The sequence below is a fragment of the Schistocerca piceifrons genome, chromosome 8, assembly GCF_021461385.2.
Source record: "Schistocerca piceifrons isolate TAMUIC-IGC-003096 chromosome 8, iqSchPice1.1, whole genome shotgun sequence".
Classification (NCBI taxonomy): domain Eukaryota; kingdom Metazoa; phylum Arthropoda; class Insecta; order Orthoptera; family Acrididae; genus Schistocerca; species Schistocerca piceifrons.
Window position 1 is genome coordinate 64,914,098 of NC_060145.1, and position 144,179 is coordinate 65,058,276.

The window sequence follows — 144,179 nt, forward strand, 5'->3', positions numbered from 1 at the left end:
TATAACAAGTGTCGTGGTATTACATCGTTGTCAGTGCCTAGTAAGGTCCTCACCAGAATTATTTTAAACAGAATTAAAGAATCCCTTGAAAAGCGACTGCGTAAAGAACAGGCCGGTTTTAGGGTACAACACAGTTGTGTTGATCTTATTAACACTCTTAGGATCATTTTAGAGTAAATCAAAGAATTCCAAGCAACTATGTACCTGGCATTCACTGATTTTCAAAAGACCTTCGATTCCGTGAAACATAAAATGCTCTGGCAGGTGTTGCAGAAGTATGACATACCACAGAAGATCTTAAACATCATAAAAGATCTATATGATGGCTACAAATGCTGCGTACTCCACAAGGGAAATATGACAGAGCCCATAACAGTAACAACTGGAGTCCGACAGAGTTGCAGTTTGTCACCAACACTTTTTCTTCTTGTTCTAGACTCTGTTATGAGAAGAGTCACAGCAGGCAGGAGACAAGGAATCCAGTGGGGGATCCATGAACGTCTGGAGGATTTAGATTTTGCAGACGACACAGTTTTATTAGCTCAAATGCTTGTAATGGTACTTTGACTACCGCGCCTCCGCCAATACAAAGATATAATTTACGATCACGCATGCAGAAGAGCGCTGCGCCAGCGACCGATTTTTATAAATAATTTTGTTCGTCTTTTTACTTTTGCGTAGGTTTTTTGTCTTTAACAACTAACTAATTGATCACACACTCTCTCTCTTGTCTTCATACGAAAGACGTGTATTTTTCGGTGATGTGTTGAATGTGCTTTTGGGTGGAAATTAAAATTATATTACAAAGCGAGGTTGTTTCAATAGTGATTCGAGGTGGTTATCGCCAAATTTGTAAATTGATCATGACAGTGACAACTTGAAGAAGTTTTCAACAGACGGAGAAAAGTGAAAGACGGGTTGTCCTAACAAGAGAAATTAGGACAGCCATGAAGACTATATTGTAATTAATACTGCGTATCTAACAAGATTATAAGGTAAATTTCAATTAGTTTCTGATGCTATTTGCGTACAGTCGCTTTTTGTAGTGTTGCCGACCTGGTCTGCCATGCACGGTCAAATTACAGCATGATCTCAATCAATAATATGAAGTCCGCCTTATCCGTAACTGAAACCACCAAAATTCCAAAGCCAATCAGATTTTATATTTTATATTTTTCACGGCAGAACCCCGAGGATAAGGAAATACTACAGGCTGACTGATATGCAAGCTAATTTAAACTTGCTGAAAGAAGAAGCAGAGACTGCTGGCCTCAAGATAAATACAGGCAAAACAAAGAAAATGAGAATAAATTCAGGCAACATGGAGGTGCCACTGTTAATGGGTGAGCAGCGGGTGGAGACTGTCAACTCATTCCTGTATCTGGGTAGTATAGTGGCGGAAGGTGGTGGAGCTGGAGATGACGTGAAAAACCGAATTAAAAAGGCAAATGCTGCATTCATACAATTGTATCTAATATGGAAAAATAGAAATATCACATACAAAACAAAAATCCGTATTTTTAATACAAATTTGAAGGCTGTCCTTCTGTACGCCAGTGAAAGCTGGAAAATGGATAAAAAGATAACAACCCAGTTACAAAGCTTCATAAATAGATGTCTTTGACGCATGATGAATATCTAGTGGCCAGAAAAAATATGTAATGAGGAGCTCTGCCGAATAACAAACCAGATAGCTATAGAAGACCTGATACGAGAGAGAAAGTGGGGCTGGTTGGGGCACACCTTGAGAAAACCAGATGGAGCCATCGAGAAAAAAGCATTGGAATGGAATCCCCAGGGAACAAGGAAGACCAAGGGGCACATGGAAGAGGACAGTGGAAGGGGAAGCAAAAATAGTTGACAAGACCTGGGCAGAATTGAGGCAAATGGCCAAAGACAGAGACGAATGGTGAGTTCTCCTGGATGCCCTATGCCCCCATAGGGGCCAAAGGAATTGAGTCAAGTCAGGTAAGTCAAGTCAAAAATAAATACGCCAGCATTCTTATGGCAATGCACTTATGTTAAATGACAACAAACTATTGTTAAATATTGTTTAAACAATTGTTTATATCTCCTTGATAGAAAGATCCTGTTGTTCTCTTTTCAGTGGTGGTGAGAGTTAACACACGTGCTTGAACACTTCTAAATTACCATGGTTTCTTCTATCAATTGTAATCAACATTTAAATAATGCGGTTGGCAAAATAGTAGCAAATTCCTTAAATAAATACATAGGGATGACAAGATTAGAGGTATTTACACTGCATTTAGTTGCTGTGTTATTGTGAGGAATACTATGTTCTGACAGACATTTGCACAATGAGAGAGGTACAAACAATTCAAAAATAAATTAGATACAGGTTACCAGGTTTCAGAGATGACAGCTATAGTGCAATGCTATCATTTGAGATATGATCAGTTGAAATCACACGAACTGTTTGAAAGTTGTTAATTCTAAGGTTCATTGTGACGATATTCAGTGCTATAAATTATTGTAGTTTTAAAGATATTGAAAATATTGTTTCACTGGATGCGCCTCATTTATCTGAGACCACCGACGTATTCAGATTTGTTCTATTACTTGATTGTGGTTTATTACAGATTTTCTAACAGCTGTTGTCCTAAGCGACGTCCATATTCCCCAATACGGGATTTACCCATTTCCAGCCATGCGCTTCTCATCCCTGCACCTGGGCTCACCTGGAGCAGCCACATAACATCCTTCTCCTGCACTCACATACTCAGTCGAGTAAGAAAATTCACCTCTCCTCAACATCAGCCCTAGTCTGCTGAATAACTCACCAACACACTCATAATGTTACAAGTGGATAATAGTACGAAACCTAACAAACTAACAGTTAAAGCACAAAGAAAGATATGTTTGCTTGTACAGGGTTCTTTTGCAGAATTCTAGCCAGACAGCAGAGAGATTTACCTACTTTAAATCACAGTTCACCAAGTGGCAACTGCAGTTCAAAATTCTGAACACCAATTACAATCTTGAACATGGATGATATTCAGCAACAGTATTTAAGTTTTAATGATGGATAAAAACAGCCAAATGGTTGCACAAATTTTATTGCACTTACCTGGTTTTGATACCAACTAACGGTGTCTTCAGCTGAATAAGTGAACTTTTTCTGATGAAGGTAGTACTCTTCGATGGTTTTGAAATCAGATCAGCGCTATAGAATTTGGGCAACTGGTTACCTGTTTTTATCCTCACCACACTAATTACATAGCACATTTATAAAAATGCTTCAAGAAATTATTTAAGCAAGCTAATTTCACACAATTTACGCTAACTTAACTTTATTTAGGAACATAATATTATTGTCAAAAGTTCTGTCATTCCTCACAGTAATTCATATATTTATAAAGGTGTCAAGTAAATATGTCCTAGTTTTCCAAGTTGGATTCAAGCAGTGTGCCTTATTAATTTTTTTTATATAACTACTGAAACCTTTAAAATAAAATAACTCCAGTTTACTGCCTATTAGATCAAATGAAAAACATTCTATAATCAAGAAAGTTGGTATTGTTATGGTAAAGATTTTTAGTGAGGTCAAAATCTGTAGAGAAAGAATTTGTACCAAGTTTCTCCTGGAGCAGTTCAGTATAAAGTATTTGTTGCAACAAAGATAGAGTGTGAACTACAAATGATGCCAGAAGATGATAATGTTGAAAGGGAATCTGAGAATATTAAACATTACAAACAATCAGGAAACTCCATGGATATATGATGACCTTAGGAAGTTGATTTTGGAAAAGAATTTATACAAAAAATGTTATCAACTAAATCACCTCAAGATTTAAAAATTAACAGACAATAAAATGGGACAAAAGAAACAGAATTAAATCAGAAAAGAACAAGATATAGAACAGAAATCCATTCAGACAGAGTTTAATAGAATGAAAGTGTGACGGACAATTACTGGTATGAAAAAAACACTAGTAAACAAAGCATACGAATTGAAAAAGCATTACACAGATCTAACTGAAGACAGACCCCAGTACACAAAAGAGAAAGAAGCTAAGACGGAAGAAACTGACATCTTGAGGTGTCGGGTGTTCTGCCGGATATCAGCGTCATCCATGCAAAACATTTCAACATGACATGTTGGCTTCATCAGGTCCTACTTGAGACTGTCAATCTCAAGTAACATCTGCTGAAGATAATGAATCATGTTAAAATATTTTGCGTGGGTGAAGCTGATATCCAGCAGAACACCCAAAACCTCAAGATGTCAAGATATTGCATGGAAAGTCTGAAGAATTACACTGAAGAAACTGTTATAAATATGACCATTGTGATAAGTCATTAGCTAAAACAAAAAGTGGCTAATCACCTGGTCCTGGAAATACTCCTGTAGAATTACTGGAAGCTGGAGGACACCGTTTGAAGAAAACAATACTGTCCCCTAAGAACAACTTGTCAACAGGTTGAAATTCCTTCAGAAAGGGAAAGATCATAAATGGTCTCCATTTTTCAAGAAGGGCAATGGAAGAGAGAGTAATTGCTAGAGGCATTAATGTGAACTAAATGATGAGCTGCTTATTTGTCAAAATTACATACAAGAAAATAAGGCAGAATTTTGGTCACTATACTGTGGAATACCAAAGTGGGTTCGGATAGAACAGATCCTGTAATGATAACCTCATTATTTTACAACAGCTAATGGAGAAATTTATACAATACAGGCCTTGCACAATACCTTTGTAGATTTCACAGAAGCTAACTAGAGCAAAACTGCGGGAAGCTTTGAAAGATGCAGATATGGATAAACTTTTACAGATTATTATTGAAATGTACACAGATAATAAGGTACAGATTAATAGATCGTCAAAATTATCCAAACCTATTAATATCACAAAAGGGCAGAAAAAAGGTTGCACCATGTCACCCAACTTGTTCAATTTATACACAGAAGTGGGTCTCCAAAGATGGGACAACAGCTGTGAAAGAATGGGAATCATTGTTAATGACATATATGTTTTCATTAAAATTTGATTATTATTATTTTATTGTGTGGCAATTACTTATCACTTTAGAAATACAAATATGTACATAATTTACAAATTTACAGACATATTTTTTACATATTTTATCACATCTGCTGTCGTGTCCAAGAGGTCCAGGTCACGAATATTGAAGGGCACTCTTCAACAATGTGTCTGACAATCTGTCTTGGGTGGCCAGCAGTTTTTCCCCATCTGAATAACTGGTCACTACATCTCCAGTGGTTTGTTATTAACTTGAAGGAAGGTATGGAGCTCTCGTAAAGTATTATACCATTCTTTCATCCAAGCTCCATGGAGATTGAGGTTATGGTCCACCAAGTTGGCAGCTGTTCTGAATGGGGAATGTCTTGAACAGAGTCTGTCAGTTCAGATATCAGGTATATCCTCATGAACTGACAGCTGCTGTTTGTTCCATATCTTATTCCACAGGAGGATATTCTTTCTTCTTAGGTCAATGATGGAAAGTGGTTCAGGTCAAATAGAATACTTCAGTGGACTTGGTGGGGCAGTGACAAACTGCATTTTTTAATTTAATTGCCTATATACCAGCATCGTATGCTTGCTGTTTATCCAGACAGGGCTGTCAATTCTACCACTCGGTAGATAAGGCTGGGTCAGATGATAAGAGTCAAAACTGGAGGATCCAATGTATTACAGCTGTATTTTTGATCAGCATTATTTTTTGACCTCAATTTAGCTGCAGCCTGATAGATGCTGTTTAAATGACAGCACCCTGTTAGCTATAACTCTAAGGTACCACAGATATTTGCTACAGACCACGCAATTACACTCGAATAATATGGCCAGTTCACAATTGGCTAGGGCATTTCTCACATGAAAACAAGTGTGTACAGTTTGCTAAAGTTTGGTTGAAGTTCCCATTTACAAAAATATTTTCCCATTACATTTAGCTTAAAATATTTTCAGTGAACTCTATTTGATTGTGCTTTGTTGCTTTCACCCAGTTATCAGCAAAACCAAACTTCCTGGACTGAAAGGCTGGTATGTCTGCAACATACACGCTAAGTAGTAACAGTAGTGTCACTGCTGTGCCTTGAAGCAGACTACTGCTGAGGATCAGTTGGTCAGTAGTGGCATTACCAAATATTACCAGAAATGGTGTCAGTGAACATGTTGAGAAATTGTGCTATTCTTATGCAGTGTATTGCACAGAGCAGCTGTCTCCCCACGGTATCGTAAGCTGCAGACAGACAAATAATTACAGCAGAGGTATTTGACTGTTTCTGGAAGCCAGCTTTTATGTAAGTTAAGGTACTTGATCCACACAAATTATGTTTGGTTGGAATCAGGCCTGTTAAACAGGAATCTTTCCAAGTATTTTGATGCATATAGATAGACAGCAGCCTCTCAAGTAATTTGTACATCATACTTGACAACGTTATTTAATTGGATAGATAAAAAATCTAAGCTCTGAAAGCTTGCCAATTAAACTGTATTTTGTGTGTGTGTTCTGCCGCCACTTGGTGAGTAGATTTTTTATGTATCCAATTAAATAATTTAGTCAATATTGACTGTTTTTGTTGGTACATCATATGCGGACGGACAATAGGATGAAAACTTTGAGGCTTTTTATTGGGTTTACCTGTTTTTAAGGTACCAATGGTCTTCATCTGCTTTGTAAATTGTGGAATGGATTGTCTTTGCAGAATGTCAGAAAAAAATTGGCCTACCCATATTTTGGTGTATTTGCCACACTGCAGAAGAAATTCTAGATGTGTACCATCAAAACCTGGAGCCTCACCTGATTTAATGTCTTGTAAAGCCATTGAAATGTAAAGCCATTGAAATATCTTCAGGGGTGAACAGGGGAGAATATGTGCTATGATGTGAACATTCTTCCATGCATCCTCCTCAGTTTTCACTTAAATGTATGGCGTGAGTTCGGGAAATTATCAGGCCATTCTAACAGAAGATGAATACAAAATTGAGTTATATATACTAGGTATATATAAAGATTATTACAAATGGTCCTACAGATGAGTCTAACACAAGCCGAGTATCTAGTAGTGAATAGTAACCCTAGATTTGAAGTTCACATCAAAGGCAGAGCAGTTCCAAGACGGGTCGAAAAATTTAGATATGTAAGGGCGTATACTGACAAAAATGGATTGGGTAACACAGAAGTAAAATACAGAATACAACAAAGCAGGAAAGTAGAGAGCAAATGAATTCTTTTTGGTAGGACACAAACCTTTCTAACAACAAGAGAAGAGTGGATTGGATTTTAAGCCCCATCAACAAAATAATGAACCACTGTAGTGTACACAAGGAGGATGCCCAGAATAGACACTTGGCAGAAGGTAAAAGGATTACAGCAATATGTTATTAATTGATTTTTGTGTTAATTAATCCTATAATAATAAAATCTGTAGAGCAGATATTACGAACTACTACCTGACAAACCCAGCATTGTCCAGGTATTCATTTTGCCAATTTATATAGGAAATGAAAACAAAAAATGAACTGTTTGTAGTGAAGTATAAAAAAAAGTTCATTTCCATGTATTTGTGAAAACACCTTTGAAATTATGAAGTGGTCATACAAATAAATATGCATAATGTACAAATGTGTAAGTACAGATTCAAATTAAGAAACAAGATCGCAAACAGTTTCTGTACCCAGGGTACAGCTCTTCCGCACATCCACAACCTGATTTTGTAAATTGTAAATTTCTCTTGGGCATCAGTTCTTTATAGCTCTATAGACTGCTATCGTTTTCATCTAAAGCTGTTTGCACTTCGCAGATGAAAGCTGTCAAAAGTGCTGCCAGATGTCAGGGATTTTCATAAGTTGGCTTGGCTGCAGGAGAGTGTTAATACAGAGTGTATACGCGGACAAGGAAAAAAATTCCCGGATTTCCCGGTAAAAATACACTTTCTCCCGGGTGAAAACATGCTTATTCCCTGTTAACTGACAGTATATTTTCTCTCAGAACAGTATAACTTATCAGTCCTTTGAATGATTATGGTTTTATACACAGGCGTAGAATTTCCCGGCACTTTAGAAAACTAAACACGAGGAAAAAACACATTTCGGAATGATCTTTGATGTGCAGTAACAAGTATTACGAAAGTATAAATTCGAATTCCACCAAACACCGCATGCTACTTTCCAAGTATTGAAATCAAGATTGCGATGCGCTTTTGTCACGAGATCTCGCCAGCCGATGACTGCGGGTATTCAGAGCTTAGGACACGTAATGTAGTCAGCCAATAGCAACATCACTGTTAAGTAGCGCGAACGCACAAACAGAAAAAGTTAATGGTTTAAATTAATATACAGAGTGTTGCTACACGAAACGGAAAGCTTTCACATATAATATTGGTCTATAAAATTAATAAGCTGCAAGAGAAGCTAAGCTTTCACATATAATGTTGGTCTTTTGGCGTGTATTACAATTTACGATATATCACACAAATGTACCAGTAAAATTTTTGATAACGACATAAATGTCTGATCTTCTGGGCTCGAAATTCATCTAAATGGCTCGTTATCAAAGAGTTGATTTTTAAATGAGAGTCAAACGCTCTGTGATTTAGGAAATTCATTGTATGAGGTGCATTCAAGTTCTAAGGCCTCCGATTTTTTTTCTAATTAACTACTCACCCGAAATCGATGAAACTGGCGTTACTTCTCGACGTAATCGCCCTGCAGATGTACACATTTTTCACTACGCTGACGCCATGATTCCATGGCAGCGGCGAAGGCTTCTTTAGGAGTCTGTTTAGAGCACTGGAAAATCGCTGAGGCAATAGCAGCACGGCTGGCGAATGTGCAGCCACGGAGAGTGTCTTTCATAGTTGGAAAAAGCCAAAAGTCACTAGGAGCCAGGCCAGGTGAGTAGGGAGCATGAGGAATCACTTCAAAGTTGTTATCACGAAGAAACTGTTGCGTAACGTTAGCTCGATGTGCGAGTGCATTGTCTTGGTGAAACAGCACACGCGCAGCCCTTCCCGGACGTTTTTGTTGCAGTGCAGGAAGGAATTTGTTCTTCAAAACATTTTCGTAGGATGCACCTGTTACCGTAGTGCCCTTTGGAACGCAATGGGTAAGGATTACGCCCTCGCTGTCCCAGAACATGGACATCATCATTTTTTCAGCACTGGCGGTTACCCGAAATTTTTTTGGTGGTGGTGAATCTGTGTGCCTCCATTGAGCTGACTGGCACTTTGTTTCTGGATTGAAAAATGGCATCCACGTCTCATCCGTTGTCACAACCGACAAAAAGAAAGTCCCATTCATGCTGTCGTTGGGCGTCAACATTGATTGGCAACATGCCACACGGGCAGCCATGTGGTCGTCCGTCAGCGTTCGTGGCACCCACCTGGATGACACTTTTCGCATTTTCAGGTCGTCATGCAGGATTGTGTGCACAGAACTCACATAAATGCCAACTCTGGAGGTGATTTGTTCAACAGTCATTCGGCGATTCCCCAAAACAATTCTATCCACTTTCTCGATCATGTCGTCAGACCGGCTTGTGCGAGCCCGAGGTTGTTTCGGTTTGTTGTCACACGATGTTCTGCCTTCATTAAACTGTCGCACCCACGAACGCACTTTTGACACATCCATAACTCCATCACCACACGTCTCCTTCAACTGTCGATGAATTTCAATTCGTTTCACACCACGCAAATTCAGAAAACGAATGATTGCACGCTGTTCAAGTAAGGAAAACGTCGCGATTTTAAGTATTTAAAACAGTTCTCATTCTCGCCGCTGGCGGTAAAATTCCATCTGCCGTACGGTGCTGCCATCTCTGGGACGTATTGACAATGAACGCGGCCTCATTTTAAAACAATGCGCATATTTCTATCTCTTTCCAGTCCGGAGAAAAAAAATCGGAGGCCTTAGAACTTGAATGCACCTCGTACATTCTCGCACATAGTTCAACTTGCGTAAAATGAAATGTGCTTTGATGGTAACGCTTTTCAAACCATTATTCGGAATATTTTTCCGCGACCTGTTAGAAATAGGTTCGTTTCTGCAGTTGACAGAGAGTGCCAGATGGCAGGTGTCACAGCGCTTGCGCAGCTATGGTGCCGTAAGGAGCCCCATATGTTCGTACGTGTAAAACATTAAAAGATCTTACATTACGTCATAAAAGAAACGACATCAGAGGATACTCCAAGAGCATCGGAATTTCGTGACCCATACTAAAATGTGCACATTTAAAGTGCACATTCGTATGTCCAGATTCCCAATGAAGTAGGCCACGACCTGATATTAAGCTTATCAATGTGGTTTTCGGGATGTAAATTTCCTTGGAGTACCAATACTGTGTTATCTCATGATTGGTTGTTTATTATAGCATAGCGCCATACGTGCTAGAAGTTGAAAACGCGCGCTTGAAATGCAGCAAACAGTGTGTGGAATTAAACATTTCGTTTCAAATATATTGTCTGCGTCAGCGGGAAAGATTAATGAAAGAAAATTGCCTCTGCAAACCGACAAAAATAACTTCATTGTTGTGCAAGGCAATTACTGCTTGACTGTCAGGAAGGTGGAAATAAAATCAAATCTGCAACTAACAACACATTTTTGCCTTCCATAATTATGTGAATGTATTTTAATTCACTTGATAGCTCCCGGCCACAGAATTCTGTTTTGTTTTCATTTGACGTGAGAGCAGTAAACGAAGAAGAAACAGCAAAATCACTAAATGCAAACACGGGTCACGTGGAGACTACCCACTTACCTACTATTACTCAGACTGCTCTGCGCACCAGCCCCGGATCTACGATATTTTCGAACCGGGGCAATCAATACCCTGCCACTCCCCGAGCGTTTGAGACAGGACGTCAAAAATAGAAAAAAAAGCGAATTTTCAAAAATATGTTCATTTTGTAGCGCTCAGCTTTCTGAAGAGTCTGAAAACGTGTGTTCGAGGAAATGTAAAACGTTATTTGGTCTAAGTGTGCCAAAGTGCAGTGCCTCGCCTCCTCACACAGCATGTCACTGTACTTCGCTCTGTGGAATTGAAACATGTATATTTTGTATTTTGTAATGGATGCCATCAAACCATATTCAGGACAATGGAAATTAAAATGACCTTTGTTGCCTCTCCTGCTTAGTCAGCCGGTTTGAAATCCTGTCCCTCTTTAAAACAAAAAAAAAGAACTCTTCAGAAAATATGAACACTCTATTCCCTATCAGCTAACAACTTGCTGCTTTGTGTGGCATAAAATTAAATATAGGACACATAGACATGAAAAATCGAAATGTTGCTAATACTGAAAAAGCTGTTAATACAAATAGGGCCCAAGACAGGTGTCGTTTCCCGATCTAATTACGTCTATTTTGTCACGGCAACAATTGTAACATACACTAAATAAACGAGACTGTTTTGGCAAAAACGGTCTTTTTTGTAACGACAGAATATAATTCACAAAGTACCAATATCAAATGCCTATTAGGCCTACTACAAGCAAAAAGCTTTACGTTAGGGGATAGTTTCACACTTCATTCATACGCTCCAGTTTCTCAAACATGATCGAAAAGTAGTAGTACGGAATTTTTATACAAACTTGGAATCGTCATATTGTTCCATAATTTGTGTAATGTCCCCGTTTCTTCTCCTTCCTCGTTCTAACAAACAGGCTTGTTATCACTAATTCTGTAACTATTCCTGCCAATGTCAAAGCTTATTCACAGGTTAACTTCACTAACTCTGCTAGAATCACCGGTTTAGTTATTCCGCGATTATTCTCTGGTTAGGCGTTGTTGACATGTTCGTACAACGCGTTTTCCGCACTTCTTCCGGATTAGAACTTAAAGCGGCTGCTAGCTGGGCACTGTGCAACTGGCCCTTACTAGTATAGCGATCTGGCCAACAATTTTCCGTCAAAATTTCATTTTCTTCGATACACCGAGAAGGGAATATGTAATCTTTATTACCTGTTATTCGTTTATATCCACTTCTGTAGTCTGAATCTATGGATTTCGCTAATGATTATAACAACGCTCATCATTCGCAAACCCAATCAACCAATCAGACAGCGGTTGGCATTCAGCCATTCGGCTCTCCTCCGGTCACATTTTGTCTGTAGGAAAGTTTGTTTCTACATGCGCCGAGGATTGACCGACACACATCATGTACACTATGCACGCATTCATAAATCAACTTATGATTCATTCAGAAATCAACTTATAATGTGTTCAAAACGCGACAGGGATGCGTTTCAAAGTCATATGAATACTCGATAGACTTAAGTGCGCTGGATGCTAGTCGCTTTGTGAAACAACGTTTTTTCCCCCCCTCAAGAATATGAATTTGCCCACACCCCTCCCCCTCCTAGATCTGGACCTGCTGCGCATGCATGAATCTAGTTGGGCGCTCCAGTAAAATTTTTCCCAATAGCATCTAGCTGCGACTGCTTACACAGCCAACAGCCACATTTCTGTAGCCAGAAGCGGGAGAAGGTACTACTCAACTGCGCATGCGCTTGATCCCGCTCGTAAACTGCTAAAACGAATCTAATGTAAACAGTTGTGACGTCACGCTCATCGGAGGAAATTTGTTGTTACGAAGCATCGCATAGTCTTCCTAAAGCCTTTGACTCATTTTGCTGTTGGTAGACGCTTGTATGAGCACCGTGTTTTGTTGCTGTATATGGCGCATTTAATTTGCAATTTATGTTTTATTTTCGTTTTTTCTCTCGTTCATGTCTTATTGCTTATATCTGTAGTAGCGGGATACAGTAATATCCTTTGTTAGAGTATCAGTTCTTACCAGTCAAAATTACAAAAATTTAACTGAAAACAAAAACAATGAAAAATTCCCGGTTTTCTCCCAGATGAAAAAATTCCCGGGTTTTTCCCGGATCGTATGTTGTTGTTGTTGTTGTTGTTGTCTTCAGTCCTGAGACTGGTTTGATGCAGCTCTCCATGCTACTCTATCCTGTGCAAGCTTTTTCATCTCCCAGTACCTACTGCAACCTACATCCTTCTGAATCTGCTTAGTGTATTCATCTCTTGGTCTCCCTCTACGATCCGGATCGTATACACCCTGTAATATATTAAAACTTCACGCACTATGCGACATTTTTTTTACGTCTCACAATCAGCGTTTATGATGTATCTAACTGTGTCATACAGTGATATAATTGTGTAGATACATTCAGTGGCACATGTGCATACTGTCAGCAAAATATGTTGCGAACAGAGTTAGCAGCAAAGTAATAAATTTAAATGTCATGTCTATATTTTTGATTTGCAGCTCCTTGTATTGGTCGTGTTTGCAATTAAAATTTTTTGATGGGAGGTCCGCCAGTTATGCAAAACAGTTTTTCTCCGTACCCAAACATGTTTCGGCACCACTGTGCCATCATGAGTGGGTTTTTGTTTTTTATTTATTCTGCAATGTTAACATTTTTGTTACATGATTATAAAATTAAGTGTGTTTTTAATTCAAACAACAGATCGTTTCTTTTTGTAAATACATTTACATTTGGTGTGCATGAATTTTCTGAATCACTTGTGTGTTAATTTCTACAGGTAGCTTGTCATCTGCAACCAAATTATGATGTAGAGAAAGTTTTTTGCTGGGAGTTAACGTATCTTTCAGAATGTAATTCAGCTTTTTGCGATGTTTTCGCACCTATTTTCGTATTTACTCACGTTTTCGTGTGGTAAGCACTTCCATTCTCCGCATCATGCTGAGATGATGTGATGCATACGTAACTATAACAAGTATTTTCCACAAATAACTTAGTAAAACACTTTTCAGTACACCAGAACACAGTGCGATTGTGGTTTGTTGTGTGCCGCAGCCCAGTCAGTGTTCATTTGTTCACCAGAGAGTTCGGAGCCAAATTTGAATTTTGTGTGTGTGTGTGTGTGTGTGGGCTTTCACAAAATCCACATCTATCCCACGCAAAGTATGCTGTTCAGAACACCACTGGTTCCCTGACAACATACTTGACCTGAATAAGTCAACTGCTCACCAACGTTAATGTTCCAATCCTTCCAGATGTGACCCAAAAGATGACTAATGTCGCCCCTTGAAGAAATAATAAAATACGCCTTTTACTCATAATACTGTTAAATTAACTTCAAACATATGAGTTGTCCATTCCCTTGCATACTTACTTTATCTGTCCACAAGAAGGAGCCCTGCCTCTGAAAGCTTGTAAAAGTTAAATCCTTTTTTGTGGGTGTTCCCCTGCCATCGCTTGATGAGTAGATTTTTTTATCTATCCATTTACATTATATTATCAATAATTGAATATTTTCGCTGTCGTATTAATTGATGCAGCTTCAGGCACATTTAAAAATATAACTTTATAACCAGGTGATTGTCCTGGTTCATAAGACAATGTTAAGTTGTATAGTGTGCCAAAAATTATCATCTTCCATCTATCATATTTTTCACCACCAGTCCCATTGTCAAAATCTAGTACACCTTCTGAACTGAAAATGCTCTTTGTGTGAAATGGTATTACAACTGAATATGACGAAGCTGCACAGAGTTATTACTCCTTGGCAGTTCAAAGCTGAAGATTTTCCCACAATGTTGGAGCTTTTCAGAATTTGGAAAACGGCTGAAAAACAGCCTAAATGTAATTTAATGGAGGAATTTTTTTTTAGACAGAGTGGAATAAAAATTTGGCAAACTGAAACCTTATGCCAGATCATTAACTAACTTGATGTCTGCCTTCTTTGGAGGAAAAAACTGAAAGACTGCAGCCAACTATTGACCAATGAAAAACATTTAGATGTTTAACTGCATATGAAAGTTTTAACCCAAAATACAGAGAATCAAATACTGGCCTATTGTAAATATTTCTTACATTTTAGAACACTATGGCTGGCAATTATTTACTACGCATAATTTTGCTTTCAAAGTGTAAAGGTACACAACACAGTTCACATCAATTTTGTAGGAAAAACATTTGGAAAAATCTCTGGACAGCAGCCACACATGAAGTACTTGAATAATGAGAAAACCAACAGCTGTACAGTTGTCCAACAATGTTTATTGAATGAACGAAGTTGGATTACAATGCAGCTGTTGTTTTCATCACTATTAAAGTAAATTTGGGAAAGGATCATCAGCATTACAAGAAACATGATTAAAGAAAATTTTTGTAAATACCAATTCTGATAACCTTTATTGAATTTATTTGAAAATATACACAAAATAAAAAATTTTACAGTCTTACAAGTGTTCAAAGTTACTTAGCACTGCTGAGATTCAAGTGCACGCACACGCGCATGCGCGCGCGCGCGCACGCACGCGCACACACACACACACACACACACACACACACACACACTCACTATTTACATGAACAGCTTCCTTGTATGTTATCACATTAGATTTTTGCAACTGCTGTAATGAACATGTGGTAAAGGATTAAATTTTACACGTTCTTTGGAAGCAACTAGTCTTAACTACTGGGAAAGTTACCTCCACCTAAATAAAATGAACTGTAGGCTGTTCATGGTATGACATTGTAAAAACACTTCAAGCCTTTAGCTTGTCAGTATACTCATTACACATAACATAAACAAAGAACTGAAATACTTCCAACTAAACAGACAGAAAACTAACATTAACAACAACACATTAAATGTATCAGCAAACAACTAAATGTTGTTTCTCATATTTGAAAACATGATGACTGTTACTCAATTCATTTTTTATTTCTTGTCCAGATGTAGTCAGGAATGTAATAGACAAGAACCTGCCAAAGAACGCAGAAACATACTAAAAATTTGGAGACCTACGAACCTCTGAATTATGCACCATATTAAGCATCTTCTGAACCATCAGTTTTCCCGGAGTTTTATTTTAGTAAATGTTGAGGAGAGGACAGATGTAACCAAGTGTTTTACAAATGGTATGTCATCCAAGAATAAGAAAGAAAGAGCTCACAATAAATTTTGTTATGACAATTATAGCTCATATACAAGGTATCAACAAGGAATACATTAAATTTGGCTCCACCAACCAGGTACTGACAACAGAATGATAAATCATGTAAAACTGAATTCACACTGAATAATTTACGTTTTCTCATTATTTTTGTTTAAAATCTTTCGGTTCAAAGCTTTTCATACTCACTAAAAACAACAACTCCAAACTTTAGATTAGGGGAAATGGATTCAAGATCAGTAAGAAAATGAATTGAAACAAAAGAACTTAACTGTAAATAATGAGGAAATGTAAAATATGGCAACAATTTAATATTACCCTTTCAATGCTCTACTCTCACTCTCTTCTTAATTACTCACAGCTTCCAGTTTCTCCACTAAAATGCGAAGAAACAGCACTTCACTGCACCAGTCAAAACTGGTGCACACTACCATCATTCCCCTATGTGACATTTTCCAATACATTTGATGTAGGGGAATTACTGAAAAAACTGGCTCAACGTCAATATTTTACGAACAGAGAAATGTTTAGTTTTCTATCTGTCAACAGGTTTACTGTTGCCTGTCTTAGGATAGCCCTTTCTGCTCGTTGCCATTAACACGATAGTGTTAATGACACAGTTTCTTTCACAGAAAATGCATGTCAGCAAATAAGAGACAGCAAGGATGAAAATAATTCAATTCTAAACACGATTCTCCAGAATTAAGTAAAATTTATAATGTTGAATGACATTTTAAAACATAAAAGCCAAATGAAATGCAAATACTTTACAGATATTTACATTTTTGCTAACTCTATTTAAATTGCAGTCAAGTGTTCTTACAATGTTAAGTTCTTACAATGTCAACTACAATTCTTGTCTGAAATTCTACAAATCAGTTACTAACAACATTTCAGAAATATAGCATTTATCACCCCAGTAAAGTCAGGCCTTAAAACTCAGCACAAATGCTACATAAAACATCAAGCTCAAATTAAGGAAAGAACATTTTAAATGCAAGAACACACTTTTGTAAAAGAGAACACACTTTTGTAAAAGATGGCTTACACATCATAGTCAACTTAGAAGTGCCCTGAGGTGACAAAGGAGACAGCCAGTTCAGCCTTGTAGTTCCTGTAACTATAAGGCACTAAAACCAATGCAGGCCATACACAACTGCTTTACTCCACATTAGAAGCCTGTTACACTATGACTGCGATTAATCTTCTTACCAATGAGGCGAGAGGATCGAGAAATTATATTCACTTGGGGACGACAATTGGCATCTACACTAATGCCACCTGCACCAGCGACTTTCATGAGGATTGTAGGAGTAACTGACTTCAGACACTGTGCAGCCGCCTCCAGGCGGCGTGACAGGAACTCGTTCTTCAGTCGTTCTGCATTCAGCTCTCGCTGAAGCTGGGCCTTACTCTTATTTTCAGAAGAAAGCGCACGGTGCTGCAGGATCTCCACTGCACTCGGGCGGTGACTGGCATCACGTTGTATCATGTCCTGAAAATTTGAAATTTGTAGTGACAGCAGCATTTAACACTATAAAGCTAGCTGAGTCGATTGTAAAATATTACTTCACTTTTTGTTCCATTTTCCATGCAACAAATAGATCCCTCTCAAACTGAGGTATGAATGAACTGTCTCTTCCATTCCGAACTTCCCAATATATCCCCTCTTTCCTACCCGAGGAAGGGACAAAGTTCCAAAAAGCTAGGAATATTGTTTTCTGCCTTTATGTGCGCAAATTGGCAGTACTCAGTATTTTACCATGTACGGGTAAGCGCTGGTAAGCTACCATCTTGTTTTTATTTTATACAACTTTACAACCCCAAGGAAAAATATTCTTTTACATTTTTAAAAAGCATACAATATGTTTCTACAACCTATCAGACATAGCAGAGTGGCCCATTGGCATTTTCCCATAATCATGAGATTTAACCTTATCTTTATTAAAGTTCTCTCTCTCTCTCTCTCTCTCTCTCTCTCTCTCTCTCTCTCTCTCTCTCTCTCTCTCACTTGCTCCCCCCCCCCCCCAACAAATTTTTTTGTCTCATTCACATTACTACTACTACATTGTTTCTTCTTCATTTGGCCCCTTAAAGAGCATCTAGAGCCATTATTAGCTTTTCTCTTCCTACAACTTACTCTCCATATCACAACAGGTCTGTAAGTTTTACAAACCATACACTTAGTTTCAACTTTGTTCTGTTAGTTGTTTGAACATGAACTTGTTATGTGATGTTTAAAGCTTTCCCAGCGTACTGATTGTTCCATAAAAACACGGGAGAACTGTCGGATATCAGTAACTTCCTGCAGGAAGTTGCTAGTGTGTCACCAGTGAGTTCCTCAAGGTCTTTTTGGATGTTCATGTTCACTTTCAATTATTTCACATGCTGAGACCCTGGGTATTTAAAGATAAATTACAAAGAGGAATTTTCACTTTTATACTTACAGCTATGAAGATGATTATGTTAAGTTCTAACCCTGATATGTAATTTGTGATCAAGGCAAATAAAACTTTTATTTCACAATCAGATTATATGTTCCATGAACTGACAGTCAAGTTTTATAAAATCTAACAGCCAATCAACGTGTTTAAAACATGGTATAACATGGCCTATAAAGCTGTGTGGTGGAATTAACTGAACAAAGACATTGGTAAGGAATGGCACACTCAAAGAACTTGTGCAGCATTATTACGGTAAGACCATCTGATATTGATGAAACTGGTTTTCCCTTCAGAGTCCTCTTGAATAAGAAATTAGCTTTTAAAGGTGAAAATTGCCATGGAAGGAAACACAGAATAACTTTTGGTGTTAATGTTGATATGACTGAAGAGATTGGAAAATCACTAAAAGAAGTCCTTTTAAAAATATGAAAACATGACACTAATTACAGTGAAAAAAATTCACAATGTTTGGTTTGAGAACTATTTTTAAAGAAGTGCATACCCCTAATGCAAAACTAGGAACCTGTAACAGGAAAAGTCTCATCTTTGTATATTTTTGCCAGCACTTTCCAAGAATGTGAATGTGTTGTTTGGCAGCAAGAACTGTAACTGCACAAATAACTTTCAGTCATTGAAGATCTGAGCATTATCAATGCTTTCATGACATTATAGGAAATCTATTGTGCATAAGGCAGTAAGTTTGAAGGAGAATGAAAGGACCCAACCTCCTTTGAGATATCAGTTCTTAATGTACTGTCAAAGGCATGAATGAAGGTTGAGGAGACCATCTTCAGCTGCTCCCAAAAAGCAAGATTATTTCAAACAGTGAAATTATGTGGATCTGGCTTACCAGATCTGAGCAATAATAATCAGAGAGTGGAACTCTCCTAATTTCAGTGTGGGTAGTTGCAGTTGAAACATTCAATGCAAGACTTCCTATACAATAATGACGTCACCACTGAACGCACGCCAACGGACTGTAAGTGATCAAAGTGAGTGCCTCCCACTGCAAATGTATATGCCAAGGAAAACAATAATGAAATATATGTATGCTGCAGATGTGGACATCTAACCTTTTGAATATATTTATGACCTAGAGAAATATAGTGAAATATTTCACCAAAAGAAATTTAAACAATACACAATCCTGGATTTTTTGGTAAACTGTAGGAACTACCAATGTTTTCATTAATTGTCAAGACTTACGTAAGCCAATGAGTTTCAAATTAGACGATAGTAGAATTAATAAAATAACTGTTTGTGCTTAAAGAGCATTTTCCCACCATTTAAATTTTCTCACGATTTACAGTGTTCTTTACAAGGCCTTGAATAGTGTGAAATAGAAGTTTCACTGTAGTGCGAAAATATGTCTGCAGCAGTTTGATCTAATGTCACATGTACTAATATTCCCTAGAGATACGTAGACAACAAAACTGAGCATAGAGTGCAGATGTTTCTTTTACTGTCTGAGTGGCACACTAACACTGTCACACGCACACCAGGGCACCACAGGACTCTCAAGTGAGTATACCAGAGCAAGTTTTTTTACACCTTTCATGAGTGGAGATTTAAACAAAAAATAAATGAATAAAAATGAAATGGAGGTGGGCAGGGAGAGAAAGGGGTGTAGCAGAGTAGGGCCACTGTGGAACCCTTTTGCAAAAGTAAAATAACATCTTGGTCCATGAACAATGACACCCCTCTACCACCTACTCCAGTCCTGTCTCCCACCCCTATCAAAGGCAGGGCTACCTGTGAAAGCAGCCATGTGAACTAAGCTGCAACCATTGTTCTGCTTTCTTCTACATGGGCATGACAACTAACAAGCTGTCAGCCCACAGTAATGGACACAGTGACACTGTGGGCAAGAAACAGATGGACCAGTTGCTGATCATTCTGATCAACACGATGTGCTTGGTTCCAGTCTCCCACATACCTATCCCCTTCCCTTCTCGCATGTCAGTTATGCATATACACCATCTGTCCCACCAGCGTGCCGACAAGTCCTTCCTCTGTCTCTACTTATCCCCTCTCCTTTCCCCCTCACCTCACACAGCCTCCCAATACTGCACCTTGCAGTCCTAAGCTGTCACCACCACATCCCTGCACACTCAGACTCACAGCACTATCACTCCACCCCACCCCACCTACTAACCCCCAACCCATCTCATTCTGCCTCTCTACCCCCATCACCCATCCCAGCAGATACCTGTTGAAATTGGACACAGTCACAGTCAGGCCTCAGTGTCCAGAGACAGCGGCCATGTGTGTACCAGTTGGGCTTGTGTGACTATCTGTGTTTTCTACTTTGCCCGAAAGCTTCATGAATTATTTCCAGAAGAACAGAAAAACTGGTAGAGGCCGCCCTCAGGGAAGATGAGTTTGGACGGTAAAATGAAACAACATGTGATGGAATACTGACCCTACAATTTATCTCTGAAGATAGATCAAGCAGGGGAAACCTACTTTTATAACATTTGTATGTTTAGATGAATGATTTTGACAATACAATCTTTGAAATTCTGTTAAAATACAGGAAGTAAAATGTTGTCTACAACTTGTATAGAAACCAGACTGCAGCTATAAGAATATGAAAGGAAAACAATAGTAGAGAAGGGGATGAGACTAGCTTATAGCCTATCCAGAGATCATTCGATAGGTATGCTGACCAAGCAGTAAAGGGCTTCAAAAAGGAATTTGGAAAGGGAATTAGAGCTCTGATTAAACAAAAATAAAAATGAACTTTGCCATCTCTGGCAGCATTAAAAAGTCATGGACAAACCTCAAAGGACTTTCAACAGCAGCAAAAACAGAATGGAAAATGTCGAAGATGTAAGACAAATATAAACCAAATAAAATAGGTTATCAGAGTACAGTGTAAATCAGATGAAGCTGAGGGAATTGGATAAGGAAATGGAACAACAAATACAGTACATGAGTTTTTATGATTAGGCAGAAAATTCATTGAGGAAACAAAATGCAGATTGGCAACAGCAATGACAGCATTGCTGAAAGAGAGAAAATTGTTAATATCAACTGTAAATTTAAATGTTATTAAGTATTTCCTTAATAAGATATTAAAACAGTTCAGACAAGAGGAGAAATGAAGCTTTTAAAATAGAATACTACAAAAGAATGTTTTAGGTTAGACAGATTTTCGTGTAAGTAATAATGACGTAGCGACTCACATTGGGGGAAAGAAAGTAATTCATAGAATAGCTTGATTAAGAGGAGGTAGATGTTTTCACGACATATAATGAGGCACCAAGGAATATTCAGTTTCATAATAAATCTGACTACCTTACGTGACATATACAGTACCTTGCAATATCACAAAAGAAAGTAGACCATGTTGGTTGAGCTTAGTTTACTGCAGGGCTGGCCAAACGCTGCATAGTGTGCACACGTGCGGAAGTGCTGCACATGTGAGCACGTGTGCGACAGCAACATCTGTTATTAGACATGTGTCCTAAATGAATGGCAGCGGCTCCACTTCCCTGTTTATGTAGTACAGGCAAGAGCGCAACATACCCAGTCTCTTTTACCCCTGGTGACTGTAACCCTAACAGAGAAGTACTGGGAAATGGCAGGTACTGTGAAAAAGCAAAGGACGGGAGATCAATGTTCTCAGTCGTTTAAAAATGACTGGGAACTGCAATTCTTTTTTGTAGCCATTGGCGAAAACTCGCAGTGTTTGCTGTGCCACCAAATAATAGGCAGCCAGTGTAAGTTTTCAATTGAAAGACACTACAATACATATCACAAAGACGAGTGTAGTGTACTCAACAGTGGGGAACGACAAGCAAAATTAAATGTCCTTAAGAAAATGGATGAGACACATTAACTCGATTTTACTGTATGTCAAAGTAACTGATACTTCTTGAACTCTTAGTTTCTTGTGTTACATTTATGTCTCGTTCACTGTACGCTGTACAATGTACTGTTTTCAATTTTCCAGAATGACAACCACAGTAAATCTTCACTGCAAGCAAGTTTTAAAATCGCATTAAGAATTGCACAATCTGGGAAACCCTTTTCCGAAGGGGAGTTTGTGAAAGGGTGTCCAATCGATGCTGCAGAACTTTTGTGTCCCACAAACATTAGCAGGTTTCAAGAAATCAGTCTATCCAAACAAACAGTGACAAGACGTATCAGTGCTATGGCCAGCGATGTGCACAGGCAGCTAATAAATAAGGCTAAAGACTTTGTTGCTTTCTCTGTTGCGCTTGATGAAGCAACAGATCTTACAGATACAGCCCAGGTTGTGATATACATACGAGGTGTCGATAATGCACTTTGTGTAACAGAGGACGTTTTGGACTTAGTACCTTTGAAAGGGACTACTACAGGTGCGGACTTACTCCAAGCTGTAGAGCAAGCACTTGATGGTGTTGGTATGGACTGGAATCTGTTAAGTCTCAGAGACCACAGATGGAGCACCATCAATGCAAGGCCATCAGAGAGAACTCATAGCACGGATGCGCAAAAAGCTAGGGCACGCAGACGAGACGTTGTATGGAATTCACTGCATTCTGCATCGAGAGGCGCTTTGTGCAAAATCAGTAATGTTAGCAAACGTCATGCAAATTGTTGTGTGTACGGTATACTATCTGAAGACACGTAGGCTTACGCATCGCCAGTTTGGCAGTTTTGGAGCGGAGTACGGCAACATACCTTATTTTACCAAAGTACACTGGCTAAAATGCTGAAAATATTTTTTGATTATGTCTGGTCATAGTAACATTCTTACATGAGAAGGGAAAAGTGAACCTATGTTGGAAGATCCTTGTTGGATATCAGACCTTTCATTTCTCGTGGACATTACGTCTCATATGAACAGCCAGAACGTCATTTTGCAAGGTGAAAATAATTTAATTTCAGACATGTTGGAAAAAGTAAATGTCTTTGAAAGGAAACTTGCGCTTTGGGAGAGCCAGCTATTGACAGAAAACACTGCACATTTCCTGACTCTTTGACTGGTCCATGGAAGTGCTAGATTTCAAGAATACGTGTCAATAATTGTAAAAATTAATGAACAATTTCGAGCACAATGTGCAGATGTTACAAGTTTGCCTCTTGTCATTCGCCTCTTTGCTCGACCATTTTCGTCGTCAGTTGAAGATGCTTCGAATGATCTACAGATGGAACTGATCGACCTACAGTGCAATACAAGACTAAAGGACAAGTTCTTTGCAGTGCGAGGTACAAAAGAATTCTACAAAAATTTTTCACAACAAGAATTTCCATGCCTGCACCGAGGAGCCGCGAGAGTTATGTCCGTGTTCAGGTCGACGTATGTTTGTGAAAGATTTTTCTCAGTAATGAAAATTAATAAATCAAGGTTTCGATCAAGCATAAGTGATGAAAATCTTCGCAACTGCTTGCGTTTGTTAATGAGCTGTGCTTTTGTGCCCAATATTAACTATATCATTGCTCATGACCATTGATAAACGTGTTTGGATTTATTCCTTTCATAATTAAAAATTATTGTTTACTAACTGTGCATTATTGCCTTATTCTGCCCCATGTCACATTATTCGCAGGAAAACTGGTCATTAAACCAATTGTTCCAATTTTTTTTTTTAATGTGTGAAGGGCTACGCTCAGTTGAAGTCGATAAAACATAACATTCACCTAATTGTCGGTTATTATGCAGATTTCAGACGGAACTGATGAAAGATGTAGCAATAATGGTATTGAAATAACAGGTGATCACCGAGAGGTCTGCGGTTCTCATTCTGTTCAGAGGTCAGTGAGACAGAAATTATCTGAGTGTAACTGAGGGCACCGAGAATTAGTTATAGGAAACCTTGCATTAGTTTAATGTTACTTGAAATCATGAATAAGGTTCGTTAGGAGTCGCTAAGTGCTCTCTTTCTTAAATACTAGATCAAAAATATAACGCGTATTTATGTGACGTCAGTCAAGCTGCCTTAATAAAAACCCACGGTTGTTAACTATATTACTTGTCTTACTGGGTTAAACTGTTAACATAAAAAGTGGACGTCTCAATGAGTAGACTGTGACAGTATTTTAAATAGAATGAAATTTTCACTCTACAGCGGAGTGTGTGCTGATATGAAACTTCCTGGCAGATTAAAACGGTGTGCCGGACCGAGACGCGAACTTGGGACCTTTGCCTTTCGCGGGCAAGTGCTCTACCGACTGAGCTACCCAAGCACGACTCACGCCCCGTCCTCACAGTTTTAATTCCGCCAGTACCTCATCTCCTACCTTCCAAACTTCACAGAAGCTCTCCTGCAAACCTGTTTGAGCCTCGGTCCAGCACACCGTTTTAATCTGCCAGGAAGTTTCAGTATTTTAAATGTTTAATACGCGAAATACCTTCCCATGGTTGGCTTGCAAGCTGTGGAAAGAGCACCAGAATGCGTCGGAACAGAGTATCCCAGCAAGTGGATAAAGCGACATCTGTGTGTAGAAACATGCACTACATGACACTGACTGCTGCGGCATGCACGGTGTGACCCGGAAGTTGCACATGTGCAGGAGCACCGCATGCGTGCAGAATTTCTGGCCGGCCCTGGTTCACTGCATATTCCATATATCATACTCGCAATAACTCTATAAAGGGGCGTTTACATTGAGCCCAGAACATATTTTTGTTTGGAACATTGTGTGCAACTTGTTCCCTCAACATGTTTGCCACATTGTTCGTTGCTCGCATTCCCGTTTACACTAGCGACCAACATTTCTATGTATTCGCATAGTCTGCTGCGGTGAACTGATAGGTTACTTGGTGTATTCACATCAAGAGATACGCTATACCAAGTGAAGAGGAAGAATTAATGACATTTGGTGCTGCATTAATATTACTTAACGAAATAAACGGACGAAGAAAACGTTGAAGTAGTCGTCGGCGGCCCAGAGCATACTATAGAAGACGTGGCGGGAATGACATGTTTGTGAGCTGAATTTGGAAGACTGTTCTGGCTTTCGTAAATTTACTAGGATGTCGCCATCAGATTTTAAAATGTTGTTGAATATTATAAGACCAGTTGTTTCAAAGAAAGTCACAAATTTCAGAAAAGCAATCACTGTGAACCAAATACTTACTGTTACTCTGTTTTCTGGCATCAGGAGACTCCTATCAAAGCCTGCCAAATTTCAAATAGTTCCATATCATCCAGGAAACTTAGATATTTAAATCCAAACCACTTTGTTTCGTAAAGTGTGTCAGTACAAATACTTTTCTCTATTTTTCTTTTCTCTCGCCGGTACTGAGACGAGAGATTTAACTTTTTTGTCCTCAGCACTGCTGCTAGTGCCAAGCACCACAGCAACTTTTTGTAATGAATCATGTTTGATTTTTTAGTATTTTTGTAACCTGCACAACGTACATTCCACAGGCACTCCCCTGCCTCACAGAGCGACATCAGCTGGAAAATTTTGTCTCGTGACCACTCCATTTCAAATAAAAATGAAGGGACATAAAATAAACGCACCACTACACTCCAGCAAAACAAACACCAAACCACTCACTCAGAGCAAACGAACACTAGCGCTGCGTAGCGGAATTTAGTGGTAGCAGGCCACGAACAATGTTTCTTTGATCTCTACTGACGCAGCCGTCGAACATTGATTTTGTGTTGCGAACATGTTGCCAACATCGGTAGTCCAACGTTGCAAACAATGTTGCGAACTCAGTGTAAAGGCGCCTTAATGGAGAATGTGTTTGTAGGCGTACATACAAGATATCTTTTCTTTGTGAAAGCAAGGCCATTGGCTGGTCATTTAGATAAAAAGGTAAAGTTTTTATTAATTTAAACTACAACAGACCTGAAAAACAAAAACCGACCACATATACACAGTATCTATTTAGAAATTTATTTATGGAGTAGGAGTTGTCAAGCAGCAATGACTTTCAGATTGTTTTCAAAACTTTCATTACCAGCCAGCATAAATTCTGTAACAACTGTAAGAAGAATTAGTGTAAGGAGATTTTATGAGTAAATCACATCTGCAATATTTACCCATTTTACCAATGCTGCACTGTTTGAAAGCAAGATGAGTCAAGACAACATGAAGTGGGTGAATTCACATGGACATTCTCCTGAATGATTACATTGGAGGCAGTCAGTTCTATACGCAAGATACCTTTATTGCACCATGTATATACCTGGCATTAATGGCCAGTTTTGCCCTGTTGCCATTTTCAAATGTCAGCAACTATAATACCAAACACCGCAGAAAAGTAAGACACATAGTAAACATTGTAATGCTTTGCATATAACAATTACTGTTGTACTACTACTACTACTACTACTACTATTGCGTCAGTGATGTATGTGGCACACTGAAAACCTGTTTCATAGTAGGTGTTGTGTGCATTATTGCATGCCTGTCATTATTCTTAGTGAAAGGTCCTTCTACTGTTACGCTTTCACACTCTGCAAAATCTCTTGCCTAAGCAAAGCCTTTGACGCTGCATGTTCCCCTGGTTTAGTAACATCTGTATTAATGAATGAGGAAGCAAAAGGACATGTTGAACTGTTAAATGTATTTGATAATGCCCTGTAAGCCAGCTGTTAAGAATATGTTACTTAGATGACATGTAGCGAAATGTGTTCTTAGAAGCTGTGTGTGATGTGCAAGACCATTTATGTAATGTGTGTGTGTGTGTGTGTGTGTGTGTGTGTGTGTGTGTGTGTGTTGAGGGGTGGGGGCGGGGGGGGGGTTTGAAGTCCACATACATGGCCTTTCACATCACAAATTGCTTCCAAGCACATATTTTGCTACAAATCATTGAAGTAAAACATTCTTAACAACTGGCTTCTTGGATGTCATCACATACATTTAGTGGTGGTTCCTAATACATAAATACAGATGTTACAAAACTGCAGGAAAATGTAGCACCCAAAAACTTTGCTTAGGTGTGATTTTTGTGAAGTGTTAAAGTAACTACACAGACTGAATAACTACAGACACACAACATTGAAGACACATGACTGCAGCTCCCTCCACCATTATACTTTGACACTTTGCAAAATGTCATATCTACGCATATTCTTTGGGAAATGCATGTTCCTGCAGTTTTGTAACATCTGTGTTCATGTTTATGATGCAGATAGGACACATTGTACCATTAAATGTATTTGACCAAGGCCAGGATGCTTGCTGCTAAAGACACTTATTTGACGTACTGCAAAATGCATGCTTGAAAGCTGTTAGTGATGCGCAAAATCATAGCTTTTAAATACGACATGCATCACTGACAAATGTAAGTAATATAGCAAGAATTCTAATATGCAAAGCATAATTATGTTCACCACATATCTTGCCTTTCTACTGAGTTTGTTGTTATAATTGCAGACTTTGAAAATGGCAGCAGGCCAAAACCGTCCAGTAATGCCACACATATTATGGTGCAATGAAGACATCTCACACCACACAACTGACAATCTATGATGGTTTTCAAAAACAGTTTCATCATTCAGGATTTATGTTGAGGCTATGGAGCCACTCAAGAAGCAACTAATCACATTGACATTGTGAATATGAAGGCCACGTAACAGATCCACAAGGATGATCAACAGGCAGGGACGATTATGATGCAATGATGTGACAAAGGAGACATGATGGGTGCCAGCTGTATGGCTTCAAAGCTTTTACCAGTCACTCTGGTTATTCATCATTAAGCCTTTTCCATTATTTGGCAAGTACCCAACAATTAACATAGATTAACCTCAGTGTTGAAAACTTTGGATCAAGGCAGTCAGGCAGATGCAATATTTCTTGATTTTCAAGAAGCATTTGACTCAGTACCACATGTACGCTTATTGTCAAAAATACGATCGTATTACGTATCAAGTGAAATTTGTGACAGGATTGAGGACTTTTTGGTAGAAAGGATGCAGCAATTATCTTGCACGGAGACTCATTGTCAGATATAGCAGTAACTTCAGGTGTGCCCAAGGGAAATGCATTGGGACCCTCACCGTTCATGTTGTATACTGATGACCTTGCATACAATATTTGTACTAACCACATATTTTTTGCAGATGATGCAGTTATCTATACTAAAGTATTGTCTGAAAGAAGCTGCACAGATATTCAGTCAGATCTTGGTAAAATTTGAAAGGTGCAAAGATTGGCAAAGTGCTTTAAATGTCCAGAAATTTAAAACTGTGCACTTAACAAAATAAAAGAACATAGTATCCTGTGACTATATCAACGAGTCACAGTTGAAATCTAACAACTCAACTCATACAAATATGTAGGGGCAACACTTTGTAGGGATATGAAATGGAATGATCACATAGGTTCAGTTGTGGGTATAGCAGGTGATGGACTTCAGTTTATTTGTAGAATACTGGGAAGTGCAATCAGCCTACAAATGAGACAGCTTAAAAATCACTTGTGATACCCATGTTGCTCAAGTATTAATCGGATATTGAACATATACAGATATGGGCAGCACGAATGGTCACAGGTTTGTCTGACCCATGGGAGTATGTTATCAAGTGGTTTAGGAAACTGAGCTGGCAGACTGAGGTAGGCGTAAACTAACCCGAGAAAGACTATTAACCAATTTTCAAGAACCTGCCTTAAATGACGACTTGAGGAATATACAATAATCTCTGACATATTGCTCACATGTATGAAATTTACCTTGATAAGTTCATTGAAGTCACGACTCACATTAGGCAAATACTTAATTTTGCCATCTCTAATGTCATGCCATTCCTGACCATTCTTCGGGAGAGGACCAGCACCTCCAGCTTCGTAGACAGTTAAACCTGGAATTAATTTTGAAGAATTATCTAACTGAAGTCAAGAACACAGAGTTGAAGTTTAGTAAGAGACACACAATAGTATGTTAAACATTAATCTTGAGTACATGATTTAACCCCCCCCCCCCCCTTCCCTACACACACACTTTTTTTTGTCAATGTGGCAGATTTGATTCTTAACAGATTGTTATGAATTTCACAATTTTTTTCAGAGGATGATTCCTTTCCAACAACAGTTTCACTTACCTAACGTTACAACCTATCTTTCAGAAATTCCTTGCTTCTAACCTGGCCTCATCTTCCTTTCTTATAACCCTCCTTGTTGAGGTCAACACCTCTCCTCTCTTAAGCTAGTGTCAGTGCTGTTTTCTGTAGTGTGTTACTGTGCTCCATGCATCGATCCGCTACAGGTGTGCTCCATTCATCGATCCACTGCAGGTGGTGGCTGCCTTTCCCTTATTTTATGTACTGCCCCCTCTAGGACTTTTCATTATTATATTATTACCTACAAATATGTTTTAGTAAAGAAAAACCTCACGAGATCCGCATTTAAACAACTGTCCAATACCAAAGTACTTATTCAGCATAAGTATTGTACTGCATAAACCAAGAGAAGCTGCGGCTAAAGAAATACTGCTCAGGTGAGCTGTTAAACTACTAGTGCGTGTCTTTCAAGCCCTCTCAATGTTCAGTTTTGAATTATTGAGGAAATGTGCTTTGAAGGGAGTAGACTTTAATTTAGAGTGTGGTAAATTACATAGCTGTCAGCATATGTAAATTTTTTTTTTCTAAAAATATGGACAACACATGATCATACAATAACTTCTCATCAGTAGCGTTGCTCATTTGGCTGCAATACAATACAGACAAAGGCTAGCTTTAATCCAAGCTGCATGTCAAAATCTACAAAATTATTACTACTGCAGTCACTTTTTACTAATCTTTATTAGCATTATACTTTTTGGCAGCATTACGCTAAAGTTTGATGAGGATTATTTGCCGACTTTCATGTTGTACAAAAAGATTTTCATTCATTTTAGTGTACACCATGGGTGAGTGATATGTTTAAATCATCAATTTCTGTATTTACTTATCTTTTTGATGGGAATTAATTTCTCTGGTACATAGAGCACAAGAATGAAAACATCACCAGCACGTAGTACTTTCACATTCAGTCATTTACATTCCAAAGACTTAAATGGTAAGAAACTTATTTCAGTTTCTAAGATCAATGAGAATGAAACCCTTTCTATATAACCATATTTATGTCATGGTACATATTTAAATATTAAGATTATATGGTACTTCGTAGTGTCAAGACAATTTTAAGTTAACTCTTTCAATTAATAAATTAAGCATTTCAATTTGGACGTATTTTTGAACAACTTTATAGTTTATCAATTAGTTGCCAGTTACCATGTACCATGCCTTGAGGAAAATTTACAGTCTTTCGTATAAGTTCATTTGGTAACCCTTCTCCATTTATTATATGGCAAGAATTTATGATATTCTAGAATGGGTAGACAGTGCCCCTAATATAGGTGGCTACTGTTAATTTAGTATAACTGTTGTGTGAAACAAATTTGTGTGTTCCTTTTATCTTTTTCAGACATCTCTCCCAGTTTGACCAACAAAGAGGCTTTGCATGTACACTGTTTTGTAACACATACTGAGACACAAAATGAACTCTGATAGACACAATGAAGCACTTACTAAAAATGATGCAGCACATGCAAAGCTCTCTATATAGGTCAAACCGAAAGAGACTTCCAAAATTGATATAACAAATACAAACAAATGTTGTACAAACAGTTATGCTTAATCATCAATAGCAACACACATTAAGGACACTGGCCACCCATCCTGGGGCATTGTGAATGGTGCTCACATTTTATATAAAATGAACAAGGTGAAATGGACTTCTAGTTCTTCATACAAGTTTTCAATCATGGCACAATACAGGGTAACAGGCTGCTAAATGGTAAGCTAGAAAGTAACAATGTAAATTTCTCCAAATTAGAATGCTTATTTTATTAACAAAGAGTTAACTGGAATAAATAAATAAAACAAAAATTATATGAACATTACTAAATAAAACTGAGAAATACCAAATGATCATTATTTACTGTGCCATGACATAAATATGATTTAAAAAACACCAGTTGTATCTTGATCGATTGTACCATCTAGGCAATTGAAATAAACTTTTCTTAGCCGTAAAGAGTCTTTGGAATGTAAAGCTGCTCAGCCATAATGAAAATCTCCACAAAATATTTATTTTAGTTCTTCATTGCGCACTTCAGTAATTCACCGTTGTCGAAGGAACCAAATGTAAAACTTGAAGAACAGCCAATAATGCAGCAATGATTAAGCATCTTTGCTGCATGACAATAGCAGATACTGCAGGGCAGGGTGGTTTGCAAGTTACTACTGGGGTACTGGTCCATCATGTTGTGCTGTCCCTCTTAAAACATATTGATAAATCAAGTATCAAACTCTACTAATCTGGCAACGTTCTATCAAGTAGGCACGTGAACTTAATTTTATTTGAAATGGGGAGACAAAGTGACACTTTCCACAGACACTAGGCATCATATGAGAAACGGTATTTGTTGGGCTGACAACACATTATAAAAATGACAATGCAAATATCTGTTAAAACACCAGAGAAAATGGAGTAAGTTTTTATATATGCTTAGTAACATTAAGTTGGACGTGATAATTTGTATCTACACTGTTCTGGTTGGTGCAAGTTCTGCTGTCTGTATTATTGTATTCAGTACGTGATGTAGGTATGTTTCTCACTGTGTGCTGCTTCTTTTACATTTCATTCCTTTGAAAATGGAGAAATGTGGAAGGAATATACGAAATAAATATTTTGTAGTCATGACAAGAGGTTCATCTTAAGTACAGAACATGATCACCATGTCTCTAAGCTGGAATATATATCCAAAAGCACAAAGTGGTGATGTGTTTATTATTGTGCTTTGTGCCAAACAAAGCAATTTCCATCAAAAATGTAAGTAAACACATTAATTAAATGACTCACACATTCAATTCAATTAATGTGTATACACAAAAATAAATCAATCTTTCTGTACGGGATGAAATTTAAGTACATTACCTCCCTGGAACACCCAGAAAATAATTGTCATGCTTTAGACTCATGTAAATGAAACTGTAAGGCACCTGATGATGGCAGCATGCTGCCAAAACATGACCTTCTAATAAATATTAGTAAAAAGAGACCAAATCAGTAAAAATTTCTTCATAAATTTAGAACACAGTTGCTTACTGTTACCAATTCCATCCAGCATGGATAAACTCAGTATGCTTATCAAAAACAACTCTGTATTTCTAAAAAGTTTTTACGTTTCAGAAAGAGATACATATTACATGTTGACGTGCTTACATTTGTTGTAAATTTATTTCATAAATAACGATGCTTTATTTTCATTTTTCCTGTAAAAAGTAACTTTGTCTTAGAAGCTCTTATTATACTTTTCTAAACATCACATTCACACCTACAATGTTTCCTGAAACCTACAGTGTAGCTTTGTTTTCTGTGCAATTTCTTTGGGGAGATTTTAGTTTATGAATTGAAACTGAAAGTTTATCCTGACTCTTCTTAAGTTTCTGGTTTACGTGGCTTCCCATTCAGGTCTTTCTGCTGCAACTATCTCATTCATTCACTACGCAATGGTGAGAAAATGCCAAAAATTTCACTTGTTAACAACATGGCATACTAATGCACTAGTTCCTGGTTGTAAGAATTTATTAACGATTAACTGCCTCAATGATGGACTGGCCGTAAGATGCATGTGTATCTCACAGCACCCTACTGGCCTCCAAGGTCAATTTATTTCATTATACATATTATTTCTCTTTCTTTCTTTGTGGTGGTTTTTGAAAGACTCCATGTAACTCCCATCACAGCAACTTCGGGTTAACTGTTATGTCACATCACACAGTGACTGCAGTCACGCTAGACATGATCGTGCAAGTACCTGACCAAGTTTGACATTGTCCTTATGTTTGTTATGTGACAAGAAGAGGCCACATTGCACATTTGTGAAAGGTCTATGAAAACTTTGATCCCAAACATGATAGTATAAAGAACCCCAAGGTTTTATGTGCATGCCTTTAAAGTACCCTTGCAATTCTGATGGTTCTTTTGAAAATAAATGCTGTGTTTCTGTCTACATTCATGAAAATGATACAAGTCTCGTGAAATTCGAAGAATATTTTTGGAACCTCCTGCATTCGAGTGATGTAACTCAGTGCCATCAACAGGGTACTGCGGATATGTCAAAAAGGTGCTCCACACTTGCATACTGGGGTTAGTGGAATACTAAACTCTGGCTCAGTCATACACAACTCGTGATTAAATAACATGTCAAATAAAGTATCTGGAGAAGCGATTATCTTGTTGATGAGATTTACAAATATTAAAGACACAAACTTTTACAAAACATCTATAGAATTCATAGTTTCTCCTGAGAGTGCTGGATTTCAAAAGCAGTTAGCATTAGTGAAAAATTTGTCATTACTGAAACATTTGTTATTGTCACTTTGCAAAATTTGGATGATGCATGCATACACTGTACTGCACTACTAGTACTTAAATTCACTTTGATCTTGTCCCCCCCCCCCCCTCTCTCTCTCTCTCTCTCTGAAGGGAATTGAAATGAAAGTATCTAGTGCGCGCGCCAGTGTATACCTGTCCTTTTTTACCCCTAAGGTAAGTCTGACTCGTTACCCTCTCCCTTAAAAGCCACATCCTTTCGTCTTTCCCTCTCCTTCCCTCTTTCCTGATGAAGCAACCTTGGGTTGCGAAAGCTTTAAATTTGTGTGTGTGTGTTTGTGTGGTTTTTATTCTGTCTGTCTACCAGCGCTTTCTTGTTCGGTAAGTTACAGCATCTTGTTTTTACCCATTTTCAACACTACTAATACCAAGTGGCAATTATAATTTCTTTCTTTCTCTCCATTTATTACATCCTCAAAATGAATGCTTATATTCATTTCCAGAATCTAAACAGTAAAAAACATTATGCTACACACACACACACACACACACACACACACACACACACACACACACACACACACACTCACCTAAAGCGAATATGTCAGCCTTTGGAAGATGGCTGAAATCTTCTTGGAGAATTTCATATGGCAAGTATCTGCAATCACCTTCTTCCACTTGTGGATCAGCAACTGATGTCACATGGCCGAGGTCACCTACAAACAACAACATACAAGCAACTTTGATTCTGCACTTTTTGACATAATTGCAAGGGAAGTAATCCATAGTAAGTTCATATAATACATGACACACAACTTGCGATACAGACTGAGCAATGGAAACTCCAGGTCAGAATATTAACAATATAAGGAAACGATAGATTTTTACTTACTGTAAAGATGACACACTGAATTGCAGATAGGCAAAATGAGAGGACACCTACACATTAGCTTTCAGCCAATGCCTTCTTCAGCAAATGAAATGCACATTCATTCATGTGAGCAAGCATGCCTCACATACACAGCTCAGACCAGAATGCAACTGTCACACAGAATGGAAGCAGCAGCCTGGAGGGGTAGCTGCATACAGGTGGAGGGAGGGGGGAGACGGGAGAAGAGCACTGTCTGGCCCAAACATGCAACGACTAGACTGTCAACAGCTGTAGTGTTGGGAGGCTGCAGGACAGAGAGCTGGGGTGGGGGTGGGTGGGGCAACTCCCCATTACATTATTCCACTTAAGCAATGAAGAGGTTTACAGCTGCCCTACTTCCACTAGAATACATCTTGTGACTGCCTATAAGGGCACTTTTATCATACCTTATATATATATATATGTCTGCTTGTGTCTGTATGTGTGGATGGATATGTGCGTGTGTGCGAGTGTATACCTGTCCTTTTTTCCCCCTAAGGTAAGTCTTTCCGCTCCCGGGATTGGAATGACTCCTTACCCTCTCCCTTAAAACCCACTTCCTTTCGTCTTCCCCTCTCCTTCCCTCTTTCCTGATGAGGCAACAGTTTGTTGCGAAAGCTTGAATTTTGTGTGTATGTTTGTGTGTCTATCGACCTGCCAGCGCTTTTGTTCGGTAAGTCACCTCATCTTTGTTTTTATATATATAATAGAAGGAAACATTCCACGTGGGAAAAATTATATATAAAAACAAAGATGAGGTGACTTACCGAACGAAAGCGCTGGCAGGTCGATAGACACACAAACAAACACAAACATACACACAAAATTCAAGCTTTCGCAACAAACTGTTGCCTCATCAGGAAAGAGGGAAGGAGAGGGAAAGACGAAAGGAAGTGGGTTTTAAGGGAGAGGGTAAGGAGTCATTCCAATCCCGGGAGCGGAAAGACTTACCTTAGGGGGAAAAAAGGACAGGTATACACTCGCACACACGCACATATCCATCCACACAAAACAGACACAAGAAGACATCCCGGGAGCGGAAAGACTTTTAAGTCTTTCCGCTCCCGGGATTGGAATGACTCCTTACATTTGTGAAGGAACATTGACAGTGTAATATGGGCCCAGCATTTACAAAGGAGCTTTTGTAATGCTAACAATTAACTAAAAAATTGAGACTGAAGGAAACATATTAACTGGCATTTTATTTTATCTGGAGGGACAAAGCTTTCTATATTATGAATTGTAGAGCCTTGAAAATTATAAATTAAAGAGTCAACAATGTGGTAATCAACATGTGAAATGTAACGGATCGGACAGCCCCCACATACAAGGAATTCTCCAATTGTGAGAAAGATAAAGCTTCCCAACACCTGGAAGCTGGTTTGAACACAATAATGCTTTATGAGGCATGGTACCATTGGAGGTAGGCTGACACTGCCTTCCTCAGATCTACTAGTATAGTTTAACACAGATTCTGGATTTTAACATCTCAGTTGGCATTTTAGCATCATCTGCCATAATCAGCAGTAGTGTGCAGTAGATTTAGTAGTCCTTCCCAGCATACCGATACTTATCAAACAAAACAAAAAATGCAAATTTTCTATAACCCCAATTTACATTCCACCTAGCAATGTCAGGTAAATTGTTTATAAAATTTTATTTCAATATTTTTTGGTTTTAATTTAGTTCCAAATATTGTCAAAATTTTGTCTATTTTCTGTTTTATTTAGAGCTTATGAGAGCATGGCAACATGATATCCTCCTCTGTGGATACAGCACTTTGCAGTGCAGGACAATGTGCTGTTTTAGCTAACTACTAATAACTGCGAGAAGATGGGATCCTCACTGTCAAGAGCCTGTAATTGATGTAATGAAAATGTTTAGTATCCTTAACGAGTTGATTACCAGCAGATGTGGTTGGTACTGCACACGGCAGCCTCAAAAGATTTTAACCACATATCTAACAGACACTGAACTTCAATCTGAGAAGATCTATTAGAGAAAAATGGGAAAGACATAAATGAAAATAACAAATGTGATGACTGAAAATATATTCTCAGATACTGCTGAGTTTTAAGTATATCATCATCAAACAATAGTCTCACTGACATACTACTTCAGATAGGCACAACAAAAAGACTGTCACAAATATAGCTTTCAGCTGTTAAGGCCTTGGTCAAAATTAGACACACACACACACACACACACACACACACACACACACACACACACACACACACACACAACTGCAGTCTCAGGCAAGGCAACTGAGGTCACACAGAAGTGTGGCCTCAGTTGCCTGAGACTGCAGTCATGTTGCTTGCTGTGTGTGTGTGTTTGTCGCCTAATTTTGACGAAGGTCTTACTGGCCAAAAGCTTTATTGGTGACAGTCTTTTTGTCGTGCCTATCTGTGACTCAGCATCTCCACTATATGGCGAGTAACAACTTTCTTTTTCACAGTATTGTTACATTACATTCCATCCCGACTTTTCCATTGTTTGACCTAATACTTCGATGTTTTTCCAATAATTACAATTAATTAACTCTGTTCTCTATTGAGGATTGTCTGCAGAACATTTATATTTACAAGAAGAGTACCGTATTTACTTGAATCCAAGCCGCACTTTTTTCCGGTTTTTGTAATCCAAAAAACCGCCTGCGGCTTAGAATCGAATGCAAAGTAAGCGGAAGTTCTGAAAAATGTTGGTAGGTGCCGCCACAACAAACTTCTGTCGTCGAATATATGTAGCGCTACACAGGCGTGCTTTGCAGGCCCAAAGATAAATACTGGCGCCAAAACCTCTGTCACTAAAAAAAAAAAAAAAAAAAAAAAAAAAAAAAAAAGGGGGGGGGGGGGGTGGAAGACGAGCTTTTTTCTCCACCCCGAGTTTCAACCACTGTATTTTCATACATCATCTAACGAAGTAAATACAAATTCCGTATTGTTCATCTTTGAATGTAGCAGCATTTTGATGTACTACGAAAATCCGACTGGCAAGACTGTTTGGGATGTTTGTCAATATGGCCAACTCTACGTTCTGAATTTTTTCCTACCTGTGAGAAGACGCGGTTGTTAATAGGAACTTTTATGCATTGTGAATCACAAGCAGTATTCTCTTCACCATAAGAATAATACGAATATAAAGATTTTGCATGTATTCTTTCGTGGTTGCAGCTATCTCATTTAAATCCTGTCTGCCTAATAAACTACGAAACTAGAGTGAGACAACAGTAAACGCGAAACAATATACATATCATGTCATGTTTATATTCGTATTATCCTTATGCCGAATAGCAATACAGTCAGAAATGAAGCACGGCAATCGACTAGATTTTTAAATCTAAGATGACTAATTTCTGTGCAGAATGTAATGTACTAAAGAGGCGCCTGCAAAGATTTTCAAACGGAGAAAAATTTTCGCCAAACTCTTGTTCAGAACATCATCTATCCTACGCGGTCTATTATTTGGTTCTTGTTGATCATTATCAAAGAAAGCAGCAGTGTAAGTAACAACAAATAGCAGTCCCTTGCCATTGTTTCGCTAATGAGACGATTCCTCTCTCTCTCTCTTTTTAAATTGTAAGCGCGGTAGCGTGCACAAAAGCAAGCCATGCCGTGAGCGGCGAAAAGCCGTAAACACTCATTATCAGAATGCATTTTCAGCTCAGAGTGACGTAAACACCTATAACAAAGAGAACGGCACTTATCAGATCAAAGAAAAAAAGCAATCAATCCAAACCAGATGAAGCACGTGAAAAAGGAAGGGTACCCGTATACATACGGACGGAGCGACTGACACATAGCAATGGCTACCTGGTAAAGCTCAACTGCTAAGCTTACGACTCGAACCAAACTACTATAGCTGTATCGTCATTCATTCGACCTAAACTGTGTCTCATATTACAATGGCCCAACTTTGTTTTAATTTGGAGGTGCGGCCTAAAACTTTTCTCTCCCCTTGAATTTCAAGTCTCAAATTTAAGGTGCGGCTTAGATTCGGGAAATTTTTTTTCCCCCTCGGTTTCGAGTCTCATTTTTCATGTGCGGCTTAGATTCGAGTAAATACGGTACATTAAAGCAGTAAGAGAACTTTCATTTTGTATGAATATAAAAAGATAATAAAAATACTATGAAATAGTTCCTGATATTTGGTGTTTCATAGTTTCTTAGAAGTTCGATGCTAATGAATTAATAAATTGCGTTATTTACAGATGATGTTGGGGCGAACTAATGTTGTAATTTATAATGTTAGAGACAGACATCGCTTGGTGTGAAATAGTTTACTTTATAATCAGTTTCAATAGCAACTACCTGTCATCCTCAAATTCTCAGACCTACAATGTACAGATACAATAATGATAATGTAGTAATCTGCGTGACTGTACAACAGTTATACACGAGTCTCACCGACATAAGGAGGAAAGGTCCCAACTACAATAATACAGCCCACACTGGGTTGTCAAATATATGTAACTCGCTAAATAAAATATCTGTAACACTAGTAAGCAGTATAGGAACAAAAACAGGTACATTAATATACGTGATCCATTAACGACAACTCGGAAAGCGTGTGCTGATGCACTTCAGAGTCCACAGTAAGTCGTTTCAAGTTGGGTTGTCAGGTGGTGCCACTGCACTAAGGCAAACAATGTGTACACGATTTGTTCGAAGATTGTACAAACTATCTACTTACTAGAAAAAAATTTAAATCATATTACATAACAAAACTATAGACAGGAATATAGATCCAACTAGACAATACACATTGACACAGCTCATAGCATACAACAAGTACATAAACAGAGTCAAATAGTTGCAGGTATCTATGATTACTGAGTACCCAGATGTAGGTAATGGTAGGCTCATGCCTCTAACAAGAGAGGTTATTACATTATGCAACTGACAGCCAGTAAACGGAAGTATATACACACAGCTTAGCACAGAGTACTTCCTTAGATATAGCAGAGGCACGTAACGTAGTATAACAGTTATGAAGTGTGAGCTAACATAGCAACTGGATACAATTGGATTCATAAGAAAAAATTGTAAGCAGTGAATGAATCCAATCTTCTGAAGTTGGACAGTTAGTTTAATATAATGGATAGATAAAAACTCTACTCACCAAGTGGTGGCAGGGGAACAAGATGCACAAAAGGATTTAACTTAAGGGGGTACGGTTCAGAAAAGTCACGTAGAACCCCAGGTCAAGGGAGACTTACTGGACGGGATGAGAAAAAATGACTTCTTTCCTTCTCATCCTATCAGGTAGGTCTCCCTTGACCTGGGGTTCTGGGTGATTTTTCTGAACTGAACCGCTTTCGCTCGACTCTCCAGTCCTTTTCCTTCACCAGGGCTGCCACAAGTTTCCTCAAGTGAAATTCCTTGATTTTGAGACAAGTTTTAGCATTTTTCCATGAGAAATTTTCAAATCTGAAGTGTAAGTAAAGACTTAAGTTGACAAAAAATGTAAGGATTTCTGTATTTCTCCCCCACACGAGAAAATTTTTTAAGTACTAGCATCAAAATCTTTCTTCACTTAAAACTTCCGGCCCGATAAGCCATGAACGATGTATAAAACTCAACTCTGACATTGCCTCTCTGACTGCAGGAGACATCCTCCGAGGTAAAGCAACGAACTGCAAAGACAACTCGAGTAAACGCTGATTCTATAAGCAGCATAGAAAGCGCCACTGTCCAACATGTGATGTCGGCTATGAAACTGTCTCTGGAAATCCCAACACTCTCAACTGAAAATAATCGACCGTAACGCTTCTGGTGCAATGCTGACATCCAAATTTTATCTAGTTTAACACCATCTTTCCTGTTAAAATTATGATGGTGTTTATCAATCTCAATAGCCTCTCTATACATGCGCGCATAATAATGCTATTTTATGCATAGCGGATATTTTTTCCTACCGCTATTGTGTAACTATTCCGACACTGCCTCCCCACAACTTACTTTCAATACAATAGTAACTTTTATGGCTATGGGCAGTCCTCTTAGTCCTGCTGAGGCTAACTTGTTTACGGAGACTTTTGAACAACGGGTGTTGCAGAGTGCCGGTAAGAGACCAGCCAGATGGTATCGCTATATTGATGACACATTCGTAGTATGGACACACGGAGCAGAGGAGTTGGATGCCTTCCTGAATCATCTAAACAGCATTAATCCAAAAATCCAATTTACTATGGAGACAGAGTAATAGGCAACTGAATTTCCTGGATGTGTCTGTGATTAAACGACGGGAAGGAATGTTGGGCCATAAGGTGTATAGAAAGGCCACGCATACTGATTGTTATCTGCATAAAGATTCGAACCATCACCTTAGACAAAAAAGGGGTGTAATAAAAACTTTGGTAGACAGGGCACACAAAATTTGTGAACCTGTTTATTTAAAAGATGAGACTGAACATCTACGGTCAGCTTTTGTCAAGAATGGCTATTCTAGCAAGGATATAGATCGAGCACTTCGCTCGAGTCTGAGAATCAGGAGCAATGACGAACAACAGTCGCCCAAAGGCAAGGGTTTTCTTCTGGTTATTAGTAAGGTCACAGATCGCATTGGGATAGTGTCAAGCAAGTATGGGATGGAAACTATTTTCAAACCAACCAGGAAAATAAAATAATATTTAAGATCTGTAAAAGATGCACGACACCCTTTGGCTACATCGGGGGTATATAAAATTCCTTATAGTTGTGGACAGGTGTATAGCGGTACCACAAAGACAAGCGCGAACACATGTCTTGTTTAACATAAGAGGAATTGCCGCCTGGGTCACATCACCCGTAGCAGAACACGTTTTACCAGGAAGGTAATCATGAAATAAAATTCAGCGAGACGAGTGTCACATCTAAAACCTCACTGTTTTTATGCACGCATGTATAGAGAGGCTATAAGATTGATAAACACCACAATAATTTTAACAGGAAAGACGAAGGTGTTAAAATGGATAAAATTTGGATGTCAGCATTGCACTGGAAGCATGACTGTCAATTGCTTTCAATCGAGAATGTCCGCATTACCAGAGACAGTCTCACAGTCAAAGCCATGTGATGGACAGTGGCACCTTAGGTACTGCCTTTAGAATCAGCGTTTCCTCAAGTTCTCTTTGCAGTTCGTTGCTTTACCTCCGAGGATGTTGAGCAATGCAAGGTGAGTGACATGGGCGTGCATTTAATGGTTCAAATTCACTGAGTAGAGCAAACTTGTAAGAAAATTTGACGGGAGCGAAAAAAAAAAAAAGGTCGTAAATGACAGGAAAACGTTAATTCTGGGTATATAAAAGTGGGATTATACTGTATGGAGAAATGTGGTGCCAATGTGACATCATTAGTCCCACTTTACATTTCACATGAACTTCTGAGCTCTAGCATGTGTTGACACCTTGCTGTTTGAAGTATAGTCAAGCCCGAGGGTGGCGTCACACAGCACCATGCTTTCGCACCATTACAGATGAAGGTTGTAGGCACTGAACCAAATTTTATATTTACGCATGACAACAGGAGACAATTATGGCTTTTGACAAGAGATCCTCAATTTTGTTGTGCAGGGTGCACTAAAGCACTGCACACTGCACAACAGAGCCCGATGAGCTGTATTTATGGTAGAGCATTTTTATTTATTTATTTATTTGTGACATTGTGTATCACATGATGACTAAGTTTGGCTCAAGATGAACTTTTTCTAAGAAAGGGCTAGTGACTTAGAAACTAGGAAAGTGTTATTGAAGTATTAGGATTGTATGGCAGCGAGAACTAGGAAAACGTATGAAATATTAAAAGTTATTCACACTATAATCAAACTTTAGTCTGGATCACAATTGTTTATCACATTTGCTAATCCTTATACTTCTGAAAGTTTTAAAATATGACATATTTATTGTAAGGGCAGTCGTCATTGTACATCAGCACTGCCTGTAACAAATTGCACTAAGGAATTGTATAACAAATGCCTTCTATGACAGGTCTTCTGTACTTTAAATCTGAGAAGTAGAAGATAGGGAATACATATGTCTTATGTTAGTGTGACTGGATTGGCAAAATCTAGAATTTTTCTGAATGCGAGAGCATGCGTATGTTGCATATTAGATCAGCACATATGGTAGTGCCATCAGGTGGAGAGGCTTTCCTCACACCATTATGAGTGCATTCCAACCAGTTTGCACTAATGCTCCATGAAAGTAACTTTAATGAGGTACTTTGAATCAATAAGTTTTAGGTAGGTCAGTAGGTAGCTATGATGGCTGCTTGGTTGGTTTGGAACCAAACAGCAAAGTCATCAGTTCCTTGACCTGTTGTTGTTGTTGTTGTTGTCTTCAGTCCTGAGACTGGTTTGATGCAGCCCTCCATGCTACTCTATCCTGTGCAAGCTTCTTCATCTCCCAGTACTTACTGCAATCTACATACTTCTGAATCTGTTTAGTGTATTCATCCCTTGGTCGCCCTCTACGATTTTTACCCTCCACGCTGCCCTCCAATGCTACATTTGTGATCCCTTGATGTCTCAAAACATGTCCTACCAACCGATCCCTTCTTCTAGTTAAGTTGTGCCACAAATGCCTCTTCTTCCCAATCCTATTTAATACCTCCTCATTAGTTATGTGATCTACCCATCTAATCTTCAGCATTCTTCTATAGCAGTGGTGGTTGTGGGGATGTTTAAGGGGGACTAAATAGCTAAGGTCATCAGTCCCCCAGTCCAAAAACAGGCGAGACATAAATGCACGAAGCAGGTAAAACCCCAAGGGGAAGGAGACTCCCCCCCAGGCCCTAAAAGAACACAAATGCGGTAACTAACACTACAGACACGAAGACACCAGACAAAAAGAAACAGAACAAAAGAAGATGACCGGAGACTGGTTGACTGACCATGACAACTATAAAGGGAAAGAGTCAACCAACCGACTACACGCTAAAAGCTGCAACCAAATATGAGAGACTCGAGGACAAGAGACACACAAAGGGAAAGGTGCAGGACCACTCTAAATGAAACCATAAAAAGGACTACCACGCATAAAATTTAAAACGTCGTCAGCCACGGAGGCATTGTCACATAAAACCAAAGGCAAAGTGCCCGGAAGATGAAAAGACTGCCGGAGGGGGCGCAGTCGGGGACACTAACAAGATGTGGGCGACCGTCAGCCGGGACCCACACCGACACGGGGGGATCCTCCTGACGCAAAAGATGGCCATGTGTCAGGTATGTATGGCCGATGCGGAGCCGACACAGGATGACAGAGTCCCTGCGAGAAGACCGCAGGGAGGAGCGCCACACATCGGTCGTCGCCTTGACAGCCCGCAGTTTATTAGGCGCTGTCATGCCTCGCCACTCAGCAGACCACATCCCAAGCACCTTACGGCGCAACACCAGCTGCTGATCTCGAGCTGTGAGGCCGATCTCCAAAGCTGGGGCGTCGATCGCCCCTTCGGCCAGCCTGTCAACACGTTCGTTCCCCGGGATGCCAACATGACCTGGCGTCCAAACCAAGACCACCGAACGACCAGAACGGGCAATGGCGGAAACAGACTCCTGAATAGAGGACACCAGAGGAGAAGAGGGATAGCAGCGGTCGATGGCCTGAAGGCTGCTCAGGGAGTCACTGCAGATGACGATGGACCGACCTGAGCAGAAACACACATGCTCAAGAGTGCGCAATATGGCCACCAGCTCTGCAGTAAAAATACTGCAGCCAGCCGGCAAGGAGCGCTGCTCAACATGGGCAGCGTGAGCAAATGCGTAGGCAGTGCGACCATCAACCAGGGAACCATCAGTGTAGACAGTCTCACGGTCCGAAAATGAGGTGAGGAGCGCAAGAAAACGGCGACGGAGGGCCACAGGCGGAACCGAGTCCTTGGGTCCCTGTACCAAATCCAGACGGACGGACGGCCGGGACAAACACCAGGGAGGCGTAGGTGCACGGACCCGGAAGGGAGGCAGAAGAGGGAATGACCCCAGTTCTGACAGCAGGGACTGGACACGGACAGCTACGGAAAGCCCAGACCTAGGTCGCCGTTCGGGCAGATGGAGGACCATGGCGGGGAAAAGCAGGCGACGATTGGGATGGCCTGGCGAGCAATGCACGTGGACAGCATAGTCGGCGAGCAGACGATGGCGGCGAATCCGCAGCGGGGGAACCCCGGCGTCCACCAGTGGACTATCCACGGGGCTGGTGCGAAAAGCGCCAGTTGCAAGTTGAACCCCACAGTGGTGTATGGGGTCTAACAACTTCAACACTGAGGGTGACGCAGACCCATAGGCCAGGCTCCCATAATCAAGCCGGGACTGCACAAGGGCTCTGTACAATCGCAGCAGCGTGCAGCGATCTGTACCCCAAGACGCGTGGCTAAGGCAGCGGAGGGTGTTGAGGTGCCGCCAGCATTTTTGCTTCAGCTGAGTAACATGAGGAACCCATGTGAGCCGGGCATCAAACACGAGTCCCAAGAAGCGGCAAGTGTCCACCACTTCAAGCAGGTGGCCGTCGAGGTAAAGTTCAGGATGAGGGTGGACCGTCCGACGCCTGCAGAAGTGCATAACTCGAGTCTTAGCAGCAGAGAACTGAAAACCACGAGTCAGAGCCCATGATGCTGCCTTGCGAACGGCGACTTGCAGCCTGCGTTCGGCGACTCCCGCAGTCGTGGAGCTAAATGAGATGCAGAAGTCGTCGGCATACAAAGAAGGAGACACCGACGACCCCACTGCTGCAGCAAGACCATTAATGGCCACTAGAAATAAGGAGACGCTCAACACCGAGCCCTGTGGGACCCCATTTTCCTGTATATAAGAGGAACTAGAGGTGGCACCGACTTGCACCCGGAAAGAGCGGCGCAATAAAAAGCTTTGAAGAAAAGCCGGGAGCCGACTACGAAGACCCCACTCATGCAACGTGGCGAGGATATGATGCCTCCATGTGGTGTCATACGCCTTCCGCAGATCGAAAAATACAGCAACGAGATGCTGACGTTGGGCAAAGGCCGTACGAATAGCACATTCCAGCCGCACCAAATTGTCCGTGGCAGACCGGCCCCGACGGAAGCCACCCTGGGATGGAGCGAGGAGACCGCGCGACTCAAGGACCCAACACAAACGCCGCCCCACCATACGTTCGAGCAATTTGCACAAAACGTTGGTGAGGGTAATGGGACGATAGCTGTCCACCGCCAGTGGGTCCGCACCGGGCTTCAAGATGGGGACAATAAGACCCTCTCGCCATTGCGACGGGAACACGCCCTCGCTCCAAATGCGGTTAAAGATGCTGAGGCTGTGTCTCTGGCAGTCCCTGGAGAGATGCTTCAGCATCTGTGCGTGGATGCAGTCCGGTCCTGGTGCTGTATCAGGGCAATCGGCGAGGGCAGCGAGGAATTCCCTCTCGCTGAAAGGAGCATTGTATTTTTCAGGACGACGCGTGCGGAACGATAGCGGCGTCTGCTCGGCTCGCTCCTTGAGAGAGCGAAAGGTGGGGGGATAAGTTGCAGTTGCAGAGCTCTTAGCAAAGTGCGCAGCAAGGTGTTCAGCAATGGCGGCAGCGTCCGTGCAGACAGCGCCGTCCAAGGAGATCCCAGGGACACCCATAGGGGTCTGGTATCCATAAATCCGCCGGATCCGGGACCACACGAGCAAGGGGGAGACATGGGAGCCCAAGGATGAGACATACCTCTCCCAGCACTCCTGCTTACACCGTGCAATAAGACGACGGGCCAAGGCACGGAACCTCTTAAAGGCGATGAGGGTTTCTAGAGACGGGTGCCGCCTATGACGCTGGAGAGCCCGCCGACGGTCGCGAATAGCCTCAGCAATCTCCGGCGACCACCAGGGTACAGCCTTCCTCCGAGTGAGTCCAGAAGAGCGGGGGATGGCAGCCTCGGCCGCCGAAATAATTGACGTGGTTAAGACGCGGACCACCTCGTCAATGTCACCCTGTGGGGGAGACTCAATGGTTGCAGCGGAAGTAAAAGCCGCCCAGTCAGCCCTATGGAGAGCCCAGCGGGGCAGGCGCCCAGAAGAACGACACTGGGGTAGTGAAAATAGATGGGAAAATGGTCACTACCGCACAGGTCAGGGTGCACCCTCCAGTGGAGGGATGGGACAAGTCCGGGGCTGCAAAGAGAGAGATCGATGGCTGAGAACGAGCCATGGGCCACACTGAAATGTGTGGGAGCACCGGTGTTCAAGAGGCTAAGGTCGAGCTGAGCCAACAAATGCTCCACGGCCCGACCGCGGTCATCAGAGACAGTCCCACCCCATAGAGGGTTGAGGGCATTGAAATCGCCCAGAAGCAGCAATGGTGGCGGGAGTTGAGCCAGCAGCGCAGCCAAGACATGTCGGGGGAGCTCCCCATCCGGAGGAATGTAAACAGAGCAAACAGTAATAGCCGGCGAGAGCTCAACCCTGGCAGCAACTGCCTCTAAAGGCGTCTGAAGGGGTACTGGCGAGCTACAGACAGAGTGGTGAACAAAGAGGCAAACCCCACCTGACGCTCGTTGACAGGCAGCACGGTTCTTATAGTATCCCCGATAACCGCGAAGGGCGGGGGTCCGCAGTGCAGGAAACCAAGTTTCCTGCAGAGCAATGCAGAGAACAGGGGAAACACTCAGAAGCATCCGAAGCTCAGGCAGGTGGCGGAAATAACCGCCGCAGTTCCATTGGAGAATGGAAGCAGGAAGGGACTGGGAGGGCGTGAATGCGACTAAGAGGCAGACAGCGCTTCAGAGCCAACTGCCGCCACCGGGGGAGAGTCAGCTGAGTCCATAGGAGAGGCCCCCAAGGGTTCCGTGAGGGCGAGATCCGCGGCAGAGGCGAGGATCTCCACCTCATCCCTGGAGCCAGGACTACGTACAGCAGGCGGTGCTGAAACCGCCGGAACGTCCTCCTTCTTGGACACATGCCGTTCCTTCTTCTCATGTCGGCCCTTAGGGTGAGAGGGCTGGGAGAGCTTCTCTGAAGGAGCGTCGGAGGCTGACGACGACGCAGAAGCCCTACGACCAGCAGGTGGCGGAACCTTCAGCCACTGGCTGACATCTGGCTGGGAAGGAGAAGAAACGGTGGAAGGGAGAGCCCCGAGGGACCCCTTCCGCGAGAGAGGAACCGGCGGAGGAGGGGGGGAGGGATCGAGCCTCCCGGTTGTGGAGCAATTGTCACTCCCGAAGTAAGCGAGGGGGAGCGACAGAAGAGGGTTTGCCCCCAACTGCTAAGGGGGCAACCGAGGAAGGCTTGCCCCCAGACACGAGGGGGGCAGACAGAGATACACGGCCCCGAGGGCCCACTGAAGGCGGCACAGATGAGGTGACAACCGTCGCTCGCGTGGGCGACGATAACGTGGCTGCAGCATAAGATGTTCGAATGGAAGCAGGATACAACCTTTCATATTTCAGTGTTGCCTCTCGATAAGTAAGCCGGTCCAGGGTCTTTAATTCCATGATCTTCCGCTCCTTATGAAGAATGGGGCAATCCGGCGAGCATGGAGAGTGGTGCTCCCCACAGTTGACACATACAGGCGGAGGCGCACATGGAGAATCGGGATGAGAGGGGCGTCCGCAATCTCGACACGTAGCGCTGAATGGGCAACGAGAGGACATATACCCAAACTTCCAGCACTGGACGCACCGCATAGGGGGAGGGACGTATGGCTTCACGTCGCAATGGTAAACCATCACCTTGACCTTCTCGGGCAAGACATCACCCTCGAAGGCCAAGATAAAAGCACCGGTGGCCACCCTGTTAGTCTTGGGACCTCTATGTACACGACGGACAAAATGTACACCACGTCGTTCCAAGTCGGCTCTCAGCTCGTCATCGGATTGTAACAAGAGGTCACGATGGTAAATAATCCCCTGGACCATATTTAAGCTACTGTGGGGAGTGACGGTAACAGGGACGTCACCCAGCTTATCACACAAGAGCAACGCTCGTGACTGGGCTGCGGAGGACGTCTTGAGGAGGATGGACCCATTCCTCATTTTAGACAACCCCGCCACTTCCCCAAACTTATCCTCCAGGTGTTCCACAAAAAACAGAGGCTTCGTCGTAAGAAAGGAGTCACCATCAGTCCTGCTGCAGACAAGGTATTGTGGTACGTAAGGCTCCCGCTTGGCACTAGATCGGCGTCCCTCCCATGGCGCAGCCAACGATGGGAACGACTGAGGGTCATATTGTGCAGCATCAAAGTCTACTCTACCACGCTTAGAGACGCTGGTGGCCGTGCGACCACCAGCTTGGTGTGATTTATTGTGCTTCATTGCGCCACATCCGCCCAGATGCCACCTACTCCGAACGAGGGCTCTCCCCAAGGGCACCATCCAGCCAAAGCAACGGGTACCTGGCCGATATCCCGTTGCCCGGAGTCCCCGTGCCCCAGACAAAATGGGCACATACTCCTTGGCATGCATGGGGAGGAAACAGCTCTGGCATCTGTAGTGCGATCCCTGCGTGGTCAGGGGGCTACCACCAAGAGGGTACATGACGACCCCACCACAACGGACTGGCTACCGTGCTGGATTTTAGGTGTTGAAAGGGTCCACAGTTGTCGTAGGCGCTAGGAAGAAGAGTGCTCACAAGGCGAGAAGGAGACAAGCCAGAAGATGTTGGGCGTAGTCCCCCCCCACACGACAATAGGTAACATGCAAGATGGTGGAGCATGATGGACCAATAGAAAAACACCACGTAAGGTGACATCCCAAATGGCACGCACTAACAACGGAAATTTGGAAAAAAAAAAGGAGGTCAAACCCAAGACGGGACCATCACAGAAGGCCGAAACCTTTGAGACTCCTTTTAGTCGCCTCTTACGACAAGCAGGAATACCGCGGGCCTATTCTTATCCCCGAACCCGCAGGGGGCCTTCTGTAGCACCACATTTCGAAAGCTTCTATTCTCTTCTTGTCCAAACTGTTTATCGTCCATGTTTCACTTCCATACATGGCTACACTCCATACAGATACTTTCAGAAACGACTTCCTAACACTTAAATCTATACTTGATGTTAACAAATTTCTTTTCTCCAGAAACGCTTTCCTTGCCATTGCCAGTCTACATTTGATATCCTCTCTCCTTCAACCATCATCAGTTATTTTGCTCCCCAAGTAGCAAAACTCCTTTACTACTTTAAGTGTCTCATTTCCTAATCTAATTCCCTCAGCATCGCCTGACTTAATTTGACTACATTCCATTATCCTCGTTTTGCTTTTGTTGATGTTCATCTTATCTCCTCCTTTCAAGACCCTGTCCATTCCGTTCAACTGCTCTTCCAAGTCCTTTGCTGTCTCTGACAGAATTACAATGTCATCGGCAAACCTCAAAGTTTTTATTTCTTCTCCATGGATTTTAATACCTATTCTGAATTTTTCTTTTGTTTCCTTTACTGCTTGCTCAATATACACATTGAATAACATCGGGGAGAGGCTACAACCCTGTCTCACTCCCTTCCCAACCACTGCTTCCCTTTCATGTCCCTTGACTCTTATAACTGCCATCTGGTTTCTGAACAAACTGTAAATAGCCTTTCGCTCCCTGTATTTTACCCCTGCCACCTTCAGAATTTGAAAGAGAGTATTCCAGTCAACATTGTCAAAAGCTTTCTCCAAGTCTACAAATGCTAGAAACATAGGTTTGCCTTTACTTAATCTAGCTTCTAAGATAAATCGTAGGGTCAGTATTGCCTCACGTGTTCCAATATTTCTACGAAATCCAAACTGATCTTTCCCAAGGTCGGCTTCCACCAGTTTTTCCATTCGTCTGTAAAGAATTCTCGTTAGTATGTTGCAGCAGTGAATTATTAAACTGAAAGTTCGGTAATTTTCACATGTGTCAACATCTGCTTTCTTTGGGATTGGAATTATTATATTCTTCTTGAAGTCTGAGGGTATTTCTCCTGTCTCGTACATTTTGCTCACCAGATGGTAGAGATTTGTCAGGACTGGCTCTCCCAAGGCCGTCAGTAGTTCCAATGGAATGTTGTCTACTCCCAGGGCCTAGTTTCGACTCAGGTCTTTCAGTGCTCTGTCAAACTCTTCACGCAATATCGTATCTCCCATTTCATCTTCATCAACATCCTCTTCCATTTCCATAATCTTGTCCTCAAGTACATTGCCCCTGTATAGACCCTCAATATACTCCTTCCACCTTTCTGCTTTCCCTTCTTTACTAAGAACTGGGCTTCCATCTGAGCTCTTGATATTCACACTAGTGGCTCTCGTTTCTCCACAGGTCTCTAATTTTCCTGTAGGCAGTATCTATCTTACCACTAGTGAGATAAGCCTCTACATCCTTACATTTGTCCTCTAGCCATCTCTGCTTAGAGATTTTGCACTTCCTGTCGATCTCCTTTTTGAGACGTTTGTATTCCTTTTTGCCTGCTTCATTTACTGCGTTTTTATATTTTCTCCTTTCATCAATTAAATTCAATATTTCATAATAATTAATGGAAAATCTCATATAAAGATGTGAAACAAATACTAACAAAGGCATAGGGGGGCTGACCAGTACTTACCTCAGCTCAGTACAGCCGATAGATGCACAAAAAACAGAACCGAAAATTTACGTTCCTAGCTTTCGGAACAAATGTTCCTTCATCAGGGAGGAGAGAGGGGAGGCATGGTTGTCAGAGGGAAGCCAAAGATATTCTACTGTAAGTACTGTGCCAGCTTCTAACCAAAGAGGATGCATACAGAAGTAAAGAGGTATATAGTATAAAGATAAACACAACTATGTAGGATGAAAAATGCGTGAATGGCTGAAGAGGAAAGGGAAAGAGGAGAAGACTGAAGAGTAAATGGGAGTGAGGTGGTTTAACGTAGGTTCAGTCCAGGGGGATGGCGGGATGAAAGGATGTGTTGGAGTGCAAGTTCCCATCTCCGCAGTTCAGAGGGACTGGTGTTGGGTGGGAGAAGCCAAATGGCACATACGGTTTAGCAGGTTCCTAGGTCCCTAGAATTATGCTGGAGGGCATGCTCCGCTACTGGGTATTGGACATCTCCTAGGCGGACAGTTCGTCTGTGTCCATTCATGCGCTCAGCCAGTTTAGTTGTTGTCATATCGATGTAAAAGGCTGTGCAGTGCAGGCATGTCAGCTGATAAATGACGTGTGTAGTTTCACACGTGGCCCTGCCTTGAATTGTGTATGTTTTACCAGTAGCGGGGCTGGAGTAGGTGGTTGTGGGGGGATGCATGGGGCAGGTTTTGCAGCGTGGTCGGTTACAGGGGTAGGAACCTCTGGGTAGAGAAGGTAGTCTGGGAATAATGTAGGGTTTAACGAGGATGTTACGGAGGTTAGGGGGGCGACGAAAGGCAACTCTGGGTGGTGTGGGGAGAATTTTGTCAAGGGATGATTCATTTCTGGGGTTGACTTGAGAAAGTCATATCCCTGGCGGAGTAATTTGTTGATGTATTCGAGGCCAGGATAATATTGGGTGGCAAGGGGAATGCTTCTGTGTGGTCTGGGGGTAGAAACATTGTTGTTGGATGGGGAGGAATGTATTGCTCGGGAGATCTGTTTGTGGACAAGGTCTGCAGGATAGTTGCGGGAGAGGAAAGCACTGGTCAGGTTATTGGTGTAATTGTTGAGGGATTCGTCACTGGAGCAGATACGTTTGCCACGAATACCTAGGCTGTAGGGAAGGGAGCGTTTGTTGTGGAATGGATGGCAGCTATCAAAGTGAAGGTACTATTGTTTGTTTGTGGGTTTGATATGGACAGAGGTGTGGATGTGAGCTTCAACAAGATGAAGGTCAACACCCAGGAATGTGGCTTGGGTTTTGGAGAAGGATCAGGTGAAATTCAGATTCGAAAAGGAGTTGAGGTTATGGAGGAAATTAAGGAGTGTTTCTTCACCTTGAGTCCAGACCACAAAGATGTCATCTATAAACCTATACCAGGCCAGGGGAAGCAGCTGTTGGGTCTTCAGGAAAGCCTCCTCCATGTGGCCCATGAAGAGGTTGGCATAGAATGGAGCCATCCTGGTTCCCATGGCCGTTCCCCTGATTTGTTTGTAGGTCTGGCCTTCAAAAGTGAAGTAATTATGGGTGAGGATGAAGTTGATACTAAAATGTAAACTTTCACCGCCCGAAATATCATGTCCATTATAATTATCCGGGCTGTTATGCCGTGGTCAGTTCTTGAATTCTGAGGTGATTCCCAACGTTTCGTCTCCGACTGCGGGAGACATCTTCAAGGGGGTCCGTAGCTTGATGGAAGGACCAACACACACACACTGGCTCACAGTAGCGAGCCAGTGTGTGTGTGTGTTGGACCTTCCATCAAGCTACGGACCCCCTTGAAGATGTCTCCCGCAGTCGGAGACGAAACGTTGGGAATCACCTCAGAATTCATCAACCGACCACGGCATAACAGCCCGGATAATTATAATGGACAGGATGAAGTTGGTAAATGTGATAAGGAACGAGGTTTTTGGAAGATCTTCGGGTGAGCGTTGGGAGAGGTAGTGTTCAAGGGCAGGGAGACCATGGGTATGTGGGATGTTTGTGTAAAGGGATGTAGCATCTACGGTGACAAGAAAGGTTTCAGGTGGGAGAGGAGTGGGAATGGATTTGAGGCGTTCTAGGAAGTGGTTTGTGTCTTTGATGTAGGATGGGAGTCTGCAGGTGATAGGTTGGAGGTATTGGTCTACCAGAGCTGAGATACGTTCTGTTGGGGCTTTGAAGCCTGCCACAATGGGACGGCCAGGATGGTTCTCTTTGTGGATTTTGGGTAATAGGTAGAAGGTACGGGTACGTGGCTCAGGTGGAGTGAGTAAGTCTATGGAAGCCGTTGTGAGGCCTTGTGAGGGACCCTGGATTTTTAGGATTTTCTGCAGCTCAGTCTGGATGGAGGGAATGGGATCCTGGGTAACAGCTTTGTAGGTTTAGGTGTCTGAGAGTTGACGCAGTCCTTCTGCCACATACTCCACAAGGTCAAGTACTACAGTTGTGGAGCCTTTATCCGCCGGGAGGATGACAATAGAGCGGTCTGTTTTCAGCACCTTAATGGCACGGGATTCAGCTGGGGTGATGTTGGGGGTTGTCGGGATGTTCTTCAAGGAGGAGTGGGAGGCAACACTGGATGTGAGGAATTCCTGAAATGTCTGCAAGGGATGGTTTTGGGGGAGGGGAGGAGGATCCCTTTGAGAAGGCAGTCGGAACTGTTCTAGACAGGGTTCAACACTGGGTCTAGTATTTGGGGGCTGTGTTTGGGTAGTGAAGTGATATTTCCAGTTGAGGTTTCAGGTGAATGAGAGGAGATCTTTAACCAGGGCAGTGTGGTTGAATTTAGGCGTGGGGCAAAAGGTTAAGTCTTTTGATAGAACAGATGTCTCTAGAGGAGAGAGGGATCTGGATGAGAGGTTTAGAACTGAATTGGGACTGGTGATATGTGGCATTTGACTGTGATTATAGTTGAGATTTGGTCTGTGTGGGGTATGTGCTGGGATGGGGAGATTGAGTAGGGTGGCTAGGCTAGGTTTGTTGGCTATGAGGGGGGTTTGTTGAAGGTTCTGTTGTGGTTGGTGTTTGTGAGGGATAGGGAGAGGGACCCCACTTCTTAGGTGTTGCACTAGCACTGTGGATAGTTTTTTCAGGTGGTGTGTGGCATGGAACTCAAGTTTGCAGCTGGCTTCTAGGATGATGTTCCTGAGTGTGTTCTCCAAGCAAGGGTTTGAGAGGTGGAGGATTTTGAAGAGAGATAGGAGCTGTTGGGAGTGGTGGTTACAAGAAGTAGTGTAGAGATTCAGGAGAAGTTGGGTAAGGGCTAAGGATTGAAGGTTCTGGAAGTCTAGGAGAGACTGGTGGAAGGAGGAATTGCACCCAGAGATGGGAACTTCTAAGGTAAGTCCTTTAGGGGTACTTGCACTCCAACACATCCTTCCATCCCCCTGGACTGAACCTACGTTAAACAACCTCACTCCCATTTACTCTTCAGTCTTCTCCTCTTTCCCTTTCCTCTTTAGCCATTCACGCATCTTTTCATCCTACAATAGTTGTGTTTATCTTTATACTACACTCCTGGAAATGGAAAAAAGAACACATTGACACCGGTGTGTCAGACCCACCATACTTGCTCCGGACACTGCGAGAGGGCTGTACAAGCAATGATCACACGCACGGCACAGCGGACACACCAGGAACCGCGGTGTTGGCCGTCGAATGGCGCTAGCTGCGCAACATTTGTGCACCGCCGCCGTCAGTGTCAGCCAGTTTGCCGTGGCATACGGAGCTCCATCGCAGTCTTTAACACTGGTAGCATGTCGCGACAGCGTGGACGTGAACCGTATGTGCAGTTGACGGACTTTGAGCGAGGGCGTATAGTGGGCATGCGGGAGGCCGGGTGGACGTACCGCCGAATTGCTCAACACGTGCGGCGTGAGGTCTCCACAGTACATCGATGTTGTCGCCAGTGGTCGGCGGAAGGTGCACGTGCCCGTCGACCTGGGACCGGACCGCAGCGACGCACGGATGCACGCCAAGACCGTAGGATCCTACGCAGTGCCGTAGGGGACCGCACCGCCACTTCCCAGCAAATTAGGGACACTGGGGTATCGGCGAGGACCATTCGCAACCGTCTCCATGAAGCTGGGCTACGGTCCCGCACACCGTTAGGCCGTCTTCCGCTCACGCCCCAACATCGTGCAGCCTGCCTCCAGTGGTGTCGCGACAGGCGTGAATGGAGGGACGAATGGAGACGTGTCGTCTTCAGCGATGAGAGTCGCTTCTGCCTTGGTGCCAATGATGGTCGTATGCGTGTTTGGCGCCGTGCAGGTGAGCGCCACAATCAGGACTGCATACGACCGAGGCACATAGGGCCAACACCCGGCGTCATGGTGTGGGGAGCGATCTCCTACACTGGCCGTACACCACTGGTGATCGTCGAGGGGACACTGAATAGTGCACGGTACATCCAAACCGTCATCGAACCCATCGTTCTACCATTCCTAGACCGGCAAGGGAACTTGCTGTTCCAACAGGACAATGCACGTCCGCATGTATCCCGTGCCACCCAACGTGCTCTAGAAGGTGTAAGTCAACTACCCTGGCCAGCAAGATCTCCGGATCTGTCCCCCATTGAGCATGTTTGGGACTGGATGAAGCGTCGTCTCACGCGGTCTGCACGTCCAGCACGAACGCTGGTCCAACTGAGGCGCCAGGTGGAAATGGCATGGCAAGCCGTTCCACAGGACTACATCCAGCATCTCTACGATCGTCTCCATGGGAGAATAGCAGCCTGCATTGCTGCGAAAGGTGGATATACACTGTACTAGTGCCGACATTGTGCATGCTCTGTTGCCTGTGTCTATGTGCCTGTGGTTCTGTCAGTGTGATCATGTGATGTATCTGACCCCAGGAATGTGTCAATAAAGTTTCCCCTTCCTGGGACAATGAATTCACGGTGTTCTTATTTCAATTTCCAGGAGTGTATATACCTCTTTACTTCTGTATGCATCCTCTTTGGTTTGAAGCTGGCACAGTACTTACAGTAGAATATCTTTGGCTTCCCTCTTACAACCATGCCTCCATCCATGCTACCCTCCCTGTTTTCCTTTCCCTGTTGCTTCATAACCTGGGTTGTGAGTAACTGAATCCACTTTCCCTTCTTCCCTTTCTTTCCCCTCTCTCCTCCCTGATGAAGGAACATTTGTTCCGAAAGCTGGGAACGTAAATTTTCGGTTCTGTTTTTTGTGTATCTATCGGCTGTACTGAGCTGAGATAAGTACTGGCCAGCCCCTCTATCTCTTTGTTAGTATTAAATTCAATATTTCTTCTGTTACCCAAGGATTTCTACTAGCCCTCGTCTTTTTACCTACTTGATCCTCTGCTGCCTTCACTACTTCATCCCTCAGAGCTACCCATTCTTCTTCTACTGTATTTCTTTCCCCCATTCTTGTCAATTGTTCCCTTATGCTCTCCCTGTAACTCTGAACAACCTCTGGTTTGGTGGGTTTATCCAGGTCCCATCTCCTTAAATTTCCACCTTTTTGCAGCTTCTTCAGTTTTAATCTACAGTTCATAACCAATAGAGTGTGGTCTGAGTCCACATCTGCCCCTGGAAATGTATTACAACTTAAAACTTGGTTCCTAAATCTCTGCCTTACCATTATATAATCTATCTGACTCCTCCTAGTATCTCCAGGATTCTTTCATGTATACAACCTTCTTGAACCAAGTGTTAGCTATTATTAAGTTATGCTCTGTGCAAAATTGTACCAGACGGCTTCCTCTTTCATTTCTTAGCCCCAATCCATATTCACCCACTATGTTTCCCTCGCTCCCTTTTGCTACTCTCGAATTCCAGTCACCCGTGACTATTAAATTTTCGTCTCCCTTCACTACCTGAATAATTTCTTTTATCTCATCATACATTTCATCAATTTCTTCATCATCTGCAGAGCTAGTTGCCATATAAACTTGTACTACTGTAGTAGGCGTGGGTTTCGTGTCTCTCTTGGCCACAATAATGCGTTCACTATGCTGTTTGTAGTAGCTTACCCGCACTCCTATTTTTTTTATTCATTATTAAACCTACTCCTGCATTACCCCTATTTGATTTTGTATTTATAACCCTGTATTCACCTGACCAAAAGTCTTGTTCCTTCTGCCATCAAACTTCACTAATTCCCACTATATCTAGCTTTAACCTATCTATTCCCCTTTTTAAATTTTCTAACCTACCTGCCCAATTAAGGGATCTGACATTCCACGCTCCGATCCGTATAATGCCAGTTTTCTTTCTCCTGATAACGACGTCCTCTTGAGTAGTCCCCGCCCGGAGATCCGAATGGGGGACTATTTTACCTCCGGAATATTTTACCCAAGAGGACGCCATTTAACCATACAGTAAAGCTGCATGCTCTCGGGAAAAATTACGGCTGTAGTTTCCCCTTGCTTTCAGCCGTTCGCAGTACCAGCACAGCAAGGCCGTTTTGGTTAGTGTTACAAGGCCAGATCAGTCAATCATCCAGACTGTTGCCCCTGCAACTACTTAAAAGGCTGCTGCCCCTCTTCAGGAACCACACATTTGTCTGGCCTCTCAACAGATACCCCTCCGTTGTGGTTGCACACGGAAATCAAGGGAAGAACAACACAAACAGCACAGTTCAGTCAAGGGAAAGGGATAATGTGCAAGCAAATGAGTGAAAAGGGAAATCAGGACAGCAGGAAGAGAACAGAACAAGAGGAGGGAGCGTGGGCACTGGAAGAGCAGGGGCACCCCACCAACGCTATGTGCTCTGTGGCACCAGCAACAACACTGACCCGTTCCGACACATTATACCATTATCATGATACAAAGGGGACATCACATGGGGAAGAAGGCACAAGTGGAAATGAAACAGCACAACAGATCACACAAATTGTCGGGAGAAGGCAGGGAGAAGCTGGGCAGAGTGGAAGCAAAGTCAAGGCCTCCATAACCAACACCTACACCAACAGAGGGACTCAAATGCCATAGGAAAATGAAGGACTTTTATCAGAGTACAAACCACTTTTACAAATAAATCCACAGACAGATGTAACCATGCAAAGGTTGTCAGCTAATACCAGAGACGAGGAAGGTGGGAGGGCATATTTAGTGGGAAGGGCCAAAAGGCTGAATCAGTCCAGCAGAGTAAGAAACCATGGGTCAACCTAGTACTGCCAATACGAAGACAGCAGAAGATGGTAGATTCCCATTGGGAGAGGCAGAGGGAAGAACACCACATGGTGAAAGTTTCCTTGACAGCACAAATGTTATTGGACTGGGGAGTAGCCTCCAGAGTCTGCCTGCAAATGAGCTCACAGGGATTTCATGTAAAGCCACAAATCTGCCCCTGGAGAGTGGATGGACAGGTGGTTGCCATCTCACCAGATTATCAGCATTATCTGGGACACCTACATGGCCAAGGACCCAAAGGAAATCAACCAAACAAGCAGCATCACCAAGATCAGCACGAAGGTCGTGGATGGAAGAGACCATTAACTCTTTGTTGTATCCTGCAGTGTCTGGAGCTATGCTCAAACTGCACAGATTCTGTCAGCTTGCAGTCACAGCATTGATGCCATTCAGTAACTCATGTTTACTTGTGACAGAAGATGTGTCTCCCAAAAATCTCTTTTAACTTTTAACTATATTTCATTCATAATACAGTACGCTCTAAAACACAGCAAATGGTAAGCTACATGCTATACTACTTGACAAACAGTATCAATCTGCAAAATCCATTACAAATTATGAAAATGTAAATAGTTTACTAGGAAGCAAAGATGCTATACCACCACATATACAAAGAAACAATTTTTTATTTCCATATTTTCTTCTAAATTAATTGAGAAACATTACAAAACTAAAATATCACATGAAACGAAAGCTGAATTCTCATTTTTCATGAGGACAGTAAAGCTTTCAATGAAAAAGTAGATGTTGCATAGTCGTATAAAAGCCTTTTATAGTTGGAAAATTGGAGAAATGGATTTTCCCTCTTCTACAGGGAATCCCATGCCCCAGCCAGCACACCTCACACCAGCTCTGCTTGGCAGACAATGAACAAAGGCCAACTGAACTTGGGTGATAGATTATACTGCTTACACCTCCATGCTACTTTAAGTTATCTGCCAGGGTCATCTTAGTGGCTGGCAGGTGGTGGCATGCCAGTCTCTCAGCAACCCACAACTAGATGTTTAAGATGTTTACAATAAGCGAGACATCTAGCTAGTGCAAGTCTTAATGCCCTCTGCACCAAAGTAGGTCACCACATCATAGCAACATGCAGTCTTGAGTTACTATGTTGAAACATAATGTTACGGACAGCGCTACCAAATGGCACAGCGACTGGCCTTAACACATCAGACAAGCAATGGCTATTATTCAAATTACCAGACCTGCAAACCAGAGAGGATCTTGCTGAGTATGCAATGGCATTCAACATACCATCATCACACAAGGTGCTAGGCACCATACAATGACTAATGCAATCTGTCAATGTTCCTTCTCCTTGGAGCTTCCACACACGGATACATCCATTGTGGCGCTTCATGCAGATTTGGTTACTCGTCTGAAAAGACAAGATGGTGCCATTTCTGTGTCTAGTGTTATTGTCGGGTGCATCAGTGTTTGAAGAGTCTCCCAGCTGCCACATTAAGAGAGGCTGTGACCACTGTCCCTCTTGCTGATAGTCCACAGTGCTCCAGACTCGACGCACTGTTGGTGTGGGTATTTGCCCTGCTGCAAACAAAACCCATTCTGCACAACACGTTTATGTTTGTGTAACAATCTTCTGATACTGACCAATGCGAGGAGAAATACGTGGAATCCCATTGACTCAATATGCTATGATCTGGCTGCTTTTCAATTCAGTCACATTCTGGTAGACATTTCTCTTTCTTACACAAGTCCTAACAATATTCTCACAAACAATTCAACTTCAAACTATTTTTTGAATGAGAAAACCACTGCATAATCTTTCCTTAGAAGCAGGTGGTGTTACTCATACCTTTGTGTGATCACAATGAAGTGCTAATCATTTCCAAATCCAAGTATGAAGTACACTTCAAGCCAATTTGATGTTTGTCACATACCGCCTTCATAGTGTTGCAATTTTAATGAGCAGTGGTGTAAATATATATAATAAAAATGAAACATACATCTAGCCACATTTGTTAAACTACGATTTAGATAACCGTGGAAGGTTTGAGGACTATCTAAAAAGGATCAGTCACTAACACAGAGTAGCCTGAGTAATAACATTTTCCACTTTTGTCTCACTGTTATTTAAGACTGTGGACATATTTAAAAAAAAAAAACTTGCTGCCCTCTTGACACAATATAAATGCAATGAAGTAAAATATGGTGCACTGACACAAGTATGCCACATGCACAGCACACTATAATCAAATTAAAATTACTCGATAGTTGACATTTCGCATGTTGGAACTGGTTTCCTTCGATTAGAGCACTCAACATCATGCCCTAGCCGTTCACCATTGTCAAACCACCAACAACAACCGGTCAGTTCACTTCCAATTCCTCGTCTACTTTTCTTTGTTGATATATTTGGATCCAAAATGAATGGTTGGGTACTTTCATTTTTTATTTCTGTATTGTGAAAAGGATAGTTGCTACCCACCATATAGCAGAGATACTGAGTTGCAGAAAGGCACACCAAAGAGACTGTCAGAGAGTGAGCTTTCAGCCAACACACACACACACACACACACACACACACACACACACACAGTTACTTTCCATAATATTGTTACATTCCATTCCGGATTTTGCATTGTTTCATTTTGTATTTCATCACTATTTTTCGTTGACCAGGTACTGTAGTAACACCTAAATAATTGTTGCTTTCATTGGTTTCAGATATTACATCTTTTATGGAATAACACTACAGAAAATTACATAGTCCTTATGTAATCCCTGCAACATGTGTTGAAGTCAAACCCAATGAAATATTTATGATGTAGATTCCCAGGTTCTCGAACATTATCATTAAGGAGGAGACTGAAATCAAGTTTATGAGAAAACTGAAAAATAGGGATGCTGATAACCAACTTAGCAAAACCTGGGTTCTTGTACAAATCATTTAAGGAGCAATGAAATCCAAATGCAGTGAATGGAGTCTATGACATGAATATGAAAGTAGCACTTCCTTGGCACATCCTCCAGTGGTGAAACTGACAGAATTTGATATTCCAGCAGTGAGCCATCACAGACAAAGGCACAGATTTTATAATGGAGCACCACCAGCTGGACAAGTTATGTGGGTAGGGGGTAGGTATGAAGGGAGGAGCAGCTACTGCAAAAGCTCAGTACATCAGGAACACCTGATTATGTCAGTGAGGTAAGTTTACAAAATATTGTGCTGGTCAGACATGATCATCCGCCTGAAAACACGGGCAGACTCAAATTATCAATGGTCAGTTCTGATGGTAGCCAGTGCAATGTCACCATTTGAAATACTAGCAGCAACGTGACAACATTAGCTGTCCTATGTCTGCTGAAACCACAGATTCAGAACTAGACTGGGAATTGAACCCTCAACCTTTGAGTTTTTAGTCTGACACCCACTGGGCTACCAAACCAGGGTTTTGTCACTGAAGCATAAGTTTACGATAACAAAGGACTGGTAATGTTGACCAGTCTACCGTTCAGATACTCAGGCACCATATCCATGTAGCCAGTAAAAGGAAATAATACTTGAAAGATCCTGGCTTGAATTATACTTTGGACCCACCCAAAAACGGCTACCAACAGCAGATTGCACCAACTCCATAGGGGACGTAGCTTTCTCTACTGACAGAGGCATCATAAGTTGGCCACGAAACCTACAGAGCAATTACTAATGTGCCAATGCTTACAGACAAAATTTCCAAGAAATAGTAATCAGCACTTAAAATCAGCAAGGGGGAAAAAAGTAATTCAGACAGCCAGCAAGGATCACCAACTGTGACATAATCGCGCATACAAACAGTGATCCAATACTGTAAAATGCTTTTTTATTCCAGTCACTGATCACAATATGAATTCTTTAGGCGATGACTGGTTTCAGTCTGTAATGACTGAAACAGTCATTACAGACTGAAACCGATCATCGTCTAAAGAATTCATATTGTGATCAGTGACTGGAATAAAAGAGCATTTTAGCCAAGGATAACACTATGCTCCTAATGCCACATGTGGATACAAGATTTTATATCATTTTGAATGGTGCTGCCTACATAAATAAGCTTATTCTATGAATAAAATTGAGAAGATTGCTCTTCTCAGTACATCAGGTTTGCCACATTATGTCATTATGGGTTTTAAATATATCAGTGTGCTATGGTAACTAGATGGACTTCCAAAAAGTATGTAATGAAGGCATACCATCTAAGTTCCATAGTTTGGCAAACACCCTCAGCATATATGTGGAGTAGTGAACTGCAGATTTGGGATGAAGATGATATCGTCCATTTCAACGTGATCTCCTTTACAATAGTCCCACTTTTTTGTTTCTGGAAACTAATTGCAATGAAGTTTCACTGACCTCTAGAAACATCCTCAATTCAACTTTTTACTGTTTGACAGAAAATACTCTTCACAAGCTGACGAGTAGTCCACTATGGCCTGTCATAATAACCTGCAAATTGAACGCTTTGATGTGAACACACCAGAATCCACTAAGTTAAAACCAACAGTTGCTATCAATATGTGGGTGAGAAACGAACGAAGAACTTTTAAAAGTAGCTGTAATACTTCAGGTTTATCCATTGTAACACAAAATTCACGATGGAACTTTTGAGGACCTGTTACCTTTCCTTGATAGTTAAGAGAGGAAATGACTGATCCTTGGGTCAAAATGTAAAATACTGACCTGATAATATGATAAGGTTTTTTTCCCCAAATTCATCTTATATTCACAAATCAAAGTATCGCTGCTGAGGTTTACATTTTTACGTTGTGTGATACAGTTGTCTTACATTTGCAGATGAAGCTTTGGGGACTGACATCAAATAAAGATTTATTTAAAATAATTTTGGGAGGTTTGGAGGAGGAATGATTACACCAGCTTGGCTGAGAACTTGGCGAATGTGAGAGGAGATGGGAAGGTGGTGGTGGTGGTGGAGAAAGCAGCAAATTTCATCCTGCCAGCAACCATAGCAACGTGTACCATCTATCTCGGCATTTTATGAGTATCTGTCACATTTAAACTACAGTCTGCCTGAATCAATTTGTAGTCTGAATTGAATAGATGTTAAAATCTTACAAATACTCTCAACATGAGTATACATTTCTGCAAGAGATGATTGTCTAATATAAGCCAGTGACATTTTTGTGTTTCATGCAGCAACATTTTCAATGCATTCTGTGAGGTACAATGCCAATGGAAAGGGGTTGCGCCACCTGTTGGTTCTACGCAGCCAGTGAGACAGCTGCGGGCAGAGGAGATGTTCGAAGGCAAGAGACAAAAGAATACTGTCACACTCCCACATGAATATAGATATAAAATCAATTACGTATTCAGAAACAACAGTTGTGTTCTCAGATCCCATCACAAACCAAACCTTGGAAACTGCAATGTGTTTGGAAAAAATAGCCAAATATTTGACAAGCAAAATTATAAATTTCGCTGCTACTCATATATAGAAATACATTAGCTCTTTCTTTGCCTCTCACTGATTTGTTGAAATTAAGATAAAAATTTATGTAAATCTTTTATTTTTGTTTATTTCTCCTTGCATTATCAAAATGTAGACAAACAATAAACAGAACAAGTTTAGAATAAGTACAATGTTGGCAATTCTTTACATCATCAATAAAATAGTTCATAATTTTGATTAGTGAGAATATGTTGAAAATAAATTTTTCTCAAAGAAACTGAAAGAGGGATGGGGTCATCTTATATTCAGATTTGAGCTGCTAAAGGTGGTGGTCATGTGTGTAAGAGCTGTGCTTACTTGTGTGAATGAATGTGTGCGTGTTTCCTCTTCTGACAGGCTTTGGCCTAGAGCTTATGTGCAAGAATCTTTTAGTTGTGTCTGTCTGCAACTAACTGTCATATTTATAGTAAGTAGCAATCTATCCTTTCATTACATTGCTGATATTCTGATACACAAGGTATGTAGAAAAACCCACACACACAGGGGCTCTATCCTTGCACACAGAACCACCGGCATCTGCCACAAAGACATTCCATGTCTAAGACTGGCTCCTAGAACTCTAACACCGTCTTAACAAGAATAGCTCACTGCAGAATAATTACAACATCTACGAATAGTGTTCTAAAGGAATCTGTATTCTTATAGACAAACTGAGAATGTGTTTTAGTCAAAATCTGCACCAACTCTGGAACTCCAGAGGAGCAAGACAGAAATTAAAGGAGCAAGACAAATTAAAGGAAGCTGATAATTGCTGATCTGTAATGTAGAAAAATATAGATTGCTACTTACCATAAAGATGACATGTTAAGTTGCAGACGAGCACAATTCACAATTAGAAGACACCTACACAAAGCTTTTGGCCACATCCTTCATCAACAAAAGAAAAACACCATTCATACACACAAGCAAGTACTCCTCATGCACACGTGACCACCAATTCAGGTAGCTTGGGCCAGAATGCCGGCGTGAGCTGCTGAGTTGGCTGTCACGTATGTGTGACGTGTTTGCTTGTGTGTATGAATGGTGTGTGTTTCTCTGTTTCTCTTTTGCTAATGAGGGCTGTGGCCGAAAGCTTTATGTAAATGTCTCAATTGTGCCTGTCTGCAACTTAATGAGTCTTCTTTATGGTACATAGTAATCCATCTTTTCCTACATTGATGACACTTTACCTGGAGTTAATTGCTTCTCTGTCTTTTGTTGGCCCCATGTCTGGAATGTTGGGTAGACTTGTGAAGCTAATGGCAACTAATCCACTTCAAACCCATTAACAAAGGCACAAAGTCTTCTTTGTAGCATTAAAGGTCATTCCAGATCTCTTACAACCAAATGTTTACCACATTCCACTCAATGCAGCAGTCTTATACATGGTAGACAATTAAAAAACAGAGGTGCAAGGAGCATGAAACAGCAACACACGACTAAGCATCTTAGGAGAACAGCTGTCGCTGAATCATGCCTCATGTGTGATCATGGAATGAAACAGAATAAGATCAGTATCATGGTTTATGGGAGAAACTATCATTATGGAATCTGCCTGAACACTGATGTCAGAAAACCTGATCAGCCATTATGGAGTTTCCTTGGATTTCTTCTCATCCCACCAGGTACATTCCCCTTGACCTGGAGTTCTTTGCTACTTTTCCATAACTCCCCCTGTTTCCTAAATTTCCCCAGTGCTTTTCCTTCATCCCTCTTCCTTTGCCTTCAATCCTCGTGCCAGAAGAGGGGAGGCCACTATCTCTGAAAGCTTGCACATCTCTCTAACTCATATGTGTTTTCTCCTGCCACCGCTTGGTGAGTATGCTTTGTATCTGTCTAATTATATTATTTGTAATTGGATAGATAAAAAAAATCTACTCACCAAGCAGTGGCAGGGGAATACACACACACACACACACACACACACACACACACACAAAAAAAAAAAGGTTTTACCTGCAAGCTTTTGGAACCAATGTCTCCTCCTCCTGGAAGAACGGTTGAAGGAAATGGAAGAGGTGTGAAGGAAAAGGACAGGAGAGGTTTAGAAAAAGGGGTAGAGTTCAGAACAGTCGCTCATAACCCCACGTCAGGCGAGATTTACCGGATGGGATGAGAAGGAAAACTGTCAAATTTGACAATTTTCATTGTTAAATTATTTGTTCTTGATTGTGTTTGTGTAATTGCAAGTGACTAATATACTTGGAGAAGCACACACACACACACACACACACACACACACACACACACACACATTTTTAAGGCTGACGTTTCATATTTTTGTTTTCATTGATTTTTCCAAACAACTCTAAACAAATGTTGGGACGACTAAAAGGCCATATCAGACACTTTTCCATTTCATGGCCCTTTATTAAAAACTGATAAGCGAAAAATTCTTATACTATCCACCACAATAACAGTTTGGTTTTGTATGTTTCAATTTCACTGCAACAATTCACAGCTTTAAGTTCTATTAATCAGTTTTGTTTTATTTCAATTGACTGATCGTATGTTATCAAATGTTTTATGAGACTGTAACTGACAACATTGTTCAACTGAATAAAAAACTAAACAAAAATATATTCACACTTGAAAAAAATTGATTGTAAATAGAAGCTCTCTGACTCACCAATTTTGTATGTTATTTCCTCAGTATCTTCTTCCTCAAAACCATCATCTGTCTGATCAGCTTTCAATAATTTTAGCCTCTTTTCTCTGGATATAAATATATTTCCAGGTTTGATGTCCATATGAACCAGCTGAAGAGAATGGATGTACCTGAAATTAGAATCCACACAACTTAATTCAGTAATTTTTGCATCCTATTCTCCTGAAGAGGAGGAAAAAATATCCGTAATATACACCACTCTGACTTCATTAGACACAGCTGGGATAGGTATGGGTGGAAAAAAGGGGATGGGAATGGGGCAGCATTTCTTAAGCCAATACAACAAATGTAGAAGAGAGAAAAAGTTACATAATTTGAGCCATTCGATATTCTTTGCATACTGATCATACCATGGTTAGGGCTGGTCATGTATAAGCATAGCTTGAAACCTACATTAATTTGGAAAGTATTGCATGGAAAGGTCTGGCAAAATTTAAATAATTTACAATTCACTAAATAGTGGGAGCATTTAGTTTAGTGTGCACACTGATGGCTCAACACTACTTACTGTAGAGAACCTTCCAGAAAGCATTTGACACTGTGCCCCATTGAAGGCTATAGACGAAGGTATGCACATATGGAATAAGTTCATCGATATGCCAAGTGGCTCAAAGAGTACTTAAATAATAGAACCCAGCAAGACCAACTACAATACATCAGACCACAACACAGAAACCAAGATGGCGGCAGTCTTAGGCCAAGTATTTCAGTGGTACCCTAATATGAATTATTTACAAACTTCATAAATGGAAAGTAGATTCTAAATTGCCTAAGAAATGTCGTATTGTTATATATTTTTCTATATTCAACCTTAAATAAAAAGTTGTTACTAAAGTCACAAATTGCCTAATAAGTACTATGACGAAATAAAATTTGGAGATGCAACTCCAAATCAAATCCAAACAACTACTACACAACACATGTAAATGGCATATTTTGACACTAATAATAATTTACAAAATGAAGCTACCTAGCAATAATAAGTGAAGTGTGTTACTAAAGCTCAAAATTGTATTAAACAATATGCAGTTAATTCTAATCACTGTCATTATGTAATATGCTAGAAGTGGTTTGATTCTGAGCACCTGTTGGATTTATTTGCTGCTCAGCTTGGCCACTCTGCATTTTGTTATTTTTGCTGCAATGTCTTCATGAGTTCCTCTTCTTTGTTTTACTAGGGTTCGAGTAATTTCCTTTGAAACACACTTTTCATGGTTACTGTCTTTAAAGGAATGCCACGTTTGCACACATCACTGAGGTTACTAATGGCATTTTCACACAATTCAGTTTGTAAGGCAAGTACTGCATCTCTTTGATTTTCAAGTTTGAGAAATTCTGATTCACATGTGCTGCTAATCAGAACTTTAAAAGTATATATATTTTAGACAAAATGTCTGCTTGTGTCTGTGTATGTGTGGATGGATATGTGTGTGTGTGCGAGTGTATACCTGTCCTTTTTCCCCCTAAGGTAAGTCTTTCCGCTCCCGGGATTGGAATGACTCCTTACCCTCTCCCTTAAAACCCATATCCTTTTGTCTTTCCTTCTCCTTCCCTCTTTCCTGACGAGGCAACCATTGGTTGCGAAAGCTAGAATTTTGTGTGTATGTTTGTGTGTCTATCGACCTGCCAGCGCTTTTGTTTGGTAAGTTTCATCATCTTTTTTTATATATATATATATATATATATATATATATATATATATATATACCCATCTACTCAATCTCCCACTTCCAGCTCCACTCCCTCCAAAACCTATTTCACCTCATGTTAACACTTTCCACCTTCTAATACCATGTCACCCTCACAACACCCCCACAATGACCCCATTAAGTTTTATTTACATTCCCTCCGCAAACATGCCTTCGCCCTAGCCAGATTACACTCCCATATTCTATTTTCTCAGGCTTGTCTGACATTTGGCATCACCCCCAAAGGCCTTACACTTAAAGTTCCCATCTCTGGCTGCAACCCTTCCTTCCATCAGTCCCTATACCAGTTCCAAACTGAACAATCCATTGCCCTCACCCACCTAATCCTTCACCTACACATCAACTCAGCCAATGAACACACCCGTCAACTCCTATCCTTAATAAAAGTCCTTAATCTTTCCTCTCCCACATCCACACCGGCTGTCCAGAGCATCCTCCTACAGGCCAACCGTAAATTAGAACAGCATGCCACCCTCCACCTCAAAAAACTATCCAATCTCCTGGTTTCCCACCTCCGGAAAGGCAACTCACTCACCCTTCACAACCTTTCCAGCAAACCTCAACCTCCTCTCATTGCACACAAACCCAGTCTCTCCCATCTACTCAATCTCCCACTTCCAGCTCCACTCCCTCCAAAACCCCCCTAAGGTAAGTCTTTCCGCTCCCGGGATTGGATTGACTCCTTACCCTCTCCTTTAAAACCCACTTCCTTTCGTCTTCCCCTCTCCTTCCCTCTTTCCTGATGAGGCAACAATTTGTTGGGAAAGCTTGAATTTTGTGTGTATGTTTGTGTTTGTTTGTGTGTCTATCGACCTGCCAGCGTTTTTGTTCGGTAAGTCACCTCATCTTTGTATTTATATATAATTTTTCCCACGTGGAATGTTTCCTTCCATTTTATATATATATATATATATATATATATATATATATATATATATATATATATATATAAGGAAATCATCATAGAAGAAGGACATTCAATCCCCCACAATTCAGCTGGTTGAAATAGGAAAGGACTTCTTTGGTTTCACACTGCAACAAAATTTCATCCTCTGTCTGTAACATTTCTTCACAACCTCAACATTTTCCACCTTTTCGCAGCTTTTCAAACACTGTTTTGCTGGTGTATCTAGCAATACAAACCAAGACTTTCAAATCTTCATCCATCATGGGAATGTTTGCTAGTTCCTCTAGAGCAGATTCTAATTCATCTAAATTTTCACATGTTTGGTGTTTTATGCTGTAATTTACTTTTGCTGCAAAATCATTTAATGTAAATTCACCATGTTTAGTAGATATGAGCTTTAGAAGATTTATTACTTTGAGTTTCAGATTTCAAGATTTGCTCGACTGAAACATTATATATGCAGCCACTTAGCCTTCTACAAGCTCCAAATCTTGCTTCTAAAGCAAGAATAAGAATGTGTAATTTTGCTGTGAGAATATAGGACCAGTTGTAGGTGTTAAAAATGTATCTAATTACTATTAAAAACAGTCTTGATCACGATTTATTTTATAAGGTGACCGGTTTCGACCACTACTGTGGTCATCTTAAGACCATTGAGTGGAAACCCCTTTCTGTTGGAGAGTTGTGATTCTCCAACAGAAAGGGGTTTCCACTCAATGGTCTGAAGATGACCACAGTAGTGGTCGAAACCGGTCACCTTATAAAATAAATCGCGATCAAGACTGTTTTTAATAGTAATTATTTACAAGACATTGATCACTGCTGTTCCCATAATGCATTCAAAAGTAAAAATGTATCTGCATAACTGAACTGTTGTTGCAAGTGTGTTGAGAGAAAGCAGTATATGTTTCATTGGTTTGTTTTCCATGAGTAGGCAATGCATGCCAGATGTCAAGATATGTTTTCAAATGTTCAAGAAACCGAAGTTTCTAGTCAGCAGGTCCAGTGATTGGGCTAGAATTATCATCTTATGTCTATTTGCTTTTCATGGGATGCTGTTGTAATGGTACTTGAATTACATAACCATTATGGTACCTCACCTGAACCTCTCGACACCAGTAATATTCTACTGTGTTTCTGCAAAGTAGTTGACATATTTCTGCGACAACATTCAGATTCGCTTTCATTTGTGTTACATCGATATGTTTATATTGCAATGATATTATTCTTATGTGTATTCTTTCTTTGTCACTATGATCTTTGACATGCTTGTAACTCTGATTTTTGGGTGCATAAGCGATTATTAGTTAGTTGTTAACTTGTTGGAGAGTAGGACCTTGAGAAGGTCAAGTGTTGGACGTCATGTTGAAAAGACGCATAACGTAGTCAGCTTATAAAATGTGAACTTTAACAGTGACTGTGATGAAGATGTTTTCAAGTATGTTTTGCAGTGTGAAGTTTTTTGTGTTACGTGATATTGCAATAAAAGCAATTAAAAGGAAGTGTAACAATTTCGGAGTGCTGATTATTGTTTTACATCACCATTGTCCAGCAAAAGTGTAATCTTCGAGAATGGTTTGTGAAGCGCATCAACAAAATTTTTGAATATAGCAGGATAAAACCTAGGCCTCTTTGCATCCGAGCTTGGAATCATAACCACCTAGATTTTCAACGATTGAGCCATGATTTTACGACGAGACCAGCGTGGGAAACACAAAAAGATGAGTGCCTAGTTTTTTGATTATTACATGAAATGACTTTATTAACTGTGCTCTAATGACACTTGCCACATAATATGACTGTTGCTGCCCGAAAATGCAGTATTTAGCAGCATGAGCAACACCACAATCATTAAATTTTGACCTTTGTTGTGATAGGGTTGTCAGACTGTACATTAGAAACTGTCCACCATTTAACGATTAATTTTAAAAACTGAATAGTGCCATCAGAAATATCAGTCCCTGACTTTTCAAAATTTCTAGTGCTGCCACATTTTTAGAATCAAAAACACTGAGAGCAAGGGTAACATTCTCTCTCTCAAAAGAAGTTGGATATTCTGCCTTTCTCACTAGCTTTGGGCAAGTTTCAACTGTTTATTTTTCTCAGAATGAAACAGGTTCCTCAAATCTGAAAACTTAACTTCACCGACAGTATATTCACACGCAGCATTCCCTTCATCACTGTGTAGAAAGGTACTGATGAAGGCAAGTGTATCCTCAATATTTGGCATTATGAAGGATTCATTTTTTCCATTCAACCAGTTATTTCTGATACACTTAAGCAAGTGCACACTGTCAAACAGAAAAAAGGCAAATTTGGATGGAGTGACTGGATTTGTAATACACGGCTGTAAAGTGCCACCACACATAAGCCGATACATTTTGCTGTTAGTGCTATGGTTATCTGTTACCAGGCATATAACATCATATCCAAGCTCATGCATTAACTTTAATACATCAATTGTCATTTTCAGTAGTGTATCAGAATTAACGTTTTTTACAGGAAAGAGAGCTATTACTTCTTTATAATAAGAATGTAAAGATGATGCCATGAAAACCAGCGTAGTACCTGCTGTTGTTGTATCTGAAGTATTCTCAACAACACCAAGTATCTTTCCGTAAGAGAATTTTGAGTTAATATAAACTTCACCTAGCATCACTGAAATTACCTTGTCACTTTCCTGAATAAATATATTTTTTTCCCCTCAAGAAAGCTACCGGTGATGGACCAATACAAGGTTTATTTGGACCCATTTTGCATAGTAACTGCCTTAAATAGAGAGGATGCGGTAATGTTTGCACATTTCTTTTTCTCAAGTGATGGTAGCCACCAGGAAATGGAAAGCAAATGGTTGCTGCCCATATCAAAAGCTCAGGAGAATATCTACATTGCTTTGTTATTGCAAACTGTAATTGCTCCAAAACAAATTCTATTTTAGGGGCTATTTCTTCATCAAAATCACTACCAGCTTTCAGTGTTTGTTTGAGAACACTGACTAAAATTATAATCTTGCCAATGGTGCCAATAGAGTTATCTGTGAAACCATTTAGGTGACTCACCAGATTGTCAAATTTTGTCCACTAGTCACATTTCAAGTTCTCTTCCTCCCCAGATTGTAATATCCATTTCAAGGTTTTTTGTGAAACACTTACTTCCAAGGAACTTGATATCTTGAAGCACACAAACTAATGGCACATCACTGACTGAATCATCCTTTAATTTAATGAAAGATATGTAGCCATCCTTTAAGTGTAAATGGACAAACATTCCTTTTCTGCACTTCGCTTTTAAAATGCTGAAAGTCAGGTATATTATCACTTTTGCACATATTATTGAAACTACATTCATCACGTTCCAGTAGCTGTTTAACACGATCTTCAGGATTTTTCCTTTCCTTACGAACTGGTACTGTATGAGAAGAAGATTGATTAGGAAAGATAGTAGGAATCGCATCATTTGTTAGTTTTCGTATTTTTCGTGGCACACGTATTGGTTCACTATTTTCCACATGAAAAATGTCTTCCCAACCACAAACTTAGGCTCAAAATGCTTAATGCATACCACAGTTTTATCGTTCACTTCAAAATTATCTCTCTTGAATTAGTTCTACATCTACATCTACATCTATACTCCGCGAGCCACCTTATAGTGTGTGGCGGAGGGTACTTATTGTACCACTATCTGATCCCCCCTTCCCTGTTCCATTCACGACTTGTGCGTGGGAAGAACGACTGCTTGTAAGTCTCCGTATTTGCTCTAATTTCTCGGATCTTTTCGTTGTGATCATTACGCGAGATATATGTGGGCGGTAGTAATATGTTGCCCATCTCTTCCCGGAATGTGCTCTCTCGTAATTTCGATAATAAACCTCTCCGTATTGCGTAACGCCTTTCTTGAAGTGTCCGCCACTGGAGCTTGTTCAGCATCTCCGTAACGCTCTCGCGCTGACTAAATGTCCCCATGACGAATCGCGCTGCTTTTCGCTGGATCATGTCTATCTCTTCTATTAATCCAACCTGGTAAGGGTCCCATACTGATGAGCAATACTCAAGAATCGGACGAACAAGCGTTTTGTAAGCTACTTCTTTCGTCGATGAGTCACATTTTCTTAGAATTCTTCCTATGAATCTCAACCTGGCGCCTGCTTTTCCCACTATTTGTTTTATGTGATCATTCCACTTCAGATCGCTCCGGATAGTAACTCCTAAGTATTTTACGGTCGTTACCGCTTCCAATGATTTACCACCTATGGCATGATCGTACTGGAATGGATTTCTGCCCCTATGTATGCGCATTATATTACATTTATCTACGTTTAGGGAAAGCTGCCAGCTGTCGCACCATGCATTAATCCTCTGCAGGTCCTCCTGGAGTACGTACGAGTCTTCTGATGTTGCTACTTTCTTGTAGACAACCGTGTCATCTGCAAATAGCCTCACGGAGCTACCGATGTTGTCAACTAAGTCATTTATGTATATTGTAAACAATAAAGGTCCTATCACGCTTCCCTGCAGTACTCCCGAAATTACCTCTACATCTGCAGATTTTGAACCGTTAAGAATGACATGTTGTGTTCTTTCTTCTAGGAAATCCTGAATCCAATCACAAACCTGGTCCGATATTCCGTAAGCTCGTATTTTTTTCACTAAACGTAAGTGCGGAACCGTATCAAATGCCTTCCTGAAGTCCAGGAATACGGCATCAATCTGCTCGCCAGTGTCTACGGCACTGTGAATTTCTTGGGCAAGTAGGGCGAGCTGAGTTTCACATGATCTCTGTTTGCGGAATCCATGTTGGTTATGATGAAGGAGATTTGTATTATCTAAGAACGTCATAATACGAGAACACAAAACATGTTCCATTATTCTACAACAGATTGACGTAAGCGAAATAGGCCTATAATTATTCGCATCTGATTTATGACCCTTCTTGAAAATGGGAACGACCTGCGCTTTCTTCCAGTCGCTAGGTACTTTACGTTCTTCCAGCGATCTACGATAAATTGCTGATAGAAAGGGGGCAAGTTCTTTAGTATAATCACTGTAGAATCTTAAGGGTATCTCGTCTGGTCCGGATGCTTTTCCGCTACTAAGTGATAGCAGTTGTTTTTCAATTCCGATATCGTTTATTTCAATATTTTCCATTTTGGCGTCCGTGCGATGGCTGAAGACAGGGACCGTGTTACGATTTTCCGCAGTGAAACAGTTTCGGAACACTGAATTCAGTATTTCTGCCTTTCTTCGGTCGTCCTCTGTTTCGGTGCCATCGTGGTCAACGAGTGACTGAATAGGGGATTTAGATCCGCTTACCGATTTTACATATGACCAAAACTTTTTAGGGTTCTTGTTTAGATTGTTTGCCAATGTTTTATGTTCGAATTCGTTGAATGCTTCTCTCATTGCTCTCTTTACGCTCTTTTTCGCTTCGTTCAGCTTTTCCTTATCAGCTATGATTCGACTACTCTTAAACCTATGATGAAGCTTTCTTTGTTTCCGTAGTACCTTTCGTACATGATTGTTATACCACGGTGGATCTTTCCCCTCACTTTGGACCTTGGTCGGTACGAACTTATCTAAGGCGTACTGGACGATGTTTCTGAATTTTTTCCATTTTTGTTCCACATCCTCTTCCTCAGAAATGAACGTTTGATGGTGGTCACTCAGATATTCTGCGATTTGTGCCCTATCACTCTTGTTAATCCATTTGTTCCTCAATGCTGTTTCTTTGGGAAACTTAAATGTTGAGGTATCATATGTTTTGCCGTAATCTGATTAACAACTGGTACACAACAGCTACAAACCATCGCAAGAGCAGTTTACACTTTAAATTATACCGAACTTACTAGAGAATCTATAAAATAAATACTAGCGTAGCACTTGTGACGACATTCACAGCATATAGCGTAAATAATAGGCAGTAATAAATGCTTTCACTTCTCTTGAACGTCACGTATACAATGTACACACACGTTACGCAAACACAAGTACGCTGGTTTGTTTCCCCCACGATTGCTGCCATACTGTCAACTATCAATATCTGCCCTAAGGTCTGATTTATTGTAGGTGGTCTTGAATCCATTATGTTGTCCTCAACGGCGAGTGTTCGTTAGAGACAAGGGTATCATCAGGGGTACCCCAGGGAAGTGCGATAGGACTACTGTTGTTCTCTGTATACATAAATGATCTGGCAGACTTTGTGTGCAGCAATCTATGGTTGTTTGCCGATAATGCCACGGTGTACAACAAGGTGTTGAAGTTGAGCGACTGTAGGAAGATACAAGATGATTTAGACAAAATTTACAATTGGTGTGATGAATAGGAGCTAGTCCTAAACGTGGAAAGTGTAAGTTAATGCAGATAAGCAGGAAGATCAAACATATAATTTCGGATGAAGTATTACTAGTGTCCTGCTTGACACAGTCAAGTCGTTTAAATATCTGGATGTAACGTTGCGACATGAAATGAGGTGGAACAAACATGTGAGAAACTTAGTACGGAAGGTGAATGGTCAACTTTGGTTCATTGGGAGAATTTTAGGAAAGATAGGGGTTTACTTATAAAGGAGAGCACATATAGGACACTGGTGCAACTTGTTCTTGAGCACCACTCAATTGAGAAGGTAGGAGTGCAACCAAACCACCAACCATAGGCAGCCATGGGCCCCCTGGGTCAGAGCAAGCGATGGGGCACCCGTTCAATACCGCAAATGGCCATCAAGGTCAATGCACCCTACCCTCACAGAGAGGGGTAGACACCACATACACAGATAAAACGTAAAACCAGATCAGCCACTTTGGCATTGTCTGCTAGCACCACATGTAGTGTGCCACAAGGTTTAAGGTTTCACTGTAAGACAGCCCAGGAGGATGTGAGCCACCGTTAGATGGGCACCACGTCGCCAGATTCCAATATTAAGGGAGGAAATACGGCATTACATTCAACTTTTAGTCAAGAGCTGTCCACGAAAGATGGCGGAAGCTTTGGCGCAATCAGTTATTCAACCACCGACAGGCTGGTGACAGATGGTATACAGACTGTATACATTTGGAGACGGACTAATCAGCCAGCACACGACCCAGATCCCGTACAGCAGCACATCACAGAGACTAAAGTTCATCACAAGTTGCCCCAAATATGGTAATGTACACTCTGTTGCCGGCGATGTGCGTCAGAGGGAATGTTCCAGCAATTTGGTGAGCACTATAAAGGGGGAACTCGCCCCGAACCAAGGAGAGCACAATAGGTAATCGTCTGGGATGCTATCCCTGTGCCAGTCATCAAAAGGCTGAGGACTTCGAATATATAGAGTTGTGTTGTGAATGACTGAGAAGACAGTCCCAGAACTTCAGGACTGCGAGACAGGAAGCTGCCGATTGTTGGTAGTCTGCAGATTCTTCACAGGGTGTAGTTCTCCCAGCCGCGGACGTGAAAGTCTCCCTTTGATGCCAACGATCAAGGTAAGCCCTTGGTAAAATATGTACTCCCTTACCCTCTCTCGGGACGAGACAACCACTCTGACAATGTGGAGCATTCTCACATCATAGTATGTGACCTTGGGTTAGCTAAGTGTGGCCAATGCAAAGCCGACAGAATGGTAGACTCCCTGCGGAAAGCACAGAGAGAAGACTGCCACATAGTCATGAGCCCCTTTATTGCTTGCAGTTAGTTTGGAGAAACCAAGGCACACAAACTTGTGTTCCAAGCCTCCAACAACTGATGGCATAGATTTAAGAGTCGACAGAAGGTCTGGTTCCAGTGCCCCCTTTTCCAAAGTTGGCATCCCTGCTGCAGCCATCTTTGCCACCGAGTCAGCACGTTTGTTCTCTGGGTTCCCAATGTGACATAGGGTCCAGAGAAAGACTACTAAGCCGGCCACTGTGGCCGAGCGGTTCTAGGTGCTTCAGTCTGGAACCGCACGACCGCTACGGTCGCAGGTTCGAATCCTGCCTCGGGCATGGATGTGTGTGCTGTCCTTAGGTCAGTTAGGTTTAAGTAGTTCTAAGTTCTAGGGGACTGATGACCTCAGATGTTAAGTCCCATAGTGCTCAGAGCCAGTTTTGAAAGACTACCGAACATCCAGATTGATGAAGGTCAGAAAGCAGATACTGGACAGTCACAACCAAAGGGTGTTGAGGGTAGCACAGGTCGATAGCCTGGTAACTACTCATGGAGTCGCTGCTGATAGAATGTCTCAGCCCTTCAAGAACAAACATGACTGAGGGCTTGAGTGATGACCAACATTTCTGCAGTGAATACACTGCATCCATTAGGCAAGAAGCATAGTTCAACACCATGCATGTACGTAGGCAAAACTTGTTTGTCCATTGACTGTAGAGCCATCACTGTATACCACTTCCAAACACCGAACTATATCACAGACAATCGGAAACAGGCACTTAAAAACCATTGGGACAGCGCAGGATTTTGGTCTAAATGCTAGGTAGGGACAGATCCAAGGACAGGTACACACCAATGATGTATGCGATTACTCCCGACAAGAGGTGACAAGTGGGGGAAGTTTGAGTTCAGTGCAGAGACACTAATTATGATAGGACTCCATTCCTTGGCCACTGTTGTGAAAGGTACTTCAGCTGCTCAGGGGAGCAATATTTTTTTTGGTGATTTTAGGACGCACAACTACAGTGGTCATTAGCGCCCAGACTAAGTTATGAATGCACAGCGAGGCACAAGGTTAAAACAGCAACTAAAAAGGACAACACTATAAAAGGCACATTAACAGGCAAGGGAGTAAAAGAAAACAGCATAATCAAATGTCCTTAGACAGGTTTGTCAAGTGGATAAAATGAAGAACACAAGCAGTTGCTCCTGGGTCATCTGCTAAAATAGCACCCAGAGTACATGGCAGGCCAAGATCAATGCGCAGTGTATTAAAATTCAGACAGGACATTAAAATGTGGCGTACAGTCAGCAATTGCCCACATGGGCAGAACGGCGCCGGCACAGCCATCAGCAGATGGCGATGGCTGAACCGGCAGTGTCCAATTCGTAACCGGGCCAAAACGACCTCCTCCCGCCGAGAAGGGCGTGAAGACGTCGTCCAAGCTGTGGGGAGATGTTTCAAGGCCTGAAGTTTGTTTCCAGTAAGTATAGCCCAATCGGCATGCCACAGCGATAAAATGCGCTGACAAATGACCCTGCTAAAATCAGATGAAGGCACAAAACAAGAAGCTGTCCGAGGCTGGAGGACCACAGCCTTGGCTGTGGCATCTGCAGTTTAGTTCCCAGGAATACCGACATGGCCAGGAATCCACATAAAGGTAAGCGGAGAACCGTTGTCCGCCAGCTGCTGAAGAGAGCGCTGGATCCGGTGCACGAAAGGGTGAACTGGATACGGATCATTGAGGCTCTCGATGGCGCTCAGGGAATCAGAGCAGATGACATAAGCAGACTGTCAGTGGCGGCGGATGTAAAGAACAGCCTGATAGAAGGCAAGTAGCTCAGCTGTGAAGACCGAACAATGGCCATGGAGCCGGTATTTGAAACTGTGTGCCCCGACAATAAAAGAACACCGGACACCGTCATTGGTCTTAGAGCCATCTGTATAAATGAAGATCGTATCAATGAACTTCTAATGAAGATCGTATCAATGAACTTCTAATGAAGATCGTATCAATGAACTTCTAATGAAGATCGTATCAATGAACTTCTAATGAAGATCGTATCAATGAACTTCTAATGAAGATCGTATCAATGAACTTCTAATGAAGATCGTATCAATGAACTTCTAATGAAGATCGTATCAATGAACTTCTAATGAAGATCGTATCAATGAACTTCTAATGAAGATCGTATCAATGAACTTCTAATGAAGATCGTATCAATGAACTTCTAATGAAGATCGTATCAATGAACTTCGAACGAAGTTCGACAAACTGCGAGCGGTATACCAAAGCTGGGGTAACCTTTGGGAGTGAGCTGAGGTCAAGGTGAACGTGAACCTGAGCCTGGAGCCAAGGTGGCGTTTGGCTCTCACCCACTCGAAAGGTTGCAGGGAGTGAAAAATCAAGGTGCTGAAGGAGGCGACGAAGTGAACTCCAGGGGGTAGCAGGGCAGATACATACAACCTGTATTGACTGTCGAGACAGTCGTCAAAAAAGGAACGATAAGACGGGTGGTTGGGCATTGACAATAGCCAACAGGCATACCGACAAAGCAGTATATCGCGCCGGAAGACGTAACCCCCGATGTTATATAGAGTTGAGGTGGCGTAAGATGGACGGCCATGCAGAGGAGTATACAAAGCTACCATAATCCAGCTTTGAGCAGACGATCGATCGATATAGGCGAAGGACGGTTCGATCCGCTCCCCACGACATACTGCTGAGAACACAGAGGACATATAGAGAATGGGTACAACAGGCAGCCAAATATGCCACAGGTGGAGACCAGCTAAGTTTCCTGTCAAATGTAAGACCTAAAAATTTTGTTGTCTCTTCGAATGGGAGAGCAACGGGACAGAGATGTAAGGACTGTGGGAGAAACTCTGTGGCGCCAGAAGTTAATACAGACCGTCTTCTTGGCAGAAAAAAGGAAGCCACTGGTAACACTCCAGGAGTAAAGATGGTCAAGACAACGCTGAAGACAGCCCTCCAGGAAACAAGTACGCTGCGCACTGCAATAGATGGTAAAATCGTCCACAAAAAGGGAGCCTGATACATCAGCTGGGAGGCAATCCATTATTGGATTGATCGCTATGGCTCGAAACTGAGCCCTGTGGCACCCCATTCTCCTGGCGAAAGGCATTGGACAGGACAGAACCCACACGCAACCTGAACTGTCGATCCATCTCCAACAGGTGTCTTAAGCCTTCTCCTAATCAAAGAACACAGCCACAGTCTGGTGCTTCCGCAAGAAGTTATTCTTAATGAAGGTCGACAAGGTAACCATATGGTCAACAGCAGAGCGGCGCCTACAAAATCCACATTGTACATTGGTAAGTAGGTGTCGAGATTCAAGCAGCCAAACCAAACAAGAGTTAACCATTCGTTCCATCACCTTCCAGACAGAGCTGGTAAGCGAAGGCAAGTGCTTGTCCTTCCCCGGCTTAGGAATCGGGACAACAACAGATTCGCGCCAGCATTTGGGAACATGACCCTCAATCCAGACGCAATTATAAGTACGAAGAAGAAAACCTTTACCCGCAGGAGAAATATTCTTCAGCATCTGAATATGAATAGAAGCAGGCCCCGGAGCAGAGGACCGTGACCGGGCAAGTGCATTGTCGAGTTCTCGCATGGTGAATGGGGCATTATAACTTTTATGATTCGAGGAGCGGAAGTTAGGTGGCCCTGCCTCCTCTGCCTGTTTTCGAGGGAGGAAGGCAGGGTGGTAATGAGCGGAGCTCGAAACCTCTGCGAAAAATCGGACGAAGGCATTGGAGACATCCTCAGGGGCCACAAGGACATCATTCGCGACCATCAAGCCAGAAATTGGTGAGTGGAACTTAGTGCCAGATAGCCGGTGCAGGCTACCCCAGACAACAGAAGGAGTAAAACTGTTGAAGGTGCTTGTGAAAGCAGCCCAACTGGCTTTCTTGCTTTCTTTAATAACACGATGACACTGTGCACGCAATCATTTATAATTAATACAATTCGCCATCGTAGGGTGGCGTTTAAAGGTGCATAAAGCACGTCGACGAGCATGTAAAGCGTCTCTACATGCTGCGGTCCACCAGGGGACCGGTATGCGATGTGGAGAAGAAGAAGTAGTATGAGGGATGGAATATTCAGCAGCAGTGAGAATGATTTCCGTGAGGTGTGCGACTTGACTATCGCAGCTTACGGAGGTTTAATCCTGGAAAGTCGCCCTCGAAGAGAAGAGCCCCCAGTCTGCTTTGGAGATGTTCCAACTGGTTGAGCATGGAGACGGGGTATGATGTAGGAGATGGGTAACACAAGGGAAGTGGCCACTCGAATACGTATCAGAAAGTGCGTACCACTAAAAACCGGCGTGCAAGTTGGGTAGTACATGTAGAGAGGTCTAAATGGGAATAAGTATGAGTTGTGTCCGAAAGAAAAGTAGGGGCGCCAGTACTGAGGCAGACAAGATTCAGGTGGTTGAAAAGGTCTGCTAACAGGAAGCCTCTCGGGCAGGATGCTGCAGAGCTCCAAAGGGGATGGTGGGCATTGAAGTCTTTAGTTAACAAAAATGGTGCAGGTAGCTGAGCAATAATTTGCATCATGTCTGCCCTAGTAATGGCAGACAACGATAGAGTGTAAACGGTACAAATGGAAAATGTAGAAGTGGGGAGAGTAATTCGGATGGCAACTGCCTATAGGTCGGTGTGCAATGTGATGGAATCATAGTAGATATCATCCTGGACCAGCAACATAACCCCTCCATGAGCCAGAATACCTGCCACAGGCAATAGGTCAAAACGCACAGAGGCATAGTGTGCCAAGTCAATTTGATCGCATGGGCGTAGCTTCAGCTTCCTGGAGAGCTACGACGAGCGGACAGTGCAAACGTAGCACCAACTTTAAGTCCTCTCAGTTGGAGCGAATGCCACGAATATTCCAATGAAGAAGTGACATCGTGAGAAGAAAAAGAAAAAGGAGAAGCAAGAAGGGGTCACCTCGAAGGCCGCTGATGGCCTGGCTTTGAGCGAGCACTGCTGCCGCTATCGATAGGCGGAGAGTCATCGTCCATTTGTTCAATAGGTTCGTCGGCCATCTTGTTAAGATGGCCGGGAGGGGGAGCTTCCTCCGCCAGTGAACGGCCAGATGTTCGGCTACCAGCGGTGTGGCCAGGCGAAACGGATGACGGCCTGGGGCGGCAACCGCTGGGTGGCGCAAGAGAAGAAATGCGCCGTGGCGGAGAAGGAGAACTTTGCTTCCTATGAGCCTTCTTGGAAGGTCGTTTAGTTGAAGTACTGGTCGATGGCTGGGAGTTCGGGGTACGTAAGAAGTCTTCACGGGACGGTTCCTTCTTGAAGGCCTATGCATCTGACTTCTGGGTCATAGTCTTGGCACAAGCTGATGAAGGTGCTTGTGTCTTACGGGTGACGGGAGGAAGAGGAGACGTTGACCGGGCGATCTTAGCACTGGCCGAACAGACGACCTTAACGCTAAAGGTCAGATCGCATGTTTGCGTCAACACCTCCCTGATAGTCCAAGGAGAGGCAAGGATAGTACTGTATTTCCCCGCTGGGAGCAGCGTGGGCTTCCTACTAGCAAATAGCTTGTGAGCAGCCGAGGTGGACACTTTCTCTTTGACCCGAATTTCCTGTATACAGTGTTCATCCTTGTAGATGGGGCAGTCGCGGGAGGACGCTGCACGGCCACTCGTTGACAGTTCAGTTCATGCAACGAGGAGACTGAGGTGGACAGTCACCCTCATGGGCGTACCTGCCACAAGTGACGCATTTAGCCACATTAGAACAAGACTGGTGGGTGTGATTAAAACACTGACACTGGTAGCAGCGCGTAGGTGTTGGGACACAGGTGCGAACACAGATAATCTCATAGCCCACTTTGATGCGCGACAGCAGCTGAACACTGTCAAAGGTAAAAAAAAGTGTGTGGGTCGGTACAAGGTCATTGTCGACCTTTTTCACGACCCTATTGACAGCCATCACGCAATGCTCAGCGAGGAAAGACTGAATCTCCTCGTCAGTCAATCCGTCGAGTGATCTAGTATATACCACACCACATGACGAATTCAAATTGCAGTGAGCCTCCACCGGGACAGGGAACGTGTACAGGAGTGTGGCCCGAAGGAGTCTTTGTGCTTGAAAGGCGCTCTCAGTTTCCAACAAGGTACCGTTACGCATCCTGGTACAAGACTCGACAGGTCCAGCTATGGCATCTACGCCCTTCTGAATAACGAAAGGGTTGACAGATGAAAAACCCTTTCCGTCCTCAGATCTAGAAACTACTAGGAACTTTGGGGCAGGCGGTAGGACTTTTGTCACTGGTGGCTGGTCAAGTTTCCGTTTTAGGGCATAAGTCGAGAGAGAAGGAGAGAAATCCATCGCGGATGAATCCCTCATGATTGCCAGCGTCTCCGATGGCGTGTTCCTTCCTTGTGGGGACCCTCTCAGAGGGCACTCCCGCCTTAGGTAAATGTTTACACCTCAGGTCACACCCCCGAGAAACGGATGGAGGGACCAATCGGAATGTTTAGAAGGTGTCAGCTCAGGCAAGCACACCTCCCTGGGCCTGGCCTTTACCAGGGGGTAAGTGCGTGCCTTACTTGTCTACCCAGGGCGGGGAATTACGTGTTACCCCGTCACCGGCTACGCGTGGGTCGGCCTTCAGGCATTCACAGGGAGGAAAGAAGAATAGGAAAAAAAGGGGAGAGAGGAAGAGAAAGGACAGACTGTCTCAAACGCTGAGGCAGAGACCATAGGGTGGGCAAGAAGGCAACGTGTAGAAGGCAAGGTAAAAAGTAAGGAAGACAGTAAGAAAGAGAGAAGGAAAAAGAAAGGAAACAAACAAAGAAAGGAAGAAACCAGAAGAAGCAAACAACCAAAATGACCACAAATGTAAGTCGTTAAACCGTCCGTCTCCGGACGCAAGCGCAAACTTCCCCCTTGAGGGGGAGGGACTCCTTTTAGTTGCCTCTTATGACAGGCAGGAATACCTCAGGCCTATTCTTGCCCCGGACCCGCAGGGGGGCAACGGAGGAAGAGGTGCCCCCAACCACCAAGGGGGCTATGTATTTAAGCAGCCCTGAGGATGTATTCGGGCGACCCACAGTATGCAACAGAGATTGTGGAACTACCATCACAAGTGAGGGTGATGTTTATGTAGCTGAAGCATATGTAGATGTCAAACAAATGGGACGCAACTGTTCAAATTAATGTTTAGCCTCCTGGTAAGTCAGCCGGTCCAGGGTCTTTTACTCCATATTTTCCACTCCTTTTGGAGTACTGTGCAGTCGGGTGAGCAGCGGGAGTGATGCTCTCCATAGTTAATAGGTCAATCCAAACAAAGTGGTCCAATAAAAATTAAGTTGGTCGCTTGACCATTTTTAAAATATTTTAATTTTTTTATTATGGGATTACCCTATAATTGAGAAGTTCAAAACAGTTTTTTTAATTTAACTTTCACCTTTATTGAATGGTGGCCATTTTCATTTGTAAGTGCGTGACAATGTTTCAGTTTAGAGACATTAGCAAAATTATGAATATCTCTGCACTGGGTTAAGTTACAACATTGCAACTGACATGTTTTTAGAAAAGTGTCCTCTGCAACATTGTCTATTGCACAAAATACCTTAAATTCAAAAATAGCCACCCCAAATGACCTCCAAAGTTTGGTATACAAATTTTCAAAAATCCACTTTTTCGGCCCAAAAATAACAAACAAGAAATGATTTATGAGGGTAATTTTTTTCCTGTAGTTAGGTATCATACACTACTAGGCTCATATGGAGCAAGAACACTTACAAATGTTTCCTTAATTTTTTATGAATTTTTGAAATTTGAAAATTTTCATTTTTTGGTAAGTTTGGCGTTAGTTATCTCAGGTGGGACTGAAAAGTAGGATTTTTGCACAGTTTATACACCTATATGATAGCAACGTACTGTAAAAATTTCAACATTTATATCTGACTAAAGATGAATTTTTGAAAATGAGGAGATAATTCACATTACTCTACAACTGATCTTATGGCTTTTGCCTATTCATGTGTGATATTGGTGGGATACAATCAATTATTATTGAAGTAAGGTACTGAATTATATACAAGAACCAGAAACATCATTGAAATTAAGATTTATATTATTCTGACATACTTAAAATAAATATTTTCAAATAAAACCCTTCGAGATGCAACTGTTCCTAAACCTGGTGGTGAATGTTAAGAACACTTATTTCTTCAGACAGCTTCTGTGATACAGAATAAGATCTCCCAGTTGCTGTGGGAAGTCCAAGCACTGAAAGTTTCCTTAAAACATTTTTCATTGGTATCCAAACTGTCACTAGTAGATTTCTTGGATGATGTTCTTGGGCCAGCAGGGTGGTAAAAATGCACAAAAACATAATTGTTTTCAAAAATTTTTCTTTCAACCTCTGCAAGCCACCAGTGTCCATCACACACACGTCACTATGTCATTCAATGTTAAACACAGAGATGTAATCTTGCTCTCACAATGATCCTCATAAATTTCAGTTTCTGATGTTACATAGCATCGAACTAAGTTTTCTGCAATGCCAAGGACTCTCTGGAAATGCCTTGTACCTTTTATTGCTATACAGTTTTCAAATGTGGTCTGAAGTGTTGTTTTTATACGCAGAACCACTTCTTTCTTAATAAGAAAATAGGTAATGCCTTTAATATTATCCTTGCAAAAGACATACCATGTCCTGTACTGTGAGAATTTGGTCTGTGGTTGGTCTTTGTAGGCTGGCTTTACTTACTCCACGTTTTGTTGTACCTCCTACTCCATCACATGCATTTTTACCATGGCAAGATTCAAAAAAGTGCCATTCATCCTGTAACCCAAAGTCTACTTCGTGGTTGCACAGATTTGAAAAATTCTTTTTGTTCTTATACTGAGTACCACTTCCAACTGAAAAGTATATCAGCTTCTCAACCTTGGGAAAATTTGTTTTATGTAATTTATTACATACTTTTGAAACACACGTACAGCCGAGGTGTTGTGCTCCAAGCAGTCGCTTAGAACGCAAATTGAAGAACTGCAAACTTCATCTTTCTCATTTTTTAAAGTAGAAAATAAATGGATGCACCGTTGCCTGGTCACTGACAGAGTGGTACACTTGTATTGCATCCTGAATCACAAATGCTTTTTTGTCCTTCAAAAACTTACTTTGGATTTTAGAAACATAGTGGTGACTTTTGAGTTTTTTTTAAGTTACCAATTAAAGACCCCAAGTACTCTTCCTGAGATTTAACCACTGTTATCATTTTTGCCCTGTCAGTTGTGACCCACTGTTTGAAGGTAATACAGTCTGGCATTTCCTCATCATATTCATGAAACAATTCAATAACGGTTACCTTAACAGGGCAATTATTACACAAACTCATCCTGCAGTCATAACTGTTAGTGTCACAGACCATTAAATCTAGTAACTCTTTGTAGTTTTCATCATCTTCAAAAAACTGATGGATCTCTTTAGTTGTTTCTTCACTTATACCTACTCCTTTCTTCTTTCCTAAAACTGGAAGACCGCCTTGCTCTTTCACAAATTTTCGGGTTAATTTAACCAAACGATGAGAAACATTGAATTCATGAACTATTTTTCCTCTTTAGATGTCACTAAACATTTAATTTTCAATTTCTCTATTAAGCTCAAATATTCAGTGTCAGATGATGCTGGTGGTAGGTTTTCTTCTTCTTTAGAAATAATGTTGGTATCTGTATTATTAAAGCACGATTCCAAGTCTCTTCTAATTTTGTCTAGAGTTTGTTGTACCTTATTTTCAATAGCTGCTTTTCTTTTTCTACTACTTAATTTTATTATTTTCGAAACAGGAGATACGTCTTACTTAGGACAAGAAAAATCCAATATGCCAACAGCTTCCTCATTAGGAATATAAATGTCATTAACAAGGCTACATGATTCTGGTTCTGGATTCAAAACAAATATTTCTGAGTAACAATTTGGGCACAGGAAATTTCCAGGAATCACATTACGTTTCACTTGGGAAGCTGTTTCATTCTCACACCTCAAACCTTTAGTAATAGGCTTTTTATGAACTTTAAGAGGATCACAGCACTTTCTTCCAAAAATGGGTTGTTTTTCAGAATCTATTTCTTCCCACGATACTCACACACTGATGTTACAGGAGAACTTACTCAAAATTTAAACTAAGTTTGCCAACTTCAAAGTCACTGACATTTTTCAAGTTTTCTGAACTGAACTGTAAACTGTTTTGTAACACACTTCACTTGCTATCTGTCCAACAGAGCACTGTTCATCCATGTTATTGCATTCCAGTTAATCTCTCAAAATTAATTACAAATTACACACAGTTCAAAGCACATAACACATTCTACACTCTCGATGAAGTATGTATATCCACTCTAACAGAGATTTCAGAACAGACTGACAACTACAATGCCACACCCAGCAATAATTTACCAGGTGATGAAAAAGTCAATATAAATTTGAAAACTTAATAAACCACCGAATAATGTAGATAGATAGGTAAAAATTGACACACATGCTTGGAATGACAAGGGGTTTTATTAGAACCCAAATGCAGGGTGGCGCTCCACCCCATATTGCTGGACGCGTGAAAGATCTCTTGCGCGCGTCGTTTGGTGATGATTGTGTGCTCAGCCGCCACTTTCGTCATGCTTGGCCTCCCAAGTCCCCAGACCTCAGTCCGTGTGATTATTGGCTTTGGGGTTTCCTGAAGTCTCAAGTGTATCGTGATTGACCGACATATCTAGGGATGCTGAAAGGCAACATCTGACGCCAATGCCTCACTAACTCCGGACATGCTTTACAGTGCTGTTCACAACATTATTCCTCGACTACAGCTATTGTTGAGGAATGATGGTGGACATATTGAGCATTTCCTGTAAAGAACATCATCTTTGCTTTGTCTTCTTTGTTATGCTAATTATTGCTATTCTGATCAGATGAAGCGCCATCTGTCAGACATTTTTTGAACTTTTGTATTTTTTTGTTCTAATAAAACCCAATGTCATTCCAAGTACGTGTGTCAATTTGTACCTCTATATCTACATTATTCCATGATTTATTCAGTTTTCATATTTATGCTTACTTTTTGATCACCCCGTACTTCTTTAGTGACAATAAACCTAAACGTAAAAGTCCATTTTTATTACCATAGAACAAACTTGAAACCACCTATTGTTTAATACTGCATTATTAAAAATAAATAAACTAAATGAATATTGGGTGATACTGTTAACTAAGTAGGTCACAAATTTTGTTACAATGAAACAATAAACCATTTAAACAGGCAACAGCCTTAAGATCAGTTGTAGAGTAATGTGAATTATTTCCTCATTTTCAAAAATTCGTATGTTTGTTCAGTCAGATATCAATGTTGAAATTTTTACAGTACGTTGCTATCATATAGGTGTACAAACTGCGCAAAAATCATTTTTATATTCAGTCCCACTTGAGATAAACAATCCCAAATTTTACACAAAATGAAAATATCAAAAATTCATAAAAAATTAAGGAAACTTGCTCCATATGAGGCTAGTAGTGTATGATATCTAACTATAGGAAAAAAATAGACTCTCATAAATCACTCTTATTTTTGGGCCTAAAAAGTGGATTTTTGAAAATTTGGATACCAACCTCTGGAGGTAATTTTGACTGGTTATTTTTGAATTTAGGGTATTTTGTGTAATAGACAAAGTTGTAGAGGACACTTTTCTAAAAACAATCATGTCAATTGCAATGTTGTAACTTAACCCAGTTCGGAGATATTTAAATTTTTGCACGTCTTTCCAGACTGAAAAATCATAGCAAGCCTACAAATAAAAATGGCCGCCATCCAGTAAAGGCACAAGGTAAATTATTTTAAAATACTGTTCTGAACTTCTCAAATATAGGGCAATCACATGTAAAAAAAAATTAAAATATTTAGAAAGGTCAAGCAACCACCATTGTACCACTTCATATGGATTGACCCTGGCAAGTGGGAGGAGGTGCACATGGAGAATTTGGATGCAGAGGACATCCGCAGTCTTGACATGTTGTGTTGGAATTGCAGTGGGAAGACATGCCTGAATTCCCAGCACTTAAAGCACTGTATAGGGGGAGGGATGTATGGTTTTACGTCACATCAGTAAACCAACACCTTGACCTTTTCAGGCAATGAATCACCCTCAAAGGCCAGGATGAAGGCACTGGTAGCAACCCTATTGTCTCTGGGTCTCCTATAGATGTGCCACATGAAGTGAAGACCCCACCATTCTAAACTGGCGTGGAGCTCGTCGTCAGACTGCAAGTGAAGGTCACGATGGAAAATAACCCCCTGGACTATTTTGAGGCTTTTATGGAGATTGACGGAAACGTGAATACCACCCAGGTGATCACAGGGAAGCAACGCCCGTGACTGGGTTGGGGATGCTGTCTAAAGGAGGACTGCCCCATTTCTAAGTCTCGACAGTGCAATCACTTCCCCAACCTTGTCCTCCAGGTGTTCAAAAAGAAATTAAGACTTTGTAGCTAGAAAGGAACCCCATCCATTCTGCTGGAGACTAAATACTTTGGCGAATATGGATCTCTCTTGACCATAGATCTACGTTCCTCCAATGATGTGGTTAGGGTGGGGAACGATTTAGAGTAATATCTCTAAACATTAAAGTCAACTTCTCCTTTTTAGAGATGGCTGGGGCCATTCAGTCTCCAGCGAAGGATGAGTTGGTCTGCTTCAATGCGGGTCATCCGCCCTGATGCCACCCACTCCAATCAGGGGCTTCCCTTTGTTGCCCCAAGTCCTCCTGTCCCAAGAAGACCGGCATCTACTCCTTGGCATACGTGGTGATTTTGTAGTTCAGACATTAGCAGTGCGATCCTCGTGTTGTCAGGGGGCTACCACCAAATGGGTACATGACGGCCCCACCACAATGGACCGGCTACCGTGCTGGATGTTGGGTGCCGAGAAATCCAATATTCTCATGGGGGCGAAAGAGGACAGTGGACTATGGAAGCAGAGGTGGTACCCTTTAAGGTGTCCTTGCCCTGATAACTGGATTCATGGTGGAGTTGCAGCTTCAGGACAATATGAGGTGTAGAAGGTGTAAGTGCACACTGGATATATGGCACACCTTATCCTTCGGATAATTTGGAGAGATGTGTAAGTCAAACCCGAAACAGGGACCATAACTGATTAGGCCGAAAAGCAGGAAACTCCTTTTGGTCTCCTCTTACAACAGGCAGGAATACCTCAGGCCTATTCTAACCTCCGGACCTCCAGGGGGTGGGGTGGGGTGGGGGGTGAAACCTATGAGGAAGGAGCATAACTGTTAAGAGTAGCAAAAGGATTCCTATGCCAAAGGCCAACGGAATGTGTTTCAAACGAACTGTGAAAAGTTAAGTAGTTCTAAGTGCTATCACTGAGACAACACACTTTAGAATTGGAGGGGGGGGGGCTAAATTCTTCTAAGAATGGAAGAATGTCATGGCACAGGTCAGAGGCAAGGTCATTTGTAGTAATATAATAACACCAAAGCACCTGCTTAGGCACCACAGCCTGTCTGCCAGTTGATGACCAGTGAGTTACGAACTGTTGGAAAGTAACTAAAAGGCTTCTACTGTCATCGAGATCCTTTCCATTCACCCTGTCCCACCAACCGCCACCGGAGAACCCCCATACCCTCACAATCTGATTATGGTTTGGACAGGAGTCACAATAATATGTTAAATATGAAACACCAGAAGCAACATAGGCCATAATACACATATTTAGACAACCAATTTGACATACCCTGTCTCTGTCCTGACTCTGGGGCAACATTTAACTGTAAGATAGTATACTTCAGTTAAGTAAAATTTCCGTACGAGGTCTGTTGGAAAGCATCCAACATTTGGAGGGAAGGGTGGGGGTGGAAACTTACCTTGAGTGTTGGACACCTACTCACCCTTCTAAGGATTTTCCTTAGGACTCCATACACTTCTCCCAGCAGCGTCACCTTTGTTGGAAGCATGCCGAAACAGCCTCTTTCAGAATGAGTTTAGCTGTGTTGTTCTTGCTTTCGTAATGTCTTCTCCTGTCTGAAATCGGATTCCTTTCAATGGCCTCTTGAGTTTGGGAAGAGCCACAAGTCACAAGGGGGGCCATATCAGGAGAGTACAGAACCTGTTTGAGGACAAAAAATATGGTTTTTCACCAAAATAGTCTGAATCAAGTGTGAGGAATGTCCAGGAGCGTTGTCATGATCGAGGAGCCAATTTTCTGTTGACTGCAAGTTCGGTCTCTTGCGCTTCACAGCATCGCACAGGCGATGGAGGATGTCCCTGTAGTTCTCTTTGGTAATTGTTTGACCCTGTTGTGCTCACTCATGATGTACCACACAACGGGAGTCAAATAAAGTAGTAAGCATCACTTTGACTTTGATGCGCACTTGGTAGGCCTCCTTTCGTCTTTGTGACGAGGAATGCTTCCATTGTGATGACTGGGTTTGGTTTCCGGGTCATTCCCATATACATCGGACTCGTCACCAATGATTCCATGTTCACGAAGTTGGGATCACTGTTTGTGGAGTCCAGTATGTCCTGTGAGTCTCTAACACAAAGTTGCTTTTGCTCAAGCAGCAGCAGCTTCAGCACGAATTTTGCCGACATTCTCCTCATGGCACAATCTTTGGTCACAATGCAATATGTCAAAAAAGTGCTGCTGATGCTCACCACTTATGCAATTTCTCTGATAGTCACACAATGGTCCCACATCACCACCGTTTTCACTTTGGCAATGACCTGGTCATTTCAGCGTAATGATGGCCAACTGGAGCGTGGCTTGCTCTTCATCCATATAAAGCCGTCTTTAAACCAGTTTTATCACACCTTAATCTGTATCATGTCCATAGCATCATCACTAAAGCCTTCTCAATGGTTTTCACCTGGCTGTCACTCAGGTTCTGGCAAAATCTGATGCAGTAGCACTGCTCTACAGATTAAATCATTTCCCTTGCAATGAAAAACTGATGCAAACACTACACACTACCTCACCGAACTTCCGCTTGCCAGCAACCGACATTATCAACAGATGGAAAAAATTCACGCAAGCATGTGCATGAGGGTTCAAGGTCAGCTCATGCAAGTTAGCTAGATCCAAATCATCTGGTGTTCACAAAAGGAGGAGGAGGAGGAGGAGGAGGAAGAGGAGGAGGAGGCAAGTTCAATGCTTTTTTAACAGACCTCTTAATCTACAACTGATACAAAATGATACACTAGACAATCAAACGAATGATACCACCAGATGGCATGTTTATAAGTGAAGCTACAATACAGCGTAAGGGCCGTTCCATGCCAAGCAGTCAATAAGTTCCTGCACGACAATCATGGATTTTTATGGAATTCTGTATGAAGATTCGTGTGTTCCCAATAAATACTGGTACAGTTTCACGATTCCTAAATCAACAGAGATATAGTTATTTGTTGACTCCATAGTGCAGCTATCAACAGTGTGTCTGAGTTTTCAGCAACTTTCAGACATAATACCACTGGCAACATTTTCTTGAAACAAAACTAGGTCACCTTGAACGTTTTGTGCTCTCTTAAGCAACATAATAAGAAATTTTCTGAGCAATATTCATATAGATAACTTGAAGCAAAGTTGGCTGAATAAATAGATGCTTAAAAAAATGTGAACTTTAGCTTTTTATATCTCCAGAAGTAATTTTGGGGTAGACCTGAACCTTTTCATGTAATATCTCACTGATACAAGGTCTTTTCTTATTGCTTTCCAATAGTTGAGGCACAAATTGAGGGCACAGTTGATTCCTAAAAACGCCAAAAATGGCTATTTTTGGCTTACATTTACTAAAAAACAGTCTTCTGCAAACTCTTGAATCATTTTCATTAGAAATGTCCTAAACCACATAAAAAACTAAATTTTCTTTAGTAATGCTAGCACATAATTTCCTAAAAAAGACAAGGTAGACATCTATCGACAATGATCCCATTTTCTGTGGTACTCTAATTAAATCGGACATATTTTATTACGTTATACAATTGTTTAGTACTCTCTTGGTAAGGTAATATGAAAAGTCTTTTAGACTAGGAAAAGAAGGGGGATGGGGTGGAGGTCTTGTCACAACTCACCGGACATATTTCGGTCTGTTTTTCTGCTATAACTACAGAATAAAACTACTTACAAACTTCACAATTTAACTGTGCATTTCCAAGGCAGTAGAGATCTTGGTAGTAAAATCACTGTGTAACAGCTGTAGCACAAATCTTATAGGAATGATTCATGTTATACAGAATTATTAGTACGTCGTCTTCCTGTGTCGTGCTATTGATGTGTTAATTTAACACCAGAAGCAAGGTCATTTTCTACCTGTAGTAGGCAACCATTGTTTCATTGGTATTTGAGTGGTGTTTGGGGTGCTGACATGTTAACAATAAGTTCAGGAAGATTCTAAAAGTGTAACCAAAGGGTAATTTGGTCTCTAAAATGTACATTGTCAAAAATAATTTTTCAGAAATAAACTTTTTGTTTTAAATTTTAGAGAAGAAATCCCTCAGCCTTTCAGCAAGCATAATGAAAACAAGTAACACAATGTTACACAGTTTTCTTTATAAAAAGATTGAAACACAATCAAAACATACTGTCTGTATGAGTACTAATAGTATTTTTACTTTTACAGACAAATAATGTGAGTACTAATTATTTGTTAAAAATTAGTTTGACCAGTTACTGCAAGGGGAAGTTGGCTCCTCTCTGCAGTTTGCAGGGGCCAGCAAGGTCAACTGCTACTTTGAGGATGACGTCACACTGAAATCTTCATGTTGCAGGAGAGAGCTCTGAGTGATCTCCGAAGAGTGCCAACTAAACTTGCTCCTTTTTGTTTCAGTTCATACGCCAGTTTCACGGAGGTGAAGAAGTTGTCAGTTTTGATGTTACGACCACAGTTGAGGAATGGCTGTGACAACTTCCTAGCGACATTGTGGCCAAGACCCTTGCTCAGACCATGAGTTTCGTGTTTGCCACAGTAAAAGAATACATTCAGGAAGTAGTGCTTGTCAGCACCACACAAAAGCCAGTATTTTATCCCCATACTTATCAGTTTCACTGGGCATGTATTACACAAATGGGCACCTGAACTTGCAAGGATACAAACCTGAACTTTGAAGGATACAACTGCTCACCGACAATCATTTTCTTGCCCTAGCTTTCAGCAGGCAATGCAATTATCAGTAAATAAATTCCATATTTCTGAAACAAGGCAAATTTTACAGATTTCCATGGATTGTCTGGTTGATAATATTGACTCAAACCTAGGTTGACTTCTTATTCCTGAAAAGCCACGCATATTTTAAGCATCATCCAACCTCCGAATTCTTCAGATTTCAGATTATTTTTGTCCTAAACTGTCTTAATATACTACAACACCTTGTGAATCATGTCAATGCATGCCCAGAATCTATTTAGAGTCGAAATCAGTGTTATTAATATCAAATTATGTTAAACGCTGTACTAGTCAAAATGACCACATGATACTTCAGGTATAACAGGCAAATTATTCATATTTTTAGGTGGGCTAGGGGAATAAATTCTGGTGGGATGTACAACTCCATATGTGATTAAAAATCATGGGAGAATTTCATCTTGCAATGATTATGGAGGGGCATAGGGGCCTTGGCAAACCGTCAAGAGTCAAAACTGATCTACGTGGTACGCCTACTGTTAATTCTGGTTTAAGATACAACGTACTTTTTTTTAAGCATAGTTTACAGTTTATGTGGAACATTAGCGTACTGATTAAAAAGTGTATAACTGTGTTGCTATGGTCCAGTCCATGGTGGCTTAACCAGTTCTGGTTCCTCTTAAAACTAGAAAACCAACATCCACATTGCCATAGGGGCCACACCTGACAGCTATGCAGCAGCTTACATGGGTGAGTGTTTGTCCCAAGTTCCCAAACCTGATAAGGGTTTCACAGAATGAGAAGTTTGGAAGGTAGGAGACGAGGTACTGGCAGAAGTAAAGCTGTGAGGACGAGGTACTGGCAGAAGTAAAGCTGTGAGGACGAGGTACTGGCAGAAGTAAAGCTGTGAGGACGAGGCGTGAGTCGTGCTTGTGTAGCTCAGTTGGTAGAGCACTTGCCCGCTAGGCAAAGGTCCCCGAGTTCGAGTCTCGGTCCGGCACACAGTTTTAATCTGCCAGAAAGTTTCTGATAAGGGTTTCTTTAGACAGGATCCCAAGCATGACATTTCATTTCTATAAGTGTCTGAGCCCAAAGCTAGAAGAGGTATCTTACGTTTGCTTCAAGCTCATGAATTTTTTTACAAGGTTCATTCATTTGCTGTCATGAGGAAAACTTTACTAGAGGCCATATCATGTCACTAACGAGATTGGCTCGGAAGAACTTCTGATAAGATAAAAACCAAAAAAATTACACTTTTCAAATGCAATTGATAAAAATTATTAGAAACACAACAAAGAGAAAAGTACTCTTTTTACCGGATTCCTTATCCAACTTCACTTTTAAAAAAATGATTTTGTATAAGTGAATGTTGTAGAGACATCTAAAAAAACAAAAATGACTACTTATTTGCAAGTATCCCGAATCGAGCTTATTTCCTAGTCATCAGGACTTTTGATATTATCTTCCACAGAGATTACTGAACAATTGTAGAAAACACTAAAATATGTCACATTTAATTTGACTGCCAGCAGAATATTGACCCACTTTCAATACATCTCCGCCTTGTCATTTTTTATGGTGTTATATGTTTTCATTGTGATCCTAAATCTACTTTTCAGGCAATTTAGAACATAGTTTTTCCAATGAAAATGTTTTCAAAGAGTTTGCAAATGACTTTTTGTAAAAGTGGGTCAAAAGCAGTCATTTTTCCAGTTTTTAGAAGAATCTTCTACTTTTCCCTCGATTTGTAAACTATTAGAAAACATTAGGAAAATGAAATTTTGTATTTTATCACGTATTAGTAAGGTATTACATGTTCAAGTTTCAGGTTTATCCTGCAATTACTTCCAGAGATATCGACAAACACCCCTACTATTCTGAGAGTTCTTTATTTATTTATTTTGTAATTGAGATCAAAGTTACCAAAACTTATATTTACATCTGCATACATACTCTGCAAATGGGAAGTTTCATGGTGGACACTAGTCATTACTTTTATTGTTCCATTAGCAAATAGTGAGAGGGGAAAAAACATCTGCAGGGTGTATATGCGGACAAGAAAAAAAAAATTACTGGATTGTTCCCGGATTTCCAGGTTAAAAATACGCTTTTTCTGTGTTAAGTGACAGAACTGTAAAACTTATCAATCCTTTGAATGATTGTGTTATGGTTTTATACACCAGTGTAAAATTTCACGGCACTTTAGAAAACGAAACTCGGGGGAAAAAAAAACATTTTTTGAAAGATGTTTGTGTGCAGCAATATGTACACTGCATATTTTCGTAATATGAAAGTATAAATTCTAATTCGAACAAACACTGCATGTTACTTTCCGAAGCATTGAAATCTAGAATGTGATGCGCTTTTGTACGCCAGTCATAGTTCAAGTCACGTGATCTCACCAGCCAATGACAGTGGATATTAAGAGCATAGGACGTGATGTAGTCAGCCAATGGCAACATTGCTGTTAAGCAGTGCGAACACACAACTAGGAAAAGTTAATGGTTTAAATTAATATACATAGTGCTGCTACAAGAAAAGAAAAGCTTTCACATATAGTATTGGTCTGTAAGATTAATAAGCTGCAAGAGAAGCTAAGTTTCCTCATATAATGTTGATATTTTTAGTGTGTGTTACACGTTAAGACACATCACACAAATGTGCCACTAAATTTTTTAACAATGACATAAATGTCTGATCTGTACTCGAAATTCTTCTAAATGGTTGTCCTCAAAGAGTTGATTTTTAAATGAGATTCAAACGATCTGTGATTTAAGAAATTCATCGTACATTCTCGCACATAATTTATCTTGCGTACAAGGACATTTACTTTGAAAGTAACACTTTTCAAACAACCATTCGCAATATTTTCCCACGACTTGTTAGAAATAGGTTCGTTTCAGCAGTTGCCAGAGAGCGCCAGATAATATAAATCACCGTGCTTGTGCAGCTACGATGATGCAGGAGGCCCATATGTTCATACGTTTTAAACATTAAAAGATCTTATGTTATGCCATAAAAGAAACAAGACATTAGAGGATACTCCAAGAGCATCAGAATTTCATGAACCATATTAAAATACATAATTCATCTTAAAAGTGCACATTAGTGTGTCCAGATCCAGATGTAAATTTTCTTGGAGTACCAGTACTGTATTATCTCATGTTTGGTTCTTTATTCTGCCATAATGTCATATGTGCTAGAAGATGTAAATGTGCACTTGAAATACTGTGAACAGTTGAAACTAGTCAGTAGTGTGGAATTAAAAACCTCATTTCAAATAAATTGACTGCCCCAGTGGAAAAGATCGATAAAAGCCAAAATTCTTTAGCAAACCGACAAAATTAACTTCACTGTTCTGCAAGGCAATTAATGCTTGATTATCAGAAATGAGGAAATAAAATCTGAAACTAATAGCACATTTTATCCTTCCCTAATTATGTGAACATATTTTAATTCACTTGATAGCTCCCAACCACAGAAATCCGTTTTGTTTTCATTTGACGTGAGAGCAATAAACGAAGAGGAAACAGCAAAATCACTAAACGTGAACACGGATCACATGGAGACTACCCACCTCCCCACTACAACTCAGACTGTTCTGTGCATCAGCCATGGATCTACATTATTTCTGAACTGGGGCAATACTAGATAGTGAATCTGGCAGCTTAGGCACGCCAGTAAATTTTTCTTGGCAGATCTGGCTGTTTGCTGCTATTGCTTATACAGCTAACTGCCACATCCTGTAGCCAGAAGCAGGAGAAGGTACTACTCTACGCATGCACGTGAGCTCGCAGCTGCTCAAACGAATCAAATCCTAACAGTTGTAAAATCACGCTCATTGGAGGCAATTTGTTGTTATGAAGCATTGCGTAGTCTTCCTAAAGAATTCGACACATTTTGCTGTTGGCAGACGCTTGTACGACCACTGTGTTTTGTTGTTGTATATGGCGCATTTTCTTTGCAACTTAGGTTTTATTTTCGTTTTTTTATTGCTGCAGTATTATTCTGCAGTAGTGAGGTACAGTAATATCCTTTGTTAGAGCATTGGTTCTTACCAGTCAAAGTTACAAAAATTTAACTTAAAACTAAAATAATGAAAAATTCCCACAATTCTAAAAAATTCCCAGGTTTTTCCCAGATCTCCCAGTTCATATACACCCTGAACTGCCTATAGGCCTCCGTACGAGCCTTAATTTAGCTTGGTGGTCCTTACACGAAATGTTTGATGGCAGCAGCACAGTCACTCTGCAGTCAGTTTCAAATGCTAGTTCTCCAAATTTTATTACCAAAGTTCCACAAAAAGATCATCGTCCCTCCAAGGATTCCCTCTCACGGTCCTTTACAGATGAACCACAGTTACCCAAAATTCTCCCAATAAACTGATGTCAGCCGTTCGCCTTCTCTAATACACCCTTTGCATGCTCATTCCATTTCATATCGCTTTTCAATGTTACACCTATACATTTAATCAAGCTGACTACTGGGCAATACAATACTGTTGTTGTACTCTAACATTACGAAACTGTTTTTCCTACTCATCTGCAACTTATACATTTCGACATTTGGTTCTTGCTGCCATTCATTACATAATTTTTGTCCAAGTCATCTTGTATCCTTCTAGACGTACAATGACAACTCCTTCCTGTACACCACAGCAGCATTAGCAGACACTCCTGAGGATGCCCTTATCTCTCATGAATATTCGCTGCAAAGGGCACTGTATTGGATCCTATTACTTAAGAAGTCTTCGAGCAACTCGTGTATCTGAGGAACCTATTCTTTATGCTCATATCCTTGAAGTGGCTGCAGCGGGACACTGTGTCAAACACCTTCCAGAAATCTAGAATATGGAATTTGCTGTTGCCCGTCATTCATAGTTCACAGAGTATTTATTGTGAACTAAATCCATGCTGTTTTATAGACAGAAGCTTTTCTGTCTCAAAGAAATTTATTGTATAGGAACTCTGGCTATGGTTGGTTGGTTTAAAAGGAGGGGGGGGGGGGGGGGGGGGGGGCAAACTGCTAGGTCATCGGTCCCACGTTCCGACTGAAATAATTCCATAAGGATGGGAGTAAAATAATCGAGACGTACAAAAAACAGCTGGAAGAAAGAAGAATACCACAAGAATGACAGAACGGCAACAAACACTAAAATGGACAAAATCAGACATGAAAACCACAGCAAGACACCAGGAACACATAGAAGAAATATAACAAGAGAGCAGATTACCATGGCTGGCTGACTATGACAATAAAAAGGAGAAGCCAGGCACTCTGCAACACATTACAACCTCCGCCCTAAAAGCACTAGGGTGGAGGGCACAGAGGGACAAAAGACATGCGCTAAAACTTTGATCAAATGATAAAACCCACCCTCAAGAATAAAATGTAAAACTAAAGCTGCTATTGAGGCATGGTCGCCCAGCACTGAAGGTAGGGTGCTGGGAAAGTTAAAAGTCCGCCACAGAGTGGCAGAAAGTGGGCAGTCCAGCAAGAGGTGGACAAGTCATTTGTGAGCGACAGCGACACCGAGGTGGGTCCTCGCGATGGAGGAGGTAACCATGCGTTAGCCATGTATGGCCAATGCGGAGCCAGCAGAGGACAACCGATTCCCTGCAAGAGGACTGCATAGAAGACTTCCACACATTCGTAGTCTCGTTAACGACACATAGTTGTACACCATTCCATCTCCCAAAGCCGAAAAACCCTGCAGTGTAAGACAGAACACAGGTCAGTTTCAGAGATGCTCATCTCAGAAGCGGCGTCTGTGTAGCCTGTTGGCAAGTTCGTTGCCTGGGATTCCGACGTATCCTGGGGTCCACACTAACACCACTGAACGATGGGACCATTCCAGGCCATAGATGGAATCTTGATAGACGCTACCAAAGGACGGTGAGGGTAGCACTGGTCGACAGCTTGTGGGCTGCTCAAGGAGTCAGTACACAGGAGCAATGACTCGCCAGGGCATGAGCGGATGTTCTCAAGAGTACGAGATATGGCCGCCAGCTCTGCAGTGAAAACACTGCAGCCATCTGGCAAGGAGTGCTGTTCTATATGTCCTCCATGAATATACGTAAAGCCTACATATGACCATCTGCCACGAGCTGTCGGTTTAAACCACTTCATGGCCCTAGTACCTGTTGAGAATCAAGAGGAAGTGATAGCGGAGAGCCGCGGGGTTAACTGAGTCCTTAGGGCCATGCTAAAGGTCCAGAAGAATCTGTGGCCTAGGTGTACACTGTGGAGGTGACACGAATGGACCTCGAGCAGAGGTGGTAATGGGAAGGACTCCATTTTAGACAGAAGGGACCGGGCACAAACAGCAATCTTAAGCCCTGACCTGGGCCGCCAATGGGGGAGATCAACCACCATGGTTGGGGAAAGGAGACGGTAATTCGGATGCACAGGAGAACTACAAACGTGTGCAACATAACTAGCCAGCAGTTGTGCACACCTAATCTTCAATAGAGGGCCTCTGGCCTCCACCAGGACACTGGTCACCGGACTTTTTCTAAAACATCCTGTCGCTAGGCGAAAGCCATAGTGGTGCAGGGGTCGAGTAAACACAATGCTGAGGGTGCCGCCGAACTGTAAACCAGACTCCCATAGTCAAAGCAGGGTTGAACAAGGGCTCTGTAGAGCTGCAGCAGCATAAATCGATCTGCACCCCACTTGGTGTTGCTCAGGCAGTGATGGGCATTGAGGTGCAGCCAGCACTTCTGATTAAGCTGACGAAGGTGAGGAAGCCATGTCAATCGGGCATTGAAAACCAGTCCTAACAATCGATATGTCTCCACTACAGTGAGTGGATCGTCATTAAGGTAAAGTTCTGGTTCGGGATGAACGGTGTGATGCCGACAGAAGTGCATGACACAAAACTTTGCGGCCAAAAACTGGAAGCCTTGGGCTAGAGCCCATGACTGTGCCTTGTGAATGGCTCCCTGTAGGCGCCACTCAGCAACACCAGTACTGGAGGAGCAGTACAAAATGCAGAAGTCCTCCACCTACCGAGAAGATGAGACAGACGGCCCTATAGTTGCTGCTAGACTTTTAATAGCCACTCAAAACAGAGACACACTCAAAACAGAGCCCTGTGGAACACCATTCACCTGAATACGAGGGGCGGGGGGAACTATGGGAGGCACTGACTTGGACACGGAAAGTACGAAGCAACAGGAAGTTTTAGTTAAAATCGGGAGCAGGCTACAGAGACCCCATTCATACAATGTGGCATGGATATCACGTCGCCAGGTTGTGTCATATGCTTTACATAAGTCAAAAAAGATGTCAACCAGGTGTTGGTGTCTGCAAAAGGCTGTTCGGATGGCAGACTTGAGGGACACAGGATTATCAGTGGTAGAGCGACCCTGGCGGAAGCCGCCCTAACATGGAGCCAATAGGCCACATGACTCCAGGACTCAACCCAACACAACCGCCGACACACCATACGTTCCAGCAGCTTACAAATAAAGTTGATGTGGCTGATGGGCCAGTAGTTATGCACATCAAGTGGGTTTTGACCAGATTTGAGCACCGGAATGATGGTGCTCTCCCACCATTATGATGTAAAGACGCCATCGCACCAGATCCGATTGAAGATGACGAGGAGATATTGCTTGAAGTCAGACAAGAGATGTTTACTCATCTGACTGTGGATCTGATCTGGCCCAGGAGCTGTGTGTCGGGGTAATGTGCAAGGACGCTGAGGAGCTCTCACTCTGCAAATGGGGCATTATAGGGTTCACTGTGGCGTGTAGTGAACGAGCACTTTCCTTTCCATCCACTGTTTGAGGGTGCGAAAGGCCAGGGGGGTGGGTGGGGGGTGGGTAGTTCTCTAACTCAGAGGCTCGAACAAAGTGCTCGGCAATTGGGTTTGCGTTGGTAGATAACACACCATTGATGTTAATGTCAGGGTATCCACAAACATGTCTGATCTTCGTCCAGACTTGGGAAGGTGACGTGCGGCACTCAGTGGAGTCTCCAAACATTCCTGTTTACGCTGTTTTATTAGCTGGCGAATGCAGGCACGGAGCCGCTCAAAGGCTATTAGATGCCCTAGGAAATGGTGCTGCTTATGTCACTGTAGAGCTCACCGAAGCTCCTTAATTGCCTCAGCAACCACGAAGGGACTGTCTTTCACAGGTGGCACCTTAAAGAACGAGGGATCGCGTTTTCCACTGCAGAAACGATTGTTATAGTGAACTGCTCGATGACAACATTGATGGCAACATGTGGGGCAGAGTCAGCTGTGACAGCAGAGGTGAAGGCTTCCCGGTCTGCCTTGTTTAAAGCTCATCTGGATAGGCGTTCATGGGCATGACGCTGGTGGACTGACAGGAAGATGAGGAAATGATCACTACCACACAGGACGTCATGTGCCCTCCAGTGGACAGATGGGAGAAGGCCAGGACTGCAAACCGAGAGATCAATGGCCAAATACGTGCCATGTGCCACACTGAAAAGTGTGGGAGCACCTGTATTTAAGAGGCAGAGGTCGAGTTGTGACAGTAAATTTTCGACCTCCCTACCTTTGCCAATAAGCGCCACCCCACAGGGGGTTATGCGCATTAAAATCTCCCAAAAACAGGAAAAGTTTAGGGAGTTGATGAATCAGTGCAGCCAATATGTTCAGGGGTACTGCACCATCTGTGGGAAGATATAAATTGCAGACAGTTATTTCCTGCATCATCCTTATCCTGACAGCACAGCTTCAAGAGGTGTTTTAAGGGTCACAGGTTCACTACATACCGAGATCAGGACATAGATGCAAACTCCACATGACACACTATTAGAGTCCCTACAATTCCTGTAATATGCCTTATAGCCTCAGAGGGCAGAGGTCTGCATTGCCGGGAACCATGTTTCCTGGAGGGCAATGCAGAAAGCAAGTGTAAAGCTTAACAGTTCCCGTAGCTCAGCCAGGTGGTGAAAAAACCACCGCAATTCCACTGGAGGATTAAGTGATCACGAGACTGGGAAGGCATGACAAACTCACACTCAATGAGGCAGTCTATGCCTCAGGGTCACCTGCTGCCACCAGATGAGTACCTGTGCAATTGACATCCACTGGCTCTGGGGACCCAGCAAGATCTAGGTCCTCAGCAGATGCCAGAAACTCCACCTCATCCTCAGTCACAGAACTTGTAGGTAGGGGTGGTGTGGGTACCACCGCAGTGCGTTGGCTCTTTGAAGTCTTTCTTGTTAGGTTTCTCTCGCTGCTCCTTAGGTTTGTCCGGCTGGGAGGGCTTCACTGATTCAGTCTCATGGACTGAGGAGGATCGTGAAGTCCTACGAGCAGCTACCTGTGTTTGCTTCAGTCACTGATGGCTGTCAGCTTTGCCAATGGTATGAACCTGGGAAGGGAGTGACCCAAGGGATCCTTTCCTGGTGAGAGGACCCGAAGAGGACTTACGCTTCCCTGGCTGAGAAGTGAGGACTGATGTCCTCGAGGGCTGGGGAGGGGAGGGGGGGGGGGGATGTTGCTCCTGAAGTAGGCTGTGCAGGAGCAACAGGGAGGGATGTGCCCCCATCAAAGGGGCAGGTGCAGTCTGATGGCTCAGAGCCAACTGTACGTGGCAGAGCGGAAGATGGTACAACCGTTGTCATAGCGGCGGCATAGGTTGACGCCATATGCACAGGATGTAGCCTCTCATATTTTCTCTTAGTCTCTTTCTGGAGACACAGATGGGAGGTGAGGGCACAGGGAGTATTGGGATGTGAAGGACGTCCACAATCTCGACAGGTGGTGCTGGAAGTACAGCGGAAAGACATATGGCCGAACTTCCAGCAATTAAGGCACCGCATCGGGAGAGGGTTATATGGCTTTGTGTCACAGTGGTAGACCATCACCTTGACCTCGTGCAATGTGTCACCCTCTAAGGCCAAGATGAAGGTACAGGTGGCAACCTGATTATCTCTCAGATCCTGGTGGATGCATCAGACGAAATGGACACTTCGCCACTCTAAACTGGCGCGCAGCTCATTGCTAGACTGCAGAAGAAGGTCCCCGCAGGGGGCCTCGGGATATGTTCAAGAAGTCTGCAGTAAATCAAAGTTAAGAATACTGGTCTGTAATTTTACAGGTCCTTCTCATGTACAGTGAGTCACGTGCATTTTTCTCATCAATTGCACGCAGAGAGGAATTTGCAATAAATGAAAGTGAAATACGAGTTCAATGCCATAGGGTACTCTCCGTAAAACCAAATTGGGATTCCATGTAGACCTGGTGATTATTATTTTTCTCAACTCTTTCAGTTGCTTCTCTATGGCAGGGATTTTTATTACTATGCCCTCCATGTAAGAGGGTGTAGAACAATAAAATGACGGTATGTTTGTATAATCATCGTGTGAGAATGATCTCCACGTTGCCACAAGTTACCCCAAATGAAACTCCCTGAGATTTCCCTGGTTTCCAGACAATTTCTGGCACTTTTCCCTGACAAATTTTGAGATCTTAATTGTAAGTAAAGACACAAGATGACAAAAAATTTAAGGACTTCTGTATTGCTTAACATGTGAGCAAAAATCTTAAATATTAACATCTTTTGTAATGAATTGTTTTTCAGTGGAGAAAGCAAACCAAATGGTATATATGTGTCGTTAAGACCACTGATGTAATTTTATTTCAATAAAATGAAACACATTTGGTGACAAAAGTATACACTTCCTTGGAGTCGGAAGAAGAATTTAAAATACCTTCACTGATTTCAGAAATAACCTCAGAAAAAGTAGGCCTCTTGAAAGAAGTTAGATTAGATTCAGTTTTCGTTCCATAGACCCAAAAAATGAGATGATTCTCATGGGTTGAATATAATACTTACTACCCTGATCATTTGTCACGAGATAGTCGAAATAGGATAATACAATGCAGGGAAGAGTTGTGTAAACCAACACTACAGGTGGCCGCTAATAAAATGTTGGTTCTACTACGTTTGTTACTGTCAGTTGTTACCAACTGTGTTATGTCTTATTTTACAGGTATTGTGCGATTTTTCTTTCAAGGAATACACGAGTATATAACTTACAAACTGCCAGCGACTACCACAATTTTCTTCTTCTTATAGTCCATACTTTCTAATGCATAAACTACTTTCGAAGTGTCAAAAATGTACTAGAATAAATAAAAAGCTGCTCTGTACAATGTACTTGTGGCGAGACAGTTGCAATTCCCAAAACCCATCTCCTGTGGCCTCTGGCCTTCTGAGGAGCACTGTAGTCCTGGGTCCATGGATAAACCACGAATATCCGCCACATTTTAAACCATGGTGGGTCTTCTCCATACTTAACCCTCATACTCAGCATGTGTTTCTCCAGTGTGCAATTTAAAAACAGTTTAAATTTTGCCCGTAAGTCCTCTACGTCCATTATACTGGAACTAAATGACGTCCATTCATTGTCTAATAAGTAGTATGCTAACAACTGCTTATCTGCTCTTTCCAGCACAAATAGTCTGCTGTATTGATTGACCAAGTCACTATGATAACACAATGATCACTAATCCCTGTCCCTATTCTGGTGCCACAGATAAGGTAACTGGGCAGTCTGATAAGCTGTTCAAGACAGTTTTCACAAGACTGTCTGTCCATACCACCTGCAATAATCCATAGGTGTCCCAGTCTATACTCAGTAGGTTAAAGCTACCTTCAACTAATACTGCATAATCTGAGTATTTTGATGCTGTTAAGCATAGACCTTCTTTCAATGATTCTGAAATTGTCACGGTGGACTCTGATGGCTGGCAAAAACACCATAAAATTAACACGAGTTCACACACACCTGTTACATGGATCACAATAACTTCACCACCAGACTTTTACAGCCTCAATACACATTTTCATCAACTGCAATAAACACACCCGCTTCCATGGCACCTACAAGTTGGCTTTTAGGTATACTTTCCACACCTTGCTAAATATTTCAGAGCTGTTTACTTTGGGTTACAGCCAGCTGTCAGTTTCAAGAATAATTTGAGCGTGACAACTTTCCTGGGGGTGAGGGGCGCCAAGTGTTCAAGACTGTGACCAATACTTCAACAATTTAATCTTAATATTTTGACAGCCCTAGTGTCTTTTTTGCACGTGGTCTGACTTTGCTCTCTATGTATGCACTGACAAACGTTCTTCAGAGGGTGTCACATCCCACATGCACTCTACAAATACTCTGCTACCTGACTAGCTGCTCCCTTTGTGTAGTGCACCACTGACCTATCAAGAGGTGTCTCACACCTCCATCCCTTAACGCAGACCATAAATCTACAGAAAAGAAGATCACAGAATCAACATAACCTTCAGTTGAGGCCTTCCGCTCGGCTTCAAACCAAAGAACCCCTATCAACTCTTGGAACAATGCTGCAAACCATGAGCCCTACTTGCACTCCACACCTGAGGCCAGCAGTCTTCACTGCTTTCGTCACACATCTGGATGAAATGAGGATGGGCGTCACAACCCAAGCAACAGACATCAATGCTGACATTAGCCACAAGTTGCAGAAGACTGGACCCAACATGCATGATAGCCACAGTCAAGGCCACCTACAAATCTCTAATGGCATTTATAGCCTCTGGGCCGGGAATGCACAGTCGACAGCTGTGCAGCTAGCCAACCAGGGATCAGTCTGTTTCTGTATTCCATACTGTGTGAACTCACATAATATTGAGCATTCTACCATGCTTTATGTGCTTAAAACTATGACTGACTGATTTCTGTGGTTTTTATCATAATGGTTTAAACACTTAAAAGGCAAAAAGTGTTTAGCGAACAGGCAAGGTACCTTATTTTTAAAGTGTAGTCATTCTTCAAATGTGAGGCAGATTCAGGCAAACCAGTGAGCAACACTGCCAAGGTGCAGGAACATGACATAAGTCTACGCAGTGTTAGCCAAATTGAAAACGCACCATTCCTTGTAAGATGGATGGCCATAGGTCATTAATGCTGTTGCCAACTATAATATTTGATGAAATAAACTACTGATTTTGAATTTTATTTACTGCATTCCACTGCTTGATTAAAATACTAATTTTTGTACGAACTCTCAACTAGATAGTATGGCATGGTACCATGTGTGTTTATAAAAGCTGGGCAGAAATTCTTAAGTCTATGCAGTCCACCCCCAACCTCTCCCAACTCAAAAGAATGATGCAAAGTAACATGTTATCAGTGGTGAAAACAATTGAAGTCATAAATAAATAATTAGATTAAGTTATGGTTTTAAGATCATTAATTTATTTAAGTTACACTGTTATTGTCCGTCAATAACCCTGCCACAAGAGAATTTTTTTTAAGTTACTAAACCGACTGAAATCTGGGCCTGTGTGTAAAATTCAGCATATTCAATAAAAACAGAACTACAAAGGCAATAAACCCACATAAATAAGTAGAATCAGCTCCGAACACCTCAGAAATAAATTGTGGCTAACTTCTTCATTAAATTTACAAAAGCAATAAAGAGGTGTTTGGGAAAACAGAAATCTAAACAGGCTTACTACATATTACTAGATTAACACTGTCAATAAAAGGTAAAACATTTATTCTGAAGTATTTATTTAATGCTTATAAAACTTCTGTCCACGTCTCTCTCACTTAGGAGAGAAGTAGCATTCTTCCAGAAAAAGCTAATAAATAACGTTTAAAACACTATTCCTCATTCTACAAATAATTATTTAGCAAGGTGAAAAATGTGCCCTGAATACTTACTACCCTTCAATACTGAGGAAACAACATTACGTAACAGCAAGAGGGGGAAAAAAAAGGACAAGTACTTTACCTAAGTCCTTCAGCCACATGAGTTAAGAGTTGACGCATCTCTGATTCTGAAAATGCAGTGCCAGTTCTGTGATTTTCTACAATGCGATCAGCAAGGCTACCACCATTGCAATATTCATTCTGAATTATCATATGGTCATCTTCTGCCCATGCAGAATAATAGCGCACAACATGTTGGTGCTTTCCCAGAACAGCATGAGCATATACTTCATTGAGAGCAGCTTTCCTGTCAACCAAACCAGTAGTGTAGAATGCAATAAACAGAAACACTAAATACGCTACTCTGACAAGAAATACCCTACAGTTCAACCATAAAATTTGGGTCAACAGAACCGTCCAATTCCACCAGTCTGCTTCAACCCATCGCGTAAAGGTGTTAGGTGTTATGGTCTCTCTCCGTGTGTGTGTGTGTGTGTGTGTGTGTGTGTGTGTGTGTGTGTGTGGGGGGGGGTGGTGGTGTTGTTTTTCATAGTTGTAGCTGTTGGTTTTTTTGTATCAGGGCCATTCCGTGCCAAGTGGTCTAATATCAAGAAATGTTCCCATCATGGATTTTGATGAAATTTTGTATGAACATTCACACTTGTTCTCAATGAACACCGGTAAAGCTTCAGTTTCAGAAATTCAATACTTGCAGAGATAAAGGCACTTGTTTGAAACCATAGCACAGCTTCCAATAGTGCATCCTTGAATTTTCAGCAACTTTGAGATGAGATATCTATGTAAGTATTTGCATGAAAGAAACAAAACTTGGTCAACTTATACAACTTTTAGAGCTCTTTAAAGTAAAATATTAAGAAAAGGATTTCTGAGCAATTTTGATATAGATAATTTGAAGCTAAGTTGGGCAAAAAAATAGCTGTTTAAAAAAAATGCGAACTTTAGTTTTTATATCTCCAAAAGTAATTGTGTGTATATGAAACTTTGCACACCATAACTCACCAAACAGGTCTTAGAATATAAAATTTCATTCTCCTATTGCTTTCCATTATTTCACAAATCTAGGATAAAGTTGACAATTTTTCAAAAAGTGCTAAAAATGGGTATTTTTAGTCAAATTTTTCAAAAAAGTGTTTTCTCCAAACTCTTCTAAACTATCGTCATTAGAAGGAGCATATTCTAAACTATCTAGAAAAGTGGATTTGGTTTTGCAATGCAAGCATATAAGGCCCTAAAAAGTAGCATCATCAAAGAGGCACACTGGAAGTTTGAACACATTTTTCTGGCACTCAAATTATACCTGAAACCTTTTATTATGCCTAATAAATGTTTATTAGTGCCTTGAATAATTGAAATAAAAAGATCTGGTAAATAGGCAATGAGACTGTCAGAAAAACTTGAAAACTATGAGAAGTAGCCCTTCTGCTTTTATCGTAAGTTTTCATCTGCATAAAACTCTTCTCATTTGTAAAAAAAAATGAGAGAGAGAGAGAGAGAGAGAGAGAGAGAGAGAGAGAGATAATTCAATGAATAATAGCTTCATATTTTTAGTACTTCTCAAAATTGTAAATATTTACAAGTGGAAAATGAAGACCTAATTTGTGGATTCAATTGTATAAAACATTTTTCCAAAAAAGAATTGGTTTGCTAGAATCACGCATCAAGTGATGTAAATTTTCCAATCAATAATGCAGAGATTTTAATACCGAGGTGTTGTAAGCTGTGAATTTTTGTCTTAAAGTTATTAGGGAAACATGTGAAATTGGTTGGTTAAACATCTACGAGTTTTAATTTTGTGTTTAATCACACTTAAATGTAGCCTACTGCCTTGGTAAATACGTAACCACTAGTTTCACAGAGAAAATTCACAAGATTCACTGTTTATAGAAAAATTAATGGCAACAATTACTTTAACAATCAGACTTTCATTATTGTGAGCCTTGTTTGAACAATCAATATTTCAGTGGCGTGTTTGCAGCATAGTGAGTGGCTTGGCTGAGTGTGGCTTGTTAAGCGATTCGTAATACCATCGAAGTTTGTAATCTAACTTACAAAAAATTGTTTTGATTGTGTCTTTTATAGCATATATCAATTATTAGATTTTTTCATTGGTATTATACATTGTGTATTCATTCAGTAGCAATTTGTCTGAAATTTAAGCAGATTATAATTTGCACTTAGAGGCCAAATACATTATTTAGTTGCTGGTTAGAGATGGATGCAGAAGGGAACAGCATACCTTCCTGCTCAATTGGGCAAGGAGATAGTGGAACAAAGTGTCATATCACTTTCTTTGCCAAAAAAGCTGCTTTAAAATGGTTTTTAGTGATGAGGAAAAAGAGTTGTTGGTCCGACATTCTGAAGCAAAGCTGGACAATACCTCTCAAGTTTGCCTACACCATGAAGCCCTGTTATTGACACAATATGAGAGGTTACAAAAAAATGCTTCAATCCCCTTGGGAAGGTGAATCATAATGTTAAGGCAGGAATTCACACTCTTGATACTGAAACAGCTAATAAAGCTTCTGATATGTTGAAGAAGCATCTTATTAATAACATGAAGCCAGGGTCAGAAAATTTGGCTGGCTTGCAGGACTACCTTAAATAAACACTTGGACAAAGCTTTATCAGCCTCATCATCACATTCTGATGAGGAGTTTACACCAAACGAAGAATTAAATAGTAGTTTATTGTCTATCGGTATTTCACCCCTGAAGAGAACAGTAAGTTACAGAGATAAGCCCCAATATGTGAAGAAGAAAATTCAAAAGGCTCAAAATGTGATTAAAAACAGAATTGTAAAGGCAATGGGAGTAAATCAACAAATTGAAGATGCTAGTGAAATTACGGAATGTGGAAACTCTGCCGACTATGCACATTTGCTGACTGAACTGAAAGCCAAGATGCAGAATGCAATTCATAAAGAACAGATGCAAATTTTAACCTTGGCACCTGTAAGTTGGACAGTCAGACAAACAGCAGCTCAGTTCGGCGTGTCCGAAAGAATGGTGAAGAATGCTCGGAAGGTTAAGGCAGAGAAGGGCATTCTGGCACTTCCCAAAAATAGGCAAAGCAGGAAATTACCAGCAGAAGTTGCTAGTAGAGTGTAAAATTTTTTTGAAGATGATGAGTATAGTAGGGTGTGCCCTGGAAAGAAAGATAGTATTTGAGTTAGACTTTTAGATAGAAAGACATACCATGCAGAAAAGATTGTTACTTTGCAATTTACGGGAAATGTATGTTATCTATAAGAATATAAATGGTCCAGAAATAGGGTTCTCAAAGTTTTGTGAACTTAGACCCAAATGGTGCGTAACAGTAGGATCAGCTGGAACACATGCAGTTTGTGTCTGTGCAATTCACCAAAATGTTAAGCTTATGCTTAGCGGAGCTGGTACACGTGAAAATTATAAGGAGATTCTCAGCAAGGCAGTTTGAACTCTAAACAGTGTATGCTACATCCCTGTGAAAGGTGTCCTGGGCCCGAAGCTATAGCATCTGAAATTGCCAGCTATTTCCTAGGTCATGAGCCACAGGAAGTTATTGTGTTTAAGCAATGGATACATACCGATCGGGCCACACTGGACACGAAGCAAATGGTAGTGGATGAAAATATTGAGAATGTAAAAAATAAAATATGGAGTCTGTCATGTCATCATTACATTGCCAAACATCAAAGCTTGCATCTTAAAGGCCTTAAATGTCATCTGAAAGACGAAGAGCTTGTTGTCCTAATGAATTTTGCAGAAAATTATTCTTTTATCATTCAGGATGCTGTGCAAGGCTTCCACTGGGACAATAGTCAAGCAACAATTCATCCATTTGTTATCTACTTTCGTCAAAATGAGAAAGTAGAATCTTTAAGTTTTTGCAATATCAGTGACTGACTGTGGCATGCCACTATTACAGTTCACGTTTTTATCAAGGAGCGCATCAAATATATAAAAGCACGGTTTGCACAGATATCCCACATTCATTATTTCAGTGATAGCTCCAGTGCTCAATATAAAAATTTCAAGAATTTCCTAAATTTGTGCTACAACAAGAGTGATTTTGGAATGACAGCCGAATGGAATTTTTTTGCTACTAGTCACGGGAAATCACCTTGTGATGGGATTGGAGGTACAATAAAGCGGTTAGCAGCAAGCTTGTAACGGCCACTTAATGGACAAATTCTTACTCCCCTAGATCTGTTTCACTTCTGCTCTGAAAACATTAATGGAATTAAATTTGTTTTTGTCAGTAAAGATGAAATTGAAAAAAATATTGTGTCACAAGAAGAGAGGTTTAAGCTTGGACAAACTGTAGCAGGCACTAGAGAAAATCATCACTTTTTACCTATTGATGAAACAACAATTCACGTCGGCAGAGTTTCAAATGATTGTTCATCTTTTCTAGCTAAAAGGGGCCACAGTAATGAAGGAGGCATATTAATGTCTGCTCTCCAACCAGGACAATATGTTGCATGCATCTATGAAAACATGTGGTGGATTGGGAATATCTGTGAGACCTCCACAGAGCAAAGGGATGCATTAATGAACTTTATGCACCCACATGGTCCAGCAAATTCATTTTATTGGCCACCAAGAAGTGACAAGTGCTGGGTTCTGGAACACCACATTATTGCAGTTATTCCAGCTCCATCAGTAAATTCGTCTGGCCATCAATACACCATTCCTCTTGATATTCATCATAAAATTAATGTAGCATATCAAAAATTGAAATAGTTATATATAAAAACAAAGATGAGGTGATTTACCGAACGAAAGCGCTGGCAGGTCGATAGACACACAAACAAACACAAACATACACACAAAATTCAAGCTTTCGTAACAAACTGTTGCCTCATCAGGAAAGAGGGAAGGAGGGGGGGGGGAAGACGAAAGGAAGTGGGTTTTAAGGGAGAGGGTAAGGAGTCATTCCAATCCCGGGAGCTTGTGTCTGTATGTGTGGATGGATATGTGCGTGTGTGCAAGTGTATACCTGCCCTTTTTTCCCCCTAAGGTAAGTCTTTCCGCTCCCGGGATTGGAATGACTCCTTACCCTCTCCCTTAAAACCCACTTCCTTTCGTCTTCCCCCCTCCTTCCCTCTTTCCTGATGAGGCAACAGTTTGTTGCGAAAGCTTGAATTTTGTGTGTATGTTTGTGTTTGTTTGTGTGTCTATCGACCTGCCAGCGCTTTCGTTCGGTAAGTCACCTCATCTTTGTTTTTATATATAATTTTTCCCACGTGGAATGTTTCCTTCTATTATACTGAAAAATTGAAATAGATTAGAGGAAACAATCTAAGGAACCCAAGAGTGCCTTCTAATTTTACACAGGGCACTTGAATAATTTTACTATCAGGCTTGGGAACCTGTGTAAAGAATTAAGAAATAACATTGTTTCTATTTTTACTCTTTTGCAATTCAGACTTAAGCTAGGTCCTATTCATCAGGACTTCTTATTTCACTTATCCCAGACATCAATAAACATGTATAAGGCAAAATAAAAGGTTTCAGGTATAATTTTAGTGCTAGAAAAATGTTTTCAAATTTCCAGTGCACCTCTTTAATGATGTTACTTTTTAGGGCCTTATATGCTTGCATTGCAAAACCAAATCCACTTTTCTAGATAGTTTAGAATATGCTCTTTCTAATGACGATAGTTTAGAAGAGTTTGGAGAAAACACTTTTTTGAAAAATTTGACTAAAAATACCCATTTTTAGCACTTTTTGAAAAATCGTCAACTTTATCCTAGATTTGTAAAATGATGGAAAGCAATGGGAGAATGAAATTTTATATTCTAAGACCTTGTGTTGGTGGGTTATGGTGTGCAAAGTTTCATGTACATCCCACAATTACTTTTGGAGATATAAAAAACTAAAGTTCGCATTTTTTTTGCCCAACTTTGCTTCAAATTATCTATATCAAAATTGCTCAGAAATCCTTTTCTTAATATTTTACTTTAAAGAGCTCTAAAAGTTGTATAAGATGGCCAAGTTTTGTTTCTTTCCTGCAAATACTTACAGAGATATCTCAAAGTTGCTGAAAATTCAAGGACGCACTATAGAAAGCTGTACTATGGTCTTAAACAAGTGACTGTATCTCCGAAAGTATCGAATTTCTGAAACTCAAATTTTACCAGTGTTCATTGAGAACATGTGTGAATGTTCATAAAAAATTTCATCAAAATCCATGAGGGTCATGTGGGAGCCTCTAGACCACTTGGCATGGAATGACCCATCAATAGTTATGGTTGACTCATACTGATCAAGGGAAATGACTGATTCTAATTTCCATAGTTTTATGTGTAGGTACTGGTGTTTTGGTATCATCAGCTGTGGTCAAGGGAAATGTCCAATTCCAATCTCCGTAGTTTTTGCTGTAGGCGTTGGTGTTTTGGTATAGTCAGCTGCAGTTGACCTATATAGGTCAAGGGAAGTGGCCGATTCCTGTAGATTTTGTATTTTTTTTTGTTCGTCATTTTGAGCGTTTTGGGATCGTGGTGTTATTTTTACTGTTATATTTAGTTTGTCCCCTCCCTAAAAGCCCCAGTTTCCCGTGGTTGTCCCGTTAGTTTGATTGTATTTTAGGAGGGAGATGTTGCTGTCTTATTTATACGTATTTTCGTGTGTTACAGTGTGTATGTTGTGACATCATTGGCACCATATTGGAGAAACTTAGAATAGCCATTTCCGCCATACTGATGATGTCATAGGTCAAAGCAGACAGGTGGAATCCGACACTTCTGCAATCCCTAAAATTCAAAGGACATTTTAAATTAAGTAGGATTCAACATTACATGTAGACTGAGATGCAGGTGGCCCATGATATCACAAATTTAACAGCGTCATAGCAACTTCTAAGTCAAATTATCGCATCTCAAAGTAACTAAAATTCCGGACTGCACAGAAAACGAATTCTACAGTAATAACAATATTATTTCTTACTACATCGGTTCTGCCATAACTATGTCAAGGGTGCTCACTTTTTACACAGCTCCTATAACCAAAAAAATTAAAAAACCTCTAAATGCAAGGTAACTGAGCAGCTGAGTCTGAACTTAATAAGGGTGCGCACAACATTTGCCATAAAACCATAGCCCAAACACTTCCTAAGCACACTATACCCCAGAAACCTTCAAATCTGAAATGTTTTACATCAATCTAATTAAACATTGGTATTTGAAGATGGTTGCCATGATTTATGTCAAAACATGTTTCCTACACTACCCTAGAAATATTTTAACACTACACAAATTATTAAACACTTACTCATTAGCACTGCCAGCAATTGGTTTTATACTCTTCTTTACTGCATATATACAACCATCAAGTCTGTTGATACACTTAAATACAGTTCCAAACTCTCCAGTTCCAATAAGTTCAAGTTCATGAAATTCCTGGAAAAAATATGGAAACAAATTGTTAATTCTTATTTATATTTTTTCAGTCACTGCTTTCATCTTCCAACATGTTCTCAAACTAGTCATTTGTAATAGGCAAAACTGAAAGATGAATATACCTGTGACCAAGAGCCTTCTACAGACCTAAGAGCAAATCCTGACAATTGTCACCGCCTTCTAAGCAAACCCTCACTATCTGTCTTCATTTTGTAATAACACAACACATTATCTACAGCAATTTCTTCAGTGCCTTCTCTCTCTCTATCCAAACAGCAAATTATATTGGTTTTACTGTTCAGCAATTTCAGTTGACAGTTTCTTCACTGTAGAAGCAGCAGCAATTCATAATAGTAGACAATAAGAAGGAGAGTAGATAAAGTTGCAGTACAAGACACATTGTGGAAGATATAGCTTTATAAATAAATGAGAATACTTTAGCACTTAACATATATACAATATACAGGAACAAACAAGTTCAACAATATTATAAAAAAGACAGTTGCTACTCACCATATAGTGGAGATGCTAAGTCTCAGATAAGCACAACAAAACGAGTCATATAAACACACACACACACACACACACACACACACACACACACACACACACACACACACACACACACACACACACGAGATCATTGTCAGCTGATGAAGCCGGAGACTATGATATTTGTGTGTGTGTGTGGGGGGGGGGGGGGTGGCTGCATTTGCACAAGTGTGTATATGTCGTCTATTTTTGACAAAAGCCTCGCTGACCGAAAGCTTATTTTCTGACAGTCTTTCCGTTTTGCCTATCTGTGACTATATATGGTAAGCAGCAGCTATCCTTTTCATAAAATTGTTACATTCCATTATGGATTTTCAACTGTTTAACAAAGAATTTCAGGATGATCAGGTCACTACCAATTTCTCAAGATATGTCTAAAATGTAGGGCATCTTCCAGTTTTTAGGAAAGTTTGCTATCAAGATGAATGAGTTCACACTATCAAAAGCATTAGTTGCTGCTAAACACACACAAAATGCAAAACCTTGTTACGTCTGACAAGGATAAAAAAGTGAATCGCATAAGGAAGGGCGAGAGACCCAATTTTGACATAATAATGCTAATTACACAGATATAAAACATTAGACTCTATAGAGTATACAGAAATTATTTCACAGAAAAGATTCCTATGAAACCGACAAATTACCTTCATGACAATTTAGCGAATTTAAATGTCTCGCCTGCTTAAAGCTAACAGAAGCCCCCCAGCTTTATGACTTTAACAGTGGCTCTTATGAAAGACTGCAATACAGAGACTCACATGATTACTCACACTGATGAAATATTTGTACCACACAGTTCTGACTGCAAGCCAAAATAATAAAAACGCTATACACAATATATAGTTGTATGTTTAACCTTGTGGTATCTTGAAATATTTGAATCATGGAGAGCCAGCTTCTTTGTAGGTTGTTCCACTTCAGTATCTGAATCATCTGATGCTGCCTGGATAGCAACCGAGCAACCATGTGAAGGCGGAGGTGGTGATCTACAAAGGAAGATTAAGTACTGGAATATTGATGAAAGTTGCTGTAAGATTTCAATAACTTAAAAGTATTATACTTCGCATACACATGAATAAGAGTTTGGGTTTAAACTGTTATGTTTAAAAAAAAAAAAAAGTAGCAGGAAACGCTTAAGCACTAAACTGACTACCTCCCCATACTGACACACACAGCAGACGCTAATTGTGCAACACTGTACAAATATGACAGAACATCACATAAAATACCACGATACGCACCCCACAAGACTCCTCTTGGATCTAGATCTCTTTTTGCTTGAAAGAAGCATTCCAGTTGGCGTGAATGGGTTTATGTTAGCTGCTGGCTTGTTGTTATCGCTGTTTTCTCCTGTTGAAGCTTCGGGGGCGGTAAATAATCTTGATCGAGGACGCCCATTTTGTCGCCTGGCAAGACAGAGGTTGGAACGACGTAAAAACGGCGTCGAAAACGCTGTTCCAGAACTATTTTCAATTATTGTCTTCGGAGTAAGGGGCGAATCGAGAAGCCTGAGTGCACGGACTCCTTTGTACGGCGGGGAAAGGGACATCTTTAAATTAGTAGAGTTTGTCACATCACCACAACTGTTAACACTAAACTCGCGATCATGATAATCTAGTCCAAATTGTAAACTTGATTTTTCTTGCTGTAGTTTAGGAGCTCCGTCCTCATTCGAAGTGTCATGATCAAAAACCGAACTGTTGTTAAAATCATAGTTATCATCAACCGACGAATCAAAATCTAAAATCCTCGAGCCTGACTCTTCCATTTTTCGAAAACTTCATACATTAAAACGCTTCACAAAAACACAAGCCACTAAATCTTACAAAACGAATGGCGGCAAATCATAACTATCACACGTTAAACCGGTAACCAACCACTTCGCGGGATTCAGAGGCAAAGCGAATAATACGAATACCAACATAACAACATCAAAATACGACTGTTAGCAGTTTCGATTGTTGAATTTTACTTCATTTCCCACTAACGACCAGTTTTTGAAAATTTAGTCACAAGAAACTTATAGCTGCCATATAATCATCAACAATAAATGGAACTCAAACAGCACTCCACTTATAAAGACGATTTTTGACAAACGCTGCAACTTTCTGAAACTGAGAAATAGAAATTATTTCTAGATAAACGTGACATACAGTTTAATATTAAACAAATTTTTCGATCATTGGTCATATGAGAGAGCAAGCTATTAAGGAAGGACAAACTTAAACAGGGACAGTGATACATCTTTCAGATCAAGATAATTTAAATACTGGAGTACTTCAAGGAAGTTTGTTTGGCTCAATACTGTTTCTCATTTACATTAAAGACTTCCCACTATATGTTACACAAGATAAAACAGTGTCATTTGTTCATCACAGCAATAAAATAATTACTGGGAGGACAGCAGAAACATTAGGAGTAGAAGCTGACAAGGCACTTAGAGGAGGCCACAAATGGTCAACAACGCTTAATACAAAAATACTAATAACATGAACTCTGATACAAATAAAAAAGAATTAACACAACAAAGCTTAAATTATGTAATAAGTTTACAGCATGTGCTTGTAGCACAGAAGTTTTAGGTATTTGTGTTGATCAGTAATTAAAATGGGAAATGAAGATATCAGGGTACTTGGAAAAAGAATTAGCTCAGCACGCTATGCCCCACGATATTAGCAATAATGTTTAATAGCTCGCTTCTAAGAATAACATGTTTTGCAGATATATGTACTTCTATCATCAATTATGACATACTGTAATACTCTGGGGTCCAAATGCTCACAATATGGAAAGTGTGTTCAGACAGCAGAAACAGGCCGTCACAATAATAAGGATGAGTCATGAAAAGGCCCACTGCACCGAATGTTTAAAACATGGGATATTTTGAGAGTTGCAAGTTCTTTCAAACTACAGTTTTTATGAAGTAAACTTGTAGCAATGAGTAACAAACATCTCAACACAGGATCACCAAACCAGACACGGCAGTTGCTAGTATCTGTATAGAAAGAATAGCGTTAAGACCCAAATACTATGTATTACCAAGGAGTCAAACTATACAGGGCGAGTCGCGTAAGACGTAACACCCCCATTATTCCGGGGGCGATTACACGTATCGACAAGCGGTGTTCGGCGAATCATAGCCTTCGACCATTCTATGGTCGAAGATCATAGCCGACTATGGGGCACATACTTTGGTACATGCACAATAATCACAACGTTTATATTGACAGATATAATGAGGCAAGTACATGTTTTTTAAATGGGACGCTATACTATTTTACCATCATCCGAACGCTCTGGAAAAGACGCGTATAGTGATGTAACGCATGTTGCTATTGTGATTCAAACTTCGCTTAAAAGACGCTGGGAAACATTGCACGATTGAAGGCCGAGGCGGTCGGAAGCGCCTGTGACCAGCAAGCCGAGTTGCCGTGCTGTATGCAGCATGCACGGCCTACGCGACGTAGGTAAATCCTCATACGCCCTCTTTTAAGCAAAGTCTGAATCACAATAGCAACATGCGTTACATTACTATACGCGTCTTTTCCAGAGTGTTCGAATTATGGTAAAAAAAGTATAGCGTCCCATTTAAAAAACGTGTACTTGCCTCATTATCTCTATCAATATAAACGTTGTGATTATTGTGCATGTACCAACGTATGTGCCCCATAGTCCGCTATGATTCACCGAAAACCGCATGCCGATATGTCCAATCGCTCCCGGAATAAAGGGGGTGTTACGTCTTACGCGACTTACTCACTATAATAAATTACCAAAAAATCAACAACATAAAGGTACATGTAAACTTGAAACATGTCTTACACTATATTTACTAAAAAATACTTTTAGCTTGGTTGAAGAGTTCATGCAATAAAAATTATTACAAATAAATCATTAGGGTGAACAGCAATAAAGTAGCTAAACTGGCTGGGATATATTTGTAGGCTAGGCAGCACATGTCTAATTTCGTAAATTATCCCACATAATCTAAAAATCGATGTTTATTATGAGAGGAGTCATGTGATTCATTTCTCTTGCTTGAATCAGGTTCTAGCTGTTCCTTTAATCTTATCTTCCTTATTTCAGTGATAAATAGCATCTCCATATTGTGAATTTCTTATGTAGATCATGTTTTTCATTATTCTTATTTAACATACTCTGTTGTAATTAAGTATCTAGGAAGGTAGAATGTTGACATCCATACAAACAAATTTGCCTACAAATGGATGAATAAATAGAAAAATATGAGAAAGGGAACACATTCAAAACTCAGCCAAAACCTTACCACAGTTATCATGTGAGACTCTTTGAATTTTATCAGGAAATGGACCAGCAGATAACTGCTTTTATCAAAAGCAATCATCATTCTTCATTTGTACTGATCACCTAGTGCTAACAGACACTTTTTTTTTAATTTGGTAATAGAGGTTTCAGACAAAGTTTTAATACCAAATAACAATATATGTTTGTGTGGAGACATAAATAACACACAAATGCAATGGATGAAACCAACAGCAATCTCATGTACATTGTCCACATTCGTTGCAAATACAGATATGGAACATTGTGTCATACATGTATACAGGAAGCAATGTAATGCTAAAATTCTCTTTGTTCTGTATGAGATTCAAAGTAAACTGAATTTAGATGTGGGATTATCTTCTGTAAAATATTAAGATTAGATATTAGATTTTTAGACAGACAATCAACTCGATGTTTCCAGGCCACTTTATTATCTATATTAATTTACACAAAAACTTGCAGAGTGTGTGTTAGCCAATACACTTTCATTTTTTGTCATTTGTTCATCTGATCCACCCAACCGAAATCACACGATTTGGTTTTTGAGTGGTTAACCTTAAATTTTCACCTGAAAACTAATGTAAAAAAATTAAAAACGTTTTCGTTATAAATTTTTGCACTTGCTTAGGTAGACTACCTGAATATTTTGTCCATCAAAGAACACACATATCAGTGTCATACATAGTGAGGAACTGTTCATTATCTAGAAGTCAGTTAAATTTCTCATCATAATAAATGGACCTAATAATGAATCCTGTGAAACACAAAATTTTATGATTATTGGTCTGAATCTTTTCTTGTCTATGATAGTTCTGTTTCCATTTATGTTTTAGAGCATTGTGGCTTGTTTATTAAATATAACTCCAGTAATGTCATAAGATTTCCACTGAGAGCGTCATCTGCAAGTTTTGACAGTAGTGTAATATGATGTGCTCTGTTGAAAGCTTTTGAAAGGTCTGAAAAGACTCCTGTTGCTTTCTTACTTCCACCTTTTTCTGAAGAACGTTTTGTAATAATTGTACTGCTGGTGACATTGTACTCCAGTCTCTTCTAACCCAGGCTGGAAATACCTTAACTGTTCTAATGACCCAACACGTATTTTCCTAATTTCTTTTCAGTAATGTTACTAAAGGAGGAAATTACTGTGATAGTCGCAGTTCTGGAGAAGTTTCTTATCTCATACATTTAAACAAAGACTTGAGAATTTTCAACTTCAAGTTACCAAGGAATATATTATTCTGAAAAACACAGTTTTTTAAATGATACAGTGATATAACTAACTACAGCTTACATTTCTTTAAAAAGCAAAGGAAAACTTTCATCCTCTCTACTGATTTTTTGCTCTTCAGACTATTTATCAGCTGAAGAAGATTCTTTATATCTACTTCAAGACTCTCACATTATTGTAATCCTTTCTGCTGTTGATGAGTAGATAATATATCATTCTCATACAAATATCACTTTCTAAAAGTCTATAAAAAGCCTTTAAAAAGCTTTCTTACTATAATTGGAGCACTTACCTGTCTGTTGCTAACATTAATTTCTATATACTTTAATTTGCAAATTGTTGTTTGAATTTCTCTTAACCTGTTCACTGTAGATCATCAGGCTTTCGCAACATATTTTAATTTCTTTGAGAGACTGATACTTATATGACATGTATAGCTCTCTATGTACATTTAAAAATTATGTAAATGTGATACACACACAAGAATTTATCATAACCTCGATCATCAAGAGAGAAGTGAAGCCAATACTGTGTTTGTTTCCATTCAGCAAAACCCATTTACACTAACACCAATAAGTCGGATGAGTTACTGTATTATCAGTACATTTTAAGTCTCCTTACATAATTATTGCAACAAAGAAAAGCTATCATCTGCATATCGTACAATAAACATTCTAATAAATGACTGTGGGTCATACGCCATTTTCAGCAGAAAGAAAGGGCCAACATGGGTCCCTGAGCTTGTTCTATATCAGGCATTTCTTTGCCAACACAGACAATTTGTTTACGATACTGTAAGAAAAGATTTTAATAGTTTATGGTTCTTGTATGTTATTGCTTGGATTCCATAAAAGTACATTTTTTCTACAGAACCAAGCGTTTTCCTTAGATGTATCATTACAGAATACAACAAGGACTGGAAATTTGCAGAATAGTCTAACTACACTAGTGCACACTCATTCACCGACTAGCAACACTTGGAATACCATACCTTTCCAATTAGATTGGAAATGCAGATAGAACTTGTGGAGTATTTTTGAGCAAAAGATACGATATTCCGTTTATTTTGCCGTCATCTGAAGAAATATGAATTACAAAAATAAACAGTCGAAATGTCAGAGCTACATTCTTAAGGACATCCAGAGACCATTGGCGATCACTGACAGCTTCAAAAACTTTGATAAAGCAAGAGAGTTGAAGTCATGACATCCATACTAGAACTCTTTACTCACATGAAGTGTTGAGTACTATCGATATGGGACTTCAAATTGATTCCATATTTCTAGATTTTCAAAAAGCTTTTAACACAGTACCTCACAAGCTGCTTGTAATCAAATTGCATGCTTATGGAATATCGTCTCAGTTACGTGGCTGGATTCGCGATCTCCTCTCAAAGAGGTCACAATTCCTAGTAATCGACAGAAAGTAATCGAGTAAAACCGAAGTGATTTCTGGCGTTCCGCAAGGTAGTGTTATGGGTGCTCTGCTGTTCCTTATCTACATAAACGATTTATAAGACAATCTGAGCAGCTGTCTTAGGCTGTTCGCAGATGATTCTGTCATTTATTGACTAGTAAAGACATCAGACGATCAAAACAAATTGAAAAACGATTTAGAAAAGAAATCTGTATGGTGTGAAAATTGACAGTCGTCCCTAAATAATGTAAAGTGTAAGGTCATCCACATTAGTGCTAAAAGGACTCCGTTACACTGTGGTTAGTGGTAATCAGTCGTATCTAAAGGCCATAAATTCAACTATATACCTAGAAAACACAATTATGAACAACTTAAATTGCAAAGAACATGTAGAAAATGCTACTAAAGTGATCACCTACACTACCCTTGCCCGTCCTCTTTTGGAATACTGCTGCATGTTGTGTGACCATTACCAGATAGGATTAATGGAGTATATTGAGAAAGGGCATTTCTCATTGTGGCAGGGCCTTCTCACAAAATTTCAATCAGAAACTTTCTGCTCTAAATGGGAAAATATTTTGTTGGCGCCGACCTCCATAGAGAGAAACGGTGATCACAATAAAATAAGCAAAATCAGAGCTCACACAGAAAGATATAGGAGTTCGTTTTTTTCTGCTCGCTGTTTGGGAGTGGAAGAATAGAGAATTATTGTAAAAGTGGTTCGATGAACCCTCTGCCAGGCACGTAAGTGTGATGCTAAGAGTAGCCGTATAGATATAGATGTAGATATAGAGGCTATTCGAATTTCTTAGCGACCTTAAACACAATGACAGAAGCAAAATCTTGTTGTTACCACAGACTGCAACAGACAATGGTGTTTCACTGCGAACTAAATTGAGAATATTTGCAGAAGCACAAGCAATGTGTGACATAGCAAGTTATTATGGGATAACATTTATTGCAGTAAGATACCTAGATGTGGAGCCCAGTGAATGTACAGAAGGCTGCAAACTTATGTCTTAGCCATGACTCATAGCACATCTGTCACTATTAGCCAGCATGAGAACGGGCTTCTGTGTCACTTAGAGTGACCGTATATTCATACCACCTACGAATCTAAATAAAACATATTAAATATTAACCGATTATATTCAAACGTGGTATACTATTTTTTGTTATTGAGAAGAAGATCTCCTCCAAATTTCAAAGCTGTACATATAATAGTTTCAGAGATTCAGAAAATTAGCTAAAACCCACCAAACTGACACTCAGGGTGAAAAATTCAGTTAGGAACGATTACAGTTTGTCTTTTGTTACCATTTGAACTCAGAGTTCTCAATATACAAAATCAATTAGTTTGTATTTTTATTTTCAAAACTTTAATTGTACATTTTGTAGTAGAAAAATTCAGAAAAGTTAATATCTGTTTATTATGTTGTTGTGTGAATAAATGAGAATGAGTGAGAGTATGTATGTGGAACATACGAAAAAATTCAATATTGTATTATGTACAACACTACGTAACTGGAACGTGGGAATGATATAATTTACCCACATTGCTGATGACATATTCTAGAGGTTTCCAGAATGAGATTTTCACTCCGCAGCGGAGCGTGCGCTGATATGAAACTTCCTGGTAGATTAAAACTGTGTGCCCGACCGAGACTCGAACTCAGGACGTTTGCCTTTCGCGGGCAACTGCTCTGCCAACTGAGCTACCGAAGCACGACTCACGCCCGGTACTCACAGCTTTACTTCTGCCAGTACCTCGTCTCCTACCTTCCAAACTTTACAGAAGCTCTCCTGCGAACCGCTGCAGAGTGAAAATCTCATTCTGGAAACATCCCCCAGGCTGTGGCTAAGCCATGTCTCCGCATATCCTTTCTTTCAGGAGTGCTAGTTCTGCCAGGTTCGCAGGAGAGCTTCTGTAAAGTTTGGAAGGTAGGAGACGAGGTACTGGCAGAAGTAAAGCTGTGAGTACCAGGCGTGAGTCGTGCTTGGGTAGCTCAGTTGGTAGAGCACTTGCCCGCGAAAGGCAAACGTCCCGAGTTCGAGTCTCGGTCGGGCACACAGTTTTAATCTGCCAGGAAGTTTCATATCAGCGCACGCTCCGCTGCAGAGTGAAAATCTCATTCTGGAAACATCCCCCAGGCTGTGGCTAAGCCATGTCTCCGCATATCCTTTCTTTCAGGAGTAGTTCTGCCAGGTTCACAGGAGAGCTTCTGTAAAGTTTGGAAGGTAGGAGACGAGGTACTGGCAGAAGTAAAGCTGTGAGTACCGGGCGTGAGTCGTGCTTTGGTAGCTCAGTTGGTAGAGCACTTGCCCGCGAAAGGCAAACGTCCCGAGTTCGAGTCTCGGTCGGGCACACAGTTTTAATCTGCCAGGAAGTTCCATATTCTAGAGGTGATTGATTTTGTAAGCAGGCTGCCAGAATATTAGTTTAAAGTGCAATCGTTTTTAAATTATTTTCAAGGTTAATTTTATTTCGTTTTGTTTTATTAAATTTTGTGTTAGTATTTTCATTTGGGGATGACGTAAATTACTTTCTGAACAGTGATTGGCTTAGGCGAGTTTTGCGGCGAGTATGGTCTCAAAGGATCATTCTGATTGGTCCATCAGAATGATCAGCCAATGAGAATTAAGTAATTCCCGCGCACAGCTAGTTAGATACGCTGCTTATGGAATATGAATTACAAAAATAAACAGTCAGACCAATCAGAATGATCAGCCAATCAGAATTAAGTAATTCCCGCGCACAGCTAGTTAGATATGCTGTGAGTGAGGCAGTATCGAGAGAGCCACTCGCCAGCTTTGGACGCAGAAGGACATGTTAAATGTGATGATTCTCGTTATGTGTAAAGTGAAGGAATATTAAGTTCCTCGCATTTGATACAGGTCGTGACTAACGCTGATGTAGTTACGAACAGTTTGACGAATGTTTGGGGTTTTGGGAGTATTTTGTTGGAAAGGTAGTCGAGTGTGAACTTTCTGCCTTTATGAAAATTCCCTGTGGCGTATTCTGTATTCAGTTATGGAGTATTTCGAGAGCAGTTACTTTAAAAGAAACCCACTGAAAAGGACCGAATGTGAAACTCATTTATAGTAGTGGATCTGTGATTGTGAGATCGCGTCATCAATCGGGATGTACCCATCTAAATTTCTTGCAGCTTTGCGTGTGAAATTGGCTGTATGAACTGTGAAAAGGGTACTGTAGATACGTTAGTTAGGTAAATGTGGACTTGATAGCCCATTTTCATGTGTGCTAGAAGCAATAAAAGGCTTACCTACAAATTTTTTGAACATTTTCTGTGAGAAAAAATGCACCATATCACTACCCGAAATCTTGATATATGTGAGATCGCAGGAACTGAAATACTACTAGAGTTTAGGCGGACTTTGCAGGACAGATATTAGGCGGCGTTTTCTTCAACGCTGCTTTTTCGCCGTCTAGTAAGTATCTACACTTGCAGTGTGAAGGGACGTCGTGCAGAAGCCGTATTGAGGTAGGTGGACATTTATTTTGAACAGTATGATGAACGATTTTTTTAAACTGCCTCGCTACAAATGGTAATTAGTTGTCAAGAGAGGAAACATCGATTTCCAGAACGACATTGTTTGTCATACTGCATGGGATTTTCACGACTGTGGTGAGTATCCTACAAGGCAAAAGCAGCAGATGTTTTACATGATAAGATTTCTTTCACAGGAGGTTGACATTCGATTCCAACAATTTTGGAATCTCTGGCACTCAGGTATAGAAAATGCAACAATGAAACACGCAATCTGATGGAAACAACCAGTACTGTAGCAGCTAGGACAACTTTTCCAAGAAAAACACACAACTTCAGAAAAGAAAATCATCTCCCTGCTACTTATCTTGATGAGACCTGACTCAATGGAAATGGCGCCTTAGAGTGATGTGGTAAAATTCGAAGGGTAACTGATCTGCCTTCAATATCGTCTTTGAAATGGAGCACAGTTTGATGCACCATGAACAATTCCCCAGTGAATGCCGACCACCTGGCTGAGGACCAGTCAGTTTCTTGGGAAAAAAAGCTTAACAGTTGTTGAAGTACTGCACTAATGGTGGTTTGAAATTACTGACTGGCAAAGGAAATAAACTTGTGGCGACTCAACCATCAATTACCTTAGCAAACCCTTTGGTATGTGGGACAGAGCTTCGCTGCAGCAAAATGTCTGAATGACATGCATGTGTTCTCCTGTGTAACACGATATCGACAACTGAGATGGAGATTATCCTCACTAGCTTGCTACATTATTCTGGTTCCAGCATCACTATCGGCATCCGCTCCATGCTGGCGACCCCAACGGCCTGAATAATGCTACGTGGACTTGGCAGATATTTATAGACAACATTCTCGTCAAGTCGCCTTCTGTTACACATGCCTCAGCGATGTTTTAGTTTGTTCGTCTCCTCCACACAAACACGAGGAACATTACAAACTCGTTTTTCAAAAAGTGCAGCAGGATCCCTTTCTAGACAATTCCCTTGCAGCCACAAGTTTCCCCAGGAATACGACTCAGACACAGTTATACCATGATTCATCTGCTGATGGAGCCCTTACTGTCATGGCCAGAGGTAAACAACTTCCACTTCCACACACAAATGTAACGTGAATCAACTGCAGCTACGATCTTGTCAACCCCACACCCCAGCTCCTTGCCACCTCCCTCCAAAGCAGACAAACAATCACCTACAGCCAGCCACAATGTGTCCCCCTTCTCCTCGCACAATATCACCTGTACAGAGATGCGACACAGACAGCTATGCTGTACCCTCTCAACCATCCCATCGAGAAATGGTCCAGCCATACCCTGCACAAGCAGCCAGCCATGACACAGCTGGTCACGTGTGCCTGCACGAAAATTATGTCACCTACAGCAAGCTATTTGCTTTGTACCGAGGCTTAAAGTAACTTAAGAATTCGAAACTGGAATATTCACATAATCAAAGTTGAAATACTTTTATAATTTACCAATTGAACATTAATAATATATTTGGCTCTTATAGAGATTATAAATCACCCAAAAATACATTAATATGGAGAGGATGCTGCTTCACTACAGTATATTCTATACATATACTTGATGTATTGTTTCACAGTCATAATAAACTGTTTAAAACAAGTCACTGCAGTTATTGCAGTGTGCTGTCCACCAGATTTCGAGTGTCATATCATTTTCAAGCTCCTTACCCGTGAACTATGGACTCTGCCGTTTGTGGGGAGGCTTGCGTGCCTCAGCAATACAGATAGTCATACCGTAGGTGCAATCACAACAGAGGGGTATCTGTTGAGAGGACAGACAAACGTGTGGTTCCTGAAGAGGGGCAGCAGCCTTTTCAGTAGTTGCAGGAGCAACAGTCTGGATGATTGACTGATCTGGCTTTAGAACATCAACCAAAACAGCATTGCTGTGCTGGTACTTCGAATGGCTGAAACCAAGAGGAAACTACAGCTGTAATTTTACCCGAGGGCACGCAGCTCTACTGTAAAGTTAAGTTATGATGGCATCCTCTTGGATAAAATATTCTGGAGGTAAAATGGTCCCCCATTCTGGTCTCTGGGCGGGGATTACCCAGGAGGACGTCGTTATCAGAAGAAACAAAATTGGCGTTCTACGAATCAGAGCGTGGAATGTCAGATCCCTTAATCACGCAGGTAGGTTAGAAAATTTAAAAAGAGAAATGGAAAGGTTAAAGTTAGATATAGTGGGAATAAGTGAATTTCGGTGGCAGGAGGAACAGGACTTCTGGCTAGGTGAATACAGGGCTATAAATACGAAACCAAAAAGGACTAATGCAGGAGTAGGTTTAATAACATATAAAAAAACACGATTATGGATAAGCTACTATGAACAGCACGGTGAATGCATTATTGTAGCCAAGATAAACACGAAGGCCAGGCCTACCACAGTAGTCCAAGTTTAAATGCCAACTGGCTCCAGAGATGACAAGGAGATTGAAGAACTGTACGATGAGAGAAAAGGAATTATTCAGATGGTTAAGAGAGACGGAAATTTAATAGTCATGGGGGAGTGGAATTCGATACTAGGAAAAGGGAGAGAAGGAAAAGTAGTAGGTGAATATGGACTGGGGGTAAGAAATGAATGAGGAAGCCACTTGGTAGGATTTTGCACAGCACATAATTTAATCATCGCTAACACTTGCTTTAAGAATCATGTAAGTAGGTTATATACGTGGAAGAGATCTGAAGACACCAGAAGGTTTCAGATTGGTATATAATGGTAAGACAGGGATTTAGGAACCAGGTTTTAAATTGTACTACATTTCCAGAGAAGCATGTGGACTCTAACCACAATTCATTGGTTATGAAATGTAGATTAAAACTGAAGAAACTGCAGAAAGGTGTTAATTTAAGGAGATGGGACCTGGATAAATTGAAAGAACTAGAGGTTGTTTAGAGTATCAGAGGGAGCATTAGTAAACGATTGGCATGAACAGGGGAAAGGAACACAGCAGAAGAAGAATGGATAACTTTGAGAGATAAAATATTGAAGGCAGCAGAGGATCAAGTAGGTAAAAAGACATATGCTAGTACAAATCTTTAGGTAACAGAAGAAATATTGAATTTAATTGATGAATGGAGAAATTATAAAAATGCAGTAAATGAAGCAGGCGGAAATGAGATTAACAGGAAGTGCAAAACGGCGAAGCAGCGATGGCTAGAAGATAAATGTAAGGCTGGGGGTAAGATAGATACCGTATATGGAAGAATTAAAGAGATCTTTGGAGGAAAGAGAGCCACATGTATGAATATCAAGAGCTCAGATGGTGAACCAGTCCTAAACAAAGAAGGAAACGCTGAAAGGTGGAAGCACTATATAGATGGTGTTTATAAGGGCGATGTACTTGAGGGCAATATTATGGAAATGGAAAGGACGTAGATGAACATGAAATGGGAGATATGATACTGCATGAATAATTTGACATAGCACTGAAAGATCTATGTCGATCCATGGTCCTGGGAGTAGACTACATTCCATTAGATCTACTGACAGCATTGGGAGAGCCAGCCATGACCACATTCTTCCATCTGGTGGCAAGGTATATGAGACAGGCGAAATACTCTCAGACTTCACGAAGAATATTATGTTTCGAATTGCTAAGAAAGCAGGTCCTGACAGCGTAAAAATTACCGAACTAACAGTTTAATAAGTCACAGTTGCAAAATACTAACATGAACTCTTTACAGACAAATGGAAGAAACTGGGAGAAGCCGACCTTGGAGAAGATCTGTTTGGGTTCCATAGAAATGTAGGAACACGCGATGCAATCCTGACTCTACGACTTATCTTAGGAGCTAGGTTAAGGAAAGGCATACCTACGTTTATAGCATTTGTAGACTTAGAGAAAGCTTTTGACAATGTTCACTGAATACTCTCTTTCAAATTCTGAAAGTGGCAGGGGTAAAATACACGGAGCGAAAGGTTATTTACAATTTGTACAGAAATCAGATGGCAGTTATAAGAGCCGAAGGACATGAAAGGGAAGCAATGGTTGGGACGGGAGTGAGACAGTGTTGCAGCCTATCTCAGACGATATTCAATTTGTACATTGAAGAAACAGTAAAGGAATTAAAATCCAGAGAGAAGAAATAAAAACCTTGAGGTTTGGCGATGACACTGTAATTCTGTCAGAGACAGCAAAGGACTGAGAAGAACAGTGGAACGGAATGGACAGCATTTTGAAAGGAGGATATAAGATGCACATGAACAAAAGCAAAATGAGGACAGTGGAATGTAGTCTAGTTAAATCAGTTGATGCTGAGGGAGTTAGATTAGGAAATGAGACACTTTAAGTAGTAGATGAGTTTTGCTATTTGGGGAGGATATAAAATGTAAACTGGCGATAGCAAGGAAAGCGTTTCTGAAGAAGAGTAATCTGTTAACATTGAGTGTAGATTTAAGGCTCAGGAAAATTTTCTGAAAGTATTTGTACGGAGTGTAGCCATGTATTGATGTGAAACATCGGCAATAAACAGTTTAGACAAAAAGAGTGTAGAAGCATTTGAAATGTGGTGGTGCAGAAGAATGCTTATGATTGGATAGACAGATCATGTAACTAATGAGGAGCTACTGAACAGAATTGGAGAGAAGAGTAAATTGTGGCACAACTTGACTAAAAGGGATGAGTTGATGAGGCATCAGGGGAACATTAATTTAGTACTGGAGGGAAGCATGGAGGGTAAAAATCGAAGAGGGAGACCAAGAGATGAATACACTGAACAGATTCAGAAGAATGTAGGTTGCAGTCGTTACTCGGAGATGAAGAGGCTTGCATAGGGTAGAGTCACATGGAGAGCTGCATCAAACCAGTCTTCGGACAAAAACCACAGCAACAACAACAACAACAACAATCATTTACAAGTGAACAGCTTGAAATGCATTGTGCATACACGTGCCAGACAACATTAATGGCATAATTTTCCAGATCGAGATCGAGATTTGTGGCCAAAGGCTTTTGACTTGTGATGACAGGTAAAGAGTTAGGCCACGAGTAGAGCAAGGTTCCACAAAAAGTCGAAGTAGTTCTTCCCACATTGCCTCTCTAGCTGTCAGTTTCGTTGTTCCCTAGTATAATGAAAAGTTAATGAGAAGTTTTTTCCATGCTTGAAAGCAATCTGTACATTGTAGTGTTATGTTCGGGACTGCCATCAGATCACACTGGAATGCAGTAACAATCAGCTGGTAAATGCAATAGGAGAGGTCCAGGCCTTCGTTATCATGTTTACTGTGTTCACTTAGACTGGTCGCTATTCAGATACATTTTTCCATAAATGTTCTTCATAGTAAAATTTTTTACCTGTTCTCTTCACTCATTATCAACATTTCTTCTTAGGCTCTTGTAGAATGCAGCAAATAGGTGGAAAAAACTTCCTGTTGCTAAAAAGTTCCTTTTCACCTATTGAGTTCTCTGTAGCTGTTGGAATGCATAGCGATTCTCTGATTATGCTAGTCCAAAGACATTCCATAGATCGTCTGTTTCAGCTGATATGTTGTTAGTGAGCTTTTACTTACACTAATTATAATAATAACTATATACTTTACTTTTATCTTCACACAAATTAATAGCTGAGAATGGAAATCTTCGGCCATTCACTTGAGTGAGTGTTTTAAATTGCTGTAAAATTTTCTTACTGGTCAGGTATGCAACGAAACACACTGCAAAGTAAATGGGAATAGTGTCATATGCTTAGATGTGCCACAAAGCGCAAATCAATACTGTTGCCACAACTAGCATGTTGTCTGGTGCTAAAAGAAAATCCACAGTTCTTGATTTCTCTGTGGCCGCTGCATTATATGTTGTGACAGTGAACAGCATGAAAATAAGTAAATGCACATTACAGGGAAGAAAAATGGATGATAGAGAGATGGAGTGAAGAAACTTGACATTTTTGAAAATTATTTCTTTCAGAGGATAAATACATGTTTCGAAATTTACAAATTTCGAGAGCTGCGAGCATTTCTCATGCACATTAATTATTAGTCACTTATAAGAATATGATTCATTTAATGAACTGCTGATTACATTTAGCAACTTCTGAATAAGAAAAAATAATCTGAATCACAAATCAAACACGTATCAACAAATAGAATAAAAAATATGTATCAGAGAGTTATCATCGAAAAAACTTTTAGGACGGTTGTCTCACGAATGAAGTAAAGGAGCTCTTCAATAAGCAGAATAGGATTTCATAATGCAGCCTTAAATCGATTCTTCACATTTCATTTTGTGTTACCATTTATCATCGTAGCTATGGCTGCAATTCATTTGTTTTTCCTCCACCAAACAGGATCTAAGACTCCTTTAGGATTAAATGGGGATATTGAAAAAATTCTATTCCACACATATTTTACATTTATTAACTTTTCTTACAAAGTTCACTAAATAAATGGAATGAAGAAAACTTTCAAACCAATAAAGAAAATAAAAAAATTAAAGATATAGGTAAAAACTCTTTCAAGCTATATATATCAACTGATCATAACGAAAGTGTGGTAAAGCCTCCCGGACTTAAAAATAGAAACAAAAAAGGAATTTTGTTCCATTAAATGATTTTGGTCCTAATGAGGTTTTAAATCGAAAAATGAAATGAGCATAGCAAAAAAAAGTAATTTGAGAGGTTTGAATTTGCGATACTCAAGACTCTTCCTCAATTCAATTATCTCTCAAACTACTTTGATACTGAAATTATAATTAATTTTTTACGCTTAGCTGCAAGCAGGCGTTGATATACGTCAACCGGGACAGTCAAGAATGTGTGCCCCAACCAGGACTCAAACCAGGGATCTCCTGCTTACATGGCAGACACTCTATCCATCTGAGCCACCGAGGACACAGAGGATACTGCAACTGCAGGGACTTATCTCTGGCATGCCTCCCGTGAGACCCACATTCCCAACTTATTGTCCCGCACTATATTCATAGTGCCCCTGTCCATTATACTCATTACTAGCGGCTTTTTGTCGATTTCCGTAAGAGTTCGGGCACTGTTCGTGCATCCGCACAGAAGAAGATGGTCAAATGGCCGGTGAGCGTTAAATATATATATATATATATATATATATATATATATAAAGATGGTATCTGTTCTTTCGGACATTTCCGAAAGAACAGATACCATTGGTGACCATGCAGCTCGTTTTTTAGAATTAAATTTCAATGAAATCACTACGCCCCGACCGGGGCACACATTTTCGACAGTCCCTGTTGACGTATATCAACGCCTGCACGCAGCTAAGCGTAGTGATTTCATTGTAACTTCATTCTAGAAAACGAGCTCCATGGTCACTGTGTCATATATATACTTTGATACTGTTCAAAAGATGTTGTAACTTTTCAAACTGTTGGCTAGGTAATAGCTTAATTAACAAGTGAGCCAGTTGTTCATATTTGTTTATGTAGCAAATACCAATAATTCTGTTGCTCACACAATCTCTGACAAATATTGTATTTACTATCGATGTGTTTCATTCTTTGATGTTGCTCCATCTTCCAAGCAAACTAGTACAAGAGTTGTTGTCTTCGAAAATCTTTACTGGGCAGTTGATCTTGAGATCCTTGTCAGTCTACAGTTGCATGAATCTCAGAAGTTCAGCTGCTGTTGTGACCACAGCCACATATTCAGCTTCAATTGAACGTAAGGAAATGCAGCTTTGTCACCCAGCAAACTATATTTCCATGGACTTGCAAAAGGGATCCTGATCAAGACTTCCTATCTTCTCCACTGTCAAAATCTGGATCTGTGTAGCAGAGAACCACTTATGCTTCTACTCTTCCACAATGAAATCAAATTCAAACATTTTTAAATATATCTTAGTGTTAGTGCTCAACATCTATATCTACGCCAATAATCCGCAAGCCACCTGACAGTGGGGCAGAGGGTACTTTTGGTGTCATTAAGTGATCCACCATTCCCTGTTCCACTCGCGAAAAGTGTTTGGGAACGATGATTGTCGACAATCCTTTGGATTAGCTCTAATTTATCGAATTTTTTCATCATGGCCATTTTGCGAGGTGTATGTGGGAGGAAGTAACATGTTGTCCAACTCTTCCCAGAAAGTATTCTCTCGTAATTTCAGCAGTAAACCTCTCCATGATGGACAACGCTTTTCTTGTAGCTTCTGCCATTGGAGTTAGTTTAGCATTTGTGTAACGCACTCGCGCCTCGTAAATTATCTGTTGACAAAACGTGTTACTCTTCATTGGATGTTCTGTATCTGTTCTATCTGGTTAGGGTCCCATATTGATGAATTGAACTCAAGAATCGATAGAACAAACGCGTTGTAAGCCACTTCTTTAGTGAATGAATTACAAGCATCTCACTTTGGCGTCTGATTTTCATACCGTTTGCTTTATGTGGTCATTCCACTGAAGGATGCTCTGAGCAGTGACTCCTAGATATTTTACGCCATATACTATTTTCAGTCATTTTTCATCAGTAGTATACTTGTGCACCAGTGGATTTCTTTTCCTATGTATGAGCAATATGTTACATTTATCTACATTCGGGGTCAACTGCCAGAGACTGCACTATTCATCAGTCATCTTTATGTGATTTTGCAAATCTCTACTCGCTCCTGGTGTTGCTATTTCCTTACAGACAACCACATTATCTACAGTCTTAAACAGCGTCCAACACTTTCTACTAGTTCCTTTACGTACACTGTAAATAGTAATGGTCCTAAAACAGTTCCTTGTGGTACTCTGGAAATTACCTTTACATCTGTCGATTTTGTTCCATTAAGAGCGACTGGTTGAGCTCCATCTGAAAGGAAATACTGAATCCAGTAGCAAATTTGGTCCGATAGTCGGTAAAAGCCCATTTTTTTCCTACTAGATGGCAGTGCACCATGGTGTCAAATGCCTTCCCGAAGTCAAGGAATGTGGCAACAAGCTGAGCACCATTGTCTGCAGCGCTATGGATCTCATGGAGGAACAGAGTGAGCTGAGTTTTGCATGATCTATCCGGAATCCACATTGCTTTTTATAGGTCACAATTGTTAAGCATCAAACATGTTCCATAATTCTAAAACACATTAATGCCAATGATACATGCCTATAATTACATGTAGCTTTCCTATGACCCTTCTTATAAATGGGAACGAGCTGCGCTTTTTTCCAGCCGCCAGGTACACTTCATTGCTCTAGCGAACTACGGAAAATTGCTGCTATAATGAGAACAAGTTCTTGCACATTATCTTCGCAGAAACTTGCAGATTTGTCATTGGTACTGATGCCTTTCCGCTACTAAGAGATTGTAGTTGCTTTTCTATTCAGTGATGGGTTAGCTCCATATCTGCCATTTTGCTGTTCGTAAGATGATTGAAAGGAAGGACCATATTATGATTTTCCATAGTGAAAAAAATTCGGAAGATTGAATTCAGTATTTCGACCTGTTCTCCGTTATCTTCCATTTCGGAGTCTGTATGGTCTCTCAGTAACTGAATTGATGATTTCGACCCACTTACTGATTTCGCGTAAGACCAGAACATCTTAGGGCTTTTAGACGGATCGGTTTACTAAATCTTATTTTCAGTCTCATTGAACACTCCTCTCATAGATCTCCTTATGCTTATTTTCTTTTGAATATGTGATGAAGCTCAATTTTCTAACATGGCTACTAAACCAAGATAGGTCTTTTCCATCTAGGGTTGTCACTTTCTTCACGAAAAAGGAAGATTTTTCATGGACATATTTTTTAATGGCTAGTGCATTCATATTTTTATTAAATGCCATTTTCAATCAAAAATAGCTCATATTTACATCCTAAGCCCTATTTCTTCATATCACTATGGCATTTTGAAACTGATTTAGCTTTATGTAGGTGGTTAAAAAAATCATTGCAGGACATGTCATGATTTATTACTACTTGAAGCTCTGATTTTATAAGTTCTGGTGAACACCTGTTCCTAACATCAGTCCACTTGTTCTTCATCATCGAAAACACTCGTTCCACAAATCCATTTGTGCCTTGTATGCTTAGTATAAAACACATGAGCTGAGAGATATTTGTCACTTTTTGTTGAGGCACTGGTGTGAAGAATTTTACCCACTTAGACGCAACATCACCATCCTTAGTGAAACAGTTAGTAAAGTTATCTTTCACTTCACAAAATTCTTCACATAGCTGATCCAGGTTGATCCTATCTTGTAGATTAAGTGTTTCCACTGCAAGTTCAAAATCACAATATTGTAATTCCCCATTCAAAGAAAGAGGTTCCAACCTTGCATATTTATTACTAGCTGAGAAGTCATAAATGTTTTCAAGATATTTCAACAATGTGTCATAGAAAGAATCAAATTCACATGAAATCTTATTAAGAGATGTTGATGAAATGATTACAGATCTTCAAAACAAGATTCTCTACATCCATTTTCCAGCTCTTCCATAGCATGTTGTATCGCATTATGAACCATGTGGTTTGAACAACTGGCTTTCTGCAGGTTGGAGTTTATGGAAAGCAGTAATTGATAAACAGATTGTTTTCTGTCAAAATTCACATTAGCACTGTCAGCACTTTATGCAGTTAAATTACTAATATTTTGTGAATGGCTCTCAGACTATCAACAATTAACTTTGTCACTGCATTTTAAGTTTAATTAGGCTGTTCAATAAATGTCAACAGTTTGTTCTGTACACCTACTAAAGGTTCAAAGTATCTTATACAAATTGGGAACATCTTTCTGTTGCCTCTATTCGAAGCATCTGTTGCTACTGAGAAAAACTTACTATATTCAGGAGATTTTAGAATATTATCAACATTACTGGCACTTTTAGGTGCTAATACGTTTTTCACCAACATTTCTTCCTTTGTCTTGCCACAGGAAAGTTTTACAGCAGTTTCTGAATCTGTGAATATACATGACGTCAATTTATTGCTACAATCCTGTTAAAAGAAAAGAAAAAAAATTCCTTGTGGTCTATGTTTATGTGCTGCTCCATGACTCTGCTGTCAATATCTTTACTCTTTGGCTTTTGTGTAACTTCTGTGTTTTTTCAGTAAATGTGTTTTTTTCGTATCCAGGGTGTAATTATAAAGTTCATAAAATGTTTTCTTGCCTTTAAAGTAATGTTTTTCATCAGGTTATGGGCCCAGTACACATGTAAAGGCAAACAACATAGTTTAATTAAAACAATATTTGAAATGAGCCTATGTCTGTAAAAAAACTTGAATGCTAGCGGCGATTATAAGGTCAGCATTGATAAGCTTGAAGGACCTGAGGACTGGACCAAACGAAAATGGGATATTTCTATGGTGCAGCGTTCATGTGGACTAGAAGATATTATTAACGGTATGCGTGAACGTGTAGAGTTGCCGCAAGATGCGACAAGTGCACAAAAAGAAGCGTATGTGGAATGGCACAAGGACGATGCAAAGGCAGCAAGTCTTACAGCAAGTGACCTAAGTAAACCTGTTGCAGAACTCGTCTTAACATGCAAGAATGCTAAAGAAATCTGGGACAAATTACACTCCCGATTGGAATGTAGCAGTACTCAGCGTTTGAATATGTTGATTGAAACATTTTTCCGTATTAAACGTGATGAAACGGAAGATATTAGTGCACATGTGGCCAAACTGCAAAAGTTATTTGTGGACCTGAATCATGAATTAGCAAAACACGAAGAAAATACGCTATCTGAAAGAATCTTAAATGGTCGAATTTTGTCTACACTGGGAAAAGACTACGACAATTTTAAGGATCTCTGGGATGCGATACCGACATAAAAGCAAAGCTTGAATTTATTAAGTGAAAAACTCTGTACTATTGAACTGCATGAACAAGACATTAATGGAAGTGCAGCTTTCGTCGTTTCTAAAACAAGAAAACGGCAAACAAGTAATCAGCAAGTAAAGATGACGAAGTCACAATTAAAACAGAAGTTTCCGTGTAATATATGCAAACAATTAGGTCACTGGGCAGCAGAGTGTCCACAGAACACTCGTGACTGCAATAAAAGAAAAGAGAAGAAGCGAGAAAGTGAACACGCTGCATTTACTTCATACACTATGGGTGTGTGTACCAGTAATCACACTGACCCAAATAAATGGTATTGCGACAGTGGCGCTACAAATCATATCACTCCCAATGAACAGTATTTTGTTTCGTATAGTAAATTTGATGCTCCTCAAGTAATTTCATTGGGAAAACAAGATGTCAAAATGTGTGCGTACGGTCAAGGAACAGTTTACATCCAAATTCGATGAAACAATAAATGGTACAATGCTAGAATGGACAATGTTTTGTACGTCCCTGATGCAGGTGCTAATCTGTTCTCTGTGAAAGCCATTGCCTGCAGAGGCTACAGTACTAATTTTAGTTATAATAATGTCTGTGTTCGAAAACAAGTCAATTGCAATATTGTTATGACAGGTTATGTGAAAAATGGACTTTATCTGTTGAACATGCGTGTTGTTAGAAATTCAAAAATTAATCATGTTAACTTGATGATTTCATCTGAAACATTGCAAGTGTACCATGAAAGGTTTGATCAAAATAAACAACATGTGAAGAATATTTTAAAAGGAATGAACATTAATATGGAAGATGCCAAGAGTGAATTTTGTGATGACTGTGCAGTTGGAAAGATGCATAGGCTGCCATTCAAAACATGAACAATATGCTCTACCAGTACTGGTGAATTAATCCATACGGATGTCAATGGACCAATGAGCACGAAATCTTTTGGAGGTAAGCATTATTATGTATATTTCAAAGGCGATTTCAGTAAATTTCGTCGAATTTTCTTTTTAAGACACAAAAGTGAAGTGTGTACTGTGCTTAAGCAGTTTTTAAATGTAGCACGAACTAATAGACATGTTGTCAAACAATTTAGATGTGATGGTGGCAAAGAATTTAACAATAAGAATGTCAGTGAACTGCTTGCAGACAGGGGAATAGAGCTTCTGATTCCTCCTCCTTACACTCCTGAACAAAATGGTGTGGGCACTCTCGATTCTAGAGAAAATCAAGAGTCGAGTGAACCTGATGAAAATAAAGAATTAACAGAATTTCTAAAAGCAAAAGCTGCTGAATATTCTAATGAAGAGAAACAGAAGAATTAAAGACAACGAAGAAAACCAACCTGGATGGAAAGTGGTGAATTTTGTATGGCAACAAAAGTTGATGCACTTGATTACAAAGATCCAAACTGTTTTTCAGAAATATTGCAGTCAAACGAGAAGGAAGAATGGATGCAAGCTATCAGTGAACTTCATTCACTAAAGAAAAACAATACCTGGGTGCTGGTTGACCATCTGAAGAATGCCAAAGTATTGCAAAACCGCTAGGTTCTACGGCGAAAGGTCTCAGTCAATGGAGGTACTCGCTTTAAAGCCAGATTGGTTGCAAAAGGCTGTATTCAGAAAGCAGGAATTGATTATGACGACGCCTTTAGTCCTGTGGCATGTTATGAAACCATACGAACTCTGTTGGCCGTAGCTGCTTCAAAGAAAATGCTACTAGAACAATTCGATGTAAAGACACCTTTTTTGAATGGAATACTTGAAGATGAAGTATATATGGAAAAACCAGAAGGTTTTGAAGATGGTACAGGTCGAGTGTGTTTCTTAAAAAAAGAGTCTTTATAGGTTGAAGCAAGCACCACGTTGCTGGAACAAAAGTTTTTTAATCAATGATGGAGTTCCATGCCTATTTTATAGTAGACAAAATGGAAATAGCGTTTATACGGCAATCTATGTTGATGATGGCCTGATTGTCGGCAGTAACAAGAAAGAAATCGCTCTTTTTATGGATGTTTTATAACATTAATTCGAAATAACAACTGGCAGTCTTGAGTAGATGGAGCAATAATGATAAGTCAAGAGAAATACACAGAAGAAATTCTGCAAACATTTCGAACGGCAGAATGCAATACAGTCTCAACTCCTCTTGGACGTGAGGACAATAATCAAAACGAAGAAGTTTCGTCATCTGTACCCTACCGTCAAGCAATTGGTTGTCTCATGTACCTTTCAATCGTAACTCTTCCAGACATCACTTTTGCAGTCAATAAAGCTGCTCAGGCTATGGAGAAATCAACCACTGAAGACTGGAATAGAGTAAAGCGCTTTTTCCGGTACTTGAAAGGGACCTTAAATTTTGGAATTGTATATAATAAAAAAGAAGAGTTAAAGATTTACGCTGATGCAGATTTCGCAAATGATAATCAGACAAGACGCTCAACAACTAGAATTCTTGCAAAGTACTCAGGTGGTGCAGTGTCATAGACAAGTCAGCTGCAGAAAGTAGGGGCCACATCCACAACTGAGGCGGAAATAATTTCAGCTAGTGAAGGAGCGAAAGAGTTAGTTTGGTTACGTCGTCTGCGATCAGAATTAGTGGAAATGTCGGGGCAGCCTCCAGTTCTTTACATTAACAATGCTAGTGCATTGAAGTTAGCAAAAAATACAGAATATCATCGACGTTCTAAACATATAGAGGTCCGACATTTCTATGTTCGTGAAAAATATCTGAATGGTGAGATATTCTTGGAACACATTGATAGACAACCAGTTGGCAGATATTTTGACGAAACCCCTTGAACGAGTTCGATTTAATTTTCTATGTTCAGAAAGAGGCATGCAAGAGACAAAGCAATAATTTCATGATTTTTTCTTTTGGAGGAAGTTTTAAAAGAAAAGAAAAAAAATTCCTTGAGGTCTATGTTGTTGTGCTGCTCCATGACTCTGCTGTCAATATCTTTATTCCTTGCTTTTGTGTAACTTCTGTGTTTTTTTCAGTAAATGTGTTTTTTTCGTATCCGGGGTGTAATTATAAGTTAATAAAATGTCTTCTTGCCTTTTAAATAATATTTTTCATCAAATTCAAACTTGAATAACTTAGGTTGTGTTTGACTGTGTGATACAAAAGTCCTAAATCACAAGCTATGACAACATTGGCTTCAGATTTCTTAGAGTTCACAAAATATTTGGAAACTTTCGTGGTTTGACTACTTGCTTTCTCCTTTGACTGATGTCCTTTGTGCTGAGCGTGTTGCTTGAGATCAAACTGTCCACCATGAGAAACGCTGAATTCCTTCCTACACAACGTACAAAAAGCTTGTTTATCAACAGTTAAACCACGCCTAACCCACGCGAAAGTATCTTCCCATTTCTTTAAGTACACTTGACTGTACTGCTTTTGCTTGCCGCGTTTCTTCTTCGCTGGTAAACTCATTACAATTCTTGAACAAAAGTAAATTAATAAAACTAGACTTTCCGCTGTATGGATTCAAGAAATTATCACTGCAACGAAGTTTATTAGTTTACAAACATCTGTAATTGTACACATCAGAATCGGAAATAAGTATATCGACAACATTATCGATTATGCGATCGAGTGATCGTCAGAAGTACCAATTTAAACGTAGACCAGCCTAAAATCTATATCTAAACGGCAATAATAACAAATATAACCAAATTAATGTGAATTTTTGTTATATGTATATTAAGGGGAAGAATTGTGTTGGGTTCTGCGATAGTTTAGCGCCAAATATTAAAAAAAACGGAAGAAACTGCTGTATGCGGAAATAAAAAACGTAAGGCGAAATTAACAGTAAAAAAAACGTAAGAATACGGGAAAAACGTACAACCTGGCAACCCTATTTCCATCCCATGTGATGTTGTTCAAAATATACTTGACTAAGCCATACTGAACAAGGCTTCTGAATTTTTTTTTCCAATTGTGCTCAGGTCTGAACTTTTGTTGTCGGCTACTCAGCTACTCTGCAATTTGTATCACATCACTATTGCTAAACAAATATGTTTTCCTATCTTACTCAACATTTCTTGTAATATCCATATTCACAGTTGCTTTCACAGCCTTATGATCACTGATACCTTCCTCTACGTTAAATGATTCGATAAGTTCATGGCTATTTGTTGCTAGGATGTCTAAGACGTTTCTTTCTCCAGTTCCTTCTCAAATTATCTGCACAAAGTAAATTTCGGACAAGAATTCAGAATAATGTCACACAAACCCCTTTCTCTGGCAGCTGTCTCGATAGCATGGCTCTCCCAATCTATACCTGGCAAGTTGAAATCGTCCTCTATTACAATGATATGATTACGAAATTTATTGACTATATTCTGAAAATTCTCTCTGGAGCTCTCTACCACTACAGCTCCTGACAGAGGCAGTCTATAAAAGCATCTGATTTCCATTTTGACCGACATTAGATGCTTAACTTCAACCTGATTAATTCACTTTGTGAATCCGTAATGACAGTACTAGATATTATCGACGTCTTTCCTGCAATAAATACGCCGCCACCATTAGCGACTAACCTATCCTAACGATAAATATTCCAGTCTGATTTTAACGATTTCGTTGCCATTCACTATGGAATTCAACCAACTGTTTGATCCTAATGGTGTTTGGGCATTATAACCTTCAATAAGCAGTACTAATTCTTGGTCATTTTCTTGGATGATCCTACAGAAGTTCGCAACTGATACCTTTGCGCATTGGTGTGAGCCTCTGGTTTAGAACTTCTAATCTGCTCTAAACCAGAGGATCAACATCGACCTTGGAATAACCATTCTTAATGTGAGCTTAGGATATCTTGGCTATTCACTTCCAGTTTTAACCAACTTCCTGTTCCTAATACTTTCTGTACATCATGACTTTCAATAGTGGCAGTAATTCTGAGACCCTTTCCTTGGATGCTCCTGCAGTTAACTAATATATTAATCTTTCCTATATCTGATCTCGGAAGGTGAACTTTCTCTGAGAACATTGTGGCTAATGTATTCTTGGCAAGAGGCAATGCTAATATCTGTAGTTAAAAATTGCTCTGTAATATGTGATTGTTTTGTCTCTATAAAGTGCGTGATTCGTGAAGGAACTGTGACAGATTAAATAAGATTATGTCCTTACATCCATAGATTGCATCATTCATATTGTGTGTCATGGATATCAGCGCAAAAACATTGTGACTGTGGTATGGAATGCAATGGTTATTTTGAAGCAGTAGTAATGTGCAATGCAGATATAGAAGCTAATGTAATGGAAGAACTTTCTAAAATTCAAATGTTTCTGAGCACTATGGGAATTAACATGGATATGTGTGATGTCATTAGGTTAATTAGGTTTAAGTAGTTCTAAGTTCTAGGGGAAACATTGTGACTGTGGTATGGAATGCAATGGTTATTTTGAAGCAGTAGTAATGTGCAATGCAGATATAGAAGCTAATGTAATGGAAGAACTTTCTAAAATTCAAATGTTTCTGAGTACTATGGGAATTAACATGGATATGTGTGATGTCATTAGGTTAATTAGGTTTAAGTAGTTCTAAGTTCTAGGGGACTGATGACATGACACATATCCATGCCCGAGGCATGATCCGAACCTGCAACCGTACTGGTCGCGCGGTTCCAGACTGAAGCGCCCAGAACAACTCGGCCACACCAGCTGGCCTTTCTAAAGAACTATATGTCGTCAAGAAGTACAGCGAAACACTTGAAGAAGTGGTGCGAAACATGAGTACTCGTAAATCGTCTCAAACTTTATGTCAAAAACAAGTGTGAGGTGGAAAAATAGTGTTTAATGTACGTGTAAAACTGTGGATGTTCCATTAAAACTAAGCACCAAGCTTGGTGCACTTAATAATCTCATCGAAAATGATAATGGTACTGAATTTGTAACATCAGATGTCACTACTAAAGACCCTGACATTTCAAAGAAAGGTGACAAATAGTGTGTTCAAGGAATAGTGAGTAGATATGCTAAGTGTAAACAGGACAGGCCGAGGAAGAAAACTAAAACTCGCATCTTCGCAGACAGTCATGGGGGAGAAGTTGCGATGTTTATGAATAATATTCAGTCAGAGTTTAAGGAAAAGAGTATAATTAAGCCAGGTGCGCTGCTATGTGAAGTTCTAAAGGATTGTAATAAAATCCTGACAAACGGTAGTCATTGTGTTGTGATCGGCGGAGCAAATGACGTGTATCACAGTGAAACTCAGAGTGCGACAACAGCTTTAAAACAAATCGTTTATCAGAAAGCTCAAGTGAAATTCTATGCAGTCATCATTCCTAGAAGATACAACCTAATAGAAAATTCTTGCGTGAATACTGCAATTGTAAGAGCTCACAGACTATTTGAAAAAATATGTGGAGGTAGTCCCAATGCAACATTTATAGACGTAAAAACCGATAAAAGACAGCACTTCACAAGACATGGTGTTCAGAGTAATGTAAAAGGGAGAAAAGCTACGAGTATGTGCTCTGAGATAACTGCTGCTATCAAAGAGTTAAGGGGAGTAGTGCAGCCTTCAATCCCTCTGCCAGGAAACCAAGTTTATAAATCATTATCTTATGCAACAGCGGATATACCATCAACTA

General features: G+C 40.6%; 1 protein-coding gene across 1 annotated transcript; it reads right to left on the reverse strand.

Moving 5' to 3' along the window:
* Positions 1 to 15,135: 15,135 nt before the first annotated feature.
* On the reverse strand, positions 15,136 to 117,231 carry LOC124711233 (wee1-like protein kinase). The gene is made up of 8 exons (XM_047241194.1): positions 116,584 to 117,231; positions 116,199 to 116,328; positions 114,663 to 114,790; positions 107,471 to 107,695; positions 66,259 to 66,407; positions 34,232 to 34,357; positions 28,995 to 29,122; positions 15,136 to 17,416 (listed from the first exon to the last, which is right to left on the reverse strand). The coding sequence occupies exons 1-8, from the start codon at positions 117,108 to 117,110 to the stop codon at positions 17,093 to 17,095; spliced, it is 1,737 nt and encodes a 578-aa protein (XP_047097150.1). The 5' UTR covers positions 117,111 to 117,231; the 3' UTR covers positions 15,136 to 17,092.
* Between the last annotated feature and the right edge of the window lie 26,948 nt (positions 117,232 to 144,179).

What these genes read in the sequence shown, in the direction of transcription:
- LOC124711233 (XM_047241194.1), bottom strand. Translation starts at nt 117,110, where the DNA reads ATGGAAGAGTCAGGCTCGAGGATTTTAGATTTTGATTCGTCGGTTGAT. An exon ending in CATGTGGCTGAAGGACTTAG is followed by an intron (nt 66,408 to 107,470) that starts GTAAAGTACTTG and finishes TTCTAATTTCAG; the next exon opens with GTACATCCATTCTCTTCAGC. An exon ending in ACTTCAATGAACTTATCAAG is followed by an intron (nt 17,417 to 28,994) that starts GTAAATTTCATA and finishes TCAAATTTTCAG; the next exon opens with GACATGATACAACGTGATGC.